General features: G+C 35.0%; 9 protein-coding genes and 1 pseudogene across 11 annotated transcripts in view; 7 read left to right on the forward strand and 3 right to left on the reverse strand.

The window, feature by feature from the left end:
• Positions 1 to 7,592: 7,592 nt before the first annotated feature.
• gdf10b (growth differentiation factor 10b) lies at positions 7,593 to 12,623 on the forward strand. Its single transcript, XM_042767094.1, has 3 exons — positions 7,593 to 8,101; positions 8,930 to 9,801; positions 11,995 to 12,623. The coding sequence occupies exons 1-3, from the start codon at positions 7,861 to 7,863 to the stop codon at positions 12,184 to 12,186; spliced, it is 1,305 nt and encodes a 434-aa protein (XP_042623028.1). The 5' UTR covers positions 7,593 to 7,860; the 3' UTR covers positions 12,187 to 12,623.
• Positions 12,624 to 13,519: 896 nt separating this feature from the next.
• Positions 13,520 to 15,429, forward strand: gdf2 (growth differentiation factor 2). Its single transcript, XM_019113811.2, is given in 3 exon segments — positions 13,520 to 14,216; positions 14,391 to 14,983; positions 14,985 to 15,429. Coding segments are annotated over 3 exon segments (1,194 nt in total). The 5' UTR covers positions 13,520 to 13,864; the 3' UTR covers positions 15,234 to 15,429.
• Positions 15,430 to 17,232: 1,803 nt separating this feature from the next.
• Positions 17,233 to 21,028, forward strand: LOC109100285 (annotated as a pseudogene).
• Positions 21,029 to 21,599: 571 nt separating this feature from the next.
• LOC109100287 (retinol-binding protein 3-like) lies at positions 21,600 to 24,403 on the forward strand. The gene is made up of 4 exons (XM_042767095.1): positions 21,600 to 22,885; positions 22,982 to 23,163; positions 23,296 to 23,438; positions 23,608 to 24,403. Exons 1-4 carry the CDS (start codon positions 21,698 to 21,700, stop codon positions 23,931 to 23,933), a joined length of 1,839 nt encoding a protein of 612 aa, XP_042623029.1. The 5' UTR covers positions 21,600 to 21,697; the 3' UTR covers positions 23,934 to 24,403.
• A 1,850-nt stretch (positions 24,404 to 26,253) lies between these two features.
• antxr1c (ANTXR cell adhesion molecule 1c) lies at positions 26,254 to 59,213 on the forward strand. The gene is made up of 18 exons (XM_042767096.1): positions 26,254 to 26,897; positions 32,809 to 32,880; positions 33,067 to 33,138; positions 33,226 to 33,307; positions 33,391 to 33,421; positions 35,182 to 35,255; positions 35,348 to 35,416; positions 35,643 to 35,723; positions 36,650 to 36,710; positions 37,519 to 37,617; positions 37,718 to 37,787; positions 39,579 to 39,657; positions 41,443 to 41,538; positions 41,796 to 41,834; positions 43,836 to 43,934; positions 44,950 to 45,114; positions 45,201 to 45,281; positions 56,178 to 59,213. The coding sequence occupies exons 1-18, from the start codon at positions 26,752 to 26,754 to the stop codon at positions 56,445 to 56,447; spliced, it is 1,686 nt and encodes a 561-aa protein (XP_042623030.1). The 5' UTR covers positions 26,254 to 26,751; the 3' UTR covers positions 56,448 to 59,213.
• Positions 59,214 to 77,409: 18,196 nt separating this feature from the next.
• ubtd1b (ubiquitin domain containing 1b) lies at positions 77,410 to 81,488 on the reverse strand (the record flags this gene model as incomplete). The annotated part of the gene is made up of 2 exons (XM_042768254.1): positions 77,410 to 79,199; positions 81,104 to 81,488. Coding segments are annotated over 2 exons (768 nt in total), but the record flags the coding sequence as incomplete, so codon positions are not given.
• Positions 81,489 to 94,507: 13,019 nt separating this feature from the next.
• mms19 (MMS19 homolog, cytosolic iron-sulfur assembly component) lies at positions 94,508 to 116,739 on the forward strand. The gene is made up of 31 exons (XM_042767097.1): positions 94,508 to 94,659; positions 95,881 to 95,929; positions 96,083 to 96,183; positions 96,308 to 96,393; positions 96,494 to 96,568; positions 98,266 to 98,335; positions 98,430 to 98,558; positions 98,666 to 98,727; positions 100,239 to 100,325; positions 100,496 to 100,570; positions 102,229 to 102,306; positions 102,522 to 102,660; positions 103,388 to 103,542; positions 104,288 to 104,366; positions 104,558 to 104,683; positions 105,765 to 105,846; positions 105,924 to 106,021; positions 106,108 to 106,230; positions 108,749 to 108,916; positions 108,999 to 109,083; positions 110,943 to 111,045; positions 111,315 to 111,389; positions 112,464 to 112,590; positions 112,763 to 112,869; positions 113,827 to 113,883; positions 113,964 to 114,150; positions 114,225 to 114,307; positions 114,373 to 114,537; positions 114,620 to 114,679; positions 116,055 to 116,155; positions 116,228 to 116,739. Exons 1-31 carry the CDS (start codon positions 94,572 to 94,574, stop codon positions 116,256 to 116,258), a joined length of 3,051 nt encoding a protein of 1,016 aa, XP_042623031.1. The 5' UTR covers positions 94,508 to 94,571; the 3' UTR covers positions 116,259 to 116,739.
• Positions 116,740 to 118,059: 1,320 nt separating this feature from the next.
• On the reverse strand, positions 118,060 to 128,380 carry zdhhc16b (zinc finger DHHC-type palmitoyltransferase 16b). Its single transcript, XM_042767098.1, has 10 exons — positions 128,223 to 128,380; positions 123,889 to 124,136; positions 123,616 to 123,810; positions 122,073 to 122,161; positions 121,810 to 121,838; positions 121,568 to 121,701; positions 120,351 to 120,436; positions 120,156 to 120,279; positions 118,451 to 118,521; positions 118,060 to 118,300 (listed from the first exon to the last, which is right to left on the reverse strand). The coding sequence occupies exons 2-10, from the start codon at positions 124,126 to 124,128 to the stop codon at positions 118,198 to 118,200; spliced, it is 1,071 nt and encodes a 356-aa protein (XP_042623032.1). The 5' UTR covers positions 124,129 to 124,136; positions 128,223 to 128,380; the 3' UTR covers positions 118,060 to 118,197.
• A 2,103-nt stretch (positions 128,381 to 130,483) lies between these two features.
• Positions 130,484 to 138,546, forward strand: prkar1ab (protein kinase, cAMP-dependent, regulatory, type I, alpha (tissue specific extinguisher 1) b). Of its 3 annotated transcripts, XM_019069465.2 has the most exons (11): positions 130,484 to 130,639; positions 132,471 to 132,670; positions 132,804 to 132,971; positions 133,056 to 133,147; positions 133,867 to 133,928; positions 134,019 to 134,065; positions 134,152 to 134,310; positions 134,401 to 134,461; positions 136,790 to 136,911; positions 136,994 to 137,075; positions 137,997 to 138,546. In XM_019069465.2, exons 2-11 carry the CDS (start codon positions 132,497 to 132,499, stop codon positions 138,167 to 138,169), a joined length of 1,140 nt encoding a protein of 379 aa, XP_018925010.1. In that variant the 5' UTR covers positions 130,484 to 130,639; positions 132,471 to 132,496; the 3' UTR covers positions 138,170 to 138,546. The 3 variants fall into 3 exon arrangements, with proteins under 3 accessions (XP_018925010.1, XP_018925009.1, XP_042623033.1); XM_019069464.2 differs by having other exon boundaries at positions 132,804 to 133,147; XM_042767099.1 differs by having other exon boundaries at positions 130,511 to 130,686; positions 132,804 to 133,147.
• Positions 138,547 to 139,513: 967 nt separating this feature from the next.
• fam20a (FAM20A golgi associated secretory pathway pseudokinase) overlaps positions 139,514 to 144,179 on the reverse strand; it is an 18,385-nt gene continuing 13,719 nt past the window's right edge. Inside the window, exons 10-11 of the mRNA XM_042767100.1 lie at positions 143,550 to 143,609; positions 139,514 to 143,441 (exon numbers count right to left, since the gene is read on the reverse strand). Coding sequence (XP_042623034.1) covers positions 143,174 to 143,441; positions 143,550 to 143,609 — 328 coding nt within the window. The 3' untranslated portion in view covers positions 139,514 to 143,173. The remainder of the gene's footprint in view (positions 143,442 to 143,549; positions 143,610 to 144,179) is intronic.

Raw genomic sequence — 144,179 nt, forward strand, 5'->3', positions numbered from 1 at the left:
TATTTTTCATCAATTCAATGCCGAGGGTTCATCCAAGGGTCAGACAATAATTCTTGGAAATCAGCAATGGCCTGCAGCAACAGCACATAGCATAACAGTGAAATAATTCAGGTAAAACAAGATATGATGATATTTGTTGAGCACTGAGAAAAGAGCTCTGTATCTCTGTTGTGCTTAGAAAATTTTAATTCAAGGTTTTTTTTTCATGTTTAACAAAAATTAATAGAAGCAGTCTCATGTTTCTTAATATAAATTACTCACTAAAGTTTGAAAATTCTATGCACAACAATTTAATTTTAAAACCTGAGGTCAAATATCAAACATTTAGTGTTGTATAAAAAGGTACATTGTGTACAATATTTTACAATGTGAAATTATGATGAGCATTAAGAAAAATGAAGATGTTTATTTGGAATGACACGCACCAAATCAATCTTAATAACACCAGAAATGTGTTTTTAAAAAATAACATTTTAAACAGACTTTGCAAGCCAATCTTTTCATTTTGAATAAAAATTTTAAAAAGCCTTGTGTCGTAAGTTTTGCTTCTTTGTCGCCATCTCTGTTTAAAACCTGCAACTGCAGTTATTTGCGGAACTATCTTCTTTAGGTGGGTTGTGATCATCAGCGCGGATGAATCTAATGTTTTGTGGTGTATGTAGGCTGTCAGTCAGTGCACCGGTGTGGATATTCACTGTACTTCAGAGTTATATATACTACGTGTTGGAAGTATGTCCAAAATAAGAAAAAAAAAAAAAAAACATCTGAACAAGTAACGTATCTTCCCGTTTTGTTCTGACCAACTAAAAAAAATAAAAACAATTTACAATAAATCACGCTACCAATGGTGCTTAAATATCACAATTGCAAAGTTAGCTCAGATCATGTCAAATCGTGCAAATTATTATTGTAATACTTTGTTCTCAAATTGTTAATGTTAACAACATCAACATTGCATCACTAGGTGAATTTAGTGTGTCATTATCTGTAGATTTAAATTTCTGAAGCCTGCAGTCTCTAATTGTCATTCTATTCGAATGTCATCAAAGAAATGTTCTTTTAGTATAAAAAACAATTTAATGTTCCTTAGAACTCGTTTTAAAATGACAAGTTTAATTATTCCAGCTGCTCTAAGAAGAGGCTGCAAACAATCCGCCAATCCACACACGCACACATGTTTATAGACGTGACGTAATGATGCAAAAACAAACAACCCGAACCACTCAAATTAGAAAGCATTGAGTTACAAGCTTAGCATTGTGAATCGGACTATGGTAAGGAGATAGTTTTGAACGCTTATTTGTTATTTACTTGCTTAATAATTGATTTTGGATCATTTTTTACCAAAAAAAAAAGTTATGGAATGCAGCTTTAAGTAAATGTCATAACATTTTTATTTTTAAATGTACTTTTTTTTCAGAAAGAAATAAGCTTTAATGTCACTAAACAATCTGCATGCTTGCAAATAATCAAATTACTCTGAAAAAGTATGCTCAAATAGTCGCACACCACACCAGTGATGTTTATTTGACAGGGGCTGAGGATCCACACATGCGGCCGCAGCAGCATGAGGTTCAGGGCAGCCCTATTAAAGCTGAACTAATGATGACTGACAGCAGTCCAGAGTTCAAAGCTCTGACTGTGAGGTTGTGTGGGATGAAGTCACTTCAGAGGACTGAGAGAGAGAGAGAGAGAGAGAGAGAGAGAGAGAGAGAAAGTACAATCTGATGCAGCCCTGCAAAACTGTTATACGTCCAAATATGTAAGTATGATCTTGATCTTAAAAGTAATTTACTGTTGTTCCAACTTTTAATTTTTAGATTTTAATTTATTTATTTTTTGGCTAAAATGTTTAAAATAAAAGAAAACCAGAAGAAATCAAATTAAATATATGTACCGATACCAATCTTAACTTTACGCCTTACATTTAGGATTAATTTTAAGATATATGTATCTGAATTTCATATATAAAATCCATCTGGATTACACAGTTTTAACACAAACTAATAAACTTAATGTGATGCCTATTTATCAGTCATGCAGAAATAAAAAAAAATATGCACAAAAAAATCATGACATAGGTTATTATTATTATTATTTGATTTAATACAAATAATCATATTTTCAAAATGTATTTATTCAAATTGCTTTAAATCAGCATAAACCTGTTCATTGTGAAACCATTAAAATGTATTCAGTTAAAATGTATGAACATGGTTAAAATATGGCAGGTTGTGAAAAAAATCATCATTCAGTTGTATGAGGTTGAAACAAGCTGGACTGACTGAAAATAAATATATAAACCTGATTATTATGTCTTTAAAACACATTATATTTATTAGCACTATTACAGAAATCTTACCTTTCATGTATGACTGACAAATATGCATCACATTAAGTTTATTAGTTTGTTTATGTGAAATAGCCCATTCAAATGCATAAATCTTAAATTAAGCCTAAATATTTTTGGAGTATATATATATTCACCTGTTAGAAACATTTCATGAAAAAGCATATTTTTTCCATTACCAAAAAGTTTTATCTGACCTGTGAAGTTATACTGCTCACGCACCATATTACTGTAACAAAAACATGCTGGGAACAAAAAAAAAAGAAAAAATGGAAAGTCATTTCACAGGTTTGCGAAATCCAGCCCAGACAGTGAGTGAGGGTGATTTATGGAGAATGAAGCCAGCAGATCTAGTGAGGTGCAGAGAACAGGCCATTCCCTGCATTCATGTGGAGTGTAATGGTCTTGCTGAAGGAGTGATGACGGGAAAATGGCCTTCCTGCGCAGGAGCCCTTGAAGTGATTGATAACGGTGAGGACAGAAAACAACAGCCTATGACCAGTCACACTCTCCTTTAGTCAGCGTATGATAAACAAACCAGGAGGGAGTAACGTCTTGGCCTCCTCTTTGACTAGAAGTCCCACAAAACACAGAAACAGAAAACATATCAGAACTAAATGTTATTGAACAGAGTTGCATTTCTCTTTTTTTTTTCCACAAAAATGTAATAATCTTGAGCCATCCCTTGTTTTATCATATCCAAAAACTGAGTTGGCAAATTGAGATTCCAAGGTAGTCTTACCTCTTTTTATTAAAAACACAAGGGTCCTCGGCACAACCTTCTCTATATAAAAAAAAATACACATGCATAAATTTAATTTTGGCTATGGTTTGATTTATTTGTCTATTCATATCTTTTGTGCTTAGCGCTCCAGCTCTTATCTTGAGGGATTAGTGTTCATATCATGTTTTTTTTCTTTACAATGCAAACCAAATTAAACCGCCGTCTGTAACATATCGATCATGACAAACTTCATAACTTCAAACCGTGATCCAACATGTCCTTTGACACAGTAAACCTGCTTTTCATCTCACTGGTGGTGAATAAACCGTGATTCTGACAGCGAAATTGCAATAAATTATGACCTTTGCTGCGTTGGAGGAAAGAATTGCTCAGAAATGTGAACTGAGAAGTGTATGGTTTTGAAGATGACTGCTGAAGATAAATGCTGGATAACTGTGGTGGATTTTTGTAGACAGAACGTGCTTCTGGTGAAGGGCTGTCACTCAGAGAAGGACAGCATTCCTGGTCGTCCCTCCTTGTGGTCAGCGTTCCAGTGGTTTGGTGTAGCACTCGCTCATTAAGAGTCCAGATGTCTGGTTCCTAATGATTGATGATCTACTTTATATGTCTGGATATTGTGTAGTTTACAGTCAAAGTCGCAACCACTTCTGGATGTCCAGGCTTCAGTCCACAAATGAAACCATGTGAGAATTTTATTTTGTTTGGTTTTGTTTTATTATTTTATTTAATTTTTTCTTAAAAATTTTTTGGCCTTTATATTTTTTTTTTTGTGTGTGTATATATATATATTATTTATTTTTATTTTAGATTATTATTATTATTTTTTTTAATCTCCCATTGATTTATATTGTTGAATGTTCTCCATTCAACTCAAAACTTTTAAATAAAATGAAAGCATGGGAATTATGAAGTGAAAAAGGGTAAATATATCAATAAAACATTTCTTACAAAAGTATAACATTTTTATTCTTTGTTGGCTTTTGCACTATACATTTAAAAGCATGACCACAATTTCTATTTTTTTTTAAACTTATGTCAAGCATTTCTTTAAATTTCATTTAATAAAAAAAAAATAAAAAAATAAATAAATGAATCAGAATTTGATGTGAAATCTGTTTTTGGTATTTATACATTTTTATACTTTTTCAGTTTGAAATCTCTCATTGATTTATTCTGCTGAAAGTTCTCCATTAAAAAAAAAAATAAATAAGTCAAAACTTTGAAATAACATGAATTATACTGACGAAGGAAAGAGAAAATAATAAAACCTTTCTTACAAAACTATAGAACTTTCTTACACTTTGTTTGTTGTTCCTCGCAAAGAAAAATAAACCTGAAATTAAATTTTAAAAGTATAATAACAATTTAAATTTTTCTAAAAATATCCCTCAATTTAAATTAATTTCCAAATAAATAAAGACTGCAGTTCTAAATCTTCCACTGACGTGCATTACATTGTTTAAACTAAATGAGAACAAATAAGTCATCTTAAGTTATTGAATTATCATTGCTTTTTTTTCTACAAACTGCCGAATTATGTGCGGATTGTCTGAACTACTGACAGAAAACGAACATGATATGGCAACAGCAGAGTTTAAAGCAGCTCTGAATTACGAATCACTTTTATTGCCTTGCAAGCACTAGTATTTAATTCAATAAATGCAAATATAGTTAATTTAGCTTTATTCATGAACCGTTTTGCATGATTGGTCTCTATATGCAAATACAACAGATATTTCTGAGAGACTGGAGCTGTCAAAGAGCAAGCCGCTGATGTAACCCACACAAGAGAAGAGAGATGAAGCCAAACATTGATGAATCTTGGCACAGATGAAGCGGTTAACAGAGGTTTTCATGGCCTACGGACATCCATGACCGAATCGGTCAAAATGGTTATTTAGTTGGAGCCAGCGATATGAAAAAGCGGGAGGTTGGTGAGGGTCCAAAAACAACATTTCTCACACTGTCTTTTAGTATAGATGAGCACTCAAATGCAAATATAAATAAATAAAATCTTGAGAATGAAAGAGAGCTTTCAGTCCACAGAGGTTGCAAAGGGTTTGTCGAGGTTTATTGCAGGGCACCAGACATTTTTGTCATTTTCAGACCAAAACACTGGAAAGATCGAATGGTTTAAAAGCCATTTATTTCTTTTGTTTTTTGTGGTGTTGTTTTTTTTATTTTGTATATTTTTTAAAGTGTTGTGAAGTGTAAACGAACAGCTAATAATTATATCAGATATATTATTCAACCTTTCAGTTGAGTTTGCAAACTTGAGTTTCGCCCCTTTAAAATGAATGACTATACAATGCATGAAGTCACTGATTTATCATTATAATGACAATTTAAGTATTTATTATAAAGTACCGGTCTGTTCAGGTGAAATAATGGATAAAGTCTACCAAACTCTGCATCTGTAAAGTCAGCCTGTTTCATGCTGAGCGAAGGAGTGCAGACAGAAATGGATGTGGTGTTGTAAGATGTTGCATATAATCACAAACCTTTTTGCTTCATCATTCATTATGGGGCAAACAGAAGAACAAAATGAGGGCATGCAAAGCCTAGTGTGAAAAGAAATCTCTAACTGTGCTGAACAGTGCAGCTGGAAGTATTTTAACAGCTTGTCACCACCTCTTTCACTGTGAGCAACCAAACTTTTCAAAGCCAAAGAAACCGTCTGAAAAGCTCTTCATGAGAGGTTATAGTTACAGTACAACTGCACTCCAGAATGAGAGAAATCTCACGTTATCTGTCCTTACAAAATAAAAAAAAATAAAAAATGCAATGCATTTTACAAGCTTTATGATGTACTTTGCTAAATTTATGACTGCTTACTGTGATGCAAATTCATTTTTTCTTCTAATTTTTTTTTTTTTTTTGTGAGACCATACATTGCACATCCTGGGCTTTTGATACCAAATGTGTGTGAGTTTGGCACCACAATGAAACATACAGTATACAGAAATAGAAACAGTATTGTTTTCCAATTATCTATTGAATTTATTTTCTTTTTTCCTCATAAAAATGTTATTAAATTAACATTTCGGGAAAAAAATCAGGGAGCTTTCAAATCAAAATAGGATTTTTCAGTAACACCTTACAGTAAGTTTTCATCCGTTAACATTTGTTAATAACATTAGTTAACATGAAAGATACTTATACAGCACTTATCAGTCTTAGTTAAGGTTTAGTTCACCATTTACTAATACATTATTCAATCAAAAGTTGTACTGTTAGTTAATGCACTGTGAACTAACATGAACAATTTTATTAACATTAACAGAAATTAATAAATGCTGTGAAAAGAAACTGTTCATTGTTATTTCATGTAAGTTAATGCTTTAACTAAGGTTAACAAATGAGACCTTATTGTAAAGTGTTACTGGATTTGGAAAGAAAAAAATATATATTAGTAATGTTTGTCATTATGAACCTTATGCTCCGAAAACATATTTTTTCAACATGGAAGTCAGCTATTATCTGTGAATATGCGAAACTTCCGATTTATTGGCAGACGTCTTTAAGATATCAGTTTTACATACATTCTAAAACATTACATAAACATCTTAAAGACAATGTCTATTTCACATCTGATAGGAAACGTCCAGATGTAAATGCAGACGTCAAAAAGATGTCTCCGTGATGTACGTGTGTTATCAGGGAAGTGTGTTACGACAATACATTAAAATAATTAAATAAAAAATACCAAGTTGTTTTGTACAGTTAAAATATCTGGATCGAATATAACCGGAAGTCTCACACATTCAAGTTACAAATGGCCACACCGCTCTTACGTTAAAAATGAGGTAAGGTGGATAATGCATACTTGTTACCCGATAATTTACTCACCCTCAAGCCATCCTAGGTGTATATGACTTTCTTCTTTCAGACGAATCCAATCAGAGTTATATTAAAAAATTGTCTTGGCTCTTCCAAGCTTTATAATGGCAGTGAATGGGTGTTTTTTGTCAGTAGTCCAAAAGAAGTCCAATAAAGCGCATCCATCCATAATAAAAAAAAAAAGTGTCCCACACATTCAAAAATGCATTGATTCGCTTCAGAGGCCATTATTCACCTTTATTGGTGGCTTTATTGGACTTCTTTTGGACTATTGCAAAAAACACCCATTCACTGCCATTTTAAAGCTTGGAAGATACAGGAAATGTTTTAATATAACTCCGATTGAATTCGTCTAAAAGAAGAAAGTCATACACACCTAGGATGGCTTGAGGGGATGTAAAATATGGGGTAATTTTCATTTTGGGGTGAACTATCCCTTTAAAGGTTTGGAGAAAAAAAATGTCTATGGGAAAAACAAAACAACAAACACTTTCTTACAAAAGCCACAATTTACAGGCTATTTGTCTATAACAATCGTTTCAGCATACGCCTTCATCTAAAATACAAGAAATACAAGGTTAAGTGCGTCCACACATTTAGCTTAAATGGTGATATGCAAATGAGAAAGGAATAGACTGAGAAACCCCTCCACGCACGCAGCACTAGCTGTATATAGCTGTGCATGGTTTCAGGATGATGCTTTAAGCTTCTCGTTGGCTGCACGCCGGGCACGTCATCATCTGTCATCGCTTCAGCAGTAAGAAACAAGTGTATGAGCACCAGTCATCCTCCATCCACACCAGCAGCTCCTCAAGACGCATCTCAATTTCTGTCCTTCTCACGCGGAACCGAGCTTTCCATCAGTCTTCCACTTTCCTCTCATGTTTGATCCGTTTTAAAGGGTTCAAATTGATTTGCGGAGGATATGGCATCAATTTGTGCGGTGGCACGCATTTTTCTCTATCTTAACATCGTCAGAGTTTACTTGGGGAACTCGTCAGAACTGAACGGAGATATTCCTGCAACAGAGCCTTCATTCCACAATCCTGCTCGAGACATGATGACTGTTAATATGTACAGAGTTTATGATAAATACAGCAAGAAGCAGCATCATCATCAACAACAAGATAATGTAAATACAATCCGAAGCTTTAGAGGAGTCCCAGGTGAGTAAAACTAACTAAAAGCATTTCAAACTCTGAGACTGCTGTGATGTCAAATAGAGCAGTGTATATACTGATAAAATAATATTTCATATTTCATGTTTGTTTGTTTTTTCACTTACAAAATTATACTTTTTTTTTGCATCTGTATTTTAATGACTTTAATGATTATGTTAGCTATATTTAATAAACGACCTTATATAAAAATACAATATCTAAACTAAATATATAGGCTACAATTTTATAAATAATTCATCAAATACAATCTAATTCTGTTTAATGCATTCGTTGTGTGTGTTAATTATAATATTTCATTGTTGGAAGAAAACCCTTGGATAGATCAAGAAAACGATTACCTATAATCCAGCTTTTGAATATTCTTAACATAAAAAGTGTTTAAGTCTGATTAAAAATCAGTCATGGATAAGAGAGTGCATGCACAGAAAGCATTTTCCCCGTTATTGTTTTAGTGGCCATATTTTCAGAGCTGCTACGTTTCCACTGGAGGTGCACTATTAAAACACTGAGAGGGTATTCGTGGAAACAGGAAAAAAGAAAGAAAAGACCTCGAGAGCCGCTGGCTAAACACTACCATATGGCCAGAGACTGATTCAGGAGCCGTGTTTATCTTTTTATTAAACTACCTCGTAAACTCTAGAAAGTGGTCGGATATTAAATCTAGAATGTGCAAAATGTGTTGTTTACGAGGATGTTGTCTGGAAACTTTACTGGTCAATCACATGCATGCATGAGCGTGAAACCAACGCTATGTTGACAAGGAGCAATTACCTTCTCGTTATGCCTTATTCCATTTTAATTGTTGTTTTTCAGAGATCTCCCATCACAAGGTCGTGTTCCACTTCAACCTGACCTCTATCCCCAATTCGGAAGTGATATTGACGTCAACTCTACACTTTTTTGACCAACAAGCTCGTCAGCGGCCTTGGGCCTGCCGGCGTTCCCGTGGAGCCTCATGTCGCCTCCAATACCTTCAGTCACTTACCACCACACATCTCATCCTTAAGGGAACATCACCAAATGCTGCCGTCCCTTCTCAGCTATGCAACATCACATTGTCTCCTAACAGAAAGGGGCTGTGGCAGATTACGGACGTATCATCAGCAATCAAACAAGCCCATGTGAATGGCGAGCTCTCGATTACTGCTGAGTTTGACTTTGGGCATCAGAGACGCCAGGATCGCTTGTCTCCTCACATCCTGCCGTTTATCCTTGTATACGCTGACGACATTGCCATAACGGAGCCCAACAGTGTTGCTATGAGTCTACAGAGATACAGTCCATCTGCTGTGCATGAGGACACCAGGACCAAAGCGCCCTCAGCTACTGAAAATTCTAGAATTAGGAGGGAAGTGGACCACTTGCAGAGTAACTACCTACCTGATGTCCAATACAACGATCTTAAGAACAGGGAATTATGGGACGGTGCCTTTTTTGTGAGAAAGCCCAAAACCTTGTCAAAAGGTCAGGAAAATCACGAGGGATTGAGGGGGTCGAGGGAGCTCAGCTTTGACGAGAAGACCATGAAAAAAGCCAGACGCAAGCAGTGGAGTGAGCCGAGAATGTGTTCGCGTCGTTACCTGAGGGTGGATTTTGCCGACATCGGTTGGAGCGAATGGATATTGGCACCGAAAGCATTTGACGCCTACTACTGCGCAGGAACATGTGGATTCCCAATCCCAAAGGTCAGTGTACATTGACCTTTTACATTGTTCTTTTAAAGGGTTAGTTCACCCAAAAAGATAATTAGCCCATAAATTACTCACCCTCAAGGCATCCTAGGTGTATATGGCTTTCATCTTTCAGACGATCCAGTTGGAGTTATATTAAAAATTGTCTTTGATCTTTCAAGTTGTTTAGGAGGACTTTGTTCACCCCCCGGAGCCGTGTGAGACACCTTTTATTATGGATGGGCGCTTTTTATTTCACTTCTTTTGGACTGAAGCAATGTAACACCTGCTGAGTGAATCAAAGACAATTTTTAATATAACTCCGACTGGATTCGTCTGAATTAGTATGAATGATGAAAGTCTTGGATGCCTTGGTGTAATTTTTTTTTTTGGTTTTAATTTTTGCTTTAATAATTGAAATATTTCGACATTAAACACTTACATAATTACACTGAATACAGTCAATACATTTTCTGTAAATGCAAATAAGATAAGCTATCAGGCTAATCACAAATCTGTATACTATGCTAGTATGTAAGATAACTAAAACAGACATTAATGGCATAATAATGTAGTTCGAACAACATATAGCATATCATACAGTAAATGAGTAGAAATTGTAATCAGGCATTAAAGAGAGTGTCCATTAAAACTTATCTGAGCCATTGGGATCGCTTGATGTCCTAATACTGCAATTGACCAATCAGAATAAAGTATTCATAGTGCCATGTTATAAGAGCCAATTATAGCCCATATAATTATTGTGCAAATTTGTTAGTAGAACATGGTGCATTCAAGTCATGTCAGATAGATTGGTGTAATTATAAGTGGGACACTCAGAATTTTCTTTAAGCCCCAGTTAAAAAAATCTTGCTGAATTTTAGGTGGAAATGGTACATCGCTATCTTGCTCCGACCAAAGTGACCTGAACGCACCTGATGTCATAATTATGACTTTTTCAACTCGTAAATATACAATTCCCAGGACTGTAACGATTCACTCAACACACGATGCGATCAGGCGATACGATTTACAATACTGATTTCACGTTACAATTTTCTCAAGATTTTTTTCAGCAAATGATATTTAAGACAAATTATAAATGAAAATGTGTAATTTTATTATTTCTTAGACAAAATGCAGAAGTGAAATTCAAATGAAATTGAAATATGTCAAATAACAAAACCTAATTAAAAAAACTATATATAAATAAATAATACAAATAAATGAAACCTTTTATATAAACAAACTAAGGCTTTGTCTGTGCTCTTTACATTTAAAATTAGAGGCAACCAGTGTATTTTAATCACAATCAAAACAAAGATGCTGCATAATTTAAAAATGTAAAGCAAAATCAGAATAGTTGGCCTTTAGTTTTGTGAAACTAGACTACATAAAACATCTGAATGTTTAGAACACAAATTCACTCAAAGCAGCGCAGCTCTTATAAACATTACTTTAATATGCATTATAAAGAAGAAAGATTAAAGAAAATACCATCTAAACTTTTCTGAAGACAGTCAGTTCGCTTTAGAGATATTATATTATTTATATAAACCCCCACCCCAACTGTATATTGTGATTAATTTAACATCTCAACCAACTTGAATCGTTACATATTTATATCAATTTTCAACCAGCTCGGGATGCATCATTACATGGGATGCATCACATCCCTACACACCATTTCAAAATGTAATATTTTGTGCATTATAGTTCTCATTATAGGACTACTGGCCCATTCACACCAAGGATATACTAAAATGACAAAGATAAAGTTTTAAGTATAGAATAGGAAAGTTCACACCATAACAATAAAGACACAAAGGAACGATAATGTTGGAATCCATTTCAGAATGTGTTTTTCCTTACTGATGAATGATAAAAACACTGACAGCCAATTTAAAAAATGCATGAGCATTTAATGGTAGGGTAGGCGATTTTGGAAAGGCTAGCAATAGCAAGCTAGCTTTGAAAGCATAAGATCCCACCCTCCCTGCAAATCACTCTCTAAAGCCACGCCTCCTCCGAAACACATGACAAAACTGCAGCAGAGCATTATTGTGTGTTGGCGCTAATGTTATAGTTCTCTTTATAGCTATCATTCTTGCTGTGAACATAAAGAGATTAAGAAAGTCATTCAGGCATTGTTATATTATCTAGTTAACAGACAGCAGTTCTCTTCAACCTTTACTTCTCCAAATGCAGGCTGTTCATCCATCCAATCATGCCACCATTCAGAGTATAGTGAGAGCCGTGGGGATCGTCCCCGGAGTCCCAGAGCCGTGCTGCGTACCGGACAAGATGAGCTCTCTGGCTGTGCTCTTCCTGGACTCCAGCAGGAACATGGTCGTGAAGATCTATCCCAGCATGTCTGTGGAGACCTGCGCCTGTCGATAAACCAGCAAGGCAGCTAAGAGACACAGATATACAAAAGCTGCAAAACACAATGAACTCAGCTCAAGGGACTGCCGAAGCACGCCATATGACAAAAATTAACTTTTTATCTCTGCAAATAAGACCTCAGCACCTCGAATAATATAGGATCTTTGCACACAAACATTGTATCCTCTTTCCACTCTTTCCTTTTGAATGAATTGTATATAATCCTTATTCTAACATATGGTAAACCGAACTGTTTTCGTTTTGAAACAAATCCATGGCAAACTGAAAATGACATACTGATTAAAATGGATAACTGTAAATAAATCCAGTAACACTTTACAATAAGTTCTCATTTGTTAACATTAGTTTTACAGCAAACGTTTTAAAGCATTTATAAACCTTTGTTAGTGTTATTGTTTGTTCATGTTAGTTCATAGTGCATTAACTAATGTTAACAGATGACTTTTAAATGTAGAAATTAGCATAAATCCTGCAGAAGTATTGCTCATTGTTAGTTCATGTTAACTAAAGAAGTTAACTAATGTTAACAAATGAAACATACTGTAAAGTGTTTCCATAAATCCTTATAAACGAGGGCTTTTATTTGAGTTGCAGGCTTGTTGGTTAAAGATTTACCCAAGGGTTTAAACACATGGAATCATGCATGAAAAGAAAACTGCAGATCATTTTTGGTCATTTGTGAGAAGGCCGGCAATATGAAGAAAATTCAGCATCATGCTGCCATCTAGTGCTTTGTGATTAGACATTCCTATCAAGGAGTTTTATCCCTATGAGGCCAGACCCTGTAAATTACAACAGATGGACTGATTAGCCATAGCTATAGAATAGATTAGTTTAATTATTGCCAGGTAAGTTTTAAAATAAATAACATCTCAGAGGTTTTGTCAAAGATTCATGAAACTTCATCAAGGGAGAGTTTTGTATTTAATAACAATTCCATGGCATTTGTAATTATTTATTATTTTTAAACTGTATTGTTACTTTTTTTCAAATATTTCTTTAACAAGAATCTTCAACTACAGTTGTTTTGGTATATCTGTGTGTGTGTGTGTGTGTGTGTGTGTGTGTGTGTGTGTGTGTGCGTGTGCGTGTGCGTGCGTGTGTTTATTTTTTTAAATCCTGGAGGATTATTTGTGAATAAAGACCTAACGAGTTGTATTAGGAGAATAGAACAACAGGGCAAAGGTCAGCGCAGACCCATTAACCCTTGCACAGCCGGATTCCAGCTTTTGAATTTGTGTGGGTGGTTGACTAAATGAAAATGAAAGGAAGCACTGGAATCTATAATGTTAATATTTATCATAGCTAAGGCTGATTAGTAGAAGCATCTTAACAAACATATGATGGAGTTGCTTTTCTAAAAACAGCCTGAAGTCTGACCTTGTAAATAAGGGTTGTTAAAATCTCACTCATTAGTTTTCAAAGTCTGTTTTCAAAGTGTTTACAGAACCCTCATTAACTACAAGCTTCCTCGAGATAACAAAGCTGGAACTACAACATCAGTGTCAAAAGATAAGAATAGCTATGCTACTGTTTTGGTTTCCAGAGAGTGTGGGGCATGGGAGTTAACCTGAGGTTCACTCGAGGAACCCCGATTTCAAAGGACCGTCCACAAACGAAAGTCAGATGTAAAACTTGCAGCGGAAAGTCACCTATCCATTTTAGAAACTAAATGAAGATGCAGGGTTTACGATATCTGCTCCTCCTGATGTCCATCAATTTTGCTACGTCAGTTGGGCTTTGCGATGGGAAATCTTTAGGTGAAATCTCCAGTTTGGAAGACACGATGTTCATTCAAGCAGAAGAACAAAGCCTTGATGAAGAACATGACTTTAACTCCAAATTGGAGAACTTTTTGGGCTTCATGAAGGAAGATTTTTTGAGGAAGCTGAATTTATCAAGCGTGCCGCAAGAACAACGAAAGGTTCAGCCTCCTCAGTTCATGATCGAACTCTATAATAAATATGCTTCTGACAAGACTTCCATCCCTCGGTCGGATGTCATCCGAAGCTTCATCATACAGGGTAAGTACATAAAGAAAGCTCACAAACTTTCATCAGAGTTCTGGGAAGGTGAGGAGTCGATGTTTCGGACTGCAGGATTTACATCTTTCCAAAGCCAGATCATTCACTTTTTCATGTCTGTGACTTGTTTATTAGTGAAAAGGTTTATTAATCTCTACTTCATGTTTTCTGCAGATGTTATTTATTCTGTTAGACAGGGCAACAAAACACAACACAGACTGCTATTCAACATTTCCATCCCAAATCACGAAGAGATCACATCAGTCCAGCTGAGGCTGTTCACTCTCTGGGAAAGACGTAAAAACACCTGCACTGACCTCTTCACATCCATCAATGTTTATGATGTAGATTACGAGCAGAATGCAAACGTTTTCAATCTTCTAGATGGGAGAGACGTTACTGAGGGCAAAAACACTTGGGAGGCTTTTGACGTGACCAGAGCTGTCAGGAACTGGCACGAATCTGGACGTGGGGTCGGCGAACTTCAGGTGGAGATCGAACAAGACTGTGAATCCCTTGATATAAGCCTGGGTTTGGAGGACAACAGCTCGGCAGTCATAATCATATTTTCAAACGATCTCGGGAACAGAAAGGGAGAGTCAATGAAAGAGATAAAAGAGATGCTTCTTCATGAGTTTTGGGGGAGTCGTGTTAATGTGAACCAGCACTACAGGAAAAAGAGGAAAGCGACAAACAATTACTGTCGGAGAACTTCTCTGAAGGTGAACTTCAAAGACATCGGATGGGATAAATGGATCGTGGCCCCGCCCGAGTCCCGAGTATGGTGTGTAGGGTTGTAGTGTCGTGTGTTATTTCCCCCTGACAGATGATGTGTCTCCCTCTAAACATGCAATCATCCAAACTCTGGTTAACCTGAGCAATCCCAAAAAGGCAAACATGGCATGTTGCGTCCCAACCAAGCTGGATCCAATTGCAGTCATGTACCAAGAAAAGGGTGTCATCACGGTCCGACACCTCTATGAGGAGATGAAAGTAGCAAAGTGTGGATGTAGGTAGTTTTGCCTCCTTATCCATGCACCTGTATAAAATATCTTTGCAACAGTATTTGTTTTATCATTCCCATCTGTGAAATATACTCTTAGAAATAATAGTTCTAAAAAGCAATGCAAGCAAAAGAACCATATTGGGTTCCCCAAAGTTCTTAAAAGAAACATTTTAATAATCAGAAGAACCTTTTTCCATTACACTCTTAAAACAAAACTGTCACTATAGGGCGGTACCTTTTCAAAAGGCACACCTTTGTACCTAAAGAGTCCATATTGGTACCTTAACGATACATATAAGTCCCTAAAGTGTACATATTAGTAGCTAAAAGGTTCAAAAGTGTACCTTTTGAAAAGGTACCGCCCCAGTGACAGCTTTTGTACCTTTTTTTCTGAGAGTGGAGCCTTTCCATTGCACAAAAACTTCTGGTTCAACTACTTTAGTTAGCATGAACTAAGAATGAACAATACTTCTACAGCATTTATTAATCTTAGTTTAAGTTCATTTCAACATTATGCATCATTAAAATCAAACGTTGTGCTTGTTAACATTAGTTAATTAAGTGAATTAACATGAACTAACAGTGGACAACTGTATTTTTATTAACTAACATTAACAAGGATTAATAAATACTGTAATAAATGTATTGTTCACTGTTCATTCATGTTAGTTAATACATTAATGAATGGAACCTTATTGTAAAGTGTTAACAAAACTTTAGAAAAGAAAAGTTTTCTTCAGATTATTAAACTGTTCTTCACACTAAGAAAAAAAATGTTCTTTTAAGAACTGATCACTGAAAGGCAAAAGGTTTGTTTATTTATTTATTTATTTTTTTGGCATCACTGCAAAAAAATTATAATAACTAAAAACAAAATTTAGAACCTTTATTTTTAGGAGTAAATAAAGTAGCTTTTGTGGAACTGAAAGAAAAAAAGGTACAAAAGCTGTCGCTGGGGCAGTACCTTTTCAAAAGGCACACATTTGTACCCAAAGAGTCCATATTGGTACCTTAAAGATACATATAAGTACCTAAAGTGTACATATTAGTACCTAAAAGGTACAAAATTGGGGTACCGCCCCAGTGACAGCCTCTGTACCTTTTTTTTTCTGAGAGTACAGGGGCGTTACTAGGATTTGACAGAATCTGGGACATAGACCAAAACATCAGGGGCTATAATCCCCCTTAGAGATTTTTGTTTTACATTTTAATACAGAAACATTTTAGTACAGAAACGTACTCTACACAAAAACAGATGTCAGTGCTTGGCCAAGCATGTGGTCCTGTTGTACATACTAGCAAGAAGCCTCAAGGGGGCGATAGAGTAATGGCCCCAAATACTTGTGCCATTAATCAGGATGTGGTATTGCTGTTATAAAAATGTTTGTAAAATCGGACTTGCTCAGCAAAACTGCCATTAAAGTAGTATAAGGAGCTGACAGCAATGTCCATGCAATATGAACTTGCATGCACTTTGTGTACTTGCATAGAGTTTGTGTCAGGGCCACATATACAAGAACAGCTTCAAAGTATTTTAAAATAACAGCTAGGGTCACTAGATAAATCTATATCTAACTCTTTAGTAATTAAGTGTTTTTGCTAGGGCCAATGCCCCTGTCATCCCACCCCTAAACTGGCCTATTCTGGATAGATCCAGACAAAAATATTCAAGGAAATGCTTGTATAATTTAAGCATTTACGTAATACCTCCCACCAGTTACAGATCAAAACATTCAGGGCTTGAGCACTAAAACACTGCCCCTAGTGACTCCCATGAATATAACTTCACATTGTATTCATTCTTCCTGTACTTACATTTTCCATCTTACTGTCTATTTAATTTTTTTTCTTTTATTTATATTTTTTCCTCACAAAATATTTTTATAGAATCCATTGTTTTTGTTTATGAATTTCCATTATATATATATTTACAAAATATTTAGTTTTACAATGGCTATTTTATTAATTTGTAAATTGCTTTATATTTTATCAATAAAACACATCAAAGTCATGTCAGTTTGGGCTCCCCAAATTCATTTTAAAGGCAAGCTCATTGTGGTGTATGGTGAGCGCTTTTAGTCAGATAAAGCAATTAAACAGCTTCAGATGCAACTGACTAGAAAATGTATACCACCCTAAAAAGGAATGTTTGTAAGATTCATTAGAAGTAAGTTGCACGATCCTCAAACAATAAACAAAATCTATTTTTGTAACTTATTAGGGCACAAACCTTATAGTGTTTGAATAATTCTGGTCAGTTTTTACATGATTTAGTTTTTCATCTTTCATTTTTAAAACCAAGACATCTTTCCAAATCATAAACAACTCGGGGACAGACACTGTCATGCAAACCTGTTTTATCTCCTGCTTAGAAACATTTCCTACCATAAAATGCACTGGACATCTTAAAATAAGTTTGGCAATCCCTGATTGGCCACATGAAATCAGCAGATAGAATTGCAAAAGACTCTGAGCATTAAAAGATAAAGCGAGATTAGCAGTGCAGAACCAGTTAGTGTTGAGTGAGTGTGGCGTTACATAATTTCATCCTGTAAAAGTGGCAAGGGTGTCTAAAATTCACACTAATGCTCTGATATTTAGGCCAATGCTAGAAAAGTATGAAGGGAGAAAATCTGGAAGCAGATTTTAAAAAACAACACTGTTATGTACTAAATCAGCTGGTAAGGAATTTGTTATGGTTTCATTTAATGAGGTCAGCCAAGTGCATCTTGATGGTCATTAAACGATCACCTGTTCAACTGTGTAATTATGTCATTAGCCTGACCTAGACGTTACCTTTGAAAGCTTGACCTTATTTTCCTCATGCTGTGACATCAGGGCTGCAAGGAACATAATCCAAAGACAATATGTGTAAACACACACATTTGCTTTCCAGAATTTCAATTGAGTCTTTAATTTTTTTATTGCTTAAAATGTTTTCAATAAATCTGTGGTCAAAAAATTTGAGACTAAATAAATTAGTTATTTGTGGAACAAAGGCTAAACTTTCCAATAAATATACAGTGGTTAAGCAATTGGTCTTCCATAAAACAATATGATACACTTTCCTTAATAATAAACAACTTGTTTTTGACCAAAAATTTAAATTCTGTCATCATTTATCATCCGTCATCACCCTTCATGTCATTACAAATCTGTATGAAACACAAATTTTAAAGACTGTTTCAACAATTAAAGTCAATGGGGTCCAAAACAATACTGGTAAAGAAAAGAAAAAAACAACCAAGACATTTTTCAAAATACCATGTTCCATAGATGTAGGTGAGATTTGGGGGTGAACTGTCTCTTTAAGTCTGTGTATTTAGAGAGATTTTATATCCTCTAAAACATTTTCAATTATCGATTTTTATCTGTGATTGCATTGCTGATGCACTACAGATAATGCGATTAAAGGTTTATTCAAAGCGAAAGCCTCTTATATGTTGCTGTTGTCAAAAACCTAGCAAGCAGAGTCAAATCTAACAAAGGTCCTCTTCATCAAATGAATGGACAAAACGTCTGGTTTAAATAAAATTCAATAACCAACTACAAAAATGACAGGGACTGTAAGATTTTTTTATCCTGATCCTAGTCGCTTTTCGGGTATTACTCATCAATACATCATTTCAGCCTGCACTTGTCTTGGATATTGCTGAAATTCTGCTTGAAAACTACTGCCTCCCAGAGAAACTAGTTGGTATGCAGGAGGCAATTCAACAAGCTATAAGCAGCAGAGAGATCCTACACATCTCTGATCGGAAAACACTGACAGCTGTACTGACTGCCGGCATTCAAGATGCACTCAATGACCCTAGACTGACCGTGTCTTATGAGCCACGCCACCTGCACTACATTCGCTGCCCACTAAACAGCTGATACGGCTAATCAGGAATACTGTTAAATTGGAGGTGATAGATAACAACATCAGTTACCTTAGGATTGACCGTATTATAGGCCAGGAGACTGTGGCAAAACTGGGATGCCTCCTTCATGTCAGTGATGATCTTTGATCTGCGTTTCAGCACAGCCGGAGAGATCTCTGGTGTGCCATACATTGTTTCATATTTTTCTGACTCTGAACCACTTTTGTGCATAGACACAATCTATGAACGACCTACCAACACTATGGACAATCTCAAATCTCCTGGGTGAACGATATGGGATAAGAAAAGAGCAAATTGTTTTAATCAGCAAGCGCACCATGGGCACAGCAGAAGCTGTTGCCTACATCTTAAAACATCTAAAAAGAGCCATCATTGTTGAGGAAAGGTCAGCTGGAGGGTCTGTTAAGGTTGAAAAGCTAAGGGTTGGGGATTCTGGGTTTTATATTACATTCCCTGTTGCTAGATCTGTGAACCCTGTCACAGGACAGAGTTGGGGGTGTCGCCATCCGTCAGCATCAACCCAAAGGAAGGAATCGCCAAAGCCAAGTCCCTCGTTGCAGTCAGGAAAGCAATACTGAAAGCAGTTAAAAGAGTGTCAGATATCATTAAACAGTTTTATGCATTTAAAGAGAAAATCCCACCTTTGCTGAATCATCTTGCTAAAACAGACTTTTTCACAGTGATTTCTGAAGAGGACTTGGCAGCAAAACTTAATTATGAACTGCAGTCAGTCATTGAAGACCCTTGTTTAAATATAAAGACAATGCACGAATCGTCTGACAAGGGGCAAGAACTGGATACAACACCCAAAATCCCTTCATCTTCTGATAATCTTATTGACTCTTTATTCAAGTTGGATATTGTATCAGGAAACAATGGATATCTGCGCTTTGAAAGGCTCCCTTCACCTACAATTTGGATAGGGATCTAGAAATCAAAGAGATGGTCTGGCAACCAGTCAAAGACACAGAGAACCTGATTATTGATCTGCGCTATAACACTGGCGGATCCACTGAGGACTTGTTTGACACCTCGTCAAATATCCACCTTTTTTCAATCTATGACAGCATCCGGAACATGACCGTGGATTTTCACACCCTCCGTAACATCATTAGGCCTTCCAATGGTTCCAGAAAGGGTATTTATGTTTTGACTAGCTATTACATAGCCGAAGATGGAGAAGAGTTTGCTAACGTGATGCAATCCCTGCACCGAGGCACTGTTGTAGGGGAAATCAGTTCTGGAATGCTTCATCACTCCAGGACTTTTCAAGTTGAAGAAACAAGCCTTGCCATTATTGTCCCTGTCATAAACTTCATCGATGTACATGGGGAATGCTGGCTTGGAGGCGGTGTAGTTCCTGATGCCATCGTGCTTGCTGAAGACGCAGTTGAGCGAGCTGGAGATCTCTTGGAAAAGCATTAGACTGTACAGTACCTGAGGTTCCAGCTAAAGTGAGGAGACTGTTACAGTGCAAACTAACCAAAGGACTTTATTGCTCAGTTGTTGACTTTGAATCTCTTGCATCTCAACTCAACGCAGATCTCCAAGAGACCTCATGTGATCACAGACTGCATGGTTTCAACTGTGATATTGAACCAGAATCCCTTCATAACATTCCCAAAATCCCTTCCCCTGAAGAGGTAGGTTTCATCATTGATACCCTATTCAAAGTAGAGGTACTGTCTGGAAATACTGGCTATTTGAGATTTGACATGATGGAAGACATAAAGGTTCTGGGAGCAATTGGTTCCTAGCTTATCAAAGTTGTATGGAACAAGTTGATGAACATGGACATAACTGACATGAGATATAACAAAGGTGGCTATTCCACAGCAATTCCACAACTTTGCAACTATTTCTTTGATGCACAACTATAAAAACATCTTGACACTATTTGTATGTGGTTGAACCACATATAGCAGCCCAAGCAAATATAGGCCTCATTGTTCATCTCTTTTCAAAGTTAAACTCCATAATCCAAAAAAAAAAAAAAAAAAAAAAAAAACATTAAGGTGTATTGAATAGAAATGAAAAGTTATGTCTGGCATGTTTCTATAATTGTTTAGCAGTAATTACTTTCACCAAGGAGACGCCATGGTGAATAATGAAAAATGTGCTTTTGATGCTGTGCTTGTTTGTATATTCAAACTAATGTAACAAATAGACATGCTGACATAATAAATTAAAATAGAAGACATTGGTAAATGTTCCTTATACATACCTTTTTCTGCTGTAGCCACTGAAATTAGAACAAAAGGTTATTTAATACACATTTATTTCCTCACTACAGCATATCTAAGCAAAACTATTACAAAGGTAAAAACAAATGAATACCAGTAATTTATCAAATGACTTAATATAAGTGCTACACATTTACATATTTGTAACATATATGTAACATACATTTTAGCTTGTTATTGTCTAACTGGAGAACTTTGACTAATGAGATTAAGGTTTTATTGTGAGGAAAAGCTTCTTATGCGTGTGTTAACAAAAACCTGACGGTCAAAGCAGACTCAGTTGACAAACCTCCCTGCAGAAGGAGAGTTCAGCTGCGCCATAAGAGCAGGAATCTGAAACAGACCAAAATGGCTCAAGCTCTAGTTCTACTAGCATCGTTTCTGATCTTCAGTAATGTGGCTCACTGTGATTTCTCTCCCAGAGTTATTGTGGATTTGGCAAAAATTCTCATGGACAACTATTGCTCACCAGAAAAACTTGCCGGCATGGAAGAGGCAATTGACACTGGAAGCAGTAACACAGACATCCTCAGCATTTCAGATCCTGCCACCCTTGCCAGTGTTCTGACCGATGGGGTTAAAAAAACAATTTTTGATTCCAGAGTGAAAGTCACATACGAGCCAGGTTACGTACCTCCAGCACCCCCCGCCATGCCTGACTTCCCACCAGAACAGCTAGCCGAAATGATCAAAGGCACTGTCAAAGTTGAGGTCCTAGATGGTAACATTGGCTACCTGAAGATTCAACACATCGTTGGAGAGGAGATTGCTCAGAAAGTGGGACCTATTTTGCTGGAGTACATCTGGGACAAAGTCCTCCCAACATCTGCCATGATTCTTGACTTCCGCAGTGCAGTCACTGGTGAGCTATCCGGAATTCCATACATCGTGTCCTACTTCACAGATTCTGAGCCTCGAATCCACATTGACTCTGTGTATCATCGCACCTCCGATGTCACCACTGAATTGTGGTCCATGCCGACCCTATTGGGAAAGAGGTATGGAACCTCCAAACCCTTGATCGTTCTGACAAGCAAGAATACTCTTGGGATTGCAGAAGATGTTGTGTATTGCCTTAAAAACCTTAAAAGGGCCACCATCGTTGGGGAGAACACAGCTGGGGGAAGTATAAAAATCAACAAAATCAAGGTGGGTGACACTGACTTCTATGTGACTGTGCCAGTCGCTAAGTCTATTAACCCCATCACTGGCAAGAGCTGGGAGATCAATGGAGTGGCACCAAATGTTGAAGTTGCTGCAGAAGATGCCCTTGACACTGCAATCGCAATCATTAAACTCCGTGCTGAAATCCCAGGGTTGGTTCAGGCGGCAGCCGCACTGGTTGCAGACAACTATGCATTTCCGAGCATTGGGGATGATGTCGTTGAGAAGCTGGGAGCTGTTGTGGCTAGTGGAGAATACAATCAGATCTCCACAAAGAAAGAACTGGAAGCAAAGCTCTCTGCTGACCTCCTAAAACTGTCGGGGGACAAGTGCCTGAAGGCCACCAGCAATATCCCTGCACGTCCTCCAATGGTGAGTCATTCTATTCTATTCTTACACATAACGATTTAGACATATGCTGGTTGTTGAGGGAAAATAATGAATGACACCTGTTCCTATATTTTCCAGAATCTCACACCCGAGATGTTCATTGAGCTCATCAAAGTTTCATTCCACACTGATGTATTTGAAAACAACATTGGTTACCTTCGCTTTGACATGTTTGGAGATTTTGAACATGTTGCTAAGATCATTGCGGAACACGTCTGGGACAAAGTGGTTGACACTGACATGCTGATCATTGATCTGAGGTGATTATTCTATTGGATATTTGTACGTCGCTCTATAAATCCAGTAATATGTATGAATTGCAACATTTTTAGTCCACATTTGACTATAATTTGATATGACCATCCCTATTTTAATATACTTTTTTCTTTTAAGAACAATGTTGGTGGCTCCACCTCCTCCATTGCTGGCTTTTGCTCATACTTCTTTGACGATGACAAGCAGATTGTGCTAGATCACGTGTACAACAGACCCTCCAATACCACAAGTGATCTTCTGACACTTACGCAACTTACAGGTACATTACTAAAGTGACTAGTTTTCTTATTTTTGACACTATTATTCCTTACATGTTTTTCATTTTACTCATTGTGTATGACTAGTTGTAGTAATTTGATTATGTGTTCTGCATTATAATAGGTATATTTCATAGTGCAAAATTAAGTGTGCAATTCTATTCTTTCTAGGCAGGAGATATGGCAGCAAAAAGAGTGTGATAATCCTCACCAGTGGTGCTACTGCTGGTGCCGCGGAGGAGTTTGTTTTTATCATGAAGAGGTTGGGACGTGCAATGATTATCGGTGAGACAACCCATGGAGGTTGTCACCCCCCTGAGACCTTCCGTGTGGGCGAAAGCGACATCTACCTGTCTATCCCAATTAGCCATTCAGACATTGCTCAGGGCCCTTCCTGGGAGGGTGCTGGCATTGCCCCTTACATTCCTGTGCCGGCTGATGCTGCCCTCGACACAGCAAAGGCCATCCTCAATAAGCATTTTTCTGGCCAAAAATAATTTGTTCTTCTGGGCCTGGTATGGAAGCCAATTGATACAGCATATTAGTTATTTAGACATGTTGTGGAGATGCTTTCATAATCTGTGTAGATCATTAAAATGATGTTTAGAAAGTACGCAGTTAAGCCTTCTGTTGCTAGTTCAAACCTTTTTCTATTCCTTATATTTTTTCCTCTAACCCAAAGCATGCAATCTCTCAAGCAAACTTGGTGGAGGAGAATGCAAGTAATATTCTCAAAGTGATTTTCAGATTAGGCCTGTTATGAATTTGAATATATGCGTTGGGTTTTTTGTGAACTAGTTTCCTTTGTGCACATTAAAATTTGTTTATGCTTACACATGCATATTAACACACTGAAAAATTGTATTGTTTCAAAAGCAACTTTTTCAGTATATCTGGGGAAGACTGTGAATTTGGAGTTATATTGCAACCAAATGATAAAACTTAATAAATACCACATGGAAACTGTTCTAATTGTAATGTGTTTCAAAGATTACACAGAAAAAATCCTTGCAACCGAGATAAAATGGGTTTAACAAACATAAATCAATTCCAGACATACTTATGTATCTGAAAGCCTCTTGTGATTTTTCCAGATTATTTTGATCAGATTATTTACCTCTACTTATCCGCTTGCAATCTCAACAAAAATCACAGTTATAACATAAATACACTCACCCACACGGTGGGTCAAAAGTCCACTTTTTGCTATATTGGCGTCATTACAAACTATGTTTATTCACATGTATACCACACCATTTCTTTTAGAAATGTTCAGCAAAGAACCAGAAGATGGCAGCATATCTTTTCTATTATAATTATGTATAACCTGTTGACTACAGATTTTCCAGGAATAAATGATAAACGTTATGCACTAATGGCACGCGTCAAATGTAGAGGCAATGGACCAACAATAAAAATGGATTGCCATATAAAGTTGCCATACATGTCCCTTCATGATAACGACCAGTTAAATCTTATTGCTGGTTTTCAGTTAGGTATATTTTGGGCGGTCAGTCATAGACTATCTATCTGTTACAATAGTCAGCATAACCAATGCCATTAATAGGCTACCAGTATCTAAGGCCAAATAAATAAAAATATTGGTAAATTAACATGAATCACTGGTCTAAGCAGCTTTCCTAAAAAATATGACATCAAGGTCATTTCATTAAGAAATTAGTTTTCAGTCATTTGAGAATCCAACTGTAATATTTTACAGATGTACGTGTAGGCTTTCGTACAAACTAGGCTACTTGGTATTACCTTGGCTTTTTTGTTTATATTAGTATTACCTCACCATTTCCACGAATTTCGGTTTTATATCTTCAGCAGGTCACTTGTGTGTTTTGTGTTTTGTTCCTGGTTTGTTTTTTGTTTTTTAAATGTTCGAATCGTTTAAGTGATCGAACCGATTTCTCCGTTCCAGAGCACGTGGCGCCTGCTTTCAAAGACTGACTGTAGCACCATCAAATAGAATTTGGGGGCGGGCTGTGAACTGAGAATTTTATTGGTTGACCTTCTGAAGAAACACACCCCTTTTATTGAACGAGTCGGTAGGCCGATATCGACTTGGCCATCTGCTATGGATATGTATTTTGGGTGTCAGTCAGTTTGTATAAGTGTCTGAAACCATATGGAGATGTACTGCACTCGTAAAATCCTATAATGCGCCGTAATAACACGTGCACGACGCATGTAGGCTACACTCGTCCACTGATAATATACCATAATGCATTGTTTGAGTTTTGTCAAATTAAGTTATATAGGCTACTGTAAATATCATATGAATTCAAGGAGAGACAAAGATAAGCCCTTGTTGAAACTCTTAATTTATCACTGTTGTTTTTATAACTTGATAAATGTTCAAATTAATCGATTGATTATTGAATTTGTCTAATGTTGAGGGGGCGTTTTAAAAGAACTGACAGATTTGCGGTCGCGATTCAATTGCTCACTTAAAACACACAAGTAATAACATTCACACTTAACCCCAACTACTGGCGTAACAACGTAAACTGCTGAAATAAAAAATGAAGTGAAAATGTGCACGCATGGAAAGGAGAAAATACATAAAACAGAAACAATTCATTAATTAATGAATCTTAACTGGAAAAAGTAATAGTGAATAGGCTACTGTATAGATGGTACTGGAGGCAAATATTCAACTAAACATTCTACAAAATGCGTATAAAATAAATATTTTTATATTCTAATTTTAGATTTCTATTTCAACATTAGCAGACAAGACAGGACAAAAAAAAAATCTTAAAACCCATATATTTTGCATATCCAAAAGGAAGGGAGGAAACCTTTAAGGAGCAGGAGAAGAAACTGACCCCCAAAAAATCTGCAAGGGTAGAAATAGGACACCGGCTCCTCTTTTGCCAACTCTGAGCCTGGGCTCTTTTCTCAAACGACTCCGTCTTTGCTTTGCACATTAACATCAAATATCAAGCGCTTGAAACAATACATCTGGCCTTTAACACGTGGATTTCGTGCAGCAACAGTCCCTCAGATTCCCCCAAAACAGCAAACCGGCTTGTTTTTTTACATAAAGAAAACCGAACAGACACTTGGGACCCGTTTTTCTGTGGCGCTTTCTGTGCAGTACTCATTGGGAATAGCGTGTTTTCGTCTTATCTCAAGTTTTGGATTTCAGACTGATGTAAGGACTGCGTCAACATCCGCAAAACTCCTCTTCTTCTTCTTTGTGTGCATCCTTCCCTCAGGATCTCAGCAAAGGCTCTTTTTTCAGTGGATAATGTGAATGGCCGTCTGCTTTGTTGAGGATTGATGTTTTTGCAATAAGAAACCATGGCACGTTTAGTAGTAAAAATGTGTCTTTGCGCACTTTTCTTTGGACTTTTGTTGTTCACGCTTCCATCTGCAAGAGCCGAAGATGATGTGGAGGAGGAGAGATCATGTCAGGGAGCCTTTGACTTGTATTTTGTCCTTGACAAGTAAGTAGCCTAACTGTTATAATTCAATTGTTTTGCGAACAAAGAATCCCATCTCTCTCTCTCTCTCTCTCTCTCTCTCTCTCTCTCTCTCTCTCTCTCTCTCTCTCTCTCAATCTCTCCCTCTCTCTCTCTAAACTTAAAGGAAAGTCTATCTGTAAGTTATCTGTACAGCTGGTAAACTTTCTGGTGTCCAACACAAACCCGTCTATCACATATAGGCAACTTGATCTGTATGAAGCGCAAATGTTAGGGATGCTTTTGCGGTCTGTCGGCCTGATGTTTTCCACACTGAGAGACACTGCCTGGATAAAGTAGGCCAGTACATTTCCACTCACATCCTCCATATTTTCCCCAAATTTCTCACAATACTTCAGTGCAATATATGCTAGACAGTTTATGTTTTAATGAGCCTATACTTGTTTTGTGTGTGTGTAATGATGGGCAGACGGGTGTTAAATGTGAAGTTTGCTGAATAAGCACATTTCAGACGGTCACAACTTCTTCCTCTGTGGTTCTCTTTTCCTGCATATTATCTTTTACCATTGTTTAACAGACCCAGAAAAGCAACATCCTTTCCCACGGTTTGTGTGTGTCGGACTGGGAAGGTTCTTTGCAGGATGTTTAATCTAATTAAACATTTATAAAACACCTTTTTGTATGCATTGTAAAAAGTGATATGGTCAGTAAGTAATGATAACTTAATAAGTTTAGAAATTTTTTAACTTTTTTGTAAGTTATGTGAAATTCAACGTCATTTTTTTAAGTCAGTTTAATGAAAGTTGAAATAACTTGTACAATCAAGTTGATTATACTTAGGCAGCAACTGAACTTATGTTTTAAAGTTGAAATAGATGCCTCTTTTTACAGTGTGTGTGACTTGAGCAAAACTGCCTAGTTTGTCTTTACTGTCTTTTAGTCTCCTGAGACTCACGTGTGTGGGCTATTTGAAACAGCATTGATCTCATGAGAGAGTTGTCTCATATTTATTTGGTTTAGACTCTTTTAATATCCCCTTTTTGCTTGACCAATGAAAACAAAGTTGACGGCTCTTTCATGAAGGGATAGTGATATTGTTTGACCGTGTGTCAGAAAGTGTACAGCTGTCATCAAGCAAATGCATCATAAATCCTGTGTGCTATATTTTATTTGATTTTCGTGTGTCATGCAACATTCTCTGGAAATGATCAGCTGAGGAAACCTACACAGCTCATGCAAGGTTCTTTTCCACCCAGTTTTTCTCATGATGTGATGGCAGAAGACATCGCCAACCCAAGCACCCCCCTTTTTCTCCTTACAGACTTTGGAAAAACTGACATTTAGTAAAATCGCATGCACGTGAACATCTGCAGCTCTTCCAAAACATTACAAGCCTTCAACATCATGCATGCATTATTCAGTATTTTTAATCACTTGTGCCATTGCGTGCACAGAAGGAAGAATGCCATTTTTCTGTATCTGTTTTCTCACCAAATGAGCTGAAGTTGAAGTATCAAAGCATCACAAACAACAGCTGTATTGCACAAGAGTGTTTGGCTTCAGGTACACTATTATTGGGCTTCTGAGAAGAGGCTTTCCTGGATTTGTTTTCGAGGAATTGGCATGTTTATCTGTGAAAAAGAATTATTCTCACCTCAACCTCACAATCTCAAATTATGAGATGTTTACAATTAGGTCCTTGTAATTCAGTAGGTAAGTAAAGTTTGGTTTGAACATCTTTAACCTTTAAAAATATTGGAATCTAAAGCAATTACCATTGGCCAACGCTTGGCAAAACAGACTAACCAGAAGATTAAAATGAAGCATCCTTTTTCCTAAAAGTCCATTTTTCTATTTCCTGCATATCTTTGTGGAAAGTTCCAGCATATCTGTGGAATATTGGTTATATAAATAGAAAATGTGGGGCTAAAAAAGGACCAGATTTATAGAAATGATTACGTAAATCGACCTCAAGATTGTCCTTCAGGCATGGCATCATTGCTTCCACTTCTGCTTTCATGTGGCCCAAAGGCTTTTTGGGAAATGGCAGCCTTGGATTGTGATTCAGAATCAGTCTACCAGCCCATGGGTTGCTGTTTAACAAGTGGAATAAAACAAAGAAACTGTCCGTGGGAATGCTTAGCATGCTATTTGCACTGCAGCCTTCAAGCCAGACATCTTCAGAGGAGAGCCACTTTAGAGGTTCTTTAAACAGACAATTCACATAAAAATGTCAATTTGGTCAAGTCATCCCAAACCTGACTTACTTCCTTCTGTGGAACACAAACAATGATTTGAATAACTTTTTATCCATTTAATAGGCGAATCTTCTTGTCTATGTAATGCATTTCTGTACAACAATGCAACAGTAGAGTATTGCAATAGCAACACCAAGGTCATGGATTTGATTCCCAGTGAATGCTTGAATGAATCAAATCTATATTTGAAAGGCAACATAAGCCACTTGTGATAAAAGCATCTGCCAGATGCAGAAATGAATGAAAGGCAATAAAGTGCAAAATAACATAACATTGGATCCCATTGAAGATGTTGTGAAACAACACAGGGTCAAGTAAATAATGATGTATTTTTAGTTTTTGAGTAATACATTTAAACTGTCGCTGTGCATCCCTCGGAGCTGACTCTTGGGATTGCTAATTATTTATTACAATCTTTGTCTGTAAACAATGTCTGGAAATATCGTGGTCTGATTTACTTTGTCTTCATGACTGTTTTGAAACAACACTTTTGTTAATCATAGTTTTGGTCCCACTAACTGTTGTTTAGCTTACGATAACCCAGGGGTTGAGTCATTTTATCTCGCTTCTACAAGTCTTTGAACTCTTTTATCGTGACCTGTGTTTCACGGGAATGGTACTAGAGTGCTTCACATGACCAATGCAATGTTGTACCGGGTGTGCTACCGAGCAAGTTTACTACATCAGAGAAGCCAAATATATAGAGCTCGTTATGTGATGCAAATGTCAAAATGTATTTGTTTACAAATCATTAACTACAGTAAAAGTGTTTTGAGCTCGTAGCATAGTATTGCACAAGGATGCTGTGTAATGATAAGTTATTAATTGACAGTCTGCTCCTGAATCATAATTTGCAAAGCGAAAAGGACCAAAGTTGTTGGTGTTTTACTGTCACTAGAGTTCATTTGAGCTGGAAACTAGAGTGAATTTTATGTATAGGTACAGATTTGGAGCAAAAAAGTCACATTTTCCCAATAGGGCCAATGTTGTCCAAATGTCAGCCAACCTAAAAAAAAAAAAAAACAGCAATATGACTCACAGGAAACTTTTTCGATAGCAAAACTGTGTTTTTTATTGTTGTTGTTGTTGTCTACAGAGTTTAGGAGTGTCACAAAGAGAGTTAGGATTCCTCACAACACAGATTTATTTTAATATTTTATGTGTACTATTGCAGAAAAAGAAAAAAGAAAAGCTTATGGCGCCTTTAAGGCTGTTTATAAACACTGAGGAGAGCATCCAGACTTGTTCTGTTAAACTACTCTGGGCCTAGAAGATGTTTGAGGACCCGGAGGAGCCGTTAAAACAGCAGTTTCAGGGAAATGTCACCGTGATATTCTTACCATGTCTCAGGCATTACAAAGCAGGAAGAACGAGAGCTAATGCTGACTTCACATAAACCTAAACCGACAGTCACATTTTCTGGTTCTCTCTGTACTTGAAACATTATTATTAGCATTTTAAAAAAAACCTTTAATCTGAAGCGCCTGCAGGTAACTGCATCCGACAGCAAGGAGAAGCTTTTTATGAGCTATGTTTTGGTTTTTGGCTCTGGAAGACTGATCTCAGAGCAGATGAGACCTGTAAGAGCAACACACTTTTCTAATTATCCCTCTTCCAGATATTCCTCCAATGAGTCTTCCTGTTTTGGCTCTTGTTGCATCAAACCGCAATGACTTTCACATGTCTTAACATATGCGCAGTTATCTATGTATACAAAGAGTTATGTAAAACATGAGTTTTGAGGGTCGTTTAAAAAATGACGTAGCTGTTTGCAGATCGCTCGTAATTCCTTTCTCTGTGAATTAAGGATCATCTAAAGAAGCTAAAATCTCGCTTTAGGACATTTTGGGCTTTATATGGTTTAGTATAACCCATTAAAATTAGATCAAAGAGGGGCACCGCAACATATTTCATCAAGGATCTCACTTGAGAATAGACCACTTCCTTTCCTAACGCTGTTTGCACAGGTGAGAAAACTGCAAGCTAGGCACCAATCCCATGATTGCTGTTACCTCAAGAACGTCCTGCTTCCAACACAAACACCGTCCATTGTGATGTTCGAAAATCTGACGTTAAAAACTGTGGCAAGCCCTTAGCATGACCTGCATATTCTCACCAACGTTCATCTCTGTGTCACTTATGGCCTGTTTTGCAGTTTCAGAGCATGCTGGCTGTGCGCTGGCCCTTCTTTTGTTGACTGTGTTATAAAAACATCTTCCTCCCACGCCGTTCCAGAAAGAGGTTTTCGGGAGCATTCATCGCTCTCCTTCAGGATAAAACAGAGTCATTAGCTTAGCATTCCTCTGGAGGAAAACAAACAGCTTTTTTAAAGATGCATAATTTTATCAGCAACAATAAAATCGATCCAGATGAGTTTGTTTTTGAAGCCTTGTCTAACAAGGAGAGTTGGGTCATACTACAAAATGGGCCCGAATCATAAAATGTGCAATAATTGTAATCTTTTACTATGTCTTACTTTATCTGAAGGATCATGTGACACTGAAGACTGAAGTAATGGCTGCAGAAATTCAGCTTTGCCATTACAGATATAAATTACATTTTAACATATATTAAAAAAGGAATAATTTCTTTTAAATAGTAATAATATTTCCCAATATTACTGTCATTTTACTGTATTTTTGTGAGCAGAAGAGACTTCTTTCAAAAACATTTAGAAATCGTAATTATTCCAAACTTTTGATCGGCTGTTTTGTAATTTCTTTAACATATTAGCAAAAAATCTAGTAACTTTAATTAGATTTTTTTCATGAAGATGTTCTTTTGGTCTGTCCCCATAGCTAACACTTCTTGCTGTAATAGCAAGTATGCACATTTGATCCACATATAAAAACTTTATATATATGTTTAGATTATAGCTGATGTAATGTATTTATGAAACACTCTTTACAATGTGTTTCCAGTTATATTTTCCCTTTTTTATTATTTAAAAAAAATGATGTCATTGTAGTTTCAGGAATTAAACTCTCCAAGGAAAATTTAAAATGCACCCATTTTTATCTAATGTTTTATGTTGTTCAGTAGAGGATGATTGTAACATCAGCCCTGTTACAATGACTTTGTATAGTAAACCAATCTTGAGCACAAGGATGGTAAACTAAATTTGACTTATTTTAAAAATGTCCAACCTTGTTACCATCTACTATGCCAACATATTTTAAATGTATTCATACAATGCATAATCACTTCATCTGAAATCTTATAGAAATGTGTTTTAAAATCGCCTCGTCAGATTGCCAAAGGCACCAGTTTCATAAAACAGGCCAGTTAGTGTTATGCCTGGCTCTCAGACTAAACGGGGAATGAGATTTACACAACACAGAGCCTATTTCTTCTGCATGTTTCATCAGTTAAGTCAAACTGACTCATTCACAGATCAGTAGACTCAGTTAGCTCATATCCCATTTGTCATCCAGCACTAATGAATTACCACAGGTTGCCTCTCAGGGACTGAGACGGGAAATGACCAGCTGTCATAGAGCGTTTACAGCTGTGCCTCAGGGAAAAACAATAGGGGACAAAACTAATGGCTCTGCTAAGAGACTGCATTACGCTGAAAGTGCCAATAGTTAATTGGAAGGATTCTCAGTTCTATTGATCTGATGCATTTAAAAGCAGAAACATCCCATTTACTGATTATTTCACCTCTTTCTCCTCAGGTCAGGAAGTGTCAAACACCACTGGCATGAAATCTACAATTTTGTTGAACATTTGGCTGAGAAATTCACCAGGTACTAAACAACTCTTGAGAAAACAAACAAATGCCCTGAATCACACCATCGGTCTCAACCGAATGGCTTGTTTTTGTTGACATTATCCAATTGCGTAAGATTTCTGACGTAGATGATTTTACGAATGCATTTTATAAATGTTGTTCAATTATAACCATTTCTGGTTTGTTTTTCATCGTCTCACAGCCCTATGCTGCGGATGTCCTTCATCGTGTTCTCAACCGGCGGAAACACAATCATGAGGCTCACGGAAAACAGGTTCCGAAAGACACGTCTTCTAGTGCTGCAAAATATTTGCTTTAATTAATGGTTGTTTATTTCATTCTTCGTTTTCGCTTTCCAAAGGGAGAACATAAGAAAAGGCCTGAATGCTCTGAGACGAGAGATCCCAGGTGGAGATACATTTATGCATCTTGGTCTAGAAAAGGTAAAATGTTCAAATTAAAGTTATCATTCAAATGCACTTGTTTTAATGTCTTTTTAACGCTATTATCTGATCTTTATTCACAGGCAAATGAGCAAATACACCGAGAAAACTTTGGTACGTCAAGTCACCTTTATTTCTATGGCGCTTTATACATTACATTCAAAGCAGCTTTACAGTAATAAACAGGAACATGATAGAATCAATGATGCAAACTTCTTCAATTAATTCCACTGTAAAACAGGTCTAAAAAGGAAATAGTGTCATTATTTAAACTTAAAAGCATAGTTCAGCCAAAAAATGAAAATTCCAAACAGTTGATGGCAGCTAGGGAGGTCACCAACAGCTGCAGATAGTTCAGCCTGTAGTAGAGCAAATAAACATCTTGTTCATGTACTTATGAACTTATATGAAGAGATTTCTTTTATTTGTATTATTTTATTTATTTTTTTGATTTGGGATTTGTTTTAAAGGGCTCATGAACTGAGAAACCAAAACTCCCTTGATCTTTTAATATATAAGAGGTCATTGTAATATAAAAAAAAAAATTCTGTAAATTTCAGAACTCAAAGCTTTCTCATTAGTCTTAAAACAGCTTATATTGAAGCCAATCTGCCAAAATGACACGTTGTGGAATGGTGTGTCTAAACCCCGCCTCCACAGCAGAAGATCAATGCCTGCTTCTACATCCCCCGCCCACCAATTCTACATCACTGCCTGTTTAGCCCTCGCCCACCGATTCTACATCACTGTCTGTTTAGCCCCACCCATCGATTCTACATCACTGCCTGTTTAGCCCCGCCCACCGATTCTACATCACTGTCTGTTTAGCCCTCGCCCACCGATTCTACATAACTGTCTGTTTAGCCACGCCCACCGATTCTACATCACTGCCTGTTTAGCCCCGCCCACCGATTCTACATCACTGTCTGTTTAGCCCCACCCACCGATTCTACATCACTGCCTGTTTAGCCCCGCCCACCGATTCTACATCACTGCCTGTTTAGCCCCGCCCACCGATTCTACATCACTGCCTGTTTAGCCCCCCCCACCCGATTCTACATCACTGCCTGTTTAGCCCCGCCCACCGATTCTACATAACTGCCTGTTTAGCCCCACCCACCGATTCTACATCACTGCCTGTTCAGCCCAGCCCACCGATTCTACATCACAGTCTGTTTAGCCCCGCACACCGATTCTACATCACTGCCTGTTTAGCCCCGCCCACGAATTCTACCACCGATTCTACATCACTGCCTGTTTCTACATCACTGACCCTCTACATCACTGCCTGTTTAGCCCCGCCCACAGATTCTACATCACTGCCTGTTTAGCCCCACCCCACCGATTCTACATCACTGTCTGTTTATCCCCGCCCACCGATTCTACATCACAGTCTGTTTAGCCCCGCCCACGGGTCTACATCACTGCTTGTTTAGCTCCGCCCACCGATTTGCACATGTAGTGTAAATAATGAGAGGCAAACGCAGGTCTACGCAGAAACCACAGATAAAGATGCACAAATAAAGTATAATTTTCCCAAAGTTTGCAGGTCAATGTTACTGTCAACTGTTTGGTTACCAACATTCCTCAAAATGTCTTTTTTCGTGATCAAAAGAAGAAAGAAGCTGATACCGCTTTGGAACAACTTGAGTAAATGATGACAGAATTTTCAGAAATTTGGGTTAACTATCTTTTTAAGTCAGTTCAGTATTGATTCAGTCAGTTCAATAACAATTTTGATACAAAATCAATTCAGCTATAAGCAGCTCTACAGAAGACTGGTGTCATTATTCAGCTCAAGTCAGTTTAATGTTGATTCCATTAAACTCTATTACAGTTTGCCGTTACCTGACAATCTTCACTCCACTTTGTAGGAACTGCAAGTGTCATAATTGCATTGACAGACGGTGAGCTTCAAGAACATCAGCTGATAGCAGCTCAACAAGAGGTAACAGGCTTGAAGTTCAGCATTCAGTCTGCAGACATCTGTAAAGACTCACAGTTTTTTAATTACTGTACGACTGATTGATATCTCACCAGGCGGCACGAGCTCGGGCATTGGGTGCAATCGTGTATTGTGTTGGAGTTAAGGACTTCAATGAAACACAGGTAATCAAGACAATAATGATCTTTCGTTGATGTTTTTAAAGGAATCTTTGTCTTGAACTTGCATTGAAGCTTCAGTAAGTACTTCTCTTTAACAAACAATGTTGGAGACTCTTTCTCAAGTATGCACTTAACAGAGAATGTAATTCAGTATAAACAATGCACAGCTCAGATCAACCAATCCAGGCTTAGAAGAGCTGTAAATAAACATCTATTTGTCCTGTTCCAGCTGGCTACCATAGCAGACACCAGTAAGCACGTGTTTCCCGTCTTGGGAGGATTCCAGGCGCTGAGAGGAATGATTGACTCGGTAAACTCAAGCAATGTGGACGATTAATTAAAAGTGCATTTTGTCCATTTTCTAAAATGCATGTTCATTGCTTTAAGGTGAAGTGTGGGATTCTTTCAGTGGTACTTATATCCAAGCTTCCCCTCAAATTAAAATTCTTTCATCATTTACTCACCTTCATATCGTTCCAAATGCATATGACTGTGGTTAATCTTCAAAACACAAATTAAGATGATTTTAATGAAACCTGAGAGCTTTCTGTACCTTCACTGAGTGTCCAGGTAACCAAAACTTAAAAGATCATAAAGTGATCATAAAATGAATCCATATGAAAAGAGAATTAAATTAAATCTTTTCATCATATGAAAAGATCTTTACAGGTCTTGGATTAAACTGCTCGATTCATCTGGATTCATTCATTTATGTTTCGAAGATTAACAAGTCTTATGGGTTTTGAACGACATGAAGGTGAGTAAATGATGACCGAAATTTAATATAATTTTACAAAATTACAAAGAAAACTGTAAGTAAGCCATTTGTAGATTGATGTAACACTGTCATTTTTAAAATATTGTTCAAAACTGTATTTCCCAAGTCTGATAACAGAAACCATTGGTACCAATGCATATGCAGAATTATTATATAATTTATTAGTGTTTAATTAATTTAGCATCTAAACTTAATTATAAAAAATGTAAATACATTTAGAATTTTTTAAAAATGTTTTCTACATTGTAAAAAAATATTATTTGAAGTTCTAAATAAAACAAATACTGTTTCAGGTTTTCTACGTCAAAACTGAACATTTAATTCAACCTGTTACTTGCAGTTTCTTTGTAATTATATGTGAAATTTACTAGCAATTTCTGAGTGAAAACTGGTAAACCCTAAACCATTTTTATATATGAATAAATAAAATATTTGAATGAAATATTTTCTGTTTTTAGATCATCAAAAAATCTTGCATCGAGATATTGGCAGCGGAGCCATCCAGCGTATGTGCAGGAGGTATGAAAATACATTTTAGATTTATACACGCACTTGCAACGCGGTGCAACTTAAATCAGACAGTGCATCTGTAATATTGCTTGTTAAAAATAACAACAGGTAAAACAGTTAGAGTTAAGTTAATGTATGTTTCTGCCCATGCAACAGCGATGAACAAAAAAGGGACAAAGAAATCACTCACTGCTTTTAATCAAATAGCTTTTGTAATTTTAATAAGGATTCATCTTTGATTCATACAGTCAAATATGCAATGTTATTTTACATTTGATTGCTTTATTCAATTTCTGCACCTAAAACAGTTTGACTTAAAACCTGAGAAGCGCTGTTCATATTATTTGTATCTTTGTGCTGTTGCTTGTAGGGAGATTACTTATTCTTATTTTCTTTATTTTTATTTGACAGTATACTCTTTTTTCCCTAAACATAGCACATTACCGAACCGTACAGAAACAGTGACTCTAAAACCGTGATTTTGCGCACAGCATGTCACTCTTTCAGACTAGATTTCCATGTAAACATGAACGTTGCACAAATCATCACGTGTATAATTATAAAAAAAAATCGAAGTATGTTAACATAAAATAATCGTAGGTGATCTTATGACCCAATTTACCCAGGAGGACAATTATATCATTGTGGTTTTATATTACCCAGCATTCCTCGAGCCCTGATGATTTGAGCAGGAAGGCATTGACTCGTGTGCTGAAAACACAGTTTGATATTTCTGAGAGAACTGACATCATTAGAAGTCTTCTGTGAGGATTGATCACCATCTGTTGAGCCGGGACTGTGGGAATCTGTGTTTCAGAGTCATTTCAAGTGGTGGTGAGAGGGAATGGATTTCGACACGCCAGAAACATAGACCAGGTCCTGTGCAGCTTCAAAATCAACGACACGGTCACGCTCAGTGAGTCTTCTCATCATGAAAAATCAACATATATAGCTACATTTATCACTCAGTTGGTTTGGTCTGCTGAACACTGAACATGTTCTGCTGCTGTTTACAGACGAGAAGCCTGCGAGCGTTGAGGACACGTTCCTGCTGTGCCCCGCGCCTGTTATAAATGAAGTCGGAAAGTAAGTGTGAGGCTGACGGACGGGTCTGCCATGCATTAGGCCGTGTTTATGATCCCTGTCAAAGGTCACATTCCACTTCCGGTGCAGGTCATGCTATTGAGCCAACAGTTTGTGGTCTTCTTTTTCCTTTCGAGTCCAAAGAGCCATTAAAAGTAGATTAAGTTCCTCAGAAATCATTATTCATCACACCCACTCTCTCTTTTTCTTTGTTCCTCATCCATTACTCCCTTCTATTCATTTGCTGTTCCCATAAACCCCAGAGGATCTATATTTTCTCCCCCGCTTCTGCTTTCCATTCAACACTGATACAACATGCTTGGTTTAGAATCATCTTTTTATCAATAATTTTTTTTTCCCGTTCTTGAGTTCCATGTACATATTTTTATTCTTCACAGATTACGTTTTCTAAATAACGAGACAATAAGTTAGTACTTCTCTACTTCTTTGAGTTTGTGGTCAATGTTTTGTTTAGGGATTCGTCAAAATTCTGATCGATATCGATAAACCAATTTTCATTTTATGGCCAAAAACAAAAAAAGAAAACTATTTTGTCTAAAAAAAAAAAAATTACAATTCTAGTGAAATCTAGTTAATTGCTTAGTTAATTTATGGCATTACAATATTACAGAATACAGTAAATATTACAATTAAAAGTGTGATTTAAAGTTTTAAATATTAACTTTAAATTAGTATTAGATGGCGGCAAAAATAATATTTATGTAAAACCCACACGATTATCAAATATCAACCAGTAAACTCTGTTAGAAACTATATATTTTTGAAAGTTTAAATAAAACAAAAATAAAAAGATTACTGGACTGCATTTTACAAGAACATATTATTGTATCCTTTAATTCCTTAAATTCCTGTTTAATTCTAGCAATTTCTGGGTTAAAAATAGTTCCAAAATAAAATATTTTATTCAGTGTATATACAATATTTATCAGTGCTGATAAATGATCTTATATTGGCTGATATGTCAGTGTAATTTTAGTACCATTGAGGTTTTATTAATATTTTGGATTAATATTTTGTTTTCATTTTAGATTTGATGTTTTTTAAATATGTAAATATAGTTATATAGTTATTTTAATACACTAAATAATAATAATAATTATATATATATATATTTATTTATTTATTTATTTATTTATTTATTTATTATTTTATTTTTTTTAAATTACAAGTAACAGAAATTTTTGTTTTAACTAATTGAAATAACCTTGGTGTTAATTCATAGTTTGATTTATTTTTAAGAATCGGAATAAACAATTCTCCCAACCTTCTCATCCAATCAAAATTTAGAAGCCTTATTTTCCTCTCAGTAATGATTGGCTGACAAAAATGCATGCTAATATTACGTTTTTGCACAGAGGAATGTGAACCTAATCTGAAGTAGATGCTCTACATCAGAGAAAATGCTCTTATCTGTCAAAAAAATAAAAAACGCAGACTTGGGAATGCTGAACATTTGGAAAGCTGTTTTTATCGAATGTTTGAGACACTAGACAGCTGACTACAACAGAAGTTAACCAGCACCCCGCAGAGCTCTGCGAGGCTGCCAATAATGGTCTGGAAGGCATTTTTCATAGAACTAAAGATAAGCAAACACATCTTTTTGTAAAAAATGAAACAGAAATGTAGTGGGGTTGTTTTTGGCATGCGTGTCTCATGTCTCTCTAAATCCCGCTGGGCTTTTATGGACCCTGCTGTGCAACGTTAAAAGGATTTGCTGGCATTCAAAGTGACAAATATGGGTATGAAAATTTATGTTTGGTCTTTGCACTTCAGGGTGGTGTACCTGCAAGTCAGCATGAACGAGGGTCTGTCGTTTATCACCAGCTCCGTTCACATAACCACAACTGAGTGTGTAAGTCTACTACAAACACATCATCACATCCAGCCGAACTACAGCACAACTACAATACAAACTACTAAACATAAAATGCTAATTAATTTTGAGATTTGCTCATTAATTTTACCAATGGGATGCAGTTTCTTAATAATATCTAAATATTATTTTGTCATCTAATATTCCTTAATTTTACAGCATTTTACTGTGAAAAAATACATGCAAATAATATTTAAACATTTTGTCGAATCCTATTCATTAATTTACACCAATTAAAATGTTACTGAAAAGCGTACATGTAATCTTTTAAAATATTTAAACATTATTATGTCATGTTATATTCATTAATTTTACTGACAAAAAGTATGTTATTTTTATAATAGGTAAACATTATTTTGTCACGTAATATTCATTCATTTTACTCCATTTTACATTTTACTGATAAAAATTACAAATTATTTTATAATATTTAAATATTATTTTGTAAAATTATATTCATGAAATTGCACCATTTTATTGTTTACAAAAATTGTAATAATATTTAATAGAAAATTTTATAATGTTCAAACCTCATTTAATTTTTTAAAACATCTTTTAATTTTACAGGCAAAAATTACATGGAATTTTTTTATACTAATTAAACATTATTTAGTTATGACATATTCATTCATTTTATACAATTTTACTGGAAAAAGATAAAAAAAATTCATTTTATACAATTTTACTGGAAAAAGAAAAAAAAAAGCACTATTTTTGTTGTTCTACTTCCAAAAATTCAGATTTTATTTTAATACTAATTAAACATTATTTTGCTATGACATATTCATTCATTTTATACTTTTTTACTGGAAAAAGTAAAAAAAAAAATATTTTTTTTATAATATTTTTTGTCATATTCATTTATACCATTTTACATTTACTGTGAAAAATGCTGTGTAATTTTTTAATTATATTTAAATATTATTTTTTCAAGTTATGTTCATAAATTTACACCATTTTACATTTTGATGACAAACATTTTAATAATATTTAAAATAATATTCAATAATATTTAAACCCATTTTGGGTACAATTCACAAGAAGCACTATTTTAGTTGTTCTACTTCCAAAAATTAAATTATTATTACTGTATATGGTAACAAAAGTAATGTTAATATAAAAATAGAGCATATGAGCATGCAAAATTAAATAGCCAATATCAACCAATATATATATATTCTTATACTCTCATGGTTCCTTCAGCATTTCACAAGCAAAATTGTTTCTTCACATACATTTTTTTTCCCTCAAAATGTTTTCAGGTGTCACACTTTAATTACCTTCATGAAAGTACTGTGGTTGCTATAACTAAATATAGCTATTATACTGTATATGATTGTAATTAGGTTCTTAGTTAGATAATTAGGTTGTAATTACTGAGTTTATGTAAAATCTATGGGTTGTCTTTTACTTCGTAACCTCTTATTTTCATTGCGTTCTCCTCTCCTCACGTTCAGGTCGTCCCCTATCATCATATTCCCTTCACAAACTCCTTCCCCCCAAAAACACACACACATTAAGGGCCAAACCGCAGGCGAAACCTCCCGAAAGATGCTGTCTCTGATTCTCTCTGAGCAGGCTTCATGCCCTCAACCACAGAATCACTTTTTATGAAGCGCTTCTTCTCGAAATACTTTACAAATGCACCGTGCTCTTCCCATTCTTTTCCCATGACATAGTTTTTAACAGTGAGGTTACACCGTTTTTGGGAGTCATAGCATGTAGGTGAAGTATAATAATGTTCTCTCGTCGTTTCTTCTGCAGTTTGACGGCACCATCCTCCTGATCACGCTGCTGGTGCTCTTTCTGTTGTTAGGTCTGTTGTTCATGTGGTGGTTCTGGCCGCTTTGCTGCACCGTAGTAAGTCAATGTCTCATTTACCGTCTTAAATATGATCCTTCATACGTTCTCACGACACATCTCCAGTATTGTTTTAATCTGGGATCCAAAGTCTTATGGATTTGCGGTAAAGACTGAAGCTGAGTGATTTAAAATGGAAAATTGGTCAGTTCTTCTCAAACGAGGCCATGATTTCACATGCTGTTCTGTATTATGTGTATAATGTGACTTGTGTTTTTGTGTTGTGATTTATGTCTATGTCACACATCTTTCTACAGGTGATCAAGGAACCTCCACCTCCTCCTCCTCCAGAGCCTGTGAGTTACAGCTCTATCTGTCATATGTTAATAAATATTTATGGGCCTCTAGTAGGCCATGTATGTTAGAGGTTTTGTGTAAAAAAAAAAAAAAAAAAAAAAAATGATAGACTGCTCTCTCTCTCTCTATATATATATATATATATATATATATATAATTTTATAATAAATAAGCATATATATATATATAAATATATATATATATATATAAAAAAAAAAAAAAAAAAAAAAAAACTCTCTCTCTCTCTCTATATATATTTTTTTATAGAGTTTTTGTGTTTGTGTGTGTATATATATATATATATATATATATATATAATAAGAAAAATAATTAATTCATTTTTATATATGTACAGATTTGTGCATTATGTATTGTATAAATATATATATATATATATTATAATATATAATTAATTAATTTTCTAATAAAATAAGTGCAAATAAGTACCCAGTTTGACATTAGTTTTATTCCGCTCTGAAATAACATGTAATTTCAAAATACATATATATGGATAGATATAAATAGAACACATTAATTAATTATTTAGCATTAATAAATTATGTAAAAAAAAAAAAAAAACTTACCCAATTTGTCATTATTTATATTTCTGTTCTGAAATGACATGTAATTTTTAAATAATATTTAAACATTAATATTCATTCATTTTGCACCAGTTTACATTTTGCTGATAAACATAATGTAATTTTTAATAATTTAATCATTATTTTGTCATGTAATATTCATCAGTTTTACACTATTTTACCTTCCGCGGTCCCAAATTACATGTAATTTTTAAATATTATTTAAATATTATTTAATCTTGTGATGAGATTAATAATATTTTTTAAATTCTGTTTCCAGCCATAGTTAGTATTTCGTAGAAAGTAAATACTGTTCATAATATACACATTTTGCACATTTTTATCATATATTTATTTTATAAATACACATAGCTGCCTTTTTATTTTAGGAAGGCAAGGATATGAGGTAAAAAAAAACAAAAGATAACTAGAAGTGTGATGTATTTTTTAAGTTTTTAGACTGCTGTGTCTCAATCCGCTCCCTAGTTCATTAGTAAGTATACTATTTAGTGAGGTCAGCTTTGTTCTTTTAGTTAGTAACTTATAGTAAGTGTGACGGAAGATTAAAGGGATACTCAACCTCAAAATGAAAATGTTGTCATTAATCACTTACCTCCATGTCGTTCCAAACCCGTAAAAGCTCTGTTCGTCTTCAGAACACAATTTAAAATATTTTGGATGAAAACCTGGAGGCCTGTGACTGTCCCATAGACTGCCAAGTAAATAACAGTGTCAAGGTCCATGAGGTATGAAAGTCGTCTTCAGAATACTCCATCTGCCATCAGACGTGCAATCTGGGTTATATGAAGAGTGTGGAATAGAATTTTGTGAGCGAAGAAAACAAAAATAACTACTTTATTCAACAATTCCTTTGTCAACGGTCTCCTCTGTGTCTCTCCATATCACCGTATGCTGCGTATGCTCTTCTGTGTCCTCCACGCCACAAGGATCCGCTGTTTCTACATGTATTTAGCTTTGATTTGAAAGAAAACAGCACATCCTTGTGGCACAGATGATACAGAAGAGCATACGAATGAATATTTTACGGGTTTGGAACGACATGGGGGTAAGTGATTAACGACATAATTTTCATTTTGGGGTGGAGTATCCCTTTAACTGCTATAAATATTGAATTGCTTGTAGTAAAAAAAAAGCTACAGTTTATAAGATATAAATTGGCCTCATCTCTTAATCTGTATTCAGTAGACAATCCCATGTCAACATCTAAGCCACAGCAGAGTTAGCAGGAACTGAACTGTCTAAGTGTGAGATTCATGAAGAGACTAATGAAAACCACCAGATGACTTTGAGAATAACAACATCAACATGTCAAATAAACACTGGCAGTTTACTCCTGCGAGCAGATGTTCTGTACCTCCCGTGCTTCTTCAAATTATGTAACGTGTTTTTCCTTTTCAGGAGTCAGATGATGAGGATGGGATGCCAAAGAAGAAATGGCCCACAGTGGACGCGTCGTATTACGGCGGTCGAGGAGTTGGAGGAATTAAACGAATGGAGGTGGGATTCCTCAAAAGAAGTAGTCTGAGAAAAATGTGTCATGTGATTATTATTGAAATAACCCATTCATAACACTCTGAACTTTACTAAATAAAGTGAAGAGGAATAATTGTATTATAGTATATAAATATTATATCAGTAAAAGGTTAGGAATATTTTTTTTTTATGTTTTGTCTCTTCTGCTCTTCAAGGCTGCATTTATTTGATCAAAAATACAGTAAAAACAGCAATATTGTTAAATATTTTTACAATTCCAAATAACTATTTTCTATGAGAATATACTGTAAACTGTAATTTATTTCTGTGATGTGCAGCTGTATTTTCAGCATCATGACTCCAGTCTTCAGTGTCACATGATCTTCAGAAATCATTCTAATATGCTGATTATTATCAATTATTGGTGCTCGGTTATTTATAATGGTTCTTATTATTGAATGTTGAAATGTTAAAAGCCATTTTTAATGCATATTTTAGTGGAAACTGTGATGATTAATGAATGAATATTAAGTTTAAATGTAATGTATCCTTGCAGAGTAAAAGTATTTTTTTTTAACCCAAACCTTTGAAAGGTGTATCACCGTTTCCACAAAAATATTGTGCATCACAACAGTTTTCAACATTGATAATAATCAGAAATGTTTCTTGAGCAGCAGATCATCATATTAGAATGATTTCTGAAGATCATGTGACACTGAAGACTGGAGTAATGATGCTGAAAATACAGCTGCGCATCACAGAAATAAATTACACTTTAACAGATATTCACATAGCAAACAGTTATTTTAAATTGTAATAATATTTCACAATATTACTGCTTTTCCTGTATTTTTGATCAAATAAATGCATCTAAAATCTTAAATCTTTTATTGAATAACTAAAAAATGATTACATGTAAGTCTAAAATAACATATAATCGTATAATTACATTTCAAGTTGCTAAAAGTGTCCTAGGAGTGAAGTATCAAACCTCAGTGTTTGCAGAAGATCTGATCTGATGTTGTCGCCTCTGGTCCAGGTTCGCTGGGGAGGGAAGGGCTCTACTGAGGAGGGAGCAAAGCTGGAAAAACCCAAAAACGCTGTCATAAAGATGCCCGAGCAGGAGTTCGAACCCTTTGAACCCAAGCCCAAAAAAGCAAACAGGAAGCCAGTTCAAGACAGGAAGTGGTATTCTCCCATTAGGGTAAACTTGCTTTGTCATTGTCGTTATTGTTTACTGAAGTAAGTGGTCTTCAAAGCACAATGTAAGCGTCATTGTCTCCTGTTCAGGGTAAAATCGATGCGATCCTGGCTCTTTTCCGACGTGGATATGATCAAGTTTCACTTATGAGGCCACAACCGGGAGATCATGTGAGTATCTAGATGATCAGAGAGTCTTAATGGGTTAGCATTATCTTTCTTCCAAAAGTGTGATGTCAAAGAAAATCCTCCAACAACAAACAGTCCGTCCCGAAAGCTTTCAAGGCATTTGAACCTCGTAAATCCACGTCCTGTGGATTTTTTGACTCATTCCTCTTGGCCTCGGCCAGACGTTTCCTTACCTTTCATTTGTCAGCTTGGACCAGCAACACCCCATCAGAGACCGACGGGTGCCAAGAAACTTCACAGGCACGGCTTGCCACCTGCATCAAATCAGTAGCCATAAAAATGAAATAAAACACAAATGTAGATGCTTTCCAGACAGATAGTCTGCGTTTTTAAAGGCCTGACTCTTACATATGCAGAGCAGACTTTTCAGTGTCAAATCATAGGTTATCAGATCTGATTTAGAGTTTTCACACAACGTTTTAAGACGAACTGTCTCCAGGTGCTTGGTCAACCATGCAATATTTGTGACAGAAAAACGTTTTAACTGGAATTGCATGTTTAGGAGAATCTCGCCGCTGCCAAACTTAGAAAACGAAGGAAGTGTGAGCCGTTAAGGGATTTGTAATCATTGCATACAGTGCTTCTCGTCAAGTGTTTGACCCGACTGGATTTAATAGCCTCGAGCGAAAGGTTGCATGACGCAAAGTTTCTCCGCGGAGGAATGGTTTTCACCTCCTCGTCCTGTAATGGCTTGGGCCTCTCTGCTGCTTTGTGGTTTGTGACGCGAGGGCTGAAAAATGCCCAGACCGACTCTTTTCTCTCTCTCTCTCTTTCTCTCTCTTTCTCGTTCTTTCTGAGTATGGAAAATAAATGAAGCGGGCATCATTTCCTGTCTAAAATTGCTTTAAGAGGACATCAAATTTATCCAGCAGTGCTTCTGCCGTAGAAGAAGAACTCACAGCATCGGTATAAGTTGAAAACGAGGTCATGGCACTGCTTTTACAAGACTTTAAAAGAGTTATTATAGTAATAAACTAAAATAAAACCCTTAAAAAATAAAACAAACATAATAAAGTGGTATAATAAATATATAATAAAGTATATAATATAATATAATATAATATAATATAATATAATATAATATAATATAATAACGTAATAAAATAGTAAATATACTTATTTTATTTCAGGCAGTTGTCAAAGCAACTTTTCTTATTTTCATTTAGTTTAACTCCGTGAACTAAAATAACTAAAACTTAAACTGAAATAAAGATTTATAAAAACCTTTGATGTGTTAAAAAAAAGCAATAACTAATGAATCTTACAAAGCACAACAAAATTACAAAAATAATTAACTAAAATGAAAATAATGCAAAAAATACAAAAATAAAAAAATAATTCAAAATATTAAAAAAAAAAATACTATAATTGTATCACAATAATACTTAAATAATACTGATATATGAAATATTTTAACAGATTTAAATAACTGTTTTCTATAGGCATATATGGAAAAGAAATTAAATCAACATTATTTCCTGTCAAATATTGTAAATATTGTAAATTAATACTGCAATGCTTCCGCTGTGAAAGAAGGAAAAAATGTGCTCAGTTTTCTGTTTAATTATAATAATATATATATATATATATATATTATATATATATATATATATTATATATATATATATATATATATATATATATATAATGTTTTGAAAGAAGTCTCCTCTGCTCACCAAGGCTGTATTTATTTGATCAAAAATACAGTAATAATTTTGTGAATAGGGATATAATACTTAAACTGTAAAAACATTTTCTTACAAGAAATGAAATAAACTCTCTTAAAATTGCATAAAGAGCACATAAAATATATCCATCAGTGCATCTGCTGTGAAAAGTTGAAAACAAGGTCATGGTTCAAGTTTCGTTCCCTCACGTAATAGAATTTGTCTCTGTCTTAAACGAGCAAGTTCCTGTCACTTTCACTCTTTCTGTACAGTCCTCAGGTTTTGGCTGTACCTTGTGTGTTTGGAGTGGAGGCGAGCACTTTTTCCAGGGTTTAATGTAGTTTCGCTTGCGTTCTTTTGGTTAGTGTGTGTGCATACGTCTTCTATAGTGTATCATTATCTGTCCTCGGCCTGTTTTTCTCATTTGTACCCTGGTTAAGCTCTCTTGCTCATGCCTGTGTGTCCCATAATGCACAGGGATCAGCTTTCCTCTGGCTGTCCCAGGAGCTCTGACGTCAAGCCTGTAGGTTTGCGTTTGCCCCCTCCTCCGTCTCCAGCAGCCACATCAAACAGCTTCGACATCGTCTTGAGACTTCCTTCAGACTGCTTTACGACCCCAGCTCTTACTGCCGATGTCTCAGGAGGACGTTTTCCTCAACAAACATCCTTCAAAACACCTTCTCCGCCGGCCATCATGTGGCCTTAAATATGTTTTGACATGAAATGGCATTCACGACTCGTTTTACTTTCATAATGTGACGTAAAGTGAAGCAGAACACTGAACTGTAGGGCAGGACTCCAGTTCTTCCATCACGATGTTTGGATGCTGAAAATTAAAGAGCTTGATGATGTCGACCAAAAAGGAACGAAAAGGAAAATAAAGAGTCTTTGGAATAACATGCAGATATGAATCATGCACAATACGGCCAGGAATATTTATAAAGTAAATAAAATAGTTTTGATTTCATGTATGATTTTATTAGAATACATTTGAAAAGAATATTGTATATTTAAATACCAGAATAAGAATATTTAAATATTTATTAAGAAAATAAAACGTAAATATGTTATGATTTCATCTTTGATTTCAAAGATTAGATGTATTATATTAAGTATGAAAAGTAATATTAAAAATGTATTAAATATTTGAGCAGAAAATCCACGTAAATTAAATTAAATGTATGCATTTAGCAGACGCTTTTATCCAAAGCGACTTACAGTGCATGTAAATATAAGTACCTAATAATAGTACCTAAATGTACATGTAATATTATTTTCATATGTAATATAACAAATATCATTCTGTATGTCACGTTATGAAAGGAAATTAATAATATTTGATTTGATCTTTTATTTCAGTGATTATATTTATTTTATTACATATGAAAATAATGTTTCATATATATATATATATATATATATATATATATATATATATATATATAGGTGTATAAATATTTGTTTCATATTTTTATACGTAATATAATAATAAACAAGTATAATAACGATAATGTAACTGTGCACAATAAACCAAAATAGTTTTGATTTCATCTTTCATTTCAATTACTAAATTTATTACATGTGAAAATAACATTAAATATGTATTTTGGTGGATTATTATTATTATTTTTTTTTTTAGATTATTAAAAGACTCTACTTTTGATTGCATGTTAGCTTTTTCATTATATTAAATGTGTTAAGAATTTTAAATAAAATAATACTAGAAATATTTATTAGGAAAGTAAATAGGCCAATTAAAATAAATTAAAATAGTTTAATTTCATGTTGAATTTAATAATAGTCATTATATTAACTATTTATCAAATTTAGTTTAAATTTAGTGTTATATCAGTACTACTGGGATACTATTATAATATTAAAAAAAATATATATATATATTTCTGTTGACATTTGAATTTTGGTTAAAGTTTTAGCAATATTTTTATTTTTTTTTTGTAGTACATCAAGATCAACTTGAATAAATGAATAAATTAAGAAATGACAACTAGCTGGTTTTAGTTGTAGGTAACTATAATAACTGGTTTAAAGGTGTCCAGGCGTTTTTTCGAGCAGGGTTTGAGGTTATGGAGCACTTGCAGAGTCTTTCCATGATGCATAATATACAATTCTGGGTGATTTCATCCGTGGTTTTCACAGAGCTTCAGCCAGTTCGCAAGATCTTCTGTGTGTGTGTGTGTGTGTGTGTGTGTGTGTGTGTGTGTGTGTGTGTGTGTGTGTGTGTGTGTGTGTGTGTGTGTTTGTGTGTGTGTGTGTTTGTGTGTGTGTGTGAGTGTGTGTGTGTGTGTGTCGTAGGATGGTCGAATTTAGGAGTCAAGAGGTAGATGTTTCAGCACATTCAAGAACGAGGAGAATTCACATTCAAAGATGATGGGATCTTTATTTTCCCAAAATAAGGCCAAAAGCAAGACAAAAAATCCATAATAAGACATAATAAATGACTAAACTGGAGAAACCAAAAAAAAACTGACATGTGAGTCATCAAAAAAAAAAAAAAAAAAAAAAAAAAAAAAAAAAAAAAAAAAAATCTTTCAAAAATTATCATATACAAAGTTGGCTTCTTTCTAGCCGGTACAAAGTCACTCAGGTGACAAAGACAAAATTACAGCCGTCCGGCTTGCATGCCCAACCCCTTTAATACTGAACGGACTTCTTAAATAGCGTCAACTCCCGCCACTCAAATTGGCCTAAACCATTACATCATCATCAGGGGGTTATACAATTTAATAAAATCTGAAAAAAAATACTAAAGATAACAAATTACCACAATCTGAGGGTTTAAACCACACAAAGTGAGACTTACAAATTTACCCTCTTCAATAAACATAATGGAAGAAAAAAAACAAACAGCAATCAGTGAATTCATAACAAATACTCTTTTCAGGCAGCGTGTATATACATAGGTACTCACTAGGGGCGCGCTTCCGCAGTGAGACCCAAGAACAACCAACCGCGAAGAAGAGATCATGGTAAGAAGATGTAATCATGTTAACAAATGTCTATCAAATAAATGACACTTTACAAAATAGAAAACGGTTTGAAGAGTGGTTATTTGGACAGATGAAACTTTACACTTTAACTGATTAACACATGTAATTCATAGATAGTTTTTAACATCGTGTTCTCCCTGCAGCTCACTCTATTTAATTGGTGCACACAATCAAACAAAGGCATAACTGCATGAGCATTACGAAATACATTGTGTATACATGCATTTCAAATAACAACTGTCCTTTCAAAGTAAAGATAAATGTCCAAGTACCATAAAATGTTTTAATTCATGACAATAATGATCCGTTGTCCATTGGCAGAAATATCTGCCGTGACGGAGCATAATCTGTCCCGTCACATTCCCTCCCCCTTACGGAAATTACTCCACATAGCGGTGGGATAAAAAGTCTGCAAGCACATTGTCCTTTCCTGCCCGAAACTTTACCACAAACTTGTAGGGCTGAAGAGACAGATGCCACCTGGTGATCCTAGCATTACTATCTCTCATTCGATGCAGCCACTGCAAGGCTCGATGATCTGTCTCCAGAACAAATTCCTTCCCCAAGAGATAATATTTCAAAGTATCTAATGCCCATTTCATGGCCAGACACTGTTTTTCCACTGTGGAATATCTGGTCTCACGAGGAAACAGTTTACGGCTAATGTACTGGACGGGCTTTCTGTCCACACCTTCCCCTTGCAATAATACTGCCCCCAAACCAACTCCTGAAGCATCAGTTTGGACAGTAAATGGTAGTTCAAAGTCGGGACTTTGTAGGACAGGCCCTTGGCACATACTCTTCTTTAAGTCCTGGAAAGCTTGATCACACGTTTCAGTCCAGACTACTTTGTTAGGACTTGACTTCTTTGTCAACTCAGATAGTGCCGTGGCTCTGCTAGAAAAATGGGGAATAAATCGACGATACCACCCCACTAAACCCAAGAAAGAACGTACTCCCCTTTTTTGTAGTGGGTGGTTGACAGTCACGGATTGCACTCACTTTACTGACTTGGGGCTTGATGGTACCTCCTCCCAAGATATATCCCAAGTAATACACTTCGGCCTGAGCCAATTGGCACTTACTTGCATTGACTACAAGCCCCGCCTGACGAATCCGTCTGAAGACATCCCTCAGATGTCTTAGATGCTCATCCCAAGAAGTGCTAAAGATGACAACATCATCAATGTAAGCTGCAGAAAATTCTTCAGCTCCCCTCAAGACCTGGTCCATAAGACGTTGAAAGGTAGCTGCGGCCCCATGAAGGCCAAACGGCATAACGTTAAAATGGAATAGCCCACTTGGTGCACGGAAAGCCGTTAGCTCTCGAGCCTCTGGAGCCAAGGGGACTTGCCAATACCCTTTACATAAATCAAGAGTACTGAGGTACCGTGCCTTTCCTAGTCGTTCGACTAACTCATCCACCCTGGGCATTGGATAGGGATCGAAGGCAGAGATGCTATTAAGTTTGGAGAAATCTACACAGAAGCGTAGTCCCCCATCCTTTTTTGGGACCAGGACCACCGGGCTACACCACTCACTATGGGAAGGTTCAATGATCCCCATCTCCAACATGACTTGCACTTCCTGCTTCAGGGCAGGTATGAGACGTGCCGGTACCCTACAAGTAGTCTGTCGGATGGGTCCAGCAGATTTCAGTCGAATGTCATGGGTAATGAGCTCTGTTCTTCCCGGTTCTTCCCGGAACAACGCCTTGGGAATAATATGCAGCAGCTCCTTCTGATGTTCAGATGACAGGTGAGCAACTGAGGGAAAGACACTTTTACCTTTAGTGGTAGGGAAATACTGTTCTTTGAGTTCTTCTTCCTCCTCCACTACACAGGCCCATCTCTGCTCATTAATAGGTACAGACCGCTCATTCCATTGCTTTAATAGGTTCACATGGAAGACTTGCTGTGGTTGACGTCGTCCCGGCATGGCAATTTCGTAGGTGACCTGCCCCAACTTACGAAGCACCTCAAAGGGGCCTTGCCACTTTGCCAACAAGCTACTCTCAGAAGAAGGCAACAATAGGAGCACCTTTTGCCCAGGTTGAAAGGTTCGGAGACGGGCATTACGGTCATACCAGGTTTTCTGGCGGGACTGTGACCGGATTTGATTGTCATGAGCTAAAGTACTGAGCTGGTCCAGTTTCTCCCTCATCTTTAACACATAGCTTACAATGTTCGTTTGCTGTTGGGAGGCGTCTCCCTCCCAGCTCTCGCGCAGAACATCCAGTGGACCTCTTACTTCTCGTCCATAAAGCAGCTCAAAGGGGGAGTAACCAGTAGATGCCTGCGGAACTTCTCTGTAAGCGAATAGCAGATATGGGAGCCACTGGTCCCAATCAGCACCAGAATCACTAACAAACTTCCTTAGCATGGATTTAAGGGTCTGATTGAATCTTTCAACCATGCCATCCGTCTGCGGGTGATATGGAGTGGTCTTAATGCCCTGAATTCCTAACAATGTGTAAACCTGTTTCAGGAACTTGGAATTGAAATTGGTCCCTTGATCGGTCAAAATCTCCTTTGGAATCCCTACCCTAGAAAATAGCTGTAGAAGACAATTAGCTACCTGCCTAGCCTTAATATGCCTAAGGGGGAAGGCCTCTGGATAGCGAGTAGCATAATCACATACTACCAGAATGTAGCGGTGTCCTCCTCTGCTTTTTTCTAACGGGCCTACTACATCCATAGCTATGCGAGTGAAAGGTATATCAATAACTGGTAGATTGATCAAAGGAGCTTTCATCCCTCTCTTGGAGCGAACTACAAGTTGGCATTCAGGGCACGACTTACAGTACTCTACCACAGCTCTATGCAACCCTGGCCAGTAAAATTTGCTACCTATCCGTTCTTCAGTTTTCTCTTGACCAAGATGACCTGCCCAGGGAATACTGTGTCCTAAGTGCAAGACTCGGGTCCTAAGAATCTCAGGGACTACCAACTGTTCTGTATCAACACTCACCCTTACCAGTTTGCCATTCCTCATTGCAAAACATACATTCCCATCTTCTTTCTCCCTAAGCGCTTCCTCGTAGGTTTTGACATCTTTATAACAAGAACCAAGAGTAATGTCTTCCCTTTGCAACTTTGCAATATCCACTACCTCTATGTCACTATCATTCAAGGGTGGATACATCAACTGCTCTTGAAATGACGTTCCTCTGACTTTGTCCCTACGCTTTTGAGATTTCGTCTTCTTTACCCTCTCCCTTGTCTGTTCACAAGCATATGGCAATACTCCCCATGACTGATCCAAATGCTCTCTAGCCTGAGCTCGAGTTGTCACATAGCTCTGAGCGGTAACCTCACATCCTTGCAACAGCTCTGCTAACACCGGAACATCCTGCCCTAAAATAACTGGATAGGGGCAAGTATCCATAACACCAACAGTCAACAGGTACTTTTGTCCCTGAATTTCAATTGTAGTACTTACAGTAGGGTACTCGGTCTCATCGCCATGAATACACCTGACTCTTATTTTGCCTATATTAGTGACTTCTTCTGGGAACAAACATGCTCTACGGATGAAGGTCTGACTACTACCAGAATCAATAAGAGCCTGCCAAGTTTTCCCCTTCACCTTTACAGGAACTATTGCGTCAGTAGACATCACTGATCTAACATCCCTAGAACCTGGACAAAAAAACAGTCTAGAGTCTGTAACCTTATTAACTGGACATTCAGGCTTAATATGGCCAGGTTGGCCACAACTGTGACAAATAACCTTAGGTCTTACAGCAGCGCTATTCTGGGAAGGGAAACTATTGGACCGATTAAACACCCTAGCATCACCCGCAGACTTACCGTATGATGGCTTCTTGGTGTCTCGTGGTGGACCTTGGGGTTTCCCTCCACTACCTTGAGTACCCAGCTGGTAACCTTTGCTGGTTCGACGAGCTGCAATGAATGTCTCAGCTAAGTCTGCGGCTTCTTTAGAGGTTTGAGGATTTGTGTTCTTTTACCCAGACTCTTAATTCTGGATTTAACATCCGCAAAAACTGCTCCAGAATAATTTGTTCGCCAATTTCCTCTTTGGATTTTTGTTTGGGATTGAGCCATTTCTCATACAAATCTTTAAGTCTGCTTTGCAGCTCTCTTGCAGTCTCCCCCTCCCGAATGGACATGGAGCGGAACCCGAGGCGATACGTTTCAGCATTAATCTCCATCTTTCTCAGAATGGCCTGTTTAACTTTTACATAGTCTCTGCTATCAATAATGTCCATCGCCACATATGCAGCACGGGCTTTACCTCTAAGCAAAGGCACTAGATAAAGAGCCCACATGTCCATTGGCCATTGACTAGCCAATGCAATTCTTTCGAATGTGGTTAAATAATGTTCAATATCATCCTCCTCATCAAACGAAGGCATCTTAGGTGCAGTCCATCCCATATGTACAGGTGGGAAAGGTGTACCTTGACTAGGAATATCAGGAACAGGACTGTTAGAATCATGCCTGGACAAAAAGGGTACTTCAGTACTGTGCGTCGGTGAAACAGGATCCTGCAACTGGGCAGAGGTTTGTCCAGATGGTGTTTGATCAGGTCGTTTGGTGCTCACCAAAGTCTGTAACTGTTGAAACTGATGAGAGAGTGTCTTCCACCTTTGTTCTTGTCGCTGAGTTTCTGCTTCCCATCGGTCCTGCTGCTTTTGCTGTGAATGCATAAAGGATCTCAATGTCGCCTCCAGGCTGTCTGTACGCTCTTCCAGAGCTGTTGACGGTGGCCTACTGGCATCAGGTTGCACTGCAGCCGTAGTATTTTCAGCATCCTGCACAGTAGATGGTACCTTAGGGGTCTCAGGCACTTTTGTAGGATCGCCTTTTGGTTGACCACGCCCTCGTGTTGCCATATCATTTACAAGAATGTGCGACCTCTTAACCACTGGATCCCACCGCTGCCACCATATGTCGTAGGATGGTCGAATTTAGGAGTCAAGAGGTAGATGTTTCAGCACATTCAAGAACGAGGAGAATTCACATTCAAAGATGATGGGATCTTTATTTTCCCAAATAAGGCCAAAAGCAAGACAAAAATCCATAATAAGACATAATAAATGACTAAACTGGAGAAACCAAAAACAAACTGACATGTGAGTCAAAAAAATAAAATAAAATAAAAATAACAAAAAAAAAAAAAAAAAATCTTTCAAAAATTATCATATACAAAGTTGGCTTCTTTCTAGCCGGTACAAAGTCACTCAGGTGACAAAGACAAATTACAGCCGTCCGCTTGCATGCCCAACCCCTTTAATACTGAACGGACTTCTTAAATAGCGTCAACTCCCGCCACTCAAATTGGCCTAAACCATTACATCATCATCAGGGGGTTATACAATTTAATAAAATCTGAAAAAATACACTAAAGATAACAAATTACCACAATCTGAGGGTTTAAACCACACAAAGTGAGACTTACAAATTTACCCTCTTCAATAAACATAATGGAAGAAAAAAACAAACAGCAATCAGTGAATTCATAACAAATACTCTTTTCAGGCAGCGTGTATATACATAGGTACTCACTAGGGGCGTGCTTCCGCAGTGAGACCCAAGAACAACCAACCGCGAAGAAGAGATCATGGTAAGACGATGTAATCATGTTAACAAATGTCTATCAAATAAATGACATTTTACAAAATAGAAAACGGTTTGAAGAGTGGTTATTTGGACAGATGAAACTTTACACTTTAACTGATTAACACATGTAATTCATAGATAGTTTTTAACATCGTGTTCTCCCTGCAGCTCACTCTATTTAATTGGTGCACACAATCAAACAAAGGCATAACTGCATGAGCATTACGAAATACATTGTGTATACATGCATTTCAAATAACAACTGTCCCTTCAAAGTAAAGATAAATGTCCAAGTACCATAAAATGTTTTAATTCATGACAATAATGATCCGTTGTCCATTGGCAGAAATATCTGCCGTGACGGAGCATAATCTGTCCCGTCACAGTGTGTTTGTGTGTGTGTGTGTGTGTGTGTGTGGGTGGGTGGGTGTGTGTGTGTGTGTGTGTGTGTGTGTGTGTGTGTGTGTGTGTGTGTGTGTGTGTGTGGCTCAGATTTGGGCGTCATTGCCACACATTCTGGAAAACAGGATTAAAGTAATGCTTGCATATTGGAAAGTGTCCACCTTCAGCAGAGCGGATGACCTCAGCGATGTGACACGCTTCTTGTTCTCTCCTCAGGGTCGATGTATTAACTTTACACGAGTCAAAGAGGAGGCGGCAGCGGCGGCGGCGGCAGCCAAAGCTCCTCCTCGAGCTCAAAGCCCACCTCCACCTCCACCAGACTACCAGGCCGATCCCAGCCCCGTCACCTCCCCTCCAAACAGCCCGCCTCCGAGAGGACCGCCACTGCCCCAGCCTCCGCCGGGACCCCCGCCCGCCCGCGTCCCGCCAGGACCGCCCTGTCCCCCTCCGTCACGCGCCCCCCCGAGCCTCGCCGGCAGACCATGAGAAAAAGATCCAGCGTCCACCTCCAGTGCAATTCATCCTTACAGCCAAATAAATGCTCCTCTCACCAAAAAATGCACGCGGTATTTATCAGTCAGGTTCGATTAGGATGTGGTGTGTAGTTTGTTGCTGGACAGCAAAAAAAAAAAAAAAAAAGTAAGAAAAGCAAAAAGAATTAACTGTCGTGACAAAAATTCAACTACTGAGTTTTCCATACGCAGATTAAGAGAGACCGTTTTCAGCTTTCTGCTCTTTTTTTATTGAGGCTGGACAGATTATTCCCTTTGCGTTCATGTACAGAGTATTTTAAAGCACATATGAATCCTATGAGCTTCTGATATCATGCCAAAATGTCCAAAGTAACCAGTATTAGATGCTATGTTATATTGTTAGTGCCTCTCTAATATTTAGATTTTTGTTTATTCAGTGTTGAGTTGCCGATTTTACAACAGTTGTTGAGTTGCAGGTTCTCTCAGGTGAGTCTCTGATCCTGTTCAAAGGGGAATATCATCGCACGTCAAAATGTCAGATGAACGCAAGTGATGAATGCGTAGAGGCAGGGTCGGATGGTTTCTTTTACTGTAGATTCAGGATTAATGTCTTCGTATGTCACAAGTTCCTTCGTTTAGGTACGGCTGATGTGCAGGGTTCGTCTCAAATCACGCGGTTGCTGGAATTCTGACAGATTCTCGAAGGTGCAAAAGTGGGATTCAAGAATGGGTTCGATTTTATTCCAGATCTTTATCTGCACTGAGAAAAAATAATGGGAACCTAAAAATCGACATTTAATGGTTTTGTTCAAATCATAGAATAGAATTTAGCATTACTGAATCAACCTAAATACATGCATCTATATCAACACAACTCATTGTTATGGGTTAAATCTGGTAAAAATGGCCCTTTAAGGTAACAATTGCAGGTTACCGCATTTTACAGTGTGGGTGAATGTCATGAAAACATGTCCAGGTCACATTTCACAATGAAATTAAAAGAAAAAAAAGAAACAATAAAAAGAAATGTAGATTTTTTTTTCCATTATGGCATTATTTTCAAGTCAATTACGCGCATTTAAACCCCAAATTCTCATTACTGTCATGCATCAAGATTAGTTTTTTTTTATTATTATTATTTAATTACCATTATTCTCAATTATTTTTATTAAATTATCAGTATTGTAATACACTTCTCAAAATTGCATCATTACGATGTTTTATTATCAGCGTTTCGTAATAATTCAAGTTTCGTTATTGTGTGGGATTTTGGATGTTTTTTTTGTTTTTTGTTTTTTTTTTGAGTTTATACTGTACTTTTGTCCAACACCTAAAAATGATTCAGGTGTATGAGACATTCTATGTAATAAATCAAGAAATATGTATGCAAATGTTTTTGACACTGAATAAACAATAAAAAAAGATAACTGCATATATTTATCTCAAAATTCAGACTCTGGAAAAATTGTCAGACCTGTGCAATTTCAAGTTTGCATCACGAAATTCTGACTTTTTTTGTCCCTCAGAATTCAGAATTTTTTCCCTTTTTTTTTTTTTTTTTTTTTTTTGCTTCCACCACGGAATTAAAAAAATTATAAAAAATTGTGACTTTTCATCTTACAGTTCTGATTTTTCTTTTCAGGATTGCAAGTTTATATCTTGCCATTCTGACTTTATATTTTTCCATTCTGACTGCAAAGACACAATTGTGAGATATGAATTCAGAATTGTAAGATAAAAAGTTGCAATTGCCTTTTTTATTTTTTTATCTTGTGGCAGAAACAAGCTTCCATAAATGTATAATACAATATTAATATCTGCATATATTAAAGTAAGTACAACAAATATTATCATGATGTATAAATACTAAATAGAATTTTAAAAAGATATAAATTTGATTTTTTTTTTTTTTTGCATTATGGTAATGAGAATCAAGAGGGTGTCCTAAATGCAATTTTATTTTTTTTAATGATCCAGGCATGATCTTGACGGGTTTCATGAAATCAAGTTTGATTTTTGTAAAGGTTGAACCTCTAAATGCGAAGTCAGGTCAGTTCTCGTCATCTTTTCTGTATTCCACAGCTGTACTGTACGTATGTCGATATTGCGTTTCATCATCAAACATATTGCAACTGCAGGGCAGTTCACAGCATTTAATTTATTATCCCCACACCTAAAGGAAGGTACTTGAATATGACAAGGTGTCCTCTGTTACAAACAGGACACTGTGCATGAAACCAAAAAAAAAAAAATATTAAAATAAAAAAATCACTTAGCCTCAGATAACAGCCAGTGCCTTCTATGTGTTTGTTTTGTTTTGTTTTTAATTACTTTTTTATACGTCATTCAAGTAAGATACAGTAGCTCTGTTTATACTTCTGTTGTAATAAAAAGATTGGTGCATGAATTTTGTTTTCACATTCTCCCCATTTTGCCATGAAAGTGAACTAGTGCTCAGCTGTGAACAAGCAAAAACTTTAACTTCTCCCAGTTATTAAAATGAGATATAATCTGGACCAAACCGAAGCTATTGAAGGCAACAGCTGCAGTGTGATGCAATAGTTTTGTGCTTTTGTTTTGTCTTATTTGTTGTGGCAATCATTTGAAACATTGTGATCTGTACTATTCCACACACAAAGTTGATACCAGAATTATAATTCACAGTTATATTGTGTTATGATGTAGTAAGTGTATTAACAACAATACTGAAGCATCTATTGAAAGGCTCATAAAGTTTTCTTTTTCACAGTATTATTAAAGGTCAACTTTCAAGCTTTCACTGCATTCGTCTGGTTATTGGTAAACCTTCTAATAAAGTGTAACTGCTCACAAGACCCTCCCTAAGACTGAAATAATCACTTAAAGCTGTTTTTGTGGCCATTGGAGATCGTTTGTTTTGATAAGGATGGCTTTTGCAATGCAAACCTTTCAGTATAAATATAGACAAAAAAAAAATAAAATGAGTTTGATAGCTTCACCTCTCGCTGACCCTCATAGCAGGTTCACAGTCCACTAAATCTACTTTGGGTTTCCCAGCAAGGACTGTACAAATCATATCTTGTACTTTTAGACAATAATCCAAGGGAAATTAAAAGTGAGACGAGGGGTAAATGTTGATCAGACAAGGGTTTTCCTAAATGGAAACAGAATATGATGGAAGAATGAGGATGAAGTAACTTGAAACTTAAAACCTGGCACACATTTTGGAATATATTGAAGGTATTTGTCTTATATTATATTATATTTATTAAAATAAAAATGCGTACAGTTTTTAATGGTGGACTTTGGAACCAATACAATTCATAAAAATAAAAATCACACTATGAAAAAAAGACAGGTGAAAACAGGAAATATTTACTTCAGACTGTCAACTTTTCACAGGCATTTTCATGACCCTAACTGAGAAAAAGTAAAAAAAAAAAAAGTTGGGTAAAATGGGTAAAATTAACCCATAACATAATATTATAAGGTTAAAATGAACGGTTACAATAAAAAATAAAATTAAATACATAAATAAGGTCAGGTAAGGTATTTTGTTTCAGTATTATTTTAGTATCAATGATATACTATTACAGTTTTTGTTAATATTTTGAATTATTATGAATTTAATTTTTTTATAGTTTCGGTTCTCATTTTAATTTTAGTTAAACTTTATGTAATGTTGTGTTCTTTTAAAAACACATCTATATAGTTTTTAATTCAATTTTAATTTTTAGCTTATTTAGTCAGTTATTTTTACACAAACTAAATTAAACCGAGAAATGTTGTCTTGGCAACTACTGCTTTTAATTTTAGTTCACGGTAATAACTCTGAATGTGACCAAAATGTGCAAATATTTTGTGCAGCAACTGTACATGTATAAATGTCATAAGCAGATGGTGGAGGCATCAATCCGCTACATGAGAAGAACTGGGGAAGAGCAGCCCTCTGTAGGAAGAGGGTGAGCAATAGGAGGTGTTTTCCGCTCTGGAATTCTGGGAACACTGGGAATGAGGCGGGGTGAACACACATGTGCTGTGTAGGCAGATGATAAACTCAGACAGCAGCACAGGTGCGAGAACAGACGCTTTCAGAGAGTGAAGGAATATGGACATGCGCTTGTTCTGTAAAATGTGTTCCATAAGCATAAGCATAATATCATGAATTATTAATTCAAAAATATCACTGACCAAGGGGTCATCTCTGTGATGTACTTTTTTTTTCTTTAACCACATGACCTTGATTTGGCAGACAAAACCTATTTATAAAAATAAAAAAATATGTATTTAAATTGAATTATTAAATTATTATTTGAAACTTCTGTACTTAAACAAAATGATCAGACCTCAGTCAGGACCATGAAAGATAACAGTTTAAATCAATCAATCAATCAAGACACTTTCTCTTATACATTAAAATAAATTCACTTCAAATCTAGAGGTTAATTTAAAGAAAAATAAAAATCCCAAAACAATAACACCAAAAATAACCGCAGGGAACTGAATTTTTTAACTGCTGTATGTCTCTATTTCACTTCCTATGTGCTGAAAAAGATGACCTTGGAAAGTTTGCTCCTTTTGCATATCTTTAGCGTGTCTGAAAAGGGCTTTGAGGTTTTGGCATCGTAACAAATATCTGCCTTATAAACACACACACACACACACACACACACACACTCACATTTCTTAAAATCCTAACGGTGCGTCATACAAAAGTCTTAATAGCCCAGTGATTTACGAGCTCTGTGTGTTATACTGCAGCTTTGCCCTTGATGCAAAACTGGAAGCGATTAAATAACCATTATTTGAAAATGTGTTGTTCCAAAGGATAGCAAACAGGGAATTTGGGCTTTAAAAATGACAAAGAAAGAAAGCTTGCTGGTAATTTAGCTTCTCAAAATGACACAATAGCAAGCCGTTATTTTTTCCGGTTGCAGAATGTGAGGCCTGTGTTTGCAGACGGCGATAATAAGGTGACACGGTGATGAAACTCGCTCTCCTCCTACGCCTGTGGTCACACGCAGCAGCCCGAGCCGTAAATCCCCCCTTGTCTTTGTTTATGCACAGCCTGACCGCGTCCACCGACAGTCTGTGATATTTTTCTGCTCAAAAACCCCGGGCCAAGGGAATGTGCTGATTGTCAGGCTTTTCGGAGCCATTCTCACATTGCAACCCCATCTGAACTTCCCTCGGCGAACCTTCCCCGCGCCACTCCTGCACTCCTTATTCCGAGTATTTGGATGCCCTTGTCTCCAAGGTAACACACAAAGACACAGATGTTTCTCGGTTAGCCAAAGCAATTTGTGAGGACAGACGGAGCGCAGAAGACAAGTATAGGCCTTCGACGTGAGTGTAGTCTGACGAGACGTTTTGGAGTGAAAACACTGTAATCAAGGCATGACATGAACCCAGCAGAAACCCTTACTAGGAATGTGAGTGCTCTTCACATGACATTTTCTAAACTAACCTTGGCTTGTCATAAGAAGGTTGAATTATATGATAAAATCTTGACAAATGGCTGTGATGCCATTTCTTGTCTGCACGTTTGTTTTATTTTAATATTTATATAATGTTCAATAAATGTTTAAATTTAAAGACGGTAAAAATGTCACATGGTATAACCATAAAATCTTAGATCTTAATATTTAAATTTTTTCCCCAAATATAGTAAATTATTCATTCATAAATAAGGTTATTACAAAAGTCGCACCAACTGACATTTTCTCAACTAACCTTTTCTAGTCATAAAAAGATCAAATTATCTGATATTTTAAGAGACTTGATCTTGATAAATAATTTTCTTATATTTTAAGTTACAAAACTTTAAAATAATAATAATTAAAGTTATTTTAATAAACGTTTTTCTGCATTATAATATCAGAACAGTCATATCACCCTGACATTTTTGACTTCATGCCTCTCAAAAAAAAAAATGTCAAGATGAATTCAGAATATAATCAAAATAGATTCAAGTCACTGTATGATACTAATATAAATAAACCCCCTTAGATATTTGCAAATTTGGTGTTAGGGTTTGTGTGTGTGTGTGTGTAGCAATAGCTAAATGTCTTTCGGAATATGTTGGGGAGTGAATGCTGTAGCTGTTAATCCATGCTGAGTTAAGTGTTTGGCTGGGCCTGCATGTGCCATCATGCAAACGTGGCACCCTCTTCTCCTCCCACTCCTCCTCCTCCCACCCTTTACTGGCAGCAGCAGACCGCCGGGGCCCCGGGGGCGAGCTCTGTGGCAGGGCCCCGCTCTCATGTCACCGGACTCTGAGAGATTACGCTGACTCCTGCTGGTCAGAGCAGACGAGCTGCTGCCCCGCTCCAGATGTCAACCTCAACACTAGACTGAGGCCGGACTCGAGGTTTTGGGGTTTGATGAGAAAGAATGTTAGAAACAGCAGAGAAATCTGATCCCAGATCTGCTGTGTGAACTGAATGCACTAAAGAGGACGTAAGAGCCGGGGAGAAAAGAATGAGAGAAGCAAAAGAACTAGATGAGAAATGAATTATCGAATCTATCATTCTGCAAAACATCTCCTTTTGTATGCCACACAAATCATACAGTAAGAGGATGAGTGACTGAGGATGGAATATTCATTTTCAACGTAATTTTGCTAAATAGTATATTCAGAGTGAAGATATACTGTTCATGTTATGCAACCATGTGCATTTCAGTTCATGATAATAGGTCTTAATGCAGAACAGATGGTGTTTCCAGTCATAAAACTAAGCAGGAAGTGTCAGATGAAGAGTGTTGTTTAAAATAAGTAAATAAATAAATAAATGCATATGGAAACCCTGGGTAGTTACTGTATGTGTTTAGAGTATATCTCTGATTATCTTGTGCCAGTGACATGTCTGCGCAGACAGGACAGAGAGGAGTCAGTGCTTTACAACACATAATTACTGCAGATTTGGCCTCTGGAAGCAGCATGAGGTACTCACTTAAAATAATTAAAGCAGGGAACATTAAGGTAAACACCCATTGTCTACTACACTTCACTGGTGTATTAGCATTAGTTCAGAGCTGCTCAGTGTCTACCTAATGTTTAAACTAGTACAAAAAATTCTAGAACATGTTAAAGTGTTCTGACTGGTGTTCAGTGCACTGCTATGTGTTTTGGGAGTTCTACGGAGTTGCTTGCTGGTTTGAGTAAGCTCTGATTGAAAGCAGGAAGAGAGTGAGAGATCAGTGGGTGGGTGGTTGATATTTGGCCGGAAAGCTCCGGCAGCTTGCAGGGGTTCAGATGTTCTGTCTCTGCGGCCTGACTGAGATTTCTGTCTGCTTTACAAACCTCTCTAATCCAGATTAAATGCATCCAATGTACTGTACCCCACGCACTGGCATGCGTCCCTCATAAGCCTGATCCGGGACAGAATGTGTCACAGTCTGTGAGTCACAGTCACACAAGCCACATTTGTCAGCTTTTTCAAAGTTACAGCTAAAGTGTGGGTTTTTAACAACCAAAAGTAACTCATTTGTTGGCTGATTTCTCATGAAAAGTGTAAACATTGTCTCTCTGTGGCAGTATAAAAACACACTTTTTTTAAAACACCCTGACAAGGCTGACACACCAACACTTGCTAAACTAATGTCTGTTTAGCCGGCCAATGGCAGACAGGGGGTGTGTTCAGGAAACCTGTTTGGAGAAATCATTATTAATAGTGACAGTCACGGAAGTCGACTCTTTTGTCATTAGCTAATGCCAATTTTAATTTAATATATGGTAGGTTTTAATATAATTCAAAACATTTAGATAGAAATATATTACTAAATATATATTTGTAATATTTAAAAAACTATATATAATTTTTACATAGTTCATGTATAATTTAATATTGATATTAAATATTTAATTAAATTAATTGCAAATTAATTATAATAAAAATTGAAATAATGTAGTTCCCTCTTTAGATTACTATATTATATTATATATACAAATTTCAAATCTAGCATTTTTTTATGTCCTGAATACAGTTAATTATAACTTGACTGAAAAGTTACACTATATGTGCATGTGTGTAAAAATCATTTTATTAATTGCAAAATATTATATATATATATATATATATATATATATATATATATATATATATATATATATATATATATATATATTTTTTTTTTTTTTTTTTTTTGATTTGCATAGTTTAACACTGACCATTTGGGACTGGAACATGCATAAATAAAAATCTACATAAAAGCATTTTCAAACTGAGCAAAAAGATCAAAGTTGGAATCAGTTGGGTTTAATTTAAAAATCCAGTTTTCTGAGCAGCAGGGTGAGTCAGGTGTCAATCTTAGCAACACGCCACACAAGAAAACGAGATTATTCTGTTAGTCTATCTCTCCTTCATCACTCATCCTCATCCTCTCCTCCACTGACCCCCCACCCACACACCAACTGCTTTCTAGCTGTCTCTTCTGCTTGGATCTTTCTACAAAGGAGAGTTAAGTTCACCTGTGAGACCTGCTGGTGGTTCTCAATCTCTGTCTGCATTCTGCTCAACAGCTGTGACCTTCAAATCCTTTTTTCTGTGCTAAATTCAGGAGGCATTTACCAGTCTCCCCAGAAACAGAGGATAACACATGTATACTGGCAGACACAACAGATCTGCTGTGCAATGATGACCTCATTATTATTCTGTCCAGCTGGGAAAACAGAAAAACACAATCTGATACTGGAAGCCGGAGCATGAAACCCTGGTGGGTTTTGTTGAAAGAAATCTTCCATGCGTTTGGACGTAGTTTCTGAAAGAAAGAGTGTTTTTGGTAGCTCTCTGGAAAACGGCATGAAAATCGTGAAATCCAGGCTGCATTACTGCAAACTTTTGCTGCCAGCCACACAGAGGTGCCTGTTCCAGCTTTAGTCGGCCCATTGGCTCGTGTTGCAGGCACATGTAGAGCGTTCAGAGCATGTGGGTGGGAAGACGGTCATAATTTCCAAAGAGGAAACAGAGTAGCTCAGTTACAGCAAACCGAGGGAGTTTTAGCCCATTCCTGATTTGATAAAGCCTCCTCTCTCAACATACACTTTTTCTGCACTTGCCAAAGACGAATTCCTGTACTTACTGTATTTATTTGACATGTGTGTCAAAGATGAGAAAGAAGAAGCATTTTCATTTTATGGCAGCTTTATCCCAGATTGCTTCTGGCTGCGCTTGAACTGCTCAGTGTGCTTTATGTTAGTGAACGCTTTTTAAGATGTTTTCAGGACCCAGATATTAGATTACAACACAGTACCAGAACTGTTTACCGTACTATTTTCATTTCTAGTGAAGGGTATTTAATGCAGCCAGGGTCTCATTTCCTGTCTATGTTGAAACCGGCCTAATTTGGGCATACAAATGAGTTTGCACCAAAACACGATATCGTATGATAGCAATCTTGTCAACTTGAATGAGACAGAAATGGTTTTAGCGATAGAAATCTTCAAAACAGTCTGTTTGCGTTAACAAGCATATTTAAAATTTGGAACAATTTCTAACAACTTTGATAAATTGTGCTTTTTTAGCTCAATGCCCACAAAAAAATTTACTTTTCAGGCTGGCGCTTTGGTAAACAATGGCTCTTTTGGTCATAAATGTTACCGTCTCCTACGGTGGACAAGAAGTGCAAAACAGATTACAATTCTGAAAACAAAATAGCAAATTACAAATGCAAATGCAAATCTAAAAAAAACAAAATAACAATTCAGAATACACAACAACAATTCAGAAAACATTATAACAAGTCAGAAACACAATGACAAATTCGAAAACAAAATAACAAGTCAGAAACACAACGACAAATCAGACAAACCAGATTTTTCAAATCTCCCTTTTTTTGTTTTCTGACTTGTTATAATGTTTTTGAATTGTTGTTGTGTTTTCTGAATTGTTATTTTGTTTTTTTAGATTTGCATGTGTACTCTGTTATTTTGTTTTAAGTCTGTTTTGCACTTCTCGGGCACCGTAGTCTCCTCACTGTAATTCTCTGACATACAGCTTTTCACACCACTACTGAAAGATGCATAATGTGTTTTTAAAAGTTACATTTTGCTGTCCTAACTATGCGAGATTACACTTTACGAAAAGATGCTGGGTATTACATTTAATCACATAAAACACAACACAATGCAATGCATAATTCAAAATAGGGAGAAAACACATGCAAACAATCAACATGTAAAATTCCTTCACATTGACAGAGTACACTGAACGCTGTTTTTTAGAGTGTAGTTACTTATTTATCTGAATTTAGCCTTGTTTTTCTCCCTGTTGTCTACGCCCAGAACTGAATGGACCACCAGGTAAGAACCGATGCTTTATGCAACTTCCAGCTGATTTCATCACAGATGTGCTATGGTGAGGCAAAAGGCAAAAAAATCAACAATACCAAAGTGGAAACCGAATTGGTCCATTTCGAAGCCAACATCTGACTGAACAGATTGAGTCGAGAAAAAATCCCTCAGAATCAAAAGGCAGAAAACTGGTTGGAAAGCACAACCTTCAGCTAAATGAACTGAGAACACACCACCCTGACACTGAGAATGTATTTATGACTTCATATATAAGACACAGATCTGGTCGACCTTCGGCTACAGTGCAGCCGACAGAGACGGGAAGACGTCCTTCTCTTCAGAGCTCTTAGAAGCGGGAAACAGAAGAACACACGGGTCCTTGTGAGTTCACATCAATGGAGGCTTTTTCCCAGGCCTCCAGCGCCATGAATGTGTATTTACTCGTGTGTAGGAGCCATGAATGTGTCATTGAGACACAGCACACTTCCTCGTTTCTCCTGCTTACAGGCTTTTTGCTTCTGGCTGAGACGTTTATCTCATTAGTCATCATTCTCACCAGTTTAGGGACTTTTTTGAGCTGCAGCTGGTCCTCTTGTGTTTTACTGCCTAGCAAGCAGATCTGAATCCTAACCTAACCTAAACAGGGCTGAAGTTATGTAAGGAACCACTTCATGGCTATTTTCAGTGAACCTGATCCAGAGAGTGTTAGTGTTTCATTTTTGTAGGGTTCATCATATAAAGAAATACCCAAATATGTGCGTGGGTCAATTACATAATGCTCATGTTGAGCCTAGATTATTATTTATTCATAAGTTTTTTAGTAGAATCTGTATTTCTTAAGTGAAAAAAGCAGTGCCAAAGATTTATTATTTGAAGCATTTTGTCCACCAAATCAAAAACAAGTGATGCAACCAAAATAAAGCAACAAAAACATAGAGGAATTGACAATAGGTTAGTATAGATTGCTAAATGCTATATGGCTATGACTCCCTAAACAGAATAATATTAATAATTCATGATATTTGTAAAAATAATAAATAAATAAATAAATGTGTGTATATATATATATATATATATATATATATATATATATATATATATATATATATAAAACAACAAAATAAAATAAGTGCATTTTAAAAAATATTAAAAATAAAATTTGGCAACAAAAATTTACAATTTGTTAACATTAACTACATTAGTTCAAAGGAAAAAAAATATTTTAAAATATTAATTCATATTAATGTTAATTTCATCATTTACTATTATACATAATTAAATCAAAAATTGTATTTGCTAATATTATTTGAACCTGAGCTAACATGATCTAACAAAATAACAATATAGAACAAAATAAGATTTGTATTTTACATTTATTTAGATTTATAAAGACTGTAATAAATGTATTGCTCATTGTTAATTTATGCATTAAGTAAGTTTAACTAATTGGACCTTACTTCTGGACCTTACCAAAAGAATAATAATAATAATAATAATAAAAATAATAATAATAATAATAAATAAATAAATGTTTTAAACAATAATTATTAAGATGTGTGATTTCAAAGTGTAAGGAAATATGTATTACTCTTTACTCAGTGGTAACACATGATCATTTACAGCCATTAAATGTAAAATTCTGTTGAAAAAGTATTATCATATAAAAACCAACATAAAAACCCGTCTTTTTGTTTTTTTCATTGACACTTAAGTATAGATGCACACATGTACAAAATGATTTATAAACTTAAGATCAAGAAAACCTCCACATCAGTCATAATTAGATTTCTAGGCCTGAGTTTGAAGGCCTCATAAAAAACTAACAGGTCAAACCAACATCATAAAAACCATCTGGAAATATCTATAACCTACCTGTACACAAAAATATTGCACAAGACAGGTCTGGAAAGATCAACAGGACAGAGAAAGTACTTTTTATTGTCCATGGGGACAGAAGATAAGCCTTTTATTTCCTCTGTTTAGAAAACGGTGTGTGATGCCAATACAAGGATGAAATAAAAGATTATGATTTATTATTATTTTTAAACAATTACGGTTTATTCAAGCCAGAACAAAACCGAAATACACTTGAAGAGTATTTATTTGCAAATACCGCCATCGTGTGGTTGATAACGGCACGTTTGAGGCTCGACGAGCTGCAGTGTTTCTTTCGCGCCGGCGGGAAGCTCAAAGCGCGCGAACGTCCCTCAGGCCTCGTCAGGAACACACCGAGCAGGACTAAAACTCAAATCAGCCGTTTTTAATGCGAGTGAGACAGCTCTCTGCAGGGCCTCCAGCAACACCTCATTTGTTCCAGACTTCCAGCAGCGCTCAGACACATTACAGAGCCATGAACAGGAAAACATTCTGGGCACAAACAACACAAAACAACTCACACACGATTATTCCGTTTATAGAGCAGACGCCATGTTGGATTTTACACGAGGCTGCAGTGAGGGATCATCTTACAAAGCCATACGTATGTAATTTTCAAAATTCAACATTTTTATTGACTACAAGTTGTATATACAACACAGTTTTACTAAAATACCATGGTTAGACTTTAGTTAGAATGGCAAAACCATTGTTAATTTGTGGCCACCATGGTTTAAAAGACTAGTTCACTTCCAGAATAAAATTATCCTGGTAATTTACTCATCTCCCATGTCATCCAAGATGTTCATGTCTTTCTTTCTTTTTTGAGGAAAACATTCTCAATATAATGGACTTTATTGGGGACCGACGTGCTGAAGGTCCAAATTGTAGTTTCAATGGCTCTGAACACGATCCCAGCCGAGGAATAAGGGTCTCGTCTAGCCAAACAATCGGTCATTTTCTAAAAATATTAAAAAAATGTATACTTTTCAACCACAAATGCACGTCTTGCAATAGCTTGACTTCACGTAACGTTGGAAAGGTCGCGCGTGGTTAGCTCTTCGTCTGTGAACTTCACTTTTTGGTTCAGAAAGGTAGAGTAGGGCCAAAAACTCCTTCTCATTTTCCCATCCAACATTGTTGTTTTATCTTTTTTGTTGGCTTTCTTTGCACGTTCGCTTTTTAAACACTGGGTCAGAGCCTCCGACTTCGTCACGCTTGACCTTTCCAATGTGATGACGTAATGCATGAAGTCCAGCTAGTGCAAGACGTGCATTTGTGGTTATATATATATATATATATATATTAGCTAGATAAGACCCTTATTCTTGGGCTTGGATCTTGTCGAGCCCTTTGAAGCTGCAATTTGGACCTTCAGCCCATTGGTCCCCACATTTCAGGAGTTTTCTCCATGCAATGGACTCAAAAAACTTAATTTCTTTGCTACTGAAGAAAGAAAGACATGAAGATCTTGACTGCAGGGCCGTCTGAAGGAATTTGGGGGCCCCAAGCAAAATGGACATGGAGGCCCCCCCCCGCCCCATGCACACACGCAAAGCCTACAGGAACCTCAGCATAGCCATACAGTTTAAGTTCACCCACACTTTATATAAATAAAAAAGGTTTACAGTGCAAATACTGCTGTTGCATATACTGTGCATAAATAAAAAGGGTTTACAGTGCAAATACTGCTTGAAAAAATATTTGAACATTTGAACATTTTCAACAATTGAACATTTGCAAAAAACACCACTGTACCATAAAATCAAATATACATTAAAAAAGTGCACAATAACTAAATCCAACATACACACACACTCACATTAAAATTTTTCAGTTCTCACAAACATGTGCAAATTATCTAAAACTGCTGTATTCAAGCCTTGTTTTCTGCAAAGGCAATCACAATGTCCTCCATGTCCAAAGACTGGCGAACATCACGCTCAATTGACATAAGTGCCAGTCCTGTGAGCCTTTCTTGGCCCATGGTGGACCTCGTGTAATTTTTTATCAGCTTCAAAGCTGAAAAGCTCCTCTCACCAGAGGCCACTGACACAGGGAGAGTCAGGAGTAGACGCAAAGCAATGCTTAAATTACTGTACAAATCCAGTAGCTTCTCACTGTATATGTAATTAAGCATGTCAAATGGGGAAGTGGCTACATGGTCTGGAAAAAGTGTAGAGAGATGAATTGATCTCAAGTGCCAAGTCATCAGCATCAATGTCGTGGAGGGTTTGTTCCAATTTTTTGCATCGTTCATGAAGCTTCCATTCTTTATTGTCTGCTTCATGTTGTCCTTTGAGAACAGAAAGTCATAAAGGTCATAAACACCCTTAAGTCTTGAAAACCTGTCACTTAGGCTTCTGAGGGCTGTGTCAACCATGGGCAGAAAGAAGTCTCTTCTGAAAGTCTCATCTGGAGTAGACTGAGTTTCCTCTGTACCTTCATATAGAGACTGTCTTTTCTTTTTACGCTGCCTTTTCTCAGGAAGGGTCATTTCCATATCCAGATTTTCTGCAATGTCTTTTGCATCAGTTTGACAGGAAGCAATCCCATTTTCCCTGAAGTCTTCAAGGTAGTCTTTTACTCCTTCTGTTTCTGATCTAAGTGTTTCCATGGAAACATTTGGACTTTGTAGCAGCTTGCTGACATGATTGATCTGGTACAAAACATTGTACCAGGTCATTGTGCAAAGCAGAAAAGACCAGGTCTTCAACTCACCATGTAAGCTTTTAGCAGTGGACATGGTCTCTGAGTCCCCCTTCTCTATAGCAAACGTCTGGAGTGCAGACAATGCATCCAGGATCTCTGGTAACTGATATCGCACCACCTTCACACAGTCAATCCGAGCTTCCCATCTTGTAGTTGACAAAGGTTTTAAAGTGAGCTGCTGTACATGTTCCTTTAGAACTGCCCAGCATTGCACAGAGGAACTGGATAAGTTATAGAGTCTTTGCAACACACCAAAGAAGGAGATGGACAGCACTGAGGACTTGGCAGCATCTGCCACAACCAGGTTAAGTGTATGACTGCTGCATGGAATGTAAAATGCTTTGCTGTTCAATTGCAAAATTCTTGCCTGAACACCCTGTTTATGGCGCATCATATTGCTGCCATTGTCATAAGACTGACCACGGCAGTCAGAAAGACTCAGGCTGTGTTTCTGCAGGTGGTCAAGCAGGACTTCAGTCAGGCCCTTACCAATTGTGTCTTCAACATCTAAAAATCCAAAGAAATGTTCTGCAATGGACACAGTTGGTTCGCAATTGACAATTCTCAGAACAATGGAAAGCTGTTCCTTATGACTGACATCAGGAGTGCAATCCATAATAACAGAGTAATACTTTGCTCTGTGTACTCTTCTCACAATCTCTTCCAGTACCTTGTTTCCAATTATTGCAATTATTTCATTTTGAATAGTCCCACTCAAGTAATGCACTCTTCTTGTCTCTTGGTTTTGTATCCTTCTTATGTGTTCAGTCATAACTGAATCGAACTGTGCCATCAGTTCAACTTGTGCCAGAAAATTCCCATTGTGTGGGTCATACAACTCACTTGTGGTCCCTCTTAAAGCCTGGTTGCGTTCTGCTAAGTGACAAATTATGGCAATCATTCTCCTTATGACACCTTTCCAATGCTCAATCTCGATCCGCATCAAGTCTTGTTGTCTTTGATCTATGGTTGTATTGGTTTGCAGTCTCCTCTGCAGCTCATGCCAGTTTGTCATATTGTCACAATGCCCCTTTGAAAATTCGTGTTCTTGTAAATGATGAGGAAGGTTCCTCCATGTACGGAAGCCACAGTTGCTTAAGGCATTGTCACGCTTCCCAAAAACAGTGCAGGCAAAACAGAACACTGAGTCTGTGCTCATGGAATATAACATCCATGATCGAAGACTTTTCTCCCCATTTTTCATGCTTTTCATGTAATTCTCATTTGTGAATCTTCGAGGTGGATTCTCAGAATTTTGGGGGAAAACAATGTTTGTGACTTGCACTGGTCCTTTTTTAACAATTTGACAGCACACACTATCAGTCAGGACTGCTGGCCACTGCGCAGGGTCATCAGCTATAATGACAGTGCTTGTGGTACCTTGAGCTGTAGAGGAAACCATCAGTGTTGGGAAGTGGTGCAGACTCAATTTCTGTTCTGGATGCAGTGTCTTCCACTGTGAGAGATGGTATTGACGTTGTAGCTGGGGAAAAATAATGTTTTTATAAATATAATCCATCTGTTCAGGTACAATGCGTCACTGAGTGTCTGACACCTAGAAATTTGACAGGCACTACTGTATATTAAAAATTCTGAAATGTCCATGGGCAAAAGTGACTGGTATTTACACAGTTTGGTGGGAATTCAATAGTGATTTGCACTGTTTTTTTTCTAATAATATGACAGCACACACTTATCAGTTTAAACTCTGGGCTGTGCAGGATATCAGCTATAATTATAGAGCTTGTGGTACCTTGTGCTACAGTATAGAGGAAACATCAGCACTGAGAAGTGATGCATCTGTTGATGTTGAGGATGAAGTTGATGGTGTAGCTGGGAAAATAATTGAAAAAAAAAAAATCTGAAATCACCTGTGAAGTACGTTTTACCATTTCGCTGTTAGCATATTGAAAGAGGTCACTATTAACAGCTGAGCTCAGTGAGAGAAATTCACTCTACCTTCATCAGTGGAGGTATCCTTAGGAAGAGTCTGAGGGCTGAGAAATTTAAGCAAAGCACCTTGAGGGAGAAAGAAAAGATGGTAACACTTTATAATAACAATCATTAATAGATGGTAAATTGATAGTTAATTAATCTTTAGTTAATTGTCATTTAACTGTTAGCAAACAGTATTTTTACTTATTATAAAGTTTACCGAAAACTTAAAGATATGTTAGCATTTCCATATTTTGATATTAGAAGGGAAGGGATGCAGGCAGCCGCTTACCAATGCTTAAAAACATCCCAAGCTAATGTTTGATGCACGGAATTTATTGTGTGGTTTTCCTAACCCCCATTTGGTAAATAGATTATCACGGTGGAATAGTATAGCATGCTATTTGCTATGCCACTTTCATCAAAATCTATTACAAAGCTACAGCAATGTCATGTCATTAAATACGATAAACAGTGATTCTGGAACAGATCTGTGTCTTCCTTATCCCGTTAAAAACATATTACAGTAACCATATTCCGTCCGTTCAAAAAAAAAAGTTGCACTAACTGTTCTTTACAAGCACCATTTGCCGTCAGGCAGGTAGCTAACATAAACATATTTTTGCTAGCCTACCTGCTGCAAAATTACACCATTTGTACAAGACTGACAAGTAGAGCTATTTTATCCAGTGTTATTTATCACTTACCACTATCTTGTTTTTTCTTATCCTCCTCTTCCTTTCTCTTCTGGCTTCCTGAAGCATAATTCAGCTTCATGACTGCCGAGGAGGTTTTGTATTTTGCCAGAAGCAGAGATCACGTGGTTGGCTGGCTGTTGTCAGCGACTACTGAGAGGGGCCCCATTGAGGGGGATCCCGATAACAGTGTCATTGCACTTTACTGCATTGACGATCAAAGGGGCGCTCACACAGTGTCGTTGCATTGTATTCTTAACCAGTTGTTGTCTTGGGGCCCCAGGCCAGCTTGGGGCCCCAAGCAATTGCTTGGTTTGCTTGCCTAGTCGCGACGGGCCTGCTTGGATGGCATGGGGGTGAGTAAATCATCAGGAAATGTCTATTCTGGAAGTGAACCAATCGGTAACCCTTAATTTTTGGGTTTATTTGTTGTAAACGCATGGTTAATTTTCATAAAGGGAATTTAATAATAATTAGCCTGTTATTTAATATTTAAGTTTAACTTTTATTGAACTACTTCAATATTGGTATAAAAAAATAAACACATGAAATGCTAATAAAAAGTACATTTCTAAGAACTCTTATATATGTATAGTTACTCATTAAATGCTAGAATGTCCATAAATAGCTATAACTAAAAAAAAAAAAAATCCAAATAAACATTCACAGCTTATCAGAATTCACTTTTTATGAGAGATGCTGAACATATATCAGCATGTCAATTCATAACCTAGACATTTTTAACCATGCTTTAACCATTTCCACATTCCTGCCCGCAGATGGCAGTGCTACCTGCGGTCAGTCGACGCAGTCTGAGCTGGTTAACCCTTTCTGCTGACCTAAAAATTCTATAAACACTTGTTTTATTAGTTAAGGTCAGACGAACTTGTCCCTGACACACAAAGTTCTCACAAAGCAGAGGAAATGCAAATACTAGCAGATCTGAGAACATGTTGAAATAATTAGCAGTGTACTGACAAACATCTGTTTGCTTTCCCAGCGATTAATTTTAATTGATAATTAAAACACCCGAAAAACAAATTACCTTGGAAATATACATAACTTTTGTAAAATAGGCCGTAAGCACATTGAAGTATAAGAATTTCACACATTTTATCTCTTAATATACAGATATATTTATCTATGAAGAAATTCCTGTGAATTCCTCTAAAGGTTTATGAAAGTTCGTGTATTTCGTGGGTGGGACATTTCTGCCATGCAAGAAAAAATATCTTGCTTTAGTAAATCATAATTATGAGATAAGATTCATAATTATGACATATAATCAAAGTTTTGACAAAAACAATAAAGATAAACAGTGTCAAAAATATGAAATAAAATTAAATTACGACTGTCAAAATTATGAGATAAAAAAAAAAAAATCACAATTACAACAAAGTCGAAATTGACAAAAACAAATAAGATGAATTTAAAATCAAGTCAATAATGAAAATTTAAATATGACTCAAAATTGAGGTGGTCAATTATGACAAAAACAATGGACAAATTCAAATTTAGGGCAGTCAAAATTATCCAATAAAAAGTCAATTTATATTTTGAAATACAAAGTCATAATTATGACAATCAAAATTATGAGATAAAAATCAAAATTTTGAAAAGTTTAAATTACGAGATGGTCCATCATGACAATTACAACTTTTCTTTTTTTTTACTTTGTAATCTCAATTATTATTATTTTTATTTTTTTATTATCTCATAATGACTTGGCATCTCAATTTTGAGATACTTGCTCACAATTATGATTTAGTAAAGCATGATTTTTTTTTTTATTATGCTGCAGAAATGAGCTTCCATACACAGGCCCACAGCAGGCTTGAGTTAAATGTAATGGCTTCTTATAATCTGGGATCTGAAAGAAAAACGTCCAAAGTGAGTCTCCCGAAACCGTCCCAACACAGTGGGCTGAAAAAGATGTATGGCTTCCCAGCAGCTTCCTCAGTCAAATCTGGAAACCTTAATCCACATCATACATATCAGACATACATTCAAACAGAGAAACAATACATAAAACATTGAATGCAGAAGAACTGAATCAAACCATGCGCCTATAATTACTGCAAAAATAACCGCAAGGTTGCTCTTCACCGCCTTAAATCTAAAACCATCCTGATCACAATCATTTGTAAAACGTGGATGAACCTACAACACAGAGCTATACCTGAACTGTCACTATAACCCCTGTAATAATCTTCTATCTATTTCCATTCATTTTTCATATAACTCGTTTTTTTTTTTTCTGACATGTTTAACAAAAAGACGAAGCGGATGCCGATGAGAGAATAACTATCAAGGCTTGTTGCTTTGGCTCTATCATTAGCAGCAACACTGCATCTATTTGGACAACAGCATAATGGTTTCATATTGTGCCGAGTAAGAACAGGAGAATGCACTCTCCTTCAGACAGCTGGAGCTCACACAGCTAGAGACCTGGGGAAAAGGCAGCGAAGTATGCAGGATTTAAGGAGTACACAATATTACTGTGCACCGCTTCTTTCTTATCAAAGCACGTAAATCATGACGCGCATAAATGATGGCAGGTACTGAGTGCATCTTTGTCCTAAACCATGATTGAAGGTTTTTGCCCGTGATGCCATGTTATTTCTAGAACTTTAAAATGTGAAGGACTGGAAATATTCCAGGTTAAAGCGATAGTTCACCCAAAAATAAAAATAGTCATCATTTACTCACCCTCATGTTCCAAACCTGTGTGACTTACTTTCTTCTGCAAAGCACAAAAGATATATAAATGTTTCTACTGTTGGGGTCCAAAACTACAATGGACCCTATTGACTTTCATTTTATGGACAAATAAGTCACATTTTATTATTATTACAGCTTTTGTTATGAGATAAAAATTAAAAATGATGAGATACATTTTTTTAGGTAAATCAAAATTATGAAATGTTGGAACTGAGATCTCAATTTCAATTAATCATAATTCTGACAAAAATTTAAACTTGTGAAAAGTCCAAATATAAGCCCAATTTGAGATTATCGAATTCAGTTTGTCAGATTTATGACTTGAATGAATTTTGACTTAATTTTGAGATAGTATCACAATCATAACAGCAGTCATAATATTGACTTAAGTCGAAGTCTTTGTCAGAATTATGAACATCACAATTCAGACTTTTTTCATAATTTTGCTTTTTAGCTCATAATTACAAACAAACATTTTCTCTCATAATTATTACTTTTTAATCTCATGTTCTATCTCATAAGCATGACCTTTTATCTCATAATTTAAACTTTTTATTTAAAAACAAAACACTGGACCACACTGACTTTCATTTTATGGAATTTAATTTTTAAATTCAATTTTATTTATTTATTTTTTTATTTTATGTTCCACAGGTTTGTACCTTGAGGGTGAGTAACTAATGCCAGAATTTAAATTTTGTGGTGAATAATCCCTTTAAGCGACTGCATTCTGTCCATTACCAAAGAAAGTACCACATGGACTTACATTTGCAAGTGCATAAACATTAAATTATGGAGTTTATTAATTATGGAAATAATTTTTTGTCGTAGATGCAATACAGAGGTTTCGATACAGTTTAACTTGTATTATCCTGGAATATTACTTGAATGCAAAACGATGCAATTTGCATAGTGACTGAAACTTGCAGGAATTTGCAATGATAAATGAATGTGATTTCTCTCATCCAAAAAGGTTAATCTATTTGTTTATAAGAAAAAATGCTCAAAAACAACAAAAGAAAGAAAGTAACCCAGCGCAGAAGAAATAGCGTGATACAAGAGAAACATGTAACGAGCACGCCAGAGACTTAGACTAATGAGGAACAGTTGCTAGTGAGGTAATGAGCTGTTTCTAACCAGTGTGGTGTGCGCTGAGAGTCACACGGTGTTATAATCAAGAGCAGAAAACCTTTAGTACAAGAAACGTTTGTGAACATGTTACAGAATGCATTCTTAAAGTGATGCTAAATTATAACCAAAATATAACACCCTCGTAATGCCACTGATAAAGGTTTAAGAATCAGTAGAAAGTCTTACTCCAAGTTACTAGAAAAGCAAGGTAAAGATCGGAATAGTACAGAATATAATCTCTCAAAATACTAGCAATATCTGATTGCAGCCTGAGCGCTTACAACATAACAGCACTATAAAAGAGGAAGAGGAAGTCGAACAGCCATTAAACTGATAGTGTGTCCATTCTTCTCTTAGAGGAGGCAGCAGTACGGTTTCATCTACACGATGATCTGTAATCTACAGGGCACGGAGGCCGATGAAGATGTGTGGCGTCGCTGTGTGTTTAATGTGTCTTTGTGCACTCCATTTACACAGCGAGCGTTTAAGCACTGCCTCGCGTCACCGGCCTCCAGCGAGCATCGGATGAACGATATCAGCGTCTTTTTCCGGTTTTGAGATTGCATAGAAAAGCACCGTGTTGTGCTCAAAGACGCCAGACGTCATAAGCCTGTGAAAGTGACCGAACGCAAGCGAAATAAAAACAGCATTTAGGAACCATCTACTCTTGTTTGAAGGCACGACTATTCTAAGATACTCAAGTGTGCAAAATGAAGCTCATGTGAAGTTCACGCAGCTTAAAAGAGGGGAGATCACTTCCAGAGGATCATAAAGGTATTTTGCAGGATATGCATAATCAAGAGACTCAAATCAGTGTGCTTCGCTACAGAATTCACGTTGGCACTTCTGCTCAAAGTCAGTACAGATGCGATCCGTTGCATTTGGTTTATTCGTTTTTCCAGATGTTCGATTACAGCTGTGAGCATTTTAAAACAGCAGGATCAAGACGCTTGTCTTGATTCATTTTTGTGCAAAACGTTTTATGGTTCGACGCTCTTTCAGATGTTGTGGTTTGGTCCTTTATCCCTTTTGTCCGCTCCGTCTTATTGGTTTGGTGTCGGCTGGTTCACGATGACCTGGATGACAAAATCCTTCTGGATCTTGGTGTCCTGCAGGCGGGTCTTGTCTGTGAGGAGCTTTCCAGAGAAGAACCAGCGCTGCTGAGCCAGCTCAATGTTCTCTTGAGCTTGTAGCTGCTTTTTCAGCAGGCCGATGGAGTCGGTCATGCTGGCGTTCAGACGCAGGTCTTTGCCGGTGGAGAGCCGCACCTTCAGCTGGAACTCTTTCTTCTGTGTCGTCGGGGGCTCAGTGTTGTCCGATAGATCTTCCTCACTTCTTTCCGAAATCAGGTTGACAGGAGGAGCCAGGCAATAAACGGGTAGCTGGTATCGGTTGCCGAGTTCGTCGTAACACTCGGTCAGCGATCCTGGAGGGATTGGAAGATCAAACAATTGTAAGTGACGGGAAATAAAGTGCTACAGATATAAATAACAATGAGGGCTGATGTGTGTTGTCATTTCTTTGGTTTCATGTCATTAAAAACTTCTTCATTATGGTGAAAACTTCCCCTCTGGAACAATAAAGAAAATAAAAAAAAACAGTAGGGTATTTAAAAGGATAAATGTTTATTTGATTAAAAAAAATAAAAATACAGAAAACATTAAAATATTTGAAAATGGTCAAAGATTCCTGAAAGTCAAGGAATCAAACATTTCAAAATACTTTGATCTTTGGATCTTTTGTCATTCGACCAATCGCAATGTAATTTGCGAAGTAAGCTTAAATTGAATCTGAAACGTGCTGCAATTATTCAAAACTATTCCCAAGCATCTTGCGCATGTAAAGGCTGTGGTTAACGTGGATATTGAGACATGAGTGAACTATAAAACCCTTATTTACATAATAAATAACAAGTATTGCAACCCAAACGTTACAGTGTGAATATGGAAACATTTGGATTCATGACAAACGAGCGATCCACCCATACACTTGGATTAGGCCATTTAACCTTTAACCTTTATTTAATGAGATGCTGACCTAAATATATATATATATATATATATATATATGTAAATAATAATTTCACTACTATTTTAACAATATCGTATAAGTTATTCCACTGGACAACAGATGGACTCTCGTTTCTCTTCCCAAATACTCATGTCTCACCTTCTGTGGGTTTTTTTGTATGTAAATGAGGGTAAATATCGGTCAGTGCAACAGAAGCAAGAATTGACTGGTTTGTGCGTTTGTACAAAAATCTTTGATTTCTTGTGTTTCGGTTTTTAATCTCTCTTCATATTCAACCCTGAGCACAGTTTGGGCCTGACAGGCATGGTAAGGCAAGTCAGGTTTATTTGTTTAGCACATTTCACAGATGCCAGTTCAAATTCATTTAGGCTTTTGGTGTTTGAAATAAATACTGTTTATAATGCATGCCAATATAATTCGTGTACTTCATAATTACATTTTTTTTTTAATTCTTGTTCTGTTTACTTATTAATTTAAAGGATTTTTTGTGGAATGAGGGAAACTGATATACGTTTATAGTGTTTGTAAATGTTTGCATTTTATTTACTGATATTTTACTTTATTTCTATACGTAATAATAAAATTTGACTTAAGCACTGATGCAACTTTTTTTTCTCAATAATGCAATTTTTACACTTTATTTTAAGAAATCCTTATTACAGTATAATTGTTCAATTAAGTAGATATTGTTTCTAATGAATGTCATTATAATTTGTGTACTTCATAATTAAAATTTTTTTATTCTTCCTCTTTTACTTATTAATTTGAAGAATTTTTATGAAACGAGGGAAACTAAAATACATGCTTATAGTGTTTGTATATTTTAGCATGTATTTGATATTTTACATAATTTCAGAACATAATAATAAAATGTGACTTAAGCACTAATGCAACCGTTTCTTTTTCTCTCAACAATGCAATTTTGGGTTACACTTTGTTTTAAGGAGGCCTTATTAAAGTGTAATTATACAATTAAGTACTGAGCAATATTAATTAACAACACACTTATTGCAGGGTCAGGATTAGGGTTTGTTATTGTTATGGTTAGTTGCATGTAATTTTGCATAATGTGCTGTTAATAAAAACAGTAAAATAAAGGTTTTTGCCCCAATTTGGACTTTTTTTCCCCCAGAAAAAATAGTAAATTAAATTTAGCTTATTGCACAATATAGCACCTCGTCACTGCATTCGGTTAATAAAAAAGAGCAACCTGAACATTTCTCATTTTCTGTTCCACAGACAAAGCTGGTTTCATCACAACCAATCGGTGACCCGGCACGCCAGTGTAATGACTCTCACCGTGTGGTAAAGTGATGCTGGCTCCGTCCACGATAGCCTGAGCCAGTTCATGATCGTTACACTCCAGAGCCACAGCGGCAGCTTTCAGGGCGTCCCAGATCTCCTTGCGCCCCTCGAACGCTGGAGCCGTGTCCCAAAACTCATCTCTCTTACTGCGGAGCTGGCCCTCCGTCATGGGGTAATCGCTCTTCCACTTCAGCTTGTCTTTCTTCAGTGGCTCATTACGACCTATAGACACATATAAGGTGAGAATGACCACTAATGTGTGAGAAGTGTAGGCTATGCAGCATTTCCTGGAATAACGGCTGTAGGACGGCTTTGATGATTCACGAGGATCAAAGAGAAGACCACAGTATTTATGCCAGAATTGTACTATTCCAGTGAATTATGATGAGGTTAGTTTCAAATCAAACGTACATGCGGTTCCACGGCAAAAGCATGTATGACTTCACTAATGCAGGCCGACGAAACTTTCCATTAGTATTTTCCATCAGTACTTTCACTAATGTCTTAACTGGGCAACAAACAGGAGACTGGGTGTGATGTAAAAGCAATAAACGAGTGTAATAAACAAGAATTGACATTTAGTGCATTATAGTGTAATGGAACACTGGGGAGGAAAACGTCAACTTCATTAAACTAGAAAGAGCATATTCTGTCACCTATGGCTACAAAAATATAATAATTTAATAAAAAACAAATATTTACACACATACACTACCTTTTAAATAAATTAATACTTACTTTCATTCAGCAAGGATGCATTAAAATGATCAAAAGACATTTATAACGTTACAAAAGACTTACATTAAAAATAAAAAGCTGTTATTTTGAACTCTCTATTCATCAAAAATCCTGAAAATGCATTGTTTTCCAAAAAAAATATATATAATAATACAGCAAGCAGCACAACAGTTTTCAATATTGCTAATAATCAGAAATGTTTCTCAAGCATGTTAAAATGATTTCTGTAGATCATGTGACACTGAAGCTTGGAGTAATGATGCTGAAAATACAGCTGCGCATCACAGAAATAAATTACATCTTACAATATATTCACATAGAAGACAGTTATTTTAAATTGTAATAATATTTCACAATATTGCTGTTTTTAATGTATTTTTAATCGAAGAAATGCAGCCTTGGTGCTCTATACGAGATAGTTATACATCAAGCTTACATATCGTTTGGTCCAATTACTGTATGCATTATTAAATATAATTAATTGTACCTGACTACATATAAAATTAAGAGATACGATGATAGATTTGAGTACAGTAAGTCAAATAAAAAGCAGAAGTAAACTATACACACCCTCGTATTCACATGACTGAACAAGTATTTATGACTGTTTGTCTGCAAATACTGCCCTCTCCAATGACTGATCACTTCAGGCAAAAAAAACAAAAACAGCCTTCATCCATCAACAATCCTGAAGTCATCCGGTCAAACAGAGCTGCTGTTTTCAATCAACAATCAAATGTTGAGCCCAACACACGGTGATTAGGACACGGCCCATATTAAGATTACAACACACACAGACTCTGAGTGTTTGCATTAGGGCTGAAGCGAACAGTCCACATTATCAACAACAGTCTACAAATATTATTGTTAAATAGTCATTCAATCCAGTTCAAAGTGCAGACGTTGCAAAAAGAATCAAATTACAGTTCATTAAAAAAAAAAAAAAAAAAAAGCAGTTCTGTTATATCCGTTTTTAAGCTCCAATAACAAATTATGTATATTTAAATATTTGACGGGGTTAAAATAAATGAGAAGCAATGTTAAAAACAATAACACACCACAACATCAGACTTTCCTGTCTGGACGGGATTAGATTTCTCAGAGGACCCAAAAAAAAAAATCATCTACTTAGTCATTTTTGCAAACTGTGTGGGAAAAACAGATGTCTTTGATTCAGACCGGATTAAAACGGCTCGGGACTCTCTAGTCGCTCCTGCCGGCTGGAGGAAAGTTAACATGCTATTCCAGAGTAATGGTTATCACAAACAAAAACCATGTGTGCTATCTAGGGCTGCACAATTAATCGAATTTCTAATCGCAATTGCGTAATCGTTCAAAGTCCACTTATGTTATTCTGCGTGCTTAAGATGCGTTTTTTTTTCTACATGTTATCTTAAGGGTTTTCCCATTATTTTAATTTTAGTTTTAGCATAACATTATAATACCATTCATATTTTTACCATTTTATAATTTGAAGAAACCAATCCGATGTATAGTTGACCTTTGAGGCTTAATACTATAGAAAAGCACTAAAGTTTTTTCAGTTAGAGAGTTTTAAGCTTGTTTATTTTCATATAAAAATCGGCATGCAGTTGCCTCAAAACATCAATGTAAACTGTGATAATCGTAATTACAGTTTCAAGGGAATAATCGACAGTTGTGATTTTTGTCATAATCGTGCAGCCCTAATGCTACCAAAAATAAAGAAATCAAGTGATTAAATGGTCATTTTTTATTTTATAATGATCCATGAGATCCACTTATAATTGTTGGTAGGATTTTTATATCAAAAGCAGTCATAATTTAGAAACAACTAGAAGAAACAAGATAATAAATGATACGTTCTTCAGAATTTCATTTACATTTAGTTTAATTCACAATAATTTGACGTTGTAAAAATCGTAAAAGTAATTTGAACAACAACAACAAAAAAAATCAGAACTTGACATAATCCTAATTTTAAGAAAAATACTATTACAAATTCCTATTACAGCATTTTTAACAACTGAAACACTTCAATTTTATTCAGAGGCCTAAAAAGAGCAACAATAAGCCATCTGGTGCAGATGCTGATATTTATATGGCCAAACAGTAGGATTAAATACCTGTAAATGTAAATCAGTGAGATCTTTATAACAGTACAACAGACTACTAACATAATATCACCATAAATTAGTTGTCACTTTATATCTGCCAATGCTATACCTGAGATTTGTGGCATTAAATGTTTATTATGTTGGCTTGAGTAAGCCAGCATACTGTTATAAATTTTCAAACAGTAACATTTACAAAAAAATAAAATAAAAAGCATACATTTAATTTTCACTGCATAGCTAAGCGGCCATATTTGATTGTATTAAATACGATTATCACAGTTTACATTGAATGATGTTTATACCATTGTTTGATGTAACTGCATGCCGTATTTTTATATGAACAAACAAACTGAAAACAGTCTAACTGAAAGTGCTTTTCTATAGTATTAAGCTTCAAATGTCAACTATACATCGGATTGGTTTCTTCTTTAAATTATAAAATAGTAAAAATATGAATGGTATTATAATGTTATACTAAAACTAAAATTAAAATAATGGGAAAAACCCTTGAGATAACATGTAGAAAGAAAAAAAACACATCTTGAGCACGCAGAATAACATAAGTGGATTCTGAACGTTTAATTGCCGTTTTGAGCGATTACGTAATTGTGCCATCCATAATTATAATTGCGATTAGAAATTCGATTAATTGTGCAGCCCTACCGCGTCGCATCTCTGACACCGCGCAAACCCAGAGGTGCGTTCACTTTTGCTTCTTCTATCGCTCAAATGGACCAAAACACTCCAATTCCTGTCAAATATCCTCGACAACAGTCTTCTATGTCTCAGGTGAACAAACTGTTGATAGAAATCGAATATGGATCATTACATTGGACTCGTGCATTATTTTACCAGCCGCTGTCTGTCTTTAATGTTATTCCATCAAAAACGAGAAAATCACTCATTGCATCTTTCACAAGGATCACTCTATTTTTGATGAAGACCATGCAATTTTAGTTTATGCAATTTTTCTGGCCCTGAACACCTACAAACCTGATTTTTTTTATTGCCTGTAATTTGCTTACAATAAGGTATAGAAAAATATTATGAAAACAGTTACTATAATGGCTGCATGATTAATCGAATTTCTAAATCGCGATTACAATTATGGATGCCACAATTACGAAATCGCTCAAAGCGGCAATTAATCGTTCAAAGTCCACTTATGTTATTCTGCGTGCTTAAGATGTGTTTTTTTCTTTCTACATGTTATCTTAAGGGTTTTTCCCATTATTTTAATTTTAGTTTTAGTATAACATTATAATACCATTCATATTTTTACTTTTTTATAATTTAAAGAAGAAACCAAATCCGATGTATAGTTGACATTTGAAGCTTAATACTATAGAAAAGCACTTTTAGTTAGAGTGTTTTCAGCTTGTTTATTTTCATATGAAAATACGGCATGCAGTTGCATCAAACAATGGTATAAACATCATTCAATGTAAATTGTGATAATCGTAATTAATAATCGCAATTACAATTATTGTCATAATCGTGCAGCCCCCTTTTTTTGTGGCAGGGCCAGCTCCAAAACACCAAACAGAGACGTAATCTGGCTTCTTTTGCCTCAAGCTGCCCATTTTGGCTTTATCAAGCCAAAATCAGAGTTTGTTCACTAACTTCAGCCTCTAGTTGGATATTCAAAGACTTGTTTAAATGACAGAAACACAGATTTGCTGATTGCAAAAGTTTGTCTTTCTGTTTTAAGACAGAACTGTTGAACTAATGAAGACTGAGAATGAGCGCTGCTATATTTTCCGTATATTGTCTGATATATCGGGGTACATCACTCAACCACGGTACAGTATAATGTCGGCTTCATGTTATTTATTAACAAGGCTTCCAGAAAACCACCAAGAAACTATAAGGCTACAGATACCACGAATGCAAATATGTCCAATAAGTAATGTTTAGAAGATTTAGCAGCAGTTTAACCCGCATTAAACTTCCCAGAACACTTAGTGTGAACAATAGTAACGGTGATGCTTGCCTGAGCAATCAACTCTAGCAATAAACCTGCTACAGAAATAAGGAAGTCCACACTGATGGTGAGATCGTGGGTGACTCGGTGCTTTCCCATCTTCACGCTGCTTTGACTGGTGCCAACTATTCAAATAAACACCTTTCACCCAAACACATGATTATAAGAAATAACCATCAGGACACATTGTGTGATTTATATTGCCGTTCCACCCAGAATGCTTCGCTCCACCTGACATTACAACGATGGAGGGAGTGGATGAGTATCATCAACATTTAGAAACTTAGGCAGGATGCAAATATTACAGTAAGTCTGGTCCTCGAAACCAGCTTAACACCGTAAAGAATGTCATATAAAAGAATTATAGTCTCAAATTTGAAATGCAAAGTTTATAGAACCTATAGACTAATTATTAAAAGTTTCCAAATGTGCTTTTTGAGTTGAGTTGAGTATCATGTTTGATACATCAGGCTCATTAAATATGATTTAGTGAGATTATGGAGCTCATACTCAATTTTATTCAGAGGCCCAAACTGCGCAAAAATATAAAGTTTGGTGCAGATGCTAATAGAACAAAATGTAAGATAAAATCATGTCACTCTATCTCTCTAAAATATGTCTTAGCGAGATGATTTTTAAATGCTTAGTCTCATTATCAAATCATAATGTAACACAATACAATGATGATTGAGAGATGAAGAAATAAATGTTCCTTTAAAAGCCTGATAATCATATTTGATACTCTTAAAAAAAAAAAAAAAAAAAAAAAAAGTCTGGATAATCAAGTAAAGCCAGTTCATCTTGAAATATTACTAACAATATCAAAGTTGTTACATTTACTTTATAAAGATTTGACAGCAAAAAGACGTGAATCATGAGCTGGTTGTTTGTACATTTACACTTTAAAAAAAAAAAGTTTAAATTATCAATCAGACGATTGTGTGCAAGGCGTTTCTCAGCAAAGTTTTAATCGTGTTGATCATTTAGAGGCCGGTGTATCAAATATGTTACTGTATTTATAAGGTTAATCCAATAAAGGGCTTTCAAAGTGACAGGCAGAGAAATGTAGATGAATTGCTGTTTACAGAATCCAGTGCTTTGGTCAAATAAAAGAGACCACTGACAATGTGAGGAACTCCAAAACTGAAGCTTTAAACATTCCCAGAAGCCAAGTGCTCGATGCTCGTTTCTTTTATTTTCTCGTGATTTCATTGGCTGTCACAACGCCGCTCTTTGATACGGTTTGAACACTTGAAGACTAGTCTGCACATTTTAAAAATAACTAGATCTTTCGCAACGTAGATGGAAAGAGCATGTGATCTAGTCAAGTCAAAGAGCCAATTCCACTTTATCTTTATGTTCCATATTCATAAAACTAAGCATGCCACAACAACGAGAGAAAATGTGGGTGTGTAATGCAGAATGTGACTGTCAAAGTTCAGCACCTCAATCAAATCACATGTAAATGGCTCTCTTGTTGTCTTAAAGCTCTAAGGTGCCCAGTAAAGTTGCTTTCTTCTCATGTGATTCTCTCATTACATTCACACACTCATCACACGCAGCGACGGATCCTCCTCATGAGATCTTCCCGCTTCTAGGGCCCTATGAAATCAGTTTAATTTTTTTCCAAATTCTGTTTTTTTTTCTGTTTTAATTTTTCTTGACTCCTTTTTAATGGTTAAATTAAACTGTATTGATCAAAAAGCAATTAAAATCATGAAACATATACATTTTCATAGGGCTGCACGATTAATCGTATTTTAATCTCGATAACGATATCCACCTTTCTCGATTAATTAAAAATAATCGTCACGATATTGACCGCTCGTTATTTATCCTGAAACGTGTTTTTAATTTGGCATTTGCGTTATCTTGCATTGCTAACAAGTCTTCACTAGCGTTCATGATTGTGGTTGCCAGATGTGAAGAGCTTTAAGCACCGAAACAGAGCTTTTCTCCTTTAAGGATACACTTTCTGCCTGGTGTTTTATTTAATTTGTGCAATCTGGCAACCCTGTGCGCGCTCACTGATGGCGGAACAAGCGCTGATGATGATGATATGAAAACATACGAGTTTATCGATCTCTCCACAGCGATATTCTGCTTACATGAAAGTGTCATATAGACAATGTGTGTTTATTCACAAGCCATTTGTACTGTTTGTGTTACCAAATGTGCCCTGATCAAACTTTCACTGAGTTTCAGTAATGGATTTATTGTGTTTGAGGAATAAATGTGCTTTTCCTACCTGTGACAATACAATGGGGAAAATGTACATAAAATGGAATTATGGGAATTTATATTAAGAGTTTCTAAAGTTTTTACCAGTTTTCGTGTTGAAAAAGGCATGGCAATGTTAGTTTTCAGTGTGTATTAACGATCTTTGAGCAGATTTACTGTGCGATCTGAGTGGCTTTTTCTCATTTGAGATCAAATTGTCACTTAGAAAATGTAATGTGAATACAGATGACAAAACACTAACCAAATCATGAGTTTGTATTATCATAGCTGGTTAAATGAAGTCAGTGTATAGTCAGTGGAGGTTGGTTAAAGGAAACATGAAATGTTACTGCATTTCCCTGCTGATTTAAAAAAAAAAAAAAAAAAACAAAGCTGGTTGACTGGTTTTAGTTGGTCATCCAGCCCAGTCTTTGCTGGTCAGAAGGCTGGTTTTAGAGGGGTTTTGACCACTTCCTTAGCTGGTCAGGCTGGGAGACCAGCTGGAACAACCAGCTAAGTTTAGGCTGGTTTTAGCAGTTTTTTTTTTTTTTTTCAGCAGGATAGAATAATCCTTATTAATAATTGTGATTATCAGTTTAACCATTATCGTGCAGCCCTAAAAGTTTAACAAAAATTACATTTAGGGCTCTATGAATTTTTTTTTTCTTCAACGTGTTTTATTGTTACATAATTCTGTGTTTTAGCATGTCTAATTATTTAAATGCATAAAACAACTTAATTTATTACATTTTTTCTTAAAATAGCCTTATGAAATGTTTTTCCCCCTCAGAAATTCTGTTGTGTATTTTTATTTTTCAGGTTATCAAATGAAGGCATAAAACATTAATTTATAATTTAATTATTGAAAATTAAGCAAACTTTATTTTTTTGGTAAACAAAGGGGTTTTACTATTAAAATTAAAACATGGAAGACATTTTTTTTTGATTATTCCTTAAAAAATAATGTTTGTTTCTTTTTAGTAGTAGGCTATATATATACATTCTGCTGAACAATAGAAATACATTTTTGGCAAATACTTGTCTTTAAATTAAACCGGAATTTTATTTTGACGGGTTGCTGTGAATACCTTTATTCACGCGCGCTTCTGTGTGTGTAATAAACGAAATCGCACTTCTGCGCCATTCATTAACAGAGACGCACAGGATTCATATTTAAATCGACTCTTCCGGCTTAATATTTACAGATATTAGTCCATATCGCGATTTGATTCAAGTGTAATGACCTACTTTTGATTAATTCATTCAAAATTTGACAAATTCCGTGACATTCCGCGTTAAACTGTAGATTTCCGTTTTTATGACTGGATTCCGTGATTCCTTCTGCAGCATCACAGAATGATGCGCGACTCTTCCTCAGAACTGGTTCAGTTGTTGTGAAAGTGCTGTAAAATGCATTTATATGACATTCGGTTTCTGTGCCACAAAATACAACAAAAGCCCTATTCGCACGGGATTAGTATTACCTGTACTGTAAAAAAAAAAAAAAAAAAAAATCGGTGACATTTACGGTAAAATACCGGAAGCTGTGGTTGCCAGAACTTCACCGTGAAAAAATATGGTAGCAACATTTTAGGTTTTACAAACTTAACTTAAATTCACAATAAAATACCGTATTTCATTAACTGCTGTAATGTTAATAAACCAACATACTGTAGTATTAATATCTGTTTTGAACCATTGTAATGCACTGATAACCTCCAAAAACTGCTGGTGATGAAAGTCACATGATGAACCAAAGCATATCACAAACCGTTTTTTCTACGAGCGGAGGAGGGCAATACTTATATATAGAAGATGCACAGTCTTATCCACACAAACACTAATCCCCATCATGGTGACTCACGATGCTGAAATAATGCAATAAACATTAATCTAACATCATTAGATGTAAGATTAAACCCTAATGTACACGACTGATAAGAAAATACTAAGAAGACACATGATATTTCAACAACAACAACAAAAAATCAAATATGAAGTGTCATGCAGGGAATTCTGGGAGTGTCAATTTACGTTTTTTCACTGTAAATTATACAATGACTTTTTCTTTTTTACTTCCAAAAACCATATTTGTAACAGTATTTTACTGTAAAATTACATTCAATTTAATTACATTTATTCATACTGTTAACAGGGTTTTACTGTAACATGTTTACAGTCTTTTACTGTTAAAATCATTTTTTAAAGTGTGGTGACCTCCAGTCATTTGTAATAATTGCAGAGGTTGTCTGTGATCGTAATCCCGTGCGAATCGGCCATGTCTGTAATATGTAAAGTAAAAATTCCCCCGCAAATGACCTACCATATTTCGCCGAACACCGAGGTCCTGTGATAATATTAGTCCGGTGCGAATCGGCATCTCTGTGGATTTCGTTAGCCTTTTTTGTTTCCCGTGCACGCTTTTATCCATCTTTCGCAAAGAATGGAGGCTGCATTGGAGTGTTCTGATTGTGTTTTGGGTGCTGGGTTGTAAAACTTATAGCTAATTATTTTCATTATTGTTTAGAGCTGATATCTCTCTTGAGAATGAATCAGTGTTATTTAATAAATCTCCCCAAATTTGCCCTGCTGCAGAAACAAATTGGAGAGATGCATTGTTTTTCAGGCAACGATCACGTAATAAACAGCCCACGTATCAATGAAAATCTTATCTCCAGTTCAAAGCAAGACACACACAATATGCTGAAGCACAGATAACACTAAAACACACTGCAAGACGTCTGTGGCCACTAGACTTTCACAGATAGAAGTCAAACATGTCACCGACATCATGCAATGGTTTCCTTCAACAGAAACAAAAAGTTGGGGCTTTCTATCCGATTATGATTCACTACAGCTTACGGTAAACGCAAAAACAACAGGCACGACGGTCACATGGAGCAAACATGCAGAGACATGCCCCGAGACGGGACACGACTGCCAGCTCCAACATGCACACAAGAGAAGAAAAAACAGATATACAGCATATGAGTAGATAATGTGTCTAAGGGCCCATATTACCACATCAACAAACAGACCTACATACCGTGACAAAGAAACACACTAGTGTTAGAAAACATATCTTATTTAACATTTAAACCATTCGTATGATTGCTGGAGACCCGAGGCAGTAAAGGGAAGTGGAACTTCAACAACAAGAAAAAGCAGAAGTGTGACGTGTTGCTCTCAATACATCTGAAATGTGCACATTTTAAGCACAGTTACAATAAATTATTGCATAATTGTGGTGATACTGTGGTACAGTGATTGTAAGCATATACTTTGATACATATAAAAAGTATTATAGGTGTACTATATATGATAAGTTCACATATTTATGAGCTTCGATGTTTAAAATACCTTTGTGTAACATGGAAACATGTCCAAAAACATGGTAACATTTTGCCGGTGGTCGTAAATGTTGCTGCCAAATTTGCAAAACTTCATTATTTTGGAGTAAGGTAGTATGAAAATAACATCTCTTACAAAAAATATACTGTAAAACTATTGCACTTTGAGATAGAGATATATATATATATATATATATATATATATATATATATATATATATATATATATTATATATATATATATATATATATATATATATATATATATATATATACACACATACATACATACATACATACATACATACACACACAAAACATGGTATTTACATGTAATCAATATATTTCAAAGAATACCAGTAGTGCAAACATATAAAATAATGTGCATGCATGTGCAATACCATGGCACTTTTTTTGTTTTGATATATTGTGGGAATCAATACATCCACGATATACATATTTTTAATAATTGCTAATTAAATAATTAATTAACAAGTAAAATAATTTTAAGTGCAGCCTTCGAAAAATCCTTGCATGAGAAAACAAACATTCTTTAGAAAAAAATACCATCCTATTATCTTAATGGGAAGCTTATGGTAGTCTGACACACATCTAAGTACACAGGCATATCATTCGTAAGTTCACATATAATACCTCGCAATTAGTGCCGTCAAACAATTAATCGCGATTAATCGCATCCAAAATAAAAGTTTTTGTTTACATAATATATGTGTGTGTACTGTGTATAATATGCATATATATAAATACACACACATGCATTATATATTTTGAAAGTATTTACATGTATATGCATTTATATATATTTATATTCTTATATTATATATATATATATATATATAAACAACATATTTTTCTTAAATATATGCATGCATGTGTTGTATATATATATATAATATATATATATATATATATATATATATATATATATATATATATATTATATATATATATATATATATATTATATTAGGGGCTGTCAAATGATTAATCACGATTAATCACACCTCCAAAATAAAAGTTTTGTTTACATAATATATGTATGTGTACAGGGTATATTTATTACGTGTATATATAAATACACACACATAAATTTATATATTTAGAAAATATTTACATGTATATACGTTTATATTCCTATATTTTATATTATATATAAATATATTTAATATGTAAACATATTTACATGTACTTAAATATATACATGCATGTGTGTGTATTTATTTATACATAATAAAATATACACAGTATACACACATATATTTATGTAAACAAAACTTTTATTTTGGATGTGATTAATCGTGATTAATCATTTGACAGCCCTAATATATATATATATATATATATATATATATATATATATATATATATATATATATATATATATACACTTAATAAATATACACGGTATACACACATATATATTATGTAAACAAACGTTTATTTTGGATGCGATTAATCGCGATTAATCGTTTGACGGCACTACTCGCCATATGATAATATCGTGGCATTTTTGTTTGTTTTTTTGTCTTTTGATCCCACATCAGGTTAAGTCAATGCAACTGATATTTGCATGTTTTCAAGAAAAGCCACACACAGAGACAAACAAGCATGCAAACGTCCCAGACACACAGAGCGAGACTCTCACCTCCACGTTTGCGATGCTTTCTCGTGCAGGGTTTGCCCTGCGTCCTCGAGCCGCGTCCCCACGCATCCTCCCATGACTGTCAATCAAACGCAGGCCACATCTCAAGACAGCAGCATGTATATTCACTCCTGCTTTGTTATCATTTGATTTCCCAAACGGAAACAGCACGCGCAGTAAAGGGAAGTCTAACTAACTAGCTAACTTACAGCGGCTAGCCAAGAACACGAGCTTTATCCTGAAGTCATCGATCCAGTCTAAAAAGAAAGAGAAACAACATCAGCGAGATCTGTAGACTGTTTCGCACTTACGGTACTTCGTGGTGTATCAAATCATTTCTGCGTCGCAAACCTACCTCTGCTCTTTATCTCTCGCTAGTCTACCTTTCCCCCCCTCTGGTGTTTCCAACTAGTTCACGTTACTGACGCACATCGCGCACGCGCACTCTGACCACGTGACTCCACCAGAGCCCCTCCGTTAGAGGGAGCCTTCGAACTCCACTCAGAAGATGCAGACAGTGGACTCTAATGTATTAAAGGGAAGACTCCAGTGATAAAACAACAAGAAAATAGATTTTTTTTAAAAAGCCTAAAATCTAGACAAAGCATTAAAACTACTATTAAAACAGTTTAGGGAAAAAAATGGAAAAAAAAGAAGAAGTGTTCGGAGCAGCAGAAAAATAGTTCCTGTCTTACGCAGCGTTTTGCTAAGTGTAAAAATAAAATCTAATAAAGTGAAATAAAATAATACAACGCTTTAGATCGATAATTTATGTGAGACCATGCAACATTAGTATCAGAAAGTAGGCTATTGATATTTCGAGCTCTGCTTGTCCTCGCGAACGATACGCGTTCAGATATTGACGTCTCCATCATTTTAAAAAGGCTCTTACTGCACTCTGTGCGTTTGAGCTATTTATGCAAAGACGTTTTCTTTCATTGTAATATTAAACATATTTATTTTTATAGCTATTATATAGTCATTTTAGAGTCATTTTAAACTGGACATAACATTTTTAATGGACAAAGTGGACATTTTAATTATTATTTATTTTTTACTTTATTTACAAAACCCACGTTTTTATGAAAAACAAAACGAAATAATTATTATTTAAATTATTTTAGCTACATTTAAAACCACAAGTCAACCTTAAGATGTACTTGATTACAAAAAACAAATAAATAAATAAATTCTGAAAACGATAAATTAAAAAAAATCGTTTGTTCGTCTTTGATGTTTATTACTGTATTATTATTGTTATTTCTTCTTTATCTCAAATGATCTTATCTGTTAAATAATGTTTTGTACTTTTTGTGACATAAAAAAAAGAAAAAAACTCCTTTCGCGGCAGCCGCAGCTGTTGTGCGCATGCGCAGCTGAGTTTGAAGCCTGGCTAGTGGGCACTGTTCAGGATGGCCGCGGATAACAGTGTGTTGCTGGGTTTAGTGGAAGAATTCGTGTCTGGACAGGTTGACAGCAAGGCCGCAGAAACCTCTACAGGTAGCTCGTTCACTGGTCTCTCTCGTCTTTGCTCTTTTTTAGACAATTTCATCGCCGAATCTTTAAATAAGCTTTCCGCCAAAGCAGCGCGAGCGCCGCGTGTGATGCTAACCGCCACATCCTGTGTCACACACGCAATGTCTGGCTGCACACTGGGGCTGAACACACACATCAAACCTTTGTTAGCATTGCACGGTGTTTTTGCTTCATAATACGCCCGATCCAGGAGTTGCCACGGCGTCGTTTTCTACATTTAAGCCTTGTTTGTCTTGCTAGGCTGCTAGCGGAGCGTGAACCTGACAGTCTGCGGTCCATTAACCCTAAAACCTCCAGTCTCACATCTGAGAAGTGCACATCTAACGCTTCTAAAAGATCAACAAAATCAAAACCTAGCGCCTTCTGTCGTCTTAATGATTGACAGTTCATCCTAGACTAGTACAACTGCACAAATGTCCTCCTTCAGGTCGTGCCTCACGTGTCTTTTATGCTGTGAAATCTTTAGCTTTTGTTAATTTTGTTAGTTATATTTAAAGAAGAACAATTCCTGGACTGAAGCAACATTAGTTAACTTGATCAACCATACCTCATGTATTTAGAAAAGAGTCTCAATCATCATCATTGCATTGCATTGCATTTTATGTTTTGATCATCAAACTAAGCATTTAAATATCATCTTGCTATTGGAGGTATAGAGGGACGACTGATATTGATATCATTTATTAAGTTAGTCTGCTATACTGTGATTTGCATTACAAGCATTTTGCATTTATTTTTTATTTTTTTGCAGTAGCAGCATTTGCAACAAATTGCATAATTTTGAAAGTATTTACATGTATATGCATTTATATATTTATATTTTATATTATATATAAATATATGCGTATATATAAACATAACATATTTTTCTTAAATATATGCATGCATGTGTTTGTATTTATATATACTTAAATATACACGGTATACACACATATATTATGTAAACACAAACTTTTATTTTTTTATTTTAACTGAGTTTTTTCCTCCTCCATTTTTTTCAGAATATCATACTATATGAGCCATAAAAGCTTGACGTATCAGATATATAATGCCCAACAAAAAACAAGCATGCATGCATTAGATTTTTTGACTTTCTGTTATATTTTGTCTAAACCGTTGCATTAAAACTAGCCGTTATTATTATAATACTTTACATGGTTAAACATGAGTTTATGTCTCTTTTAGGTGTCAAGAACGGACAATTCACGATTCTCCAGCTGGTTGAAGCACTGGGGTAAAGAGAGCTGAGTTTGTGGTTTCACCTTCTTCCTGCCCTTCTCTCGTATTCTCTGTAGTCGCAGTTATATTAGTGGTAATTTAAGGGCTGTGTGTATGTTTTAGACAGCCGTCGGTCTGAGAGATCCTTTCGTTCTTTATCTTCGTGCAGGGTGAGTCTGAGCAGCTCTCAGCCTCAGACGCGTGGCCGGGGAGTTCAGCTCCTGTCTCAGGTCCTGCAGGAATGCTACAGCAGCTTATCCGAGAGAGAGGGTGAGACGTTCCTCATGAAGACCTTTAGTTGTGTTTGAATGGGTCTGGATCACGTTCTGTGTTTGGTTTGTGAAGAGCGTCGTGATGCGTCTCATCCGTGTTTGTTTGTTTGTTTTGCTTGCAGTGGAGGTCCTGCTAGCTTTCTATGAAAACAGACTGAAGGATCACTATGTGATCATACCACATGTTCTGCAGGGGCTCAAGGCTTTGGTAAGTCTGAGTCATTTTGTGTCTGAATGAGGACGATCTGCTATAGGCACGGTCCTCTTGATTTTCACTTATTTTAATTGTTGTCTTTGGTTTCTTTCAGACGAAATGCTCGGTTCTGCCTCCTGGTTCAGCGGTGTCCGTTTTGAAATCCATCTTCCAGGATATTCATGTTCAGGTGAGTACGTTTATTTAGCAAGGATGCATTAAATCGCTCAGAAGTGACTGTGAAGACATAAAGTTACAACTTTTATTTTAAATAAACGCTGCTCTTTTGAACGTTCTGTATATCAAAGAATCCTGAAAAAAAAAAAATGCTTCAGTTTTCCACAGAAATATTGTGCAGCACAACTGTTTTCATCATTGGTAATAATCAGAATTGTTTCAAATCAGCATGTTTTCATGATTTCTGAAGATCATGTGACACTGAAGACTGGAGGAATGATGCTGAAAATTAAGCTTTGATCTGAGGAATAAATTACATCTTACAATATATTTAACTAGAAAACAGTTATTTAAAATTGTTATAATATTTCACAATTTTATTTTCTTACTGTCATATAAAAATAATAAATAAAATAAATTAAATTAAACAGCAGTGCATGTGTTTTTAGCCAAGTATTTATTTCTAATTGTTAAAAATATACACTACCGGTCAAAAGTTTGGAATCAGTGAGACATGTAATGTTTTAAAAAAAAAAAAAGTATTTTATGCTCATCAAGGCTGCATTTATTTGATAAAAAAAAAAAGTAATCTTGCAAAATGTTATTACAATATAAAATAATGGTTTCTATTTTAATATCCTTTAAAATAAAATTTATTTCTGTGATGCAAAGCTGAATTTCCAGCATCATGACTCCAGTATAAAGTGTCACATGATCTTCAGAAATCATTCTAATATGCTGATTTATTATTAGAATTATCAACAGTTGTGCTGCCAAATATTTTTTTGAAAGCTGTGATACTTTTTTCAGGATTCTTTGATGAATAAAAAGTGAAAAAGAACAGCATTTATTCAAAGTAGAAATCTTTTCTAACAATATAAATATTTTCTATCACTTCTTATCAATTTAACACATCCTTGCTGAATAAAAGTTTAAATTTCTTTCAAAAAAATAAAGAATAAAAATTTACTGACCCAAAACTTCTGAACTGTAGTGTATATTGTTAGAAAAGATTTCTATTTTAAATAAATGCTCTTCTTTTTAACTTTTTATTCATCAAAGAATCCCGAAAAAAAAGTATCACAGCCTCCAAAAAATATTAAGCAGCACAGTTTTCAGCACTGATAATAAATCATCATATTATTATGATTTCTGAAGATCATGTTTTAATTTTTTATTCAGTAATGATGCTGAAAATACAGCTTTATTATCACAGGAATAAATTAGATTTTAATGTATATTAAAATAGAAAAACGCTATTTTACATCACAATAATATTTCACAATATTACATTTTTTCCTGTATTTTTGATCTAATAAATGCGGCCTTGATGAGCATAAGAAACTCCTGTAAAAAACATTAAAAATCGTTCTGATCCCAAACTTTTGACCCGTAGTGTATAAAATATAGTATTGTTTTTTTCTTGTTTTTTCTTTTATTTATAAGAAAATAAAATCCAGAAAAGTTCTAAATTCAAATGTTTTGGGAAAAAAATGGCATACAAAACATAGTTGCTTTATTAAGTTTACTAACAAACAATTAGTTAACTCAGTAATGTTAAATTAGTTTGATATTTCAATCTTTGCTGTTTGATATGTTCATTAAATCAGAATCAGTGCCGGTGAAGTGACCTCTGTGTTTGCTAAATAACATAAACTCCTATCCTGCTTGAAGACCTAACGTTTATTTTTTCTCACTTCTCTGCAACAGTCCTTGATGCTTGCAGAGCGATCATGTGTTTACAACATCCTTATCAGTCTAATGGAGTCCAAAGAGGAGGGTGAGGAACGCCAGCAACCTTTCTTCCTCTCCTTTATGTTATTGCCTTTGCATTCATGGAACCGCACCAGTGTAAACTATTTCTTGTTCCCCAGAGCTCAAAGGTTTGGGTTCAGACTTCATATTCGGATTTGTGCAGTCAGTAGACGGAGAACGAGATCCACGCAACCTCCTGCTGGCCTTCCAGGTGGCCAGAAACATCATTCAGAGGGGTTATGATCTCGGTAAGTGTATACCTGCAGTTGAACCAGAATGCATTTAACGTAAAGTAAAAAAATAGTTTAATAGAGAAAAAATTGGTCAGTAATTCTGTTGTCTCCATTTTTTTCAGGTAAATTTGTGGAGGAACTGTTTGAAGTGATGTCCTGTTATTTTCCTATAGACTTCAGCCCTGTAAGTACTGCTGTCTAACATGTAGTTACATCAGGATTCGGTGCTGATACCAGTGAAAATTCACGGTTCTCCGTACCAAAGCAAAACACAAAAATATGCTAATTAAAAAAAAAAAAACCACACACTTTTTATCATTAAAATTAAAAACAATGCCATTCTTTATACTTATTTACAATTGTGTTTAAAGTTTTTCTACAAGTAATATAATTATGAAAAACCCAAATTTAATGTCTTTTAATCAATGAAATTTAAACACGTTTTATTTTTTGGTAAATAAAGGGGATTTGCTATTAAAATTAAAACATAGGAGAAATATTGTGATTTATTTCTTTAAAAAATAACGTTTTATTAATTTTTCCAACAGTAGTAGCAGTATCACATACATTCTACTAAATATATACTAAATACTAAATAATAGTAATATTTCTAGCACAATGCCTTTATGTAAAAATGAACTTTTATTTTGACGGGTTGCCGTGAATACCTTTAAATTGTCACTGGTTTTACTCAAATGAAACGGTAAATGCTTGTGAAGTGGCTCAGAACAGTTCTGGTGATGTTGTTTATGTATTTATGTCCTCATTGAGACGGCAGATGCTGAAATTACTGCAAGCGTCACGAGCTTCAGTCTATGTAGTAAACAAACCCACACGTCTCTGACATTCATTCATTCATTCATTCATTCATTCATTCACACAGAGACGCGCAGAACATGCAGGATTCATATTTCAACCAACTTCTGCGGCTCAACATTTACAGATACTGGTCCATATGGAGATTTGATTTGATTAATCATTTATGCTTAACTTTGACAAATTCCGAGACTGTCCATATTAAAATGTAAGTTTCATTTTCATGACTGGATTTTGAGATTCCGTCCGCGTTTTCTGCTTCGCGGAAATCATAGCGCTGTATGCCACCGGTACTTAAAGAAACCTGCTACCGTGACATTTTCAGTTTTTTAGTACCGACTTGGTACCGAAGTGTCTTTTGACAACACTAATAACATGTTTGCATTTCATGATTTACCTTAAAAGTTTGGGATCAGTAAGACAAAAAGAAAAAGAAAAGTCACTTTTGCTCACCAAGGCTGCATTTTTTTATTTATATTTTTAGATCAAAAATACAGTAAAAACAGTAACAATTTAAAATATTTTGTTATGTTAATATATTTAAAATGTAAGTTATACTTGTGATCATTCCTCCAGTCTTCAGTGTCACGCGATCCTTCAGAAATCATTCTAATATGCTGATTTGAAACATTTAGTTTTATAACCAATAAAAAAAAAAAATGTTTATATTTTATGTCTTAATGTTTTAGTGGAAACCGTGATTCTTTGACGAATAGAACATTCAAAAAACAGTTACCTGAAAGAAATAGTTTCATTATAAATGTCTTTACTGTCACTTTTGATTCACACTTGCTGAATAAAACTATTAATTTATACCTCATGTTCATGTAGACATGTAAATGTCGGGGCTGGTGTTTTTGTTTCTCTGTCTGTGCTCAGCCCCCCAGTGACCCTCGAGGGATCACGCAGGAAGAGCTTGTTCTCTCTCTTCGGGCTGTTCTTACTGGGACGTCTCAGTTTGCTGAGGTAGGATGCTCTGGATGACCTAAACCTAATTCAGTCTCTTAAAGACACAAACTTAATAAGTCTTTGTTTGGCATTATACTGTGTATCAGTAGACTGGACACGATGCGAGTGGTTTCGTGAATGGACCTTCTGTGTGTGTTTATTGTGTTTTGTATCCTTTCCGTTGACAGTTTCTTTTACCGCTGATCATCGAGAAGCTGGACTCAGATATTCAGAGTGCCAAAGTGGACTCCCTGCAGACACTGGTACAGCTCTACACTCACTAGATCAGTGCTTCTCAACCGCTTCTGCTGCAGGAAAAAAAAATAGCAATAAAAGTAAAAAACACAGTCAGATTTAAATGAAAAATCATTTTCAAGAATGAGGTCATGTCACCCAACCGGTCCGTATTTCCATCTCCCTCATTTGACTAGCTTGAATTGTGCCAGCCGGTGTTATTACAGATAAATAAAACAAAAGCTAAAACCATGAAGTTGTTTTCATTACTTGGAATAAAATACACTTTTACAATAAAATAAAATATAAAAAAAAACCTTAAACTTATTTTATTTCACCTCGTTGCAACATTTCTCATTTTCATTTAGTACTAAAATAAGTGAAATTAAAAAATGAAAATGAAAAAATTAATAAAAACTATATAGACAGTAATAGACAGTTTTTTATATATATATATGGGTCAAAGAAGTTAAGATGTCCGTATCAAAAGAAATGTACAAAAGTGATTTGGTGTCCATAGAAAGCACATTAAATGTAAGTAAAATGTCTACTTTTAAGGTTTCAAATAAGTTTTTGGAGAATAAAATGTCATTCAGTGTAATACAATATTTATGCAAAAATTCAAACAACATGCTTATTCTGACGTGCACATATTAAAATATCTAAAAGAATAATGGAGCATACTAAATTATATTGTGTTTTAAAATTAGTAAAAAAATTCTTACTGACAAAATGGGCCAAAAAACCTGGGGATAGCGGCAAATGTTAAAAAAATGTAAAACTACAACTCATTAGTATTTGGGGGTGAAAGTAATTAGTCTTTTAATATGTCATAAATTGATTTTTTGTTGTAAATATCCCTGACGAGATTGTTACACTGAATGACCGATTTTACTGGGTGTCTTCTGTAAATCAGGGGGAAAATGTATGATATTTATTTTTTGCTCAGAAAAACAAAAACAAAATTGCAATTAAATAAAACAGAAAACTTTTTGCATTTTTGGGGGGAAAAACTACAACAGTATTACACTTTTTTTTTTTTATGCTTAAACACTTTTTCGTCTTTGACCCATATATATATATATATATATATATTATATATATATATATATATATGACAATAATAGACAGTATATTAACAATATATATAGTATAACAATATATATAGACAATAATAGACAGCAACTAATAAAAATGGCAAAACACAACAAAATACTAAAATTTTTTATAAATTATAATGAAAAAAAAAATAAAAATTAGTAACTAATATTATCTCACTGATCCTAAAATACAGCATTTTTTGGACTCAACTTTTATGTCAAGAAGATTTTTTTTTTCTCCTTCCATTTTTTGCATTTTTTAATTTGAAAATAATCAATGTTAAACTGTCACACTGTGCATGATTAAATTATAATATTGTGTGCAATTAGCATTATTTCTTACCTTTTGAGAACCACTCTTATAGATCTTACTTGGCAGAAACGTTTTTACCAAAGTGGCTTACATTGCCATTGCGCTCAAGCTACACATTTTATTTCTTCATGCATAACCTGGAAATCAAACCTGTGACTTTGCTTTTTGCCATGCTTTACTGTTGCTCTGACTGAAAATATCTTGTGAGATAAACAAATAAAAAACATGTGTTAGTGTGCTAAAAATAAACCCTTAACATCGTTGTGTGTTGTAGGCTGCCTGCGGTCTGACGTATAGCCATAAAGAGCTGGCAGAATTCCTTCCAGGCCTTTGGAGCTCAATACGGAGGGAGGTAAGAGAGATTGGCATAAAACAGTGGATGCAGGAACTCTCAGGTGCTTTTCTCACATTAGTTTGCTCTGTACATCACTCTTCCCACCGCTTTACGCAATCATTATATATATCAATAATTGCTACAAGTAACGCTCTACAGCATCCGCTGGAGCGCCACTCTCTCGTGACTCTGCTGCATGTTCTGTTTGATCTGAGTTTGTTTCCTGTGTGCAGGTGTCGCAGACGGCCAGTGAGCGAGTGGAATCCGCCGGTCTGTCAGCTCTCAGCGCACTGGTGTCCTGTCTTTCTCGTTCCGTGCTCAATTCAGACTCTGAGGACGTGCTGCAGGTGTTCCTAAGCCTCGTCCTCAAAGGTACCTGCAGAGAATGGTGGATTCAAACGAGGATAGATGGATTTAAAGGGATAGTTCAACCAAAAATGAAAATCTGCTGTGAAGATCCAAGATGTAGTTACCTTTTTTTTTCTTCAGTAGAGCAGTAAAGAAGATTTTTAGCTGTAACTGTAGTCCTTGGCGAATCATTAAATACAAGTCAGTGCTACCGTTGCTTTGAGAATCAGAACAAGCAAGACAAAATTAATACCCATGGCTCTGGATCACAGGTAATAATGTTGCATGAAATGTTCAGTTTCTCACACAGACGGATCGTTTAGCTTCATAACACCTCAATATATCGCCACAGGTTTTCATTTTGTTTTTCTTGCCGCTTTTTTTTTTTGTTTAACTCCTGAAAGTGATGGTAGCTGCTGACTTGCATTTAATGAAAAACCAAGAACCATGGTTTATTCTTTACTGTTTTACTAAAGCAAAAAAAAACATCTACATGCTGAGGGTGAGTAAATAAACAGCAGATTTTCCCTTTAATGCAAGAATGATGCATAAAGGGCCAAAACAGCTGATCATGCGAAGAAATAATTATGAGTGCACATCTTTTAATGATCGTTCCTGGCCGCCTAGTTAATCATCAAGACAAAGGAGACTGATCAGACTCATAACCCTGTCATCTTCGCATGCAGTCATATATATCAGTGCCGCCCAGGCTTGTTCTACCCATCACACCTGGTGTGTCTCGTCCTCTCAGACTGTCAGCACCATCTCTGCGAGCCAGACCTCAAGCTTGTGTGGCCCAGCGCCAAACTCCTGCAGGCCGCCGCCGGAGCCTCATACAGAGCGAGTCTGATAGTGTCAGCCGCCATCATACCTGCCCTCCTGGAGCAGTATAATAACAGGACGCAGGTACGATCTTGTCCATCTTTAACTAATATTCTCCACACAGGTCTTTTCCTGCACGATGTTGGAGCACTTAAAAAAAAAAAACCTTTGGGATGCAATGGAAATGTATCAAATAATATGTTTTTCCTTAATGAAGGGATGCAAGGATACATTTACAAGCAAAATTATTTTTATCAGAATGCAAAAAGTACACAAAATATTTTTTGCCTTGAACTGCGTTTAATTAATAATTGCATAATTATTAGTGCTGTCAAAATTAACGCAGGGGCGGAGCTAGGGTTTTGGACGCCCCACTCACAACTCAAAGCAACACAGACAGAAGCTATAAGAGTTCATTCATTCACTTTATTTCTAGAAAAACTCATATTTTTATATATAATTGTCAGATATAGTTTGTGTAACCAGAATACCAATAATAAGCAGAGAAACAAAACAAAAACACTTTTCACATAAAGACCAACATAGGGATAGTCCACCCAAAAATTAAAATTTTTCATGATTTGTCATCATTTACTAACCCTCAAGTTATTCTTTACTCTGAGTTTCATTTTTCGGTTGAACACAAAAGAGGTATTTAGAATGACAAAATGCTCTGGAAGTCATTGGCTACCGTCAGCCATCTAAGACTTTTTAATGACATTAGTTTTATAAAAAAAAAAAAAGATTGTTTAGACTTTTTGAAGCCCCATGAGGACTTACACAGGCATACTGTGCTGTAATGCATGCATTTGACTCTATCTTTTTACAGTGTGCTCACCGGCGCACCCTGCTGGAGGTTCTGCAGGGTTTCGTGCAGCCCACCGCACTCAGCCGGCCTGCAGATGGAGGTACGTGAGAAGATAACATGATCAAAACAGTTAGATCTCATGCATACGATTACCATTTAAAGTGTGTGTTTGTTACCACTTGCTGGAAAGAGTCTCAGCAAGTTTAATTAAGTTATATAACGCATTTCAAATATTTGTTTAATGTGTAGTGTTGATGTATTTCTCTCTCTGTCTCCTACATAAACACACAGAGGACAGTGTATTGGTTGCGTTCCAGCAGTCTTTGTGTGGCGTGGTTTTCTCTGCGCTGACGGAGTCTAGCGCTGGTCTCCAGGTCACAGCCACACGGGTGCTCTCTGCACTGGGACAGCAGCCCGGTGAGTGCATACACAACATTTTTGGAAGAAATTAATTCTGTTATTCAGCGAAAATGACTCAAATTGATCTGAAGTGGTGTTAAAGATATTTATAGCATTGCTAAATATTTCTATTTCAAATAAATGCTGTTCTTTTGAACTTTCTATGTAAGGATTCTTTAAAAACATTGATAAAAATCAGAAATGTTTCTTGAGCAGTAAATCAGCATATTAGAATGATTTCTGAAGATCATGTGACACTGAAGACTGGAGTAATGATGCTGAAAATACAGCTTTGATCACAGAAATAAATTACATTTTAATATATTCACATAGAAAACTCTTCAACACTAAATCAAATGCATGCAGGAACATGTTTCTTTCTTGCACCAAAACACAATTTTAACATACTTTTACGTCTCTCTGACCTACTGCATTTTAAAAATGTCTGTTAATCAGTTGAATATGATTGGATAACCGTTTCTCTTGCAAGTAATATTTCTCATGGATTGGTAATTTATTATTGGCACTCTCCCATTGTTTAAAAGTATTTTCAAATTTAGCCTTAAATTGTATAAAATTAATTAAAAACAAAACAAAACAAAAAAAATCTGCTCTGTAAAGTGTTGAAGTCAAAGTTATTATTGTTAACTAAAACCATTAAATCATTTTGTTCATTGAAATAAAATATAAATATTAGAAAAAAAATATTTAAAATGTTTTTAAAAATGAAAAAATGTTTCCTTTGCAATTAACTGAAATAATTTTTAAGCTTAAGCACTAAAATAAATATAAAAACTGAACTGAAACGGAAATAAAAATAAATTAAACCTAAATAGAAGTATTAAAAAAGAACATAAACTAAGATTTCTAAAAACTGGACAACATTTAAAACTGAAAGTAAAATAAAAGTTTCAAGATATTAATAAAAAAAAATCAAAGGATATACATATTCAATTAATTTCTTGAACACTAAATTGGCATTGAACACATTCTTTTCTTGCACAATAAAAAAAAAAATAAAAAAACAGGCATTGAAATGTAAATGTGGGCGGTCAAAGAATAACAGGCTCATGGGATACTCGTGTCTTGCTCCTCACAGGTTTGATGGCTCAGACAGATGTGGAGAAAGCTGTTGATCATTTGTCCAGACTCATTCTGGAGGAAGACGATCCTAAATTGAGGTAGATGTGTTTGCATTTTGATGAGAATTATTCCTTTACAGCCTTTTTTCCCGTACTGATGTTTGTCTGTCTCTCAGTTCGGCTGTGGTGGAGTGTTCAGGCTCTCTGGCTCATCTGCATCCCAAAGCCTTTATTTCCAGGCTGATTCCTCGACTGAAAGAAGAGATCCTGTCAGGTGGGACCCAGGGTAGAAAACACACACCAGCACCAACAGCATCTATGGCAGGTTAATATATAATTAGGGGCTGTTTTTCTCCACAGGTCAGTCTGATGCAGCTGTACGTCAGCGGTGTGTGACGGCGTTAGCGTCTGTGTCGTCTCTGCCCAGTGTGGTGCAGGAAAGCGCCCCCGTTCTGCTACAGGTGCTAGCTTCAGCCCACACAGGTTCGTTCATTCACTGTACCCTTTAACAGCAAGATTTATCTTCTGATAATCTAGCTTCTAGCGATTGAGTATGAGCGATGTTTTCCAGCTGGTTATTCATCCTGACAAGTTTCGTTTTCATTTGACATACAGTAAATCCCACATTTAGGGTTTTTCCTCCTTATATGGATACGTTTCATTACATTGTTTTCATCCCAACCTGGCAACCACGCACACTGAGTGGTTTTTGATGATAACTAGGTTGGACCACACTCACCGATAACCGATAAATCAATTGATAGTTTTTAAAATGGTGCTGAACTTTATTACAAAAATAAAAAAAACAGTGCTGAACTATGAAAATACACTGTGCTTTTTAAATTAAATATATAAATACTAATATATTATACCTTGGTCGTTGATGTTCGTTCATAGTGCATTAACAGATATCGATTTTAACAGTGTTTTAGTAAATGCTGAAATTAACACTCTCTAACAAGGAGCAATATTTCATCAGCATTTGTGACCCTGGAGCACAAAACTTAAGTGTCAATATTTCAAAATTGAGATTTATACATCATCTAAAAGCTGAATAAATCATCTTTCCATTGATGTATGGTTTGTTAGGAGGACAATATTTGTCTGAGATACAACTATTTTAAAATCTGGAATCTGAGGGAGCAAAAAAATCTAAATATTGAGAAAATCATCTTTAAAGTTGTTCAAATGAAGTTCTTAGCAATGCATATTACTAATCAAAAATTAAGTTTTGATATATTTACCTTAGGAAATTTAGAAAATATCTTCATGGAACATGATCTTTATAACTTAATATCCTAATGAATTTTGGCATAAAAAAAAAAGTCTATAATTTTAAACTCTCTTATTAACTCTCCTATTTTAAACTGTTACCATTTTATAGAAATCCAAAGAGTCATGCTCAAAGTTGGCTATATTTAAATATCTATCTACAATATCGGTATGGATTTTTGTCAACAACGTTTGTTCCTGTAATTGGTTATCGGTGCCAAAACTGATCAATCGGTCCACCTCTAATGTGTGCGCACTCTCTCTGGACTGAGGAAAAGGCACTGATGAGCTGAAAACACCAGCAAACATGTATGTTTTGGTTTAGATACCTCCACTGTGATATTTTGCTCACATAGCCAGTCTGTTTTCTTTCTTGTGGACGTTTGCGCGGTTTGCTGTGACTGAATCTGCGAAACCTCAGTCATGAACTATAATTAATCTTGACTACACCGTGTTCCAAATTATTATGCAAGTGAGATATCAGTAGTATTTCAGTAAAATAATTAGATTTGAGTGTTTTCAAAGAAAGTGCACTTACTCTGTGCCACAATATAAATTCATTATATTGTTTTAATTGGAAAAAAGGTCAAAATAATTTTGAAATGTTCGTGTTAATATTAAGAATTTCACTGGTTCAGCTTTTGAGAGAAGCTTTTTGTTTATTATAATAAATAAAATACATTTATATGATAAATATAATACATAAATACAATATTGGAACATTGATGAGGTGAGAAACCATTGATGTTGACGTCTTTTGGTCTATGCTTATGTGAAAGTCCAATATTCTAAAATGACAGTAAAGCAAAATAATCATGATCATCAGTTTAACCCCTTAACTGTCACCGTCCCACCATCATAAATTATATATCATTTGAAAGCTTAGAAGCCCAAGATTCATCCTGTAAAAACCATTTTGAAATCGGACATTGCATTACCATGGAAATTGTACTTTAAAATCTTATGGCGGTCTCCTCCCCCTTAGTGGGCGGAGTCAAGTGTCATATTACAAAATGCGTTACGGTCTTTTAGAATCAAAACTTTTTATAATCTTGGCAACAAACATATCATTGGAAATGTCTGAGTCTCAGGATTCCATATTTGGTGGTTATTTTGAGTATTGAAGTAAAATTGACAGAGAAATCTAGGGAAAAATTCATTAAACAAAATTCAAAGGAGTTTTGATGGCTCCCAGTGGCTGTTTGTGGTATGACGCCCTAAATAAAATCTCACAGGAACCTCAGTTTTTTTCATATCAACTTCAAATTTGGAACATAACTTATTTAGACACAAGGCTTTAATTTTATACCAATTTTAGAGTAAAACCTGTTATGTAAAATATTTATAATAAATACAATAAAATAAAATTTATATAGCGCATTTTATTTACAGTACATTTAAACTTCTATAACTTTTTGATACTTTAATTTTTTGCCAAAATCTGCTAATTTTCTTTAAAAAGAGACCAACCTTAGGTCTATATTCCAAAGTGTTCATAAAATACAACAATTTAAGTCTGGATAGTGCACTTTAATGCCTATTTTAAAAATGGGGGGTGACAGTTAAGGGGTTAACTATTATTATGTAGCACTTAGCACTAACCATATCATGATTCGGATTGTAGTTTTCATTGACATGCTCGTACAACACGCTGTCTTTTACTTTATTTAGTTCTGATGTAAAAGGTCCTAATATACCGATGTAATGCTGAAATGCTTTTGTCTTTCAGGTAGCTGTGGTTTCTCTGTGGAGGAAGTGGCCGCTGTCTGCATCAGTCTGCAGAAGATAGCAGAGCATGCGCGTGACTCGGAGGAGATCGGACGGTTCTTCCATGACATCATCATTCCGCACCTTCTAGGACTCTGCTTACAGGCGGCACTGCAGACTCGGGACGCTGGTCAGTGTTAGGCATGATCTTCTGGTGGGTGGAGGTGTGTGTGGGTGCTGTTTGTTGATGTAACTGTCGGTTTGCACAACAGGTCACAGCAGTCCACTCACAGATAAGGCTGTTCTGTCTGCAGTAGTTCCTGTCATGAGCACAGCCTGTGCTGCGCTACGATCAGAGTGAGTCCAGCGGAAACAACACACTATTCAGTTGTTTACGACTTATCAACTAACTAATACTGTATAAGATTTCCATTCAAGCTCAAAGCATAAATCTAAGCTATGCACTGCCGGATTCACTGCAAAATGTGTCCGTTATAATATTTTTTTTTTTTATGTGCAGTTCAGGTGTTTGGTTTGGAAACATGAGTTTTTTTGTTTTTTTTGGAAGTATTTTCTTCTGATCATGAATGCTTTTTTTTGATCAAAAATACAGAAAAAAAATGTAATATTGTGATATATTATTACAATTTAAAGTAATTGTTTTTAAATTTATTATACTTTAAATTATCATTTATTTCTGTGATGCAAAGCTGAATTTTTAGGATCATTATCACATGATCCTTTAGAAATCATTCTAATATGATGATTCATTATCAAAGTTGGAAACAGTTCTGCTGCTTAATATTTTTTCAGAACATGTGATACTTTTTTAGGATACTTTGATGAATGAATAAAAAAGTAAAAAAAAAAAAGAAGCTATGTTTTTAAAATATAAATATTTTGTAATAACAATATACACTACTGGTCAGTAATTTGGGGTCAGTAATTTTTTTTTTTTTTTTTTTTTTTTTAATAAAATCAATACTTTTATTCAGCAAGGATGTGTTAAATTGATAAAAAGTGATAGTAAAGAAAATATATTATTAGAATATATATTATTAGAATTCTTTTTTTATTTTGAATAAATGCAGTTCTTTTTAACCTTTTATTCATCAAATATATTAGACAGCAGAAACTGTTTCCAACACTCATAATAAATCAGAATATTAGAATGATTTCTAAATGATCATGTGATAGACTGGATGTTACATGTGACACTGAAGGCTGGAGTAATGATGCTGAAAATTCAGCTTTGCATCACAGGAATAAATTATTTTTTTAAAGTATATTCAAATAGAAAACTATTATTTTAAGTTGTAATAATATTTCACAATATTACTGTTTTTTCTGTATTTTTGATCAAATAAATGCAGGCTTGATGAGCAGAAGAGACTTCTTTCAAAAACATTAAAAATAGTAATGTTTCCAAACTTTTGACCTGTACTGTATATACAGTGCTGTGAAAATGTTTTTGCCCCCTTCCTGTTTTTTTGTATATTTGTAACACTTGAAAAAATTCAGATCGTCAAACAAATTTCAATATTATACAAAGATAATGTAAGTAAATACAAAATGCAGTTTTTAAATGATGATTTCATTTATTAAGGGAAAAAAGCTGTCCAAACCTACCTGGCCGTGCGGGAAAAATTAATTAATTTAATTGGCCCCCCCCCTGTTAAATCATGAAGGAACTGTGATTAACCACATTATTTTAGAAAGCTGAGTTAAATTTATTAGCCACATCAAGGCCTGATTTCTGCCAGGCCGGTTGAATCAAGAAATCACTTAAATAGAAGCTGTCTGACAAAGTGAAGCATGCTTAAAGAGAAAAAAGAAACCATTGATAATTCTAATAATAAATCATCATATTAGAATGATTTCTGAAGATCATGTGACACTTTTACACTGGAGCCATGATGCTGTAAATTCAGCTTTGCATCAAAGATATAAATTATATTTTAAAGGATATTTAAATAGAAACCATTATTTTATATTCTAATAACATTTTGCAAGATTACAGTTTATTTTTTTTATTTTTTTTTTTGCATTTTTGATCAAATAAATGCAGGCTTGATGAGCACAAGAGACTTCTTTAAAAAACATTACAAGTCTTACTGATCCCAAACTTTTGAACGGTAGTGTATATCTGTTCATCAGCATGAATAAAATCGATCAACTAAGCCTTAATAAAAAAAATACGTATTGTTTTCTTCTAGATCAGCGTCCCGCATGGCCGCCCAGGCTGTTTCTCTCTTCCTGGATGGAGACGTGTCTTTTCTGCCAGAGAATGCCTTCCCTTCCAAAATCCAGTTGCTCCAGGTGTGACAAGATCGTCTCTCTCAGCCGTCAGGCTTACATTCGACGGTCCAGATTAACTGAGCTTCAATATCAGAGACCACTCTGGAAGCATTTGACGGAATAGTTCATCCAAAAATGAATTCGCTCACTTTTTAATGTCTAGTGAAGCCAGAAGCTGCATGTTTGTAAGAAACAAGGTGTATTTAACTTAAAAGAAACGTATTTTTGAAGCTCTCCCAGTGTCTGTGGATGAATGGAGGGCTTGTTTGTGTGCTGCTTGTTTTCTCCAGAGCCAGGCGGAGTCTGGAGGTCTGTCTCAGCTGGTGTGTCTGCTGATGGCCTGCGTCTGCTCGCTTCCACGCAGCGTGAGTTTTATCATATTTATTCAGTACAGGTTGTTGTTTTTTCTTCATCAGATTCTAATACTGTACGGCTGCGAGATTTGTTCTTTTAGATCTTTTATAAAGATTGCAAATGCATTTTAAATCATAAATTACATTTTTGGTCTGCTACTACTAGTCCTTCCATTGTTTTAAAAACAATATATAAATATCAAAAAAAATATTATTTATTAGATTTTTATTTTTTTATTGTAGTTTTTATTTTTTAGATTTTATTTTTTTTTATTGTAGTTTTTCACTGTAAAATAACTAATATTTCGGGAAAATGTAAAATTACAATACTGATATTTATAGCTGTCTTCGTTTCTGAATATGACTAATAATTAACAATAACAATTATTATTAATGTATTTTTCTTTAATACTAGATTTTGTTTTACAGTTAAATTACAATAAAACAATAATATAAATAAAAATACTAATTATAATTTATGATTATTTCTATTGGAAAATGTCACTGTAAAATAAAAATTATAGTATTTAAAAATTTATAATTTTAATAATATATAATAATAATAATAATAATAATAATAATAATTTTATTTGTAGAATTACAATACTAAGTTACCTTAGTTCCTAAAAATGACTATATTATTATTATTCTGTTTAATACTTTTGTTTTGCATTGAAATATTACTATAAAATATATAAATAATAAAATAATAATATTTTTACTATTTATATGATGTTATTTTTATTGTAATATTATATTTCTGTAAAAAAAAAAACGTTTAGTATTTAAGAAAAATAAAATATTCATCAGCGTAATTTTAGATTATAGTGCATCTGTAAAATTATTGTTGTGTAATTTTTTTTCTTTTTCAAACTTTTAACGATGGATGAAAAAAATGCGGAAATCTCTTAAAGCAACAGTCAGTATATAAGTTTGTGAGGTTCTGGTTTCCATAGAAACTGAGACTTGCGCTCAAGACTGCGATTGTGCATTGGCTGAACACCACAATAAATATTTTCAAGACCGTCTGAGAGGAAGAAACAGCATTTATGGGACAGTACGTGTCATTCGTTCACTTCACCACAGGTGGAGATTCCTGAGATAGACCGGCTTCTGCTGCAGCTGGAGGATCTGAGCTGTACCTGTACACACCTGTTCTCCTTCACCTCTGCAGCCAAATGCTTCGCTGGCTTGGTCAACAAGAGGCCGGCAGGTACACACAGGATTTATCTTCTTCCCCAATCACATGCCCTAAATTTTGTGCCGCATGATCTAACGGAAGACTGTTTTCTCTCGATGTACGTCACTGGAATAATGAATGCGTCATTTGAGCTCCGGAGTTGATTTACCTGATCTGCATAATCACGTATGTTGTGTGTGTTCAGGTGAAGCTCTAGACGCGGTGCTGGAGAGAGTGATGAAGAGGATCAGCGTGGAGCTGGAGAACACTTCCTCTGGCCAGCGGACACAAGCGTTCACTCTGCTGCTCTGGGTAATCACCCAATCACGATCAAGAGGGTCTTTCTTACACCGTGTTCACACACAGCTCCTCAAATAGTCTCAAGTTCAGTTTGATCAAACTTAAGCTCGTGAAAGTTTCAAATACTGAAGAAGGCTTAATTATCATTTAAAATAAGTAAGATTTATTTAAACAGCAATGCTGACCAAAGTACTGAACAGTCAATTACAAGACAATATGCGCATATGCATAATATAAAAACATCAAAATATAATGTCAAAGAATGGTCTAGATTTAAATTTTTTTTTTTTTTTTTTTTTTTTTTTTTAGTTTTTAATGTTTGTCTTTTTTTTTTTAAGACATAATTACTGTGTCAGCAATGATCAGCAATCCACAATTCATATATATTGATTTATTAGTACATAAACCAATTTAATACACATGTATATATTGAATTAAACTTGTAGTTGGCATTATTTTATCATCATTTATATAGTTTTATAGATATTTTTAATATTTTGAAATAGGTTTTTTTTTAGATTTTGGTTTAAATTTTATTTAAAATTTTTGTTATTTTGTTGTGTTTTTTTAAAATATATTTTTAATTTATTTTAATATTTTATATTAGTATTTATTATTTTTATCTATATATTATTTTTTTATTATTTTAGTATTTCGACTTAATCAAAAATGGGAAGAGTTTTAGTAAAAAAAATTTTTTTTTTTCTTTTTTCTTTTAACGTTTTTAATTCGCCCAAAAATTAAAATTAAAATCTTCTCACTTTCATGTCTTTCCAAACTCATAAAACCGCTGTTTATCTCTGAGACCCAAATGGAGTTAAATTTGATATCCTCTAATTATTTTTGTCCATGAAACCAAAACAGTAATCCATATCAATCAAGCTGTTCAATCCAAGTCTTTGAAGATCCCTTTATATTCTCAATGTTTTATTCACATCTAAACATTAATCAGCACATATTTTTGAACAGGTGTCTAAAGCCCTGCTCTTACGGTACCATCCGCTATCGACAGCCCTGACCGACCAGGTAGCCTCTGTTTGTTCTTCCTCTCTCTCTCAGTCATGTTTCAGCGGTTCAGTGTTTGAATGCTGTCTTCTGTGCTTCAGCTCTTCGCTCTGTTGAGTGACCCGGCGTTAGGATCTCAGGCGGCTGACGGTTTCGGCGTCCTCATGAGCGACTGTCTGGACGTCCTCAATCGCGGTTGCCACGCTGACGTGCGCATTATGTACCGTCAGCGCTTTTTCGCTGAAAACTCGACCAAACTAGTTCAAGGCTTCAACTCGGCAGAGCAGGGTACCTTGATTACCACTTCCTGTCTGAACTGAATCGCTCTGCTTGCTGTCTAAATAGTTGTTTTTGTTCCACAGAGAAGAAGTCTTGTTATTTGAAGGCACTGTCCCACATTGTCAGTAACCTTCCCAGACAGGTCCAGCTCACCGAGCTTCCTGCGGTGAGTTCAGTTAAAGTAAATGAGGTTTTTTGAAAGGCGTTGTGTTTAATGAGTGCCGTGTGCAGTTGCTGCCGCTGCTGTTGGAAGCGCTGTCGTGTGCGGATCAAGCGGTCCAGCTGTCCACTCTGTCCTGCCTGCAGCCGGTGCTGCTGGAGCCACCGGAGGCCCTCAGGAACCAGCTGGAGGCGCTGTTCTCCCGCCTGCTGGCCCTCACCACCAGCCCTGCTATGGTACTCAATTCAGCAGTGGATTTGATTTTACACTGATTCTGACAACACTCGACTGATTTTGACTTTATCTTCACTCCCTCAGAAAGTGAGAATTGCGTCGCTGCAGTGTGTTCATGCGCTCTCTCGCCTGCCTGAACATACGGTAAGAAAACCACGAGAACTCAAGAACAGCTTCAGTTAGCCCTAAATAGTGCTGCCATTATTACAAGATTAAAAAAAAATATGAATCAAGAAGTCAAAAAAAAAAATATTTATTTATTTATTTATATTTAAATTTAATTATAAATTTGTAATCATTTAAATTTAATTAGTTTTTTTTAATTAAAATAAAAATGTAAAACATGGAAATTGTTGAATTTAATATATACAAATAAATATCATGTCACTTATTTGATCACGTGATTAAATATTATTATTATTAAATAGTAAATATCTCAAGATTATAAAAAAAAATATTATTATTAAAAATTATAAATAAGTAAATAAAATAAGTTAATCATGTAAAATGTGTTAAATTTATTTATTAGTTTGTTTGGGGTTGGTAAAGTAGTAATGTAGTATTGTTGTATATTATTAATATTATTATGACTTTTCTATCTATCTATCTGTCTATAGTATGTATGTTTGTATATGTATATATAAATAAATTACTGTAATTTATTCCTGTGATGCAAAGCTGAATTTTCAGCATCATTACTCCAGCCTTCAGTGTCACATGTAACATCCAGTCTATCACATGATCATTTAGAAAATCATTCTAATATTTGATTTATTATGAGTTGGTTTTTGGAAACAGTTCGGCTGTCTAATATATTTGATGAATAAAAGGTTTGAAAAAGAAACGGCATTTATTCAAAATAAAAAATAAATAAATAAATAATAATATATTCTAATAATATATTTTTCTTTTTACTATCACTTTTTATCAATTTAACACATCCTTGCTGAATAAAAGTATTGATTGTTTATTTTTAAAAAAAAAAAAAAAAAGAATCAAAAAAAAAATTACTGACCCCCAAAATTACTGACCAGTAGTGTATGGTGTTATTACAAAAATATTTATACTTTTTAAAAACATTAGCTTCTTTTTTTTTTTTTTTTTTTTTTTTTACTTTTTATCATCAAAGTATCCTAAAAAAGTATCACATGTTCTGAAAAAAAATATTAAGCAGCAGAGAACTTTTTTCAACTTTGATAATGATCATCATATTAGAATGATTTCTAAAGGATCATGTGATAATGATCCTAAAAATTCAGCTTATACATCACAGAAAAAATAATGATAATTTAAAGTAGTAATAAATTTTAAAAACAATTATTTTAAATTGTAATAATATATCACAATATAACATTTTTTTTCTGTATTTTTGATCAAATAAATGCAGACTTGATGAGCAGAAGAAACTTCTTTCAAAAACATTAAAAATATTAATGTTTCCAAACTTTTGGTCTGTGATGCATAATAATAAATCATGTTGAGTAGACTGTGCAGTGAATAGTTCTGGTGTGTGTTTCAGGTTCTGCCGTTCCGTGCCAGAGTCCTGAAAGCTCTCGCTGTTCCTCTGGATGACAAAAAGCGGCTGGTGAGGAAGGAGGCGGTGGCGGCTCGAGCAGAATGGTGAGTTACACACACATTCAAACCTTCGGGGTTTCCACTGACAGCATCTAATGTGGCGTTTCTCATCCGTAGGTTTTTGTTAGGAAGCCCCGGGGGAAGATGAACAGATGTTGCAAATGACCCGGACCAGAGACGGAGAACCGCTCACAGCATTTGATTTTACTCCCTTACCCTCTTTTTAATGATACGGCATGAGTCTGGGCACAGAAGTGGCTGAACAAACCGCCACAGACTGCTTGAACACGAAACCCAACGATGCCCTGACCTTCCGCAGCGGAGGCTGAATCAAGAGTAAATCAGACACAGTGCATCGTGTGACGTTATCATTTGTTCAATAATGCCGTGTCACTATTATAGGAGAGTTAGTTTGCTGCAGGATACAGATCTCTCTGGAATCTGCTGTCGATATGACTGTCCTAATGTCAGTATTTTTAAACTGCTGTGTTTCATTAGCCACAACACCAGGTTGGTTGTTGTTCGTTTTCACAAGACTAACTAAAAGGTCAAACTGACAAAACTGATGCCAAGAATATAAAACAATATTTAAGTGTCATAACCTGTCAATAAAACTTTTTGCAAATGTGTAGATTGTGACAACTTTGACTGTGACTAGTTTTTCAATGCTAAACTGTGGATCATTTAAATTGCTTTGGTGCAAAATGCATTCAGTGAATAAGTCCCGTTTGTATTTGTTTTTTTTAATGGCTTGAATGTAACTTTATGAACCTAAGATAAAACAAAACTGAAAAAGACCTGAATTTGCTACAGTAATGACATGCTGAAATATATTACAAATTAATATTAGTAATAGGCTGCTTCAAAGTGAGAAGAAAAGACGAACAAAAGAAGATTTGACTCAGAGTTTATGTTTAAAAAGTGAAGATACAAATTGTGCCCTTTGTGTCTCAGTACGGTTTTATTGCTATTTTAGATCACACTTGTTGATTCGTACAGAATGTGCCGCATTGGCCTTAATATGAACCTTTAGATTTCAGGTAATTAAATCACAAAATGATCTCAAAATCTTACTCAAATCACTGAAAGAGCAAAAAAAAAAAAAAAGCTTGCTTACATTTATAAGAAATCCAAAAGTCTTAAAAAACACACTGAAAATATGGTCACTTTAGACTTAATTTGTTTACTGCATTACTAAACATGATCTGACAATAAAATACTCCCATGGTATTTATAATTTCAACACTAATACATTTTTAAAATCAAAAGTTGTATCTATTAACATCAATGCACGTTCAATTAACAATTGTATTTTCATTAACCAACAGTAATTAATAAAAGTGTTAAAAAACAGTGCTCAATACACTAACAACTGAGACATACCTAATATGATTTTAATGATTAAAATCCTGTAGTTTTAGGATTTAGAAAAAAAAAAATCAAACAAATCTATGATATTAAATAAATGTACAAATATTATAAGTCTGTAATAATTCTAGGACGACAATTAAAAATATATACATATTTATGATTAGTATTACTTGCACAAGCAAGTTAAAGCAAACAGGGAACTTCTCAAATATCAGACATCCTAAACTCCAAGTTAATGTTTATGGTTTTAATCTATTATGTGAAAATCAATGTAAAAGAATATAAAACATTATGCACTTTTTTTCCCCCAGTGCTCTTAAGTCTTCTGAAACCCACAGCAAACACTAAAACCGCAGACGTATTTCATGTGTAAAACCTGTTCAATAGAAAAATTTGCAAAAGAAGGCAAACTAACTACATTTGAACAAACTGCATGGACCGCTTTGTAAATATCTGGACATTCAAATAGTTTTTTGTGATTGAAGTGTTTTATATTATTGTTATTGTTAAGATGTATAAATATTCCTTTGATGTGGAAGCATTTGGATTTAAGTGGTGCTTTTGGCTTTGAGCGTGTTGAAACGGAGTACCATAAACACGTTTCAGCAGGCGACCGTTAAAAGAACTCTGATAAGAGATTGTTCATTTGTAAAGGACAGGAGTGATGCAGAGACCCCTTCGGTCATTAGAGTTCATGATATGAATTATGTGTGAGGTCATATGGCCATGGTGTTGTTCCTGTGTGAAGGACAGTCCCACGTCAGGCCGTCCCCGTGAGGAAGATGACCGGAGGGCAGCAGAACTCGTGTCAGCCAGTCACTGGGGGAGAAGAAAAACGTTCATTATTATAGACAACTGAAAACAAAAAAAAGCAGATATTATAATATATTTAATGAGAATTTTTTTACCTACATCTAAATTGGGGAATAATAAACGTGGGACAGTGATAAAAAAAAAAAAAAATCTCACCTCTGCTTCTCAACACCAAAAAATATTTTCCAATTGTTAATTTTTCCACGGTGGTACGGATTACGGAAAACCTGCGAACAGACAGTTGTTTACACAACGGTTTCTTCCAAAATGAGAATACAACTTGTTTTGTCTAACTTCATCTCTAAAAAACAAAACAAAAAAAAAAACTATATATAAATCAACATTATTATTATTATTATTATTATTATTATTATTATTATTAAATTTATAAACAGTATTGTTTCATCTCTGAGAACATGAAAGCAAAATAAAAGACAAAAAAAAAAAAAATTAGATTTAGAAATTCATTTTGCAATTTTGTTCATCTCCTAAACAAAAAATGAAAATAAAAACAAACAATAAAATTACTATTATCATACTATTACTATTATTATAAAAGCATTAAAAAACAGTGTGTTCACTAAGACATTAACTAATGTTAACAAATGAGACATTACTGTAATGTGTTAGCTAATATGATTAATTAATAATTTACATTTGAATTATTAAAATCCTGTAGTTTTAGGATTTAGAAAAAAAACAAATCTATGATATGAACTATATATACTTGTACAAATACTACAAAAATGATATATATACATTAAAATAAAAATAAAAAACTATATATAATCAACATTATTTAAAAAAAAGAACATGAAAGCAAAATAAAAGATGTAAAAAAAATTATATTTATGAGATTTAGAAATTAATTTTGCAATTGTGCTGCTAAATTGATATAACTTCATCTCCTAAACAAAAAATCTAAATAAAATTACTATTATTATTATATTTATTATTATTATGAACAACATAATACAACTTGTTTTGTCTAACTTCATCTCTGAAAAACAAAAATAAAAACTATATATAATCAACATTATTATTATTTTTTTTTATTTATAAACAGTATTGTTTCATCTCTGAGAACATGAAAGCAAAATAAAAGATGTATAAAAAAAAAAAAGATTTAGAAATTAATTTTGCAATTTTGTTCATCTCCTAAACAAAAAATGAAAATTAAAAAAACACAATACAATTACTATTATTATAAAAGCATTAAAAAACAGTGTTCACTAATACATTAACTAATGTTAACAAATGAGACATTACTGTAATGTGTTAGCTAATATGATCTTGTTTTTTACATTTTAATTATTAAAATCCTGTAGTTTTAGGATTTAGAAAAAAAAACAAATCTATGATATGAACTATATATATTTGTACAAATATTAAAAAAATTATATATTTATATATATATATTAAAACGAAAATAAAAAATTATATATAATCAACAAAAAGAAAAAAAAACGAAAGCAAAATAAAAGATGTAAAAAATTTATATATTTATGAGATTTAGAAATTAATTTGGCAATTGTGCTGCTAAATTGATATAACTTCATCTCCTAAACAAAAAATGAAAATAATAAAATTACTATTATTATTATTATTATTATTATTATATTTATTACGAACAACATAATACAACTTCAAACTCTGTGCATATTGCATTTTGTGCTGCTAGTTTTATACGTCTCCCTGAAAACAAACAATTAAAACATTTTAAAATCAAATTCGATCAAATTATTATTATTAATACTACCACTAATTTTTCCAACTGCATTCAGTGACTTCAAAGTGTACACCTTTGTCTTATTTCTTGTGAAGCGGTTGTTGTGTTCCGCACATCCCTCTCTTCTCTCACCTTGCCCTTCAGTCGCAGTCTCTTCCTCTCTTTGCGGTTGATGTGTCTCTCCACGCTGGTCTCTCCTCTGCTGATCAGCATTGCGTGCCACAGTGTCAGGCCTCCTAACGCTACAGCCACCGAACTGAAAACACGGCACAAACGTCAAGCACGGGATCACAAACACAAGTCAGCCTGTGAAGAAAGAAGCCTTACCTGGTCAACACCCAGAGATAAACCAGGCTCTTATGAACCATCCTCTCCTGACGGGTGAAGGCAGGCGGAGGCGTTTGATAGGAGCTTTCAACAGAACAAAAGACTCACTTTAATAAGATAATTACAGCTAAAACCACAACTTTCACAGCTAGTCTACAGATCATCTCTCTAATGTTCTCCGCTGCTACAGACACTGTGTGGACTAGTGATTCTTCATCTACTGTCTGCGGCTGCAGTTCACTGGGCAGCACTCTTAAACTCAACGATCAGCAGCTGTGATGCATATTATGATGCATGTGATATCTGCAATTATAGCCAACCTAAAGGTGGCTAAATCTGGCTTTTATTAGTGGGTCTAGTAAATATCTCAGTGCCTGTGGTGTCAGGTTAACACATAATCTAGGTCTTGAGGAAGAGTCTCCAATGCTTTGCACCACAGATTCTCTTGTAAGAGCATTAGTGCAAACATGAAACAAACTGAAAACAGGCCGAGCTTGTATTTAACCCGGAACATTCCTACAGCAGCTGAAGGTATTGCCCTCTAGGAGTCTTGCCGGTGTGAAGCTGCAGCCTCTGAGTAACGTACAGTAGCTTCTACCTGATGTGAGAATGAGATATAGATTAGCCCCGCCCCCGGGACCGCCTCCCCCTGAGAGTGACCGTCCCAATACCTGCCTGACTGCAAAAACAACACAAACGCAAGCCCACCATCCACCAGATCCACCAAAAATGCTTTCTTTCATTCATCAAGGATGCATTAAATTGATCGAAAATGAGAGTTGATACATTTATAGTGTTTCGAAAAATTAATATATTTCAAATAATGATGCTCTTAGAACTTCCCGAGAACAGATGCATCACGGTTTCCACTAAAATATTACACAGCACATCCGTTTTTTAACATTGATAATAATCAGAGCAGCAAATCAGCATATTAGAACAATTTCTGAAGATCATGTGACACTGGAGACTGGAGGAATGATGCTGAAAATACAGCTGCACATCACAGGAATACATTACATTTCACAATATAATCACATAGAAAACAGCTGTTTTAAACTGAAATATTATTTCACATTTTTACTGTATTTTTGATCAAATAAATGCAGCCTCGGTGAGCCGTAGAGACAGAAAAATCTAGTGCATGTAAATCAACAGAGAACACGATCTGAAGCATTCAGAGCTTCGCTCCACAGAAGGAGCTCATGAAGACTGACCTCGATGGCGTTGTAAGCGTCCAGGAACATGTCTTTGGCACTGATGCTGCAGTAGATGCAGGCCATGGTCATGAACAGACAGAAACTGAAGAAGTAACGGTGGTTGAAATGACCCACGCAGTTATTTAACCAGGCTGGATGAGAGCTCAGTTAAGAGAACACGGTCACATAATAATAAAACATTACTTTATTTTAACGCATCGTAAGGTTGTTTTTGTTTAATAGCCGCTTCACAAGGATACGACAGTGGTGGTCCATTTTCAAAATACATCTGAGATGGAAAAAACACACAAGAAATGCATTATTTTATTTCAAACATTGTTTTCATAACTGATTAAACTGACCTTTTCTTTTTTATTTTTGTTTTGTATGATTATGAAGTGTGTGTTTTATTTTGATTTTTTTAATTTCATTCATTATAAACATCAGTTTTATTCCACATCTTGCCGTGCAAACAGCATGCACCTGATATTTCAGTTCAGGGAGGTCTGGGAGACTTACGCACCGGCTGCAGATGCTGCAGTGATGGGTTCTAGCTGGTTTGGGAACGATACATTTTTTACAGAGCGTAACAGTTGGGATATCAGTCTTTTCCTGAAACAGAACACATACAGTCACAAACACTTATTAATAATGCTAAATATTAAAAAAAGGATTTTTGATTTAAATACATTTGCAAAGGACTCAAAAATAATGATTTTCCATTCATTTTTCATATAGGGATATTAGAAAGTGTTCATTTAGGAGATATCAGCCATGAAACAAACCAACCAGCTATGGGGAGAAACACAACATTACAAACTTTAAATTGGAGCAAGAAAAAGTATTTGAATTTTGATTTTTTTTTTAATATTGAATAAAATGTAAATTAATATTTAAGTAGGCTGAAATTGAAGGGAAGCTGATAGAATTACATCGAATTTCAGTGGAGTGATCTTTGTACTATTTACATGTGAATCTCTGATTTTGGAGATTTCTTTGCAGAATCGTGGGTAATGTAGTTTTTTTTTATTTATTTATTTAATTTTTTTTTAAACTAGGAATTCCATTGTTAAACCTGTTTATTTAAAAAAAAAAAACAAGCTGAAATAATGCTGGCTGATAACTTCGACAGAAGCATATTTATCTATTAACAACCTCTGAGCTCAGAGTAAGTGGTTTGTTTTGTTTTTTTAGTTATCCTTAAATATCTTGTTAATCTGTTGAGCATGTTGAGTGTGTTTTTGTGTTTTTGAGTTTTAGTGTTGTATTGTTTTGTTTTATTGATATGTGATACTAAATATAAATTAAAAAATAAATAAATTCTTTAAAAAAATACATACATATATACACACACAGAGAGAGAGGATAAAACTAAATAATTAAAAACATAAATAAACTATAAATAAATAAATAAAAATAAAATAAAAATACACACACAAAATATATTCCTAAATAAATAAAAATTAAAATAAATAACACACACACACACAAAAGATATTCCAGAATAAATAAATAAATATATTTTTTTTATTTTTGAATATATCTTCTATATATATATATATATAGATAGATAGATAGATAGATAGATAGAAGATAAAAGATATTTAAGAATATATAAATTAAATAAATAAAAATTCTAAATAAAAATAAAATAAAAATAAATACACACACAAAATATATTCCTAAATAAATAAAAATTTAAATAAAATAAATAAATAACACACACACAAAAGATATTCCAGAATAAATAAATAAAATATTTTTGAATATATATATATATATATATAGATATAATATAATATATATATATATATATACTATATATATATATACTATTATATATTATATATATATATATATATAAGATAAAACTAAATAAATAATTAAAAACATAAACAATAAATAAATAAAAATTCTAAATAAAAATAAATACACACACAAAATATATTCCTAAATAAATAAAAATTACAATAAAATAAATAAACAACACACACACACACACACACACAAAAGATATTCTTAAAAAATAAATTTTTTTGGTAATATATTTTTGGTGTGAGAAATACCTGCGGCGGGAACCCCGGATATGTGGTGGTGGCTTTATAGTAATGATAGACCAGCATGAGCAGGTTCCAGTGTCCGTAACAGAGGTGCCAGAGGATCCAGTGAACGGGGTACGTGCTGAAGATGATGGGCAGCACACACAGATACACGATGATCACCACGGAGCTGGTCAAGACGATCACCAGAGACACAAACACCTTCACCGGGAAACAGAGAGCAGGGGTCAGGGTGCTGAAACACAGTGAAATACATGAACGGTTCGGTATTCCACCTACCACTCCAAACCAGCGGGTCATGTTGTCCACCAGCCAGTAGATGGGCTCAAAGACACAGTCCAGCGCCGTGTCTGAATTGGTCAGCACGTTGTAGTACAGGGACTTCAGCAGCACCCTCCAATAGTGCCACAGGTCCCGTAATCGGCTCGGCCGCTTCCTGCGTCCTCGTCTCGGACAGAGTCTGAACCAGCGCAGGAAGAGACGCATGACTCTGGAGAGGAACCACCTCCAGCTGCGCATCCCACCGCCTTCAACACACAACCACAGGAGCTCAGTGTGACACACGCTAGCAGCTCACACACACCCGAGCTCTACAACACTGACAGAAACCAGACACACAAGCTTCCTGACCTTCAGGGGCTTCATCAAGCACACAAATCCAGTAAATAATACAGCAGCACAAAGCAGCGAAGCCTTCTGTGATTAACACATGACTGATGATGATCAACAATTATCACTCTACTGATTAGATCACTGAGACAGCACTGTCTTCTTCTTCTTCTTTTAGTTGTATTATTGTTACAATGTGTGAGAATAAAGTACCTCCCTGAATGAAGGGGAAAACAATCAAAGAAGACGTTCCAGAATATTCCAGAAAAATAAATACATAAAGGAGTAAATTTATTAGATATTAATAAATATTAAAAATGTATTAATGAAAAAAAAAATCAAAAACACACAGAGTATATTCCAATATATCCCATAAAAGCAAATGAATAAATAAATTCAATTAAAAACTAAGTAGACACACACACACATATAGAAGATATTCCAAGTTATTCCAGAAAAAAAAAAATTTAATTAATTAATTAAAATAAATTTTAAATGTTTAAAACTTAAATAAACCCACATACAGAAGACATTCTAAGATGTTTTAGGAAACTAAATAAATTAGTAAATAAATAAAACAAAGCACACACAACACACACACATATACATATATATATATATATGTACATTCCAAGCTATTCTAGAAAACTATATCAATAAATTCATAAATGAAAATATTCCAGAAAAAAAGTAAATAAATAAGGAAAAATATTTTTGGGATCTCTTCTGAAGATCTTTTTCAGGCACACAGACTGTAATCATGTAAAAGTCCTTACCCAGCTGTTATGATTTCTGATTCTCTTATCAAATAGATATATTCAGAAAGGCCCGAACAAAAACTGTTCTTAACTCATCTGCACACAAACAGAGACTGCCCTGAAGCCCATTTCCAGACACACACACACACCTTCTCTGACATACAACAGCATTAGTTTGATTAGATTAAACATAGCGAGCTCAGAATACATGGTCGAGGGCTGGGTAACTATCACACAGGAATATCAACTAATGTCCGAGACAGAAAAAAACACTCTAAATATTTGATCAGGTCCTTGGCGGTTCACCTAATGTGACAACAACCAGCTTAAGAAAGGCTTCGAGTCACAAGAGCAGTGTAACCCGGCACTGGACGCACTTCCTCGGGAGGACAATCTGATACGGCCGGTGACTGATGAAAGTGAGGATTGGTTACAAGTTATTTTTAATCTACGCCTCGCGGGACATCTGGCCGCCCGTACACACTTCTTTTTTTCCAAATGTTACAGGTGGAAGGTGAGCTTGTGGCAAAAACAGTTGCGTGACGTGACATGATGATGTCATCTTGAGGTTACCATGGTTACCAAGTTGTTACAATAAAAGAAAAACACTTTTAACTCACTGATTTTTTAAATTATTAATTCCATATTATCAGTTTGAAATTTAGAAATTAAAAAAACAAAAATAAGTGTTGTTACTGTTAACTATGTTTTTAATTATTGAAAACTATTTAAAACAGTTGTTTTTCACTGAAATAAAAAATAAATATTAGAAAATAAAATTTATTTAGAAAAGTTATAGAAAAAAGAAAATGAAAACCACATGGCAACTAAATGAAATTAAATTAGAATAAGAAAAGAAGTTCTAAATTACTAAAACTGAAATAAATAGACCTAGATAAATGAAATTTAAAAAAAAGACTAAAATTTAATATTCAAATAAACAAAACCATAAATAATAAATAAATATTACCACTGATTCAATATATTTGTATCACAGGGTTAAGGAGAGATGATGCTTGAATGTAAACTATGTTCAGTATAAAGATATTAATGTTTTGATAAAAAAAAAAAAAGAAGTCATTTTTGCTATGAAATAAGAATAGACGTATCGAGATTACGCAGAGACCAAAGATATTCAATATCTGATCAAATGCATCCATAATGCAGTCACGTGCATCCATTTAAAAATAGATATCAATTAATAAAAAATAAATAAACACAATAATTAATAAATAAAAAATATCTTATATTTAAACTTCTTTGTCTTAATCGATACTGAAGTGTTCGATATCTGATCAAATCCATCCATTAAAAAATAATAAAATATAACAATGATTAAAACAATGATATTATAAATGACTATTTAATATTTTAATATTAATATTAAGTCTACAGTATACTTTCCTGCACATTGTTGTTTATAAGCATCTTATTTTATTCTTTTTTTTAATCTTACTTTTTCCATATATTTTTTTGTATAATTTTCTTGTGTTTGTGTTCTTTAATAATTGCACTGTCCATGGAGCGGACCTGACTCACATTACATTTATGCTCTCCATATAACCATGCATGTGACAAATAAAAATCTTGAATGAACAAATAAACATAAATAGATAAACAGGCGCAATTTATTTGCCTACAAAAATTAATCTAAGCATTAAATATTCATCATTTGCTCACCGGCATGCTCCTGTTTGCATGGATTAATTTACACAGACACCAGCCGAGTCACCAATCGCTTTCTTTTGAAGGAAAAAGATGGATGGTGACTGCTGGCTGTCCCATTCATTCATAAAGTGAGTGAATAAAGACATGCATCCACTGAACCTACTGGACCAGACATAGATGTGTTTGCATGGGAAGCATTCTTCATTGCACTGTAATTGGGAAGTCTTACAGCAGAAACTCTCACTTATCCTGTCAGCACATTGACTGAACATCACTCCAGCACACTTCAGGACTAATGGAAACATGAATATAATACGAGATCACTATCATCTGTCTGCACTGGAAGCCCACACTTGACCCGGTTCCACTGTCGTGGTTATGATTGACACACCGAGACAGATTATGATCTCAGGTGTCACTTCTGATCAGAAGAGAAACTTTCCACTGCAACGGAAGAACAAAGACAACTCAGCTCAGACAACGGATGAATACAGGTGCTGCTCATATAATTAGAATATCATCAAAAAGTAGATTTCACTAATTCCATTCAAAAAGTGAAACTTGTATATTATATTCATTCATTACACACAGACTGATATATTTCAAATGTTTATTTCTTTTAATTTTGATGATTATAACTGACAACTAAGGACAATCCCAAATTCAGTATCTCAGATGTGATGTGTGTGTGTATTATTTTAGTTAAATACAAAGAAAGGATTTTTAGAAATCTTGGAAAAGTATGAACTGAACTGAACTTTCTATGGGGTAAAGGTCAGGCGAGTTTGCTGGCCCCATGTCTTGCATATGTCTTTGTGTAGTGGTTCTTGAAGCACTGACTCCAGCTGCAGTCCACTCTTTGTGAATCTCCCCCACATTTTTTAATGGGTTTTGTTTCACAATCCTCTCCAGGGTGCGGTTATCCCTATTGCTTGTAGACTTTTTTCTATCACATTTTTTCCTTCTCTTCGCCTCTCTGTTAATGTGCTTGGACACAGAGCTCTGTGAACAGTGAGCCTCTTTTGCAATGACCTTTTGTGTCTTGCCCTCCTTGTGCAAGGTGTCAATGGTCGTCTTTTGGACAACTGTCAATTCAGCAGTCTTCCCAATGATTGTGTAGCCTACAGAACTAGACTGAGAGACCATTTAAAGGCTTTTGCAGGTGTTTTGAGGTTAATTAGCTGATTAGAGTGTGGCACCAGGTGTCTTCAATATTGAACCTTTTCACAATATTCTAATTTTCGTGAGATAACTGAATTAGATTTTTTCCTTAGTTGTCAGTTATAATCATCAAAATTAAAAGAAATAAACATTTGAAATATATCAGTCTGTGTGTAATGAATGAATATAATATACACAAGTTTCACTTTTTGAATGGAATTAGTGAAATAAATCAACTTTTTGATGATATTCTAATTATATGACCAGCACCTGTATGTGAGCGCGCAGACCCGTCAGGAAGCATCTGAAAGCACATTACAGTCACGAGCGCTGCTGTCAGTCACTGAAGCGCGTTCACATCAGGCGGAGCTCAGAATGCTCGGGGAGGGACACGGAAAAGATTAATAAGATACGTACCGAGAACTTATTCGACCGAGTCGCTCATGTAATGATTCAGGTCATGTTCACAGGGGAATGAAACACATGAAGGATCAGACGTTCAAAACAGCGCACATCTCTCTTCTATCGGCTCACAAACTCTGCTGCTGGAGCAAGAACCAACGGAACTTCCGGTGCTTACCGCAGTTTTCAAAATAAAAGTCGCGGCAGCAGCGCTCGAACGTAAAAATCACACTTATCTCTCCATGATATTATTTATTTATTTATTTATTTATTTATTTATTTATTTATTTATGTTTACTTAAATTAATACAATTCAAGACAGACCAAGCATTGAGGCTCATGAGATTTATTTATTTATTTATATTTATTTATTTATTTATTTATTTTTACTTAAATTAATACAATTCAAGACAGACCAAGCATTGAGGCTCATGATATTTATTTATTTATTTATTTATTTATTTTTACTTACATTAATACAATTCAAGACAGACCAAGCATTGAGGCTCATGAGATTTTTATTTATTTATTTATTTATTTATTTATTTATTTATTTATTTATTTTTACTTAAATTAATACAAACTCAAGACCAGACCAAGCATTGAGGCTCATTAGATTTTATTTATTTATTTATTTATTTATTTATTTATTTTTACTTAAATTAATACAATTCAAGACAGACCAAGCATTGAGGCTCATGAGATTTTTTATTTATTTATTTTTTTATTTATTTATTTATTTATTTATTTTTACTTAAATTAATACAATTCAAGACAGACCAAGCATTGATGCTCATGAGATTTTATTTAGTTATTTATATATTGTTTGTTTGTTTGTTTGTTTGTTCTTGGCTTGATAACATGGTCAAATGCACAGCAAGTTCAGAAAATGTTAAATAAAATAAAGAACAAAAATGCTAAAAAATAAATACATTAAATAATCCTAGAATAATATTTGGAGAGTTGCATGAATTTGAAAAGCTTTACAATTTATACTTGTGTTTTCGGGGTTTTAAAGTATATCTTAAGTTCAGAGCTATGGAAGGGCAAATATGAGGAGTAGCACTGAAATAAGATTTCAAAGATTACTAAATGATGTAATTAAATTTTTCTGTAATATTACATAAACGAATACATACATACATACATAACTTTTTGGACCCACCCAGAAATTCTGTACCAGGCCCAATGAGATTTCCAAAATAATTTCAGGACCATTTAAACACTTCTCACATAATATTTAGAGAAAACATACCAAATAGTAAAGGTCAAGGTTTACTGCATATACATAATAATATTATAATAATTTTATTAATTTATATTTTTATTATTTGTAATATTGGGAATATTGGGTATAATGTGTATTTGTTAATTTTGTGTATTATTAATTAATTGTATTTGTAAATATAATTTGTAACTACAACTGTATTTATTTATTCATAAAAAAATTGATAGTGAACACCCCTGCAAGTGTGAGTTCAGTGTTTCCATTCCACTGTATTACAAAGAGTGCAATTAAGCTAATGTGACAGATTATCATAGTAAAAATAAAATAAAATAAAATATTTGATATACTGTATGTTTTACTGCATTTTCTGCAGTTAGGTGCATATCTTAATTTAATTGGTAGCACTTTATGATAAGGTTTCATTGTTAACATTATTAACTAACAAGAACAATTGTATTTTTAATACAATTTGTAATCACAATTTTTTTTATTTCACAAAATAAAATAAAATTAATCAAAAAGATAGATAAGATAAGATAAGATAAGTTAAGATAAGATAAGATAAGATAAGATAAGATAAGATAAGATAGATAAAATAAAATAAAATAAAAGATAGATAAGATACGAAAAGATAAGAAGATAAAATAAAATAAAATAAAATAAGATAGATAAGATAAATAAGATAGATTAGATAAAATAACATAAAATAAATAAGATAGATTAGATAAAATAGAATAAATAAGATAAAATAAGATAAGATAAGATAAGATAAAATTAATTTAAATTAAATTAAATTAAATTAAATTAAATTAAATTAAAAATTAAATAAAAAATTAAATAAAAAATTAAATTAAAAATTTAATTAAAAATTAAATTAAATTAAATTAAATTAAATTAAATTAAATTAAATAGAGCAATCTAAAAGGGTTAAAAATAAAAGATCAAGATTTTAAAAATCTAGTGTTTTATAAAGGAATTGCTGAGTATGGTACCCAGGTTCAGTCGTGCTACGCGCTCTTTAATGTTACCAAGGTTACAGTTTCCATGCGAGAGCGAGGCGAATTGACGTCACTGGCAGGCTTTGATTGGTGTTCTACCGTTTCCGGTGGGAAGACGTCCAAGCGCCTGTGAAGAATAAAGAGTAACAGTCGCCGCCGCTGAATAACGGAATAACGCAGAAGCCGAGTCGCGTTTTAAAGGCTCGGTAAGGAATAACGGTCATATTTACTCGCGCGGCGTCTGTGATTATCGGTAAATGCTGGAAATGTCATTTGTTTACGATACAGTTAAAGATGGCGACCGCTCGGCGGCCTTCTGTTAGAGATTTATCGCATCTTATTTTCAAATATAATTCCCTCAAACCACTTTATAGTGTATGTGTGTAACCTTTAAACGTTCCCGATGAGGTTTAGAGTCGTTTAAGATAACGTCATGTCTGCTCTGTGTTGTATTTACACAGTCTGCGGTGCGTGTCTGTGGATTAAACTAATATTTCATACGCGTTACATTGTATTTTTATGTCTCTTTGATCTTGTGAAATAGATCTAAATGTATGTTTGATTGTGTTTTTAATTTTTTTTGTGTGTATTATTGTTTTGTGTGTGGTGTTTTTGGTGTGGATATTTTTTTTTTGTGTAAATATTATTATAACCCCTGTGGAGCGGGGATGTTTTTTTGTGAATAATCACAGTAAATACGCGTATAGCTAATGTTTCACGCGCTGGATCAAAGAAAGATAATCTCCGGATTATTCCTGACATCAGTCTCATGAGTGAAGCGATGCTGTAATCCTGTCCCTGTCCTCTGAGGGACTCCAGCAGGACATTCAGGCTGTGTTTCAAATGTGTTTATGCTCACGTGCAGACATTAGTGACACTGAACTGAACTGATAGTGTTTCTGCATTAATTCTGCACTGGATTGTAGCCAATCACAGCAATAGCCTCTTTTTCCATCAAAACAAAGCATGTCACACATCATTTAAAAAAATCCTGAATGACTTTATTACGGTTCGAGACAGACGAAGGTGTGTTTATTTAGTTTGACTACACTTTCTGCAATTAGGAGCATATATTTTATAATTGGTAGCACTTTACACTTTAAAGTTTTAATTTGTTAGCATTAGTTCATGTTTGATAAACTAACACAGCATGTATTACATTTACATTTACATTTAGTCATTTAGCAGATGCTTTTATCCAAAGCGACTTACAAATGAGGACAATGGAAGCAATCAAAACCAACAAAAGAGCAATGATATATAAGTGCTATAACAAGTCTCAGTTAGCTTAAACGCAGTACACGTAGCAAGGGCTTTTAAATAATATAATAAATAAAAAGAAAACAGATAGAATAGAAAAAGAATAGAGCAAGCTACTGTTAGAGGTCTTTTTTTTATAATTGTATAATAAATGAAAAGAATAGAAAATAGATAGAATACAAAAAGATTAGAAAGGTAGTTAGATTTTTATTATTATTATTATTATTATTAAGTAAGTGTTATTCATTTTTAATATAACTATTATTATTATTTTTTTGCTTTAAAATGTATTAATGCTGTATTTAACCTTTGTTAATGTTGTTTAATAAAAAAAAAAAAAATCATGTTCACATTGCATTAATTAATGTTAACAGATAAAACTCTTGATTTTGATAATGTATTAGTAAATGTTGAACTAAAGAGAAATGCTAAGATTAATAAATGCTGTATACGTTGTTGTTTTTTCATGTTAGATGATGTTAACAAATTAAACCTTATTGTAAAGTGTTACCATTTATTTTGGTCTGCCAGGTTGCATTTTATATTCAATATTTTATAAAAAGACTACATTTAGATCATGTGTGTTTTCAGTTATTCATTGAATATTTTCAGGATTTATTTATTTTCGTACTCTGTCAAACACTTGTTCTCTAGTGTTAAACTTCTTAATAAGAAAGATCGACACTTGTTTCATTTGTTCAGCATCTTGCTGCGTTGTCCGTGTTCATCACTTGCTGTAATTGTAATGCATTGATTGGTGTTTGTGCCCCACTGCAGGTCAAAGGTCAGATCCAGCGTTCAGCATGGCGTCAGGCAGCGTGAGCAGCGAGGAGGAGAAGAGTCTGAGGGAGTGTGAGTTATATGTGCAGAAACACAACGTCCAGCAGCTGCTGAAGGACTGCATCGTGCAGCTGTGCACCTCACGGCCCGACAGACCCATGGCCTTCCTCAGAGAATACTTCGAAAGGCTGGAAAAGGTTTGCACTTATTCGCTGACAACAACTTGAGATGTGTTTATTAAAACAACAGTTGGCCCGTGCGGTAATGCACAGCCACAGGTATCTGTTTTTATATGTATATATATTTATATTCATGCATCTTCATGCGCAGGAGGAAGCCAAGCAGCTCTTAAACCAGCAGAAGGCCAGCTCTCGCTCAGACTCTCGTGAAGATGAGGTGTCTCCTCCCATGAACCCGGTGGTGAAGGGCCGCAGGCGGAGAGGAGCCATCAGCGCTGAGGTCTACACCGAGGAGGACGCCGCCTCCTACGTCAGGAAGGTCTGTGTTTCTCCCAGTGACGTAATGTCTCATGTGTTGGGCTCCATTGGTCAATCGGTCGTGTTCTCTGTCTTCTCTGTGAAGGTCATTCCTAAAGACTACAAAACCATGGCTGCTCTCGCCAAAGCCATCGAAAAGAACGTGCTCTTCTCTCATCTGGACGACAATGAAAGAAGGTGACTTCGTGTTTTAGTTCATTTATCCCATTATTTAGTTTTTTAGGCAGGACACTACATGCAAAACTTTTTTTTTTTTTTTTTTCATGCACTGGTCAGTTTTGATTTTTTTTTTTTTTTTTTTTTTCTCAAAATGCAAAATAAACTTTTATTGCACGTTATCTATATGTGTTTAGATTCTTTAAAGGCCATGATTATTTTTTTCCACTTAAGCATCATTTTCATACACCAAACATTATCACTTGCATGATTTTATACAACATTGTATTTCTAAAAAAAAATAAAAATAAAAAATAGATTTTTTTTCTTTCTGATTTATGGAGTGATTAAAAAAAAAAAAATTTTTTTCTTTCTGATTTATGGAGTGATAAAAAATAAAAAAAAAAATAAAAAAGATTTTTTTCTTTCTGATTTATGGAGTGATAAAAAATAAAAAAAAAATAAAAAAGATTTTTTTCTTTCTGATTTATGGAGTGATAAAAAGAGAAATCCAAACTCACCTGCGTAAAAATTTTAAAACTGGATTTGATTTTTGTTCTGGATATTTATGCAAATCATCCCATATTTAATTAGATAATGCTTCATTTGCATATTTAAACATAACATTTCAGAAAACATGTAATACAAAAACATATGTAACCCCTAATGAAATCAATCAACAGGGGAAGTGTGGGGATGTCAAAGACATAAAATAACTTGTCTTCTGTTTTACCCTGCAGTGACATATTTGATGCCATGTTTCCAGTCACCTACATCGCAGGAGAGACTGTCATCCAGCAAGGTACAGCTTTAAAAACACTGATGAGCATCATATTGACCTTATTTATACACTGATGTACCTTTGCTGTTTTGTTTCACACTTGTTTCCTAGGTGACGAGGGTGATAACTTCTATGTCATCGATCAGGGTGAAATGGATGTGAGTTATCCTAAATCCTTAAAGCGCCACCTTGGATTAGTTCTCGTTATGCGGGTACAGGAGGTCATGAGTGTGTTTCCTCACAGGTGTATGTGAACAGTGAGTGGGCCACCAGCATCGGGGAGGGCGGCAGCTTCGGAGAGCTGGCTCTGATCTACGGCACCCCGAGAGCCGCCACCGTCAGAGCCAAGACCAACGTCAAGCTCTGGGGCATCGACAGAGACAGCTACAGGAGAATACTGATGGTACAGCTGCCCTTTACTCACACACACACACACACACACACACACACAACAATACTCCACATCATCCATCTGTCCTGTGTTTGATCGTAGGGGAGCACACTGAGGAAGAGGAAGATGTACGAGGAGTTCTTGAGCAAAGTATCTATTTTAGGTAAGTCTGTCTGTCTAGCTGTTAGGGGTGTGACGATACACTTCGCTCACGAGACAAGACGAGATGATGCATGATATTGGATTTACAAGAAGATGATACTTTAACACTATTTTTAAGAATCTTAGTTTATTTCAAAGTCACAAAATGCAAAAAATAATGTTTTCCTTGATCATCTTGTAATGAATGTCGCTTCAGTTCTACCCTCTATGTATGAATTATCATATGCAGTAAAAGCACTGTAAAAGTTTTTGCCCAGACTTCTCTCCTGTATGATTTCACACGAGTCTCTTCAGACCTTATGACAGGGCATGAACTATGCATGAGCAATAACTTCTTTTAACTTTTAACCGCCAGCATTTTTGATCATTTTCACTAAAATTTCATGGCCTCCTGAATATTTTATTATATGGGGGTCAAAGATGAAAAAGGGTTTACGCATAAAAACAATACTGCTTTAAAAAAAATTTTTCAAGTTTTCTGTTTCATGTAATTGTATTTCGTTTTTCTGAGCAAAAAATAAATATAAATTTTCCCCTGATTTACAGAAGACACCAACTAAAATGTCATTCAGTGTAACAATCTCATCAGGCATATTCACAACAAAAATAAATTTATGACGTATTAAAAAAACGAATTACTTTCACCCCAAATACTAATGAGTTGTTATTTTACATTTTTTAAATTTGCCACTATCCTAGGTTTTGCCCATTGGTCAGTAAGAATTTTTACTAATTTAAAACTAGGGTTGTGAACTGAGAACCGGTTGTTATTCAGAACCGGTTCTGTTCTTTGAAAAGAACCGGAACCATGAGCGATTTCTAAGTTTCGGTTCTGAAAACGGTTCTGGTGCAACACGTGACCCGTAAAGGATGTCACAAACCAAATAACAGAAACGTCACCCTGCCTCTTTAATTACTGAGCACATTGTTTCTAATGACACTCACTCCACAGACGTGCCACACCGCGTCATGTCTTTAACTACCAAACACAGGTTTCCTACGACTGTACTGCACTCGCACCTTTGATAATTGTGCACGTGGTTTTGTCTGACTGTACATGTACCGGCAGTGCACAGCACCTGCTGCCACAAAATTACATTATATTTGTCCCATATTGTCATTATTATACATACTGACTACAACTTGGACCACTAAATAAATAGACTGCTATTGTTATGTAAGTATGAGGGTTAGATTATTTAGTGTACAACTCATTTCAAGAGTGCTAAACAAAGTGATTTTTTTGCATTTTAAATGTTTAAAAATGTGGAAACCACTCAGTGCATCACAGCATCTCCTGACTGCATTATTATTTGTAAAACAGGGGCTTTATGGAGTGTGTGTATACATGGTTGTAAGCATAAGAGTTTATACTTCATTAATTTAGGGAAATGAACAAGTGTCTTAGCCCTCAAGGGACTATTTGGGCAACCAGCTTATTCCTGCTTGAAAAGCAAAATGTTATTGATATTGTAAAAAACATCAACTTTGAAGCACATGCTGATTGATGGACTTGCATTACTCAACATTACTTACTACCTTCCAGCAACACTACATTCAATGAAGGTAAAATAATTAATTTAAATGGAACCAGAATCAGAACCAGAAAATTTCTAACAATACCCAACCCTACTTATGAAGATCCGTATACTGTAATATATGTTGCATTTTGACATTGCCAACCTTTAAATTAAGTTGACAGTAAGTAATAAACAGTTTTGAGTAGTTGAGTATTGTGCATTTTTCCTTACCACTGTTTTTTTTAATAGTTTTAATGGAACTGGAACCGGAAAATTTCTAACGATTCCCGACCCTATTATAAAACCCAATAAAATTTAATATGCTCACTTATTCTTTTATATATTTTAATATGTACCGGTCAGAATAAGCATGTTGTTTGAATTTTTACATAACTGTAAGTGTTACACTGAATGACAATGGAACATTATTTCAACCAAATTTTGACATTTTATCCTTCAAAAACGTATTTGAAACCTTAAATGTAGACACTTTACTTGCATTTAATGTGTTTTCTATGGACACAAAATCACTTTTGCAAATTTCTTTTAATGTGCCTATGACCCATGAACATGCAATACATCAAAATAAAGAACAGAGCCTCTACTTTTAAACCAAAATATCTATTCTAGCTTCAAGCATTCTTTTTTATCAACACTTGAATGTAGGTAAGTTTCATAAAAAAATTAAAATAAAATTGTGAGTTGAGTGAATCATTCCGTCACTAACTACAGATGATATATATACATAGAGAGAGAGAGTGTCTGTGTCTGTGTAGTTCCTGTGTGCTGAGTGTTTCTGCTCACTGCAGAGTCTCTGGATAAGTGGGAGCGTCTGACCGTGGCTGACGCTCTGGAGCCGGTGCAGTTCGAGGACGGCCAGAAGATCGTGGTTCAGGGAGAACCGGGGGACGAGTTCTTCATCATCCTGGAGGTGCAGTATCCCGTCTGCTGACAGTGTGTCTGTGTTGCTGAAAGTGTTGTGTCTTCTGAAGTCCTGCCGTCTGTTTCTTCAGGGATGCGCAGCTGTTCTGCAGCGCAGGTCAGAGAATGAGGAGTTTGTAGAGGTCGGCCGGTTAGGACCGTCAGACTACTTCGGTAAGTGACATTAAACATGGAGGATTCAGTGCACATTCTTAAAGGGAGAGTTCACCCAAAAATGAAAAAAAAAGTCTGAGCTTCTGTTTTCCATGCAACAAAAGTGGTGCAGTATAAATCAAATTGAAAGAAAGAAAGAAACCATTTATGGCTCAGAACAACATTTTTGTATGAACTGTCCATTATTAATTTAGCAAGTCTCTGAAGGTGATCTGTTAGTCAAAATGTATCTCATCAGATAGGATACAGTTTATTCTTTATAATAGGATACTTATTAGTTATTCATGAAGATATATTGAGCAGTTAAGTAAGATTAGAAAATACTCAAATGAAAGTATAAGTGACATAAACTTATGAATTCAATGTTTATGGATTGTATGTTTCTCACACCTCACTCTCACTAGTCAAGATAGCTTTGTTGATATTAATGACAAAATATATTAATATAGTAGGTGTCTGAATTTGATCAGTCAGTCAATACAATTAAACGTTTATCTTAATGGATACGATACGGTTTATTTATTATAACGGGATGCTTATTAGCTATTCATGAAGTTATATTATGGAAGGATTAAAATAAAAAAGGTGATTGTGACTTTTCCCCCATAATTCTGAGGGAGATAAAAGTAAGAAATACGAGATATAAACAATTTTTTTTTTTTTTTTTTTTTTGAGTTTACTGAATTTAGCAATTTTTTGTTTTCACCATAGAAAAATAAAATACAAATAAGTCTTTTTTTTTTTTTTTTTTTTTAATTGTGAGTTTATATTTTTATTAAAAAAATTATATCTCGCTCAAGTTGCAAATCTTTTTTTTTTTTTTCAGTAATTTAGTAACTAAATAACTAAGTAATTATTATACTTAATTACTGTAGTTAATGAAGCATAAAAATAAAACCTGTGTTTCTTTGCTGTCACTAGGTGAGATCGCTCTGCTGATGAACCGCCCCCGTGCAGCTACCGTGGTTGCGCGCGGCCCGCTCAAATGCGTCAAGCTGGACAGGCCGCGTTTCGAGCGTGTGCTGGGACCCTGTTCAGACATCCTCAAACGCAACATCCAACAGTACAACAGCTTCGTGTCGCTCTCCGTCTGAGACGCTTTACCGCAGGGTCCACCTCACCATCTAGTTTCTCATTTACACGCATTCCCTCACGCATTCATTAAGTGCTTCCCATGCGACGGTCACGTCAGCCGAGAGCTTTAACAGCCGCTTTCATCGTCAGACATTCAGAGCCAAATGAAAGGCCAGACAATCAAACGTACGTTCCTCCAATCAAATCACAGCCTTTACTCTGCAGTGTTTTTACCTTTAATTCCGAGCAGTAAATGAAAACGACATGAATATATTTATAGTAGAGTTATCCTAAAAGCGTTTTGAATTCCTAGTTTTCTAAGGTGAACTGACTACATATATAACAGAGTGATGTTTGGCTGTACTGGTTATATTCTTTAGCCTTACTGCCTCATTTCCCTACACGGAGGAAAAGCAGTCGGGAACATAGATGCTGTTTTATTTCTTCTCATCATTCCAGCACACACTCTCACTATTTGTGTTTCAGTTGCTTATTGTAGTAACTAGTGAGGCCGTTCCTGTGCAGTATCTAAACGTTTAGGGTTTCTTGTAAGAGAAACGGGCTGATTTTTAAACTGATATCTCCTCAAAACCATAGCCGTTTCTGTTCTGTTACGAAGCCAGTGCCAAACGTTGGACAGAGCCTCGCGTCTTGACTTGAATTGAGCTTCTAGAGGTGAGCGTGACAGATATTTGACAGCGTGATAAAAATGTAATTTGTGTGTTCCCGCATGTACGCCGTCACCGAATGAGCTTTCAGTCCGAATGTTTCAGTATTTACCTTTTTGTCAGTATATGGCGAGAAATACCAGTTTTATTTTTTAAATAAGCTTATTTTTCCACAACGGTGCACAGTGGCATATTTAGTCGCATGTCATAATTTCAAGTGTTTCTGTGGCTATTTTTTTAAAGGAATAGTTCACCCAAAAAAGTCCTCACCCTCAGGCCATGCAAGATGTAGATGAGTTTATTTCTTCATCAGATTTGGAGAAATGTAGCATTGCATCAGTGTTTTAGCAATGGATGCTCTGCAGTGAATGGGTGCCGTCAGAATGAGAGTCTATTTGTTTCTTACAAACAAACAGCTTTTCTCTTCACAAGATGGTCACTGATGGACTGGAGTGGTGTGGATTACTTGTGGATTATTGTGATGTTTTTATCAGCTGTTTGGACTCTCATTCTGACGGCACCCATTCACTGCAGAGCATCCATTGCTGAGACACTGATGCAATGCTACATTTCTCCAAATCTGATGACGAGGCAAACTCAACATCTTGAATGGCCTGAGGGTGAATACATTTCTGTGAGAACTATTCCTTTAAACTGGCTTGTAGCAGTTTTAATGTCGAAATAAAAGACTGAAACGATTATAAAATGAGGTTTTAATGTCTTTGCCGAGGTCTCTGGTTTCTAATGGTACTGTTTGGAAACAGAGGCTCACAAAAACAGTCATAAAGCAGACAATGAAATTCTTTCTGCTTTCCACATCATGAATGACGTCAATATCTTTGATACATTTTATAAAAACTCCACAAGGATTTAAAATCAACATTGGTATTTGATATTTACATGTCCATATTCTGTTTTGCTGTTAAACAATCCAGAGTGATCGATGTCTGATTCTCTTTATTTAGATAACAATTCTCATTATTGTTCCTTGTTTGAGTTTTTGAGAAATGCGTATTAAAATGGTGCAACACAAAGGTTTTTCAGATTCTTTCAGCTTTATCTTGGCCTCTTCGTCACATTTATTAGGTTCATTTCCCCTGAAATAATAAGGCCAGAAGCTCACGCACACCCATCTTCACGGCTGTCTGTGTGAATGGACAGAATGACTGATGAATAAACAGATGAATAGAGCTGCTCCTTCAAACCCCAACATTTCTGCTTGTTCTGTGACCTGCAGTCTTATGAGCTGCTGATATATTGCTGACCACTGATGATGATTTATTTGTCAATGTTACCCAGATGTGTAGTCTGATTTACAGTGAGTTTTGCAGGAAAATAATCTTTTTGGTATAGATCATCCAAATGGCAGTTTAAGCAATAAAAAGGTTGTTATTGAACCATCGAATGCAGTGGAAGACTTTCTTTCCAGGCAAATGCTCAAATTTCTTAAAAGTTGTCATAAATATTCAGCGTTCAACTGAGAAAAAAATCTGACCATTCAGAATGGATTTATTACTTATTACATGTATAATTTAAATAGTAAGTCAAACTGTAGGCATTATGCAACAAATAAATAATCTCAAACATCAGGATGATGCATGGTTGTCATGATCATGTGGCATATGAGTGCTGTCCAGTTATTACATTGAATATAAATGATTAGATAAAATTATTTTTATTTTGTGTTAAAATATTCATTTTTGGCAGTTTGATTAAAATGAGTTTTACTTATTTCCAGTTTATTTGTCACAGAAAAGGAAGGTCCACTTGAGTACACTGCATTGTGGGATATATTACGTGCAATGTGCTTTGTTGTACACGTTCAAAAGTTTATGGTCAGTAAGAGTTTTTAAAGAAATTACTATTTAGCAAGGATGTGTTAAATTGATTAAAAGTGACAATACAGACATTTAGAATGTTACAAAAGATTTCTATTTCAAATAAATGCTGTTCTTTTGAATTTTTTATTCATTAAAGAATCTTGGAAAAAAATGTTTCTTGAGCAGCAAATCAACATATTAGAATGATTTCTGAAGGATCATGCTGTGTTGATACCCATACTGCAGATATATTTCTTTAGAATTATAATTTCAGATATCCTTGGTTTGCCGAATCTGTTCTCATCCAACAGATGGGACTGAATTAACTGAATTTTAATTTTGCATGTCATGTTCTTAGACAAGTAATGACTGCTTGAGTGCTAAAATCAGATCATGTTTTTTGCCTAAATTTTATTATTATACTCAAATGTGTTAAAAGATAATACAAGTTTTTACACACGTCACAGAAGGCTTTCTGTCAGCTGGCAGTCAGCAACTGCACTGAATCAAAAAGTATGCAAATATTTTGTCATTTTAATGAGGCAATGTGAGAATGTGACAAACAGTCATAAATAATTATGACTGGGATTTGATTTGCAGTTTTTTTTAGATTATGTTTATCCACCACCACCAATTCAGAAATTAACATTTTGAGCATTTGGTAAAGTAAACCCAAATTTATTTCTGCTAGCTGAGACACTAATGATGACAAATTTAAGATCGCTTCAGCTTGTAATAGTATGGTGAACCACAAGTTGCAACAACGCTTTAAAAACTTCAAATGATTTGATTTGATTTATTTTCAAAGATCCCACTTGACAGCCTGCGATGTAGAGCCAGATGAGACAGCTGAGGATTACACGCTTGCGATCCGTCTGGAAAGTCATGTCTCGCAACCTACCGCAGAGTTTCTCTGGTGATGTGGCCTCTTTGTGTGCTACATCATCAGCTCAGCCGCCACTAATGGGTGTTTGCATAGAAATGGACAGAAAGGGAACGGATAATCAGAGGAAATGCTTCTTGCTGTGCAGTTAAAGCACCACATGATTGGTGTGTTTGCTGATGTAAGGAGATCTGAAGATCTTCTCTTTCCTGCGAGTGCTGCATCATCTGTCTGGCTCGGGGATGTTAGGGATGTCAGCAGCTTGTAGAGAGCTTCTTTAAGTAATATTACATGGCCCCTTTTTAGCATAATTATGATACAAAGTCATAAACGAGATAAAAGGTCAAAATGATAAGATATTACGTTAAGTTAATTATGAGGCAAAAAAGGATACTTATGAGATAAAAAATTTGGTACTATGAGATATTCAAATTTGACAGTCATAATTGAAAAATTATTTTTTATTTCACTATTTTATGATAATTTTGACTTTTTTTGTGTCAATGATTTATCTCATAATTTTGACTCATATTTATAAGTCATAATTTCAATCTTTGTTTCTCTCTGGCTTATCTCATAATTTCTATTTATGTGATCATTTTGGATATTATAATTATGACTTTGTCACTTTTGACAATTAAGATTTTTTAGTAATATAGACAGCTCTTTTTAGCCAATCATAAGTATGATAAAGTCATAAACATGAGATAAAAGGTCAAAATTGAAGTTAATTATTAGGCAAAAAGTGATACTTATGAGAAAGTTGGAATTATGAGATATTCATCATGACAGTCAAAATTGGAAAAAAAAATTGGAATTGACTTTTATTTCCGTTTTATGATAATTTGGCCTTTTTTGTGTCAATAATTACTTAGCTCATAATTTTGACATTATCTCATAATTTTTACTATCATATTTATTAGTCATAATTTCTGGCTTATCTCATTATTTCTACTTATGTGATAATTATGACTTTGTATCTTTTTTTTTATGAGAATCACTTTTAATCACTTTTGACATTTAAGATTTTTTAGGACTATCAGACACCCCTTTTTAGCCAATCATAATTATGATAAGTCATAAATATGAGATAAACGGTCAACATTATGAGTTAAAAGATACTTTTGAAGTTATACTTTACTTTTTCTATTATACATAGTTATATATTGACATTGAGATACTAAGTCATCATGACAAAAATTTTACTTTTTAGAATTGACATTTTATATCATATTTAGATGTTTCATGATCATTTCAACTTTTATCTCATAATTTACATTTCTTGTCAATTTCGGAGCTCTTCATTTCAATAATTACTTAATGATCTCATAATTTTGATTCTCTCAAAATTATAAGTCATAATTTCAACTTTTTATCTCTGTGACCTTTATCTCTTAATTTTAATTTGTGAGACTTTGCTAAATTCATAATTATGACTTTGTATCTCATAATTTTGACAATTAAGACTTAGTAATATCACACAGCCCTTTTTAACCGATCAGAAATATGAATAATTTTTCCTCCTGATGTCCTTAGATGCCATGATTTTGGACAGGAGAGGTGATTTAGTTCAGTGGCTCAGTCTGGAAGTTATCATAACGTCACTTCAGTGGATTACTGATATCTCCTCAAACCCTCGCTCTTCTCGTTCTGTCACCTGTTATTTCCTCCTGGGTGGCTTGTAGTTACTCTAGATGACTCTACAAAATCTGTGATCACCACTTGTGGTTCTCCCAGCTTCTTCACACACTTTCCTACTGTCCTGAGCACATGGCCGAGCCGGCGGTCCAAGGCCTGCAGGTGGTCCTCAGTCAGAACTGGTGAGAGAGGGTCTCTGGAGAGGGATTCCCTCATGACGTCGCTCAGGCGGTACTCGGACTTCGCCAAAAGCTTCAGTCTGAACAGCGTGGAACGCTTGATCCTGTGACAGGCCATGTGTTTAATGAGTAAGACTATATGACTCATACAACTGTTTGTAAATGAACTTCAAAATAATATAATTTAAAAAAGATTTCAGAAAGATTCTTACATGCAACATTGGGTCAATGGAGCAAGAATGGACATCTCATCGCTGGAATGCCGGCCAAATCTGCAGTGAACAAGAGGATGAAGAAGCCCGTTTTGGCCACATAATAAAAAATAAATAAATCTAAATCATAATTAGGAGATTTAAAAAATCCAAATGACGACAAAAACTGAAATGTTGAGAAACTAAGTCATAATCCTAACAGACAAAATTATGACACAAAGTCAATTATGACATAAAATTCTACTTTTTATTTAAAATTTTGATAATGTGATAATTTCCACTTTATCTCATAATTTTGACTTTTTATCTCAATTATGACACTACTTAATACACTTTTCTTTGTCAGTGTTGACTTTTTATCTCAAAATTATTACTTTTGTAACATTTGAACTTCTCAATTTTTACTTGCGTGATTTTTCTGACTTGTGTCGTGATTATGACTTTGTATCTCATAATTTTGACTGTCAATTTAAACTTTTTATCTTTGACTTTTTCCCATGATTTCGACCTTATCTTATCATTTTAGCTTTTTTATACGTTTTGACATTTTAATCTAAATTATGACTTTTTATCTCATAATTTTAACATTTATCATAATGTTGACTTTATCTTATAACTTTTATCTCGTAA

Source organism: Cyprinus carpio, chromosome A12, assembly GCF_018340385.1.
Source record: "Cyprinus carpio isolate SPL01 chromosome A12, ASM1834038v1, whole genome shotgun sequence".
Taxonomy (NCBI): Eukaryota; Metazoa; Chordata; class Actinopteri; order Cypriniformes; family Cyprinidae; genus Cyprinus; species Cyprinus carpio.

Bases quoted from the DNA above. Each gene is read 5' to 3' on its own strand.
- gdf10b (XM_042767094.1), top strand. From the start codon at position 7,861: ATGGCATCAATTTGTGCGGTGGCACGCATTTTTCTCTATCTTAACATC. The intron at 8,102-8,929 runs GTGAGTAAAACT...GTTGTTTTTCAG, and splicing joins AAGCTTTAGAGGAGTCCCAG to AGATCTCCCATCACAAGGTC. The intron at 9,802-11,994 runs GTCAGTGTACAT...CTCCAAATGCAG, and splicing joins GTGGATTCCCAATCCCAAAG to GCTGTTCATCCATCCAATCA.
- LOC109100287 (XM_042767095.1), top strand. From the start codon at position 21,698: ATGGCTCAAGCTCTAGTTCTACTAGCATCGTTTCTGATCTTCAGTAAT. The intron at 22,886-22,981 runs GTGAGTCATTCT...TATATTTTCCAG, and splicing joins TCCCTGCACGTCCTCCAATG to AATCTCACACCCGAGATGTT. The intron at 23,439-23,607 runs GTACATTACTAA...TATTCTTTCTAG, and splicing joins GACACTTACGCAACTTACAG to GCAGGAGATATGGCAGCAAA.
- antxr1c (XM_042767096.1), top strand. From the start codon at position 26,752: ATGGCACGTTTAGTAGTAAAAATGTGTCTTTGCGCACTTTTCTTTGGA. The intron at 26,898-32,808 runs GTAAGTAGCCTA...CTTTCTCCTCAG, and splicing joins TTGTATTTTGTCCTTGACAA to GTCAGGAAGTGTCAAACACC. The intron at 36,711-37,518 runs GTATGAAAATAC...TCTGTGTTTCAG, and splicing joins ATCCAGCGTATGTGCAGGAG to AGTCATTTCAAGTGGTGGTG.
- mms19 (XM_042767097.1), top strand. From the start codon at position 94,572: ATGGCCGCGGATAACAGTGTGTTGCTGGGTTTAGTGGAAGAATTCGTG. The intron at 109,084-110,942 runs GTGAGTCCAGCG...GTTTTCTTCTAG, and splicing joins TGTGCTGCGCTACGATCAGA to ATCAGCGTCCCGCATGGCCG. The intron at 114,308-114,372 runs GTGAGTTCAGTT...TGCCGTGTGCAG, and splicing joins AGCTCACCGAGCTTCCTGCG to TTGCTGCCGCTGCTGTTGGA.
- zdhhc16b (XM_042767098.1), bottom strand. From the start codon at position 124,128: ATGCGCAGCTGGAGGTGGTTCCTCTCCAGAGTCATGCGTCTCTTCCTG. The intron at 122,162-123,615 runs GTATTTCTCACA...GTTCTGTTTCAG, and splicing joins ATCCGGGGTTCCCGCCGCAG to GAAAAGACTGATATCCCAAC. The intron at 118,301-118,450 runs GTGAGATTTTTT...CTTCTCCCCCAG, and splicing joins TTTGGTGTTGAGAAGCAGAG to TGACTGGCTGACACGAGTTC.
- prkar1ab (XM_019069464.2), top strand. From the start codon at position 132,497: ATGGCGTCAGGCAGCGTGAGCAGCGAGGAGGAGAAGAGTCTGAGGGAG. The intron at 136,912-136,993 runs GTGCAGTATCCC...CTGTTTCTTCAG, and splicing joins AGTTCTTCATCATCCTGGAG to GGATGCGCAGCTGTTCTGCA. The intron at 137,076-137,996 runs GTAAGTGACATT...TGCTGTCACTAG, and splicing joins AGGACCGTCAGACTACTTCG to GTGAGATCGCTCTGCTGATG.